Source organism: Quercus lobata, chromosome 8 (genome assembly GCF_001633185.2).
Source record: "Quercus lobata isolate SW786 chromosome 8, ValleyOak3.0 Primary Assembly, whole genome shotgun sequence".
Taxonomy (NCBI): domain Eukaryota; kingdom Viridiplantae; phylum Streptophyta; class Magnoliopsida; order Fagales; family Fagaceae; genus Quercus; species Quercus lobata.
This window is the reverse complement of record NC_044911.1, coordinates 40007581-40151759: the sequence shown is the minus strand read 5'-3', so window position 1 is coordinate 40151759 and position 144179 is coordinate 40007581. Positions and strand designations below refer to the sequence as shown.

Sequence of the window (144179 nt, the reverse complement as noted above, 5' to 3'; positions counted from 1 at the left end):
TTATGGCAGGGCCATAAACCCCTTACTTTCTTAGTTTGCATTACCTTGGGCTTGCGGTGGCCCTTTCTCGTTTTTCTATCTCATACACTACTCATGGGATGCTATTTCTTTCTTTCCGGGTTTCTTTGAGCCCACTTGCCTCTTCAAGACCCATTTGTTTATTTCTTAGGCCTGTGATCCATTATTCCTGCCGCTTGGGCCTAATGGTTTTGCTGTCTACTTTGTCAATTCTCTATTGCCCTTGTTATTGGGCTTTCTTTCTCACAAATGGCCCTCAACAGTTATTAGTTATAAGTTATGACTAACCTATAAATACATGATCCGGCCCCTCAAGTGAAAAATCTTGGCTACGCCCTTACAACCATCAGTATGATCATCCATTCATTGATATGACTATCCACCCATCGGTATGCACATGATAAGGTGCGAATTGTCCATCAGGCATATCCACGGGCTACCCGACGAGTCTTTAAGGAATGGAGTGCTGGACCGTCGGGACTTCAAAGGGATCAAATGGGGACTTTATCCCAATGGTTCCTTGGTTGGTGGGTCTATTGGAGGAGGCATTTATCCTAAAGGATCAAAGACAAGGTATTTCACCCTAACAGGTCAAAGTGCACAAAAGATTTTTCTTGACAAAAATAACCCTATCACATGCCACCACAAACCACCAAATCAAACCACTGACACCAACTCCACGACCCAACCCGATTGAGGCAATCCTCGCAATTGAGATGACACCACAACCGTCAATTGGCCGTCCAATGTTGATGATCCACAGCTTTCCAACGCCGACGAGAGAGGAGAGAGAGTGGTAGTCTAGCAAAGAGTGAATAAAAAAATCAGCTTAGCTATAGTGGATGTGTATATTTAGACATTCATTGTAGCATTTGCAAATTTTTTAACAATGATAAATGACCGGGTGTGTGAACTTTTTGATTTTTTTTTTTTTTTTGGTGGTTATGATATTGGCTAATTTTGCTCAAAAACTGTGGTATCCCACTAAATGAGAATGCTCTAATCTCTATAAGGAGACGAATGTATCCAATGTTTAAGTCTGTTACTTTTCATTAGCTAATTAACTTGATTGCGAATTGATTGCGGGCGGAAGTCCAAGCCATGAACAATGAGATCAAGTTTCCCCTTTTTTCTATATTTTAGAGAATGCTCAACTTGCTTATTCATTAGGGCTTAAACATAGTTCCAAATTTTTTTTTTTTTTTTTTTTTTTGGAAAGACTGGAAATTTAATTCAAGAATTAGATAATGCGAGTACATCTTGAAGAAGAGTTTGCTCAAGGAAACAAGGGCACTATTCAATCTAGGCAAAGAAATCAACAATATCTAAAGCATATTTTGCTAATAAATGGTCTAGTTTATTACCATGCCTACGGGTATGAGAGAATTCGACCTAACGGAAATCCTTACAAGCATTCACAAGACCACAATAGCTCTACAGAGGAAGGGAGAGAGGAGTATTCAGTTATAGCATGGTTCACCAACAGAGATTCACCTTCAATGATAAATCAGAAATTAACTTAATATTAACATTATTTTGAACTAACACTAAGTTCATTATTAACTTAATACTTCATTTACTAATTTAAATCAGAAATTCAAGTCTCAAATATACTTCTTGTTATATTGGATTATTGCAAGTGAAATATAAACATCTTAATTCATTGTTTGTTGGATAGAATTTTCCTGTGGAGGAAAGTTCTTATAAGCCATGCTATGGCCGTTCAAATAATTATTTATGTGCATCTCTAATTACATGACAGATTAAATAGTCATAGGATTTGTTTTTAAATAATTTAGTGAGTCATGTAATAAAAATAAATGTGAATGATCTTTCAATTAAAACATAATTGGTTGGAGGATTTGTCCAACCACTTTATAGAAAATCATTGTATTTGTTTGTATTTTTGCAAAAATTTACCTCCAAATTAGTTTGGAATAATTTTTTCTAACTCACTACGTGACGATTGATAAAACTATCAACATACATCTTTAGTTATATAACATATTTAATGAATTATATAACTTATTTAAATAATGCATGCATATTCTTCTCAAAAATAATAATAATGTATATGCATGGTTTAATGAGTCGTTACCTAATAGATTGGAGAGGATTCCTTCAAACAGGTATGGTGGATAATTTTGTCCTTCATTTTGTTTACTAATTATTCAATTTGTTTCTAAATGGGTAAAATGAACATTTATTTGGCCTGGATTGATAGTTTTCCAACAAAACTACAAAGTTGTTCTTTTAATTTTTTATTTTTACAATTCTATAGAGAGAGTAAGAGACTTGAATTATGGATATTATCATTGAAAACACCACGAGGTGTCAATCATTAAACTACATTTTTGTGTAAGCTGAATTCAAGTTCCAAATCTCCTATTCAACAACAAAAATTTTACCATTCAAACTAAATGAAACCTGACCCAACAAATTTAAACCATGTAATTAGATTAGACATCTACAAAAAATTTCATATTACAATATAGTTTCCATCCTTATTATTAGTAACTGATTCAAACTCATGCTTAAGTCTAGCTCTTACTTGTCCTCCATCACCAAAATTAAATCCCAAGTTTTTTTTTTTTTATTATCAGTATTCTCAAATTCCGTAGATAAGTCAAGACTAGAACCTTGTAAATGGTAAACCAACTTACGCGTAAATGCACTTTTAGTCTCTACATTTTGCTTATTTTTCATTTTGGTCCCTACATTTTCATTTCACCACTTTTAGTCCCTAAATTAGTTAACGCATTCCATTTTAGTCCTTACCATTACTCACTTAATAGAAATTGCTGATGTGACAAATGGAGTGCATTGTTGGCACATTAAATACTGGCATGGCCAATAAAATAATATTAAAAAAATTATTTGACATTTAAAAAATGCCACGTCATCATTTAAAAAAATGGCATGTTAGCATTTAATGTGCCAATAGTGTACTCTGTTTGTCACATCAATAACTTCTATTAAGTGAGTAACGATAAAAATCAAAATAGAACGCGTTTATTGATATAGAAATTAAAAATAATGAAATGAAAATGTAAAAATCAAAAAAAAAAAAAAAAAAAAAAGATACAAAATGTTAGTACTAACATTTAGTCCATCAACTTATTTTTGACACTTCACGGTAACTACGATGGAATGTGAGCGCAGTTGACACGTACAAAAATAGCGCGTGAAAAAGTATGTGTGAACCCAAAAAGAAAAATGGAAAAAAGGGGATGTGGACAGCATTAAAGCCACAAGGTCCCTATGGAATCCAGTGGAGACAGACAAAGTCTGCGACGAATAAGCCACGTGGGACCATGATAAAATGACATGTGTCAAACCACGAGCAGAGACAGAGAACACTGATTGGGCTCCTACTTACTCATTGATTAATGAGTAGTGTATGGTCACAATCACGAGGGATTTTGAAAAACAAAGGGGGAGAGAGGAGAGATCAGGAAATTATAGCCACAAGCTCACCGTACAAGACCTGTGGGGCCCAGTCGTTTCAAGGAACCGTGGATGTACTGAAAAATCCAGATTTTGAGGCCATCGCAGTTGACGTGGAACAGCAACGGGGACGCGACCGCTCTGTCACTTTGACATTGACACTGACACTGGTCGTCTACCGCTACTCTGTTCATTCTGCCTCGTCACCTACTGGATAGAATGGACCGACCCCAATAAGCTTTTTCTTTTTCTCTTTGTATTTTTTTTTTCAAGGGCATGTCAACTTATGGCGTCAGTTGTTAATAATTCTTTATGGAGAAGGTTAGCCAGCACCCAGCACCACTTGGTGCTGGTTAAGGCAGAAAAAAAACAAAAAAATATTTGTTAGAGAAAGTAAAAAATATCTTAAAATAGTATCTATAAACTGAAAAACTAACATAAATTGATAAAAAAGATATAATTTTTAAAAAAAATGTGTGCTTAACGAGCATCATGTGGTGACCGTTAACACAACTCATTCTTTATATAAAAAATAAGACATCAATTAAGAATCTTTTATGTATTTAAAAAAAAAAAAAAAAGACATCATTTAAGAGATTTTCCAATGAAATTAACTGAAATTCACCTCTTTTTGTACCTCTTCAATTTTCATTTTGTTTAAAAAAAAATTGAATTTATTAGAGATATATGTTAGTGAATCATTTTTTTTTTAATTATGAAAAAGTGGCTAACTTTTTTAATAGTTTTTTTCAATTTTTTATATAAATTTTTTTAAAATAATTAATTAATTTTTGCCAAAAGGTATATATTAAGTGTACCCAAGTTTTTTTTACCGCTATGTTCAAAATAATATTCCATTCTGTTTTCGCTCAAAAGTGTGGTGGAGAAAGGATGTCTTTGTTTTTATAATTGTAATTCTGACAGAGAATGCTGGCTATTGTCAACAAATAGTAAAATTGTTCTAACAATCATAATTGGGCAGTGGCCCACTACCTTTTCTTTACTTTGATAAATATATCATAGAACAAATCAAAGTTGAATTCTTGACTTCAATTCGGAGATCAATTATTTAATTCAAAACTATCATGCATGAATGCCAAAAATTTTATAACTCAACCGGTATTTATGGTATTTAAAGATATGATCAAGATTTAAATATATATATATATATATATATTATCAAAAGTAATAAAACACGAATAGTGTGTAGTCAATATGTCCCTCGTCAACCTAATGAACGACCGGGATATCCTATTAGGAGAAAACAAGTGATAATAAAATACATAAGGTTGGTGCCTACCAAGTACAGATGATTAACCTAACTATTCTTGAAATCTTGTACACATTCCCTTAAGATGGATGTTTTCTAAGATCTAAATAGTCCTTTATAACTGTCCATATGTTGAAGGGTGAAAGGTTGTACTAAGAACATAAACAAAGTTTATGCATAACATAGACAATTTACTAAATAATAAGCATTTATAGACATATAATCATAGTAATCTTTTTTTTTTTTTTTTTTTTTTTGAAGCCGGAACCATAGCATTATCACCCTCCAGAATTATCTCCATGAAGCCCGTATCAATGGTAAACTCAAGCGCTTTATGGCAAGCCATCACTTCCACCTCCTCACTGTCACGCACATCACCTCCCCTCACAGCTATAGTAGCCATGACTTCACCCTTTTCATTCCTAATCACAACCCCATAACCCGATTCAGCACCATCGAAGTTCAGCTTGAATAACAATCCCAATGGAGGCTGCCATGTCTGCTGTGCTGGGACATGAATCGGATTAGGCACACTCAGATAATCTTGTGCATCCGTATACTCCCTCAAATAATCCACTGCACGTTGGGCCGATCTTGAAGGATGCTGGAATACACCACCATACATGACCGTGTTCCTCTGATGCCATATCTGCCAACAAATAATCCAGAACAGATTCCATTCCTCCGATGAAAGCTTCGCCATAAGACCTGTGACTAGCTACAAAAAATCATTCTGTTCAGTACAAGATTTTTGAAGTCTACCTAATCTCCCAGCCCAAACATATTGTGCCACCCCTCAACTCCAAAGAACATGTAGAACCGATTCAGTCTCTTTCTGACAGAAACAACAACGCGCACTCTCCACCACTCTTCTTCGAATGAGATTATCCTGTGTGGGCAAAATATTAAGACAATCACTCCATGAAAAAATTTTGATCTTGTTTGGAATGGCAGCTTTCCATAGTCATGACCATAGTGACCCAAATGCTCTATGCTCCAAAAACTGCCCATCATTTAACTCATCCTTCCTTAATTGCTTTGCCACAATATACCCAGACCAAACTGTATATCTGCCCCTCTTTGCAAATGACCATACCAGCACATCTTGTACAACCCGCCTACTCAAAGGGACTTAAAGTATAGCATCTGCATCAAACTGGTGAAACATGGCCATAATTCTTTCTTTATCCCACTGATGATTCTGCCAGTCAACTAAATCAGAGACTCCATTCCCAAATCTCCTCCATCGGCTGAAGAAGTATTTTTTTTGTTGGGTGGTTTGGCAGCCAGCAATCCTTAAGAACACGAATTGAAGCCCCATTACCTACTCTCTGAAAGAACCCTTTCCTTAAAATTGGCTAAGTTGCTAACAAACTTTTCTATACATAGGAACTATTTTGGCAATCAGTTGCTTCAAGAAAATCACACCGTGGGAAATATTTGGCTTTAAAACAGCTATATAACAGAGAGCTTTTATCTTGTAACAACCTCCAACCATGTTTTGCTAACATGGCTAAATTAAATGATCTTAAATCTCTGAAACCCATTCCGCCCTCTTTCTTTGGCAGCGTTAAAAAACCCCAATTTTTCCAATGTATTTTCCTTTCCTCCCTAACTTGTCCCCACCAAAATCTAGCACACATAGCGTCCAACTCATCACATAATTTCTCGGGCAACTGAAAAATCCACATTGTATATGTGGGGATGGATTGAGCCACTGCTTTTATATGAACCTCCTTGCCAGCCTTAGAAAGAAACTTCCCCTTCCAACCCTGCAGCTTTCTCCAAACCCTTTCCCTTAGGAAAGCAAAAGTCTCATATTTTCTTCATCCTATCAAAGTAGGCAGCCCCAAATAAGTATCAAATTTCTCCACTTCTTTAACCTTTAATTTGTCAATTATCCATGCTTTCTGCTCCACAGACACATTACTATTGAAATAAGCAGACGACTTCTCAAGATTTATGCATTGGCCCAAAGCTTCAGCATATAGCTGCAGGGTATCAGAAACCACCTGCACTTCATCTTTATTAGCTTGACAAAAAATCAAGGAATCATCAGCAAAGAGCAAATTAGTAATAGATGGAGTATTTCTACATAAGGCCACTCCATGTAGCCTCCCTTCAATCTTTGCTCTAGCAAGGAGCGAAGTAAAACCTTCAGCACATATCAGATACATATAAGGGGACAGAGGATCTCTTTGGCGAATACCCCTAGATGGAGTTATATTCCCATAAACTTTACCATTGATTCGGACAGAAAAGGAAGGTGTAGAGACACAACTCATAACCCTATCCACCCAAACCTCCAAAAACCGCAGTTTAATCATCATGCCTTTAAGGAAGCCCTACTCCACCCTATCATAGGCCTTTCTGACATCCAGTTTAAGGGCTAAAGCCCCCTTCTTTCCCTTCTTTCCAATATGCATGGCATGCAAGGTCTCATAGGCTACTAGCACATTATCAGTGATAAGGCGTCCAGGTACAAAAGCACTCTGGGTAGGGGAAATTAACTGTGGCAAGATTAGTTTCAACCTGTTCACCAAAACTTTAGAAATAATTTTATACATCACGTTGCATAGGCTAATAGGTCTTAAATCTGCCATTTTCTCCGGATTCTTTACTTTAGGAATCAAAACTATATGAGTATAATTAATATCAGACACCATATGACCAGTTTGTAAAAAATTTTGATAGAAAAGGGCATTCATACCATCAGGTCCAGGAACCTTTGTTGGTCTCTTCTGAAACAACTTTGCTTTAACTTCTTCACTATTGTATGGCCTGGACAGCATCTCCAACATATCACTAGTCAACCTCTGGTGAACTGCATTAAGGCATTCCTCCATTCTGTCACAAGTACCTACTTTAAAAATATTCATGAAACAATCAGAAGCTACATCTGCTACCTCCTCCACTCAATCCCCATTAGCATTCTTGATTCCCTCAATAAAGTTCATACGCCTTCATTGGGAAGCCTTGGAGTGAAAAGATTCAGTATTCCTATCACCATACTTTAACCATGACACCCGAGACCTTTGACGCCAAAAAATCTCTTACTTAAGCAATAAGTCATCCAACTATTTACTCAGTAAAAGAAATTCATTCCTGCTTTCCTTAGTCATCTCACTAGCATTCAATAGTTTCAGCTTCTTTTGTAATCTTTTAATTTCCTCTGTTTCAGGTTTATTTTTAGAAGAACCCCATGCATACAAATTAGCCCCACAAATTTGGATTTGGTCCCTCAAACCACTCAAACTCGAGCTACCATGCCCTCCTTTTGTCCATGCCTCAAGCACAGCCTCCTCACAATCATCCCATAACAACCAGCACTCCTCAAACTTGAAACCACTAGCCCCCCTACCCTTGAGCCGCCTATCATTCATGGTTGTTAAAAGAATAGGAATGTGATCAAAAGCATGGCTGAACAAATGTGAAACCAAGCTTGCAGGAAACTTTTCAGTCCATCCTCTGTTAGCTGTAGCTCTATCCAACCGTTGTTTTGTATAAGCTGAACCTGGCCGCCTGTTTGTCCAAGTGAACTTATGCCTAATGAAACCCAAATCTTTCAACTCACAATTTTCCAAAGCAACCCGAAAATCCTCCATCCGATTAAAGTAAGGTGCATTGACACTCTATTTCTCCGATGCATGAAGTATAGCATTGAAATCCCCAATGCAACACCAAGGACCCTCAACAAGAGTCCTTAAATGAGATAAAAGTGCCCACGACTTCCACTTTTCATTTGCCTTAGGCCACCCATAAAATCCTATAAGATGCCACACAAAACCATCATTTTCCACTACCTTAGCCAAAATATGATTGTCAATAAAATTAATCACGTCCAAATTCACCTCCTTCTTCCACAGCAAGGCCAACCCTCCACCCGAATTTGGCTTTTTCACTATCAACTTATTTTTAAAAGGTATATCACCACAATGCTTCTCAAAACCACTTCGATCCAACCTTGTTTCCATTAAGAAACATACATCGATAGCTTGTTCCCTCACTAATTTGTGAAAGCTTTGAACTGTCCAAAGGTTCCCAAGCCCTTGGCAGTTCCAACTTAAAATCCTCATTGCTCTCAGCAAGGGAGTTGCAACACCCCTGCCGCTTCAAATGTTTCAAAACCATCCCCAGACTTAGCTTTCTTTTCTGCCTGCTCATCACCTTTGTCAAACATATCCTGCTGCATTCCCTGGCTGCCTCTCTTGCCCAAGATAGACTTTGCCCCCTCTTTTAATAAATCCACAAGGCCAAAATCCATATGTGTAAGCCTTGTCCAACTGCTTTGTTTCTCCACTCTTTGAGGCCCATTAGCTTCAATTTGATTCATAGGCCAAGTAGAGACCTCTAGCTCGTCCGTACTTGGGCTTAGATCATCACCACCTGACATAAGCCCATCCATCCCTTCCATCTCCGTAATCTTCTCTCCCTAAAACTCGGGATTTGGTAGCGAAACTTCTGGAAAAATCCCATGATTCCCAGCCGTACCAACATCCTGTGTAGCCGCGCAAACCCTAGCAACTGCATCCCCACCACCACCATCATCCTCATCCAATGCCCTACCACTCCCCTGCTGTGAACAGACAGTCTCACCCTCAGTAGCATGTTCAGCCTCACCCCGATACCTTCCTCGACTATTTGGTGACCGTGCTCGAGTACCAGTTGCCTTCATCCAATCCCCATATTGACATTCTGCCTCACCATTCTTAGTTGCACCAAAATATTGAGCACAATGCCTAAGGTCATGCCAAAGCAAGTCGTAGTAATGGCAGAACAGAGCAAGTGGCTCATATTTAAACGTAATCCAAGACTTCTGCCCATTCGAACCTACTAAAAAAGCCCCTTTCTGAAGAGGCTTAGATAACAGAAGAGCAGCCTTCACACGCATAAAGAAGTTTGAGATGTCCTGTTTTCGTTGCTTCTCCACCTCCTCCACTACACCTAACCGTCCACCTACTGCATCAGCAACTGATGGAGAGACCATGTCAAACAGTGCCCCCCAGATTTGCACCCAAAAGGAAGCCAAATCAAACCTCACATTACCAGTAGTCATCCTGGATTTCCAACGAATATGTAATAAAACTTGATTGTCAAAGGTCCATGGTCCACCTTTTAAAACCCTATTCATTTCAAATTCTGAGTTAAACTTGAACTAAAACAAATTTGCCCCAACTTCTACAACCTGTACCTGATTCTCCAAACCCCATGCACATTTAAGAATGACCTGAGCAGCCCTCTTGTTAAAAGACTTACACGTGAGAAACTTCCCAATCAAACTCTGAGAACAACTTTCAATCTCTGCTTTCCGTCCTTCATCTAAGATAGAGATAACCTCTTCCTCGTCAGTGGTCAGTTTCATGTTTTCCAGAATATTTGTCACATCATCCTCCATGATTCAAGAGGAGGTGGCACCGAAAAAACAAAGAAAAAATCAAACCCTTAGTATAAACTAAGAGAGGGAGAACCTCGTATACGAACGAGAGGGAGCGCTCCTACCCTAGAGGAGAGAAAAAATCAATCATAGTAATCTTAAAGATACTTCTAAACAAATATGTCTTAAACATAGTTATAAACATATCGACAACAATAATTATTTTCAAAATTTTCTTCAACTTCACCCATTCTAATGTTTATTATGTCATATTTGTGTAGGTATTCTTCTTGTTGATGTTTTATTTATCGACATCCAATACTTAATTATAATGTTTGGTTTTGATTGGTTATATTTCCTCTTTAAAATTCATAACTATTATATATATTATGACACTTCCAAATTCCAAATAATATCCTAATACTTATTTAATAGGGGGTTTCATTTTATGAAGCCACAAATGATGAAGTTGAATAGAAGTCTTTTAATATCCAAAGTATGGTGGTTCCATATTTGCAAACAATTTTCTCATTAATAGTCTTCATATTCGGTCAATATCTGTTAAACAAGAAGACATGAATTTTATCACACAATATTTATAGGAATCATGTTACAACATAATTTTATTAGGGTTACTTACCATAGTTTCCAAACCAACATTTAGGATGATAAACGGCAACACGCTTTTGGTATTAATCAGAACTCCATGAGTGGCACCATCACAAAGAGGCATATTGAATATAACGCTCCTTACTATCATAAAACTAACGACATTGGCTATAAAGCCCGTGCTTGCAACCAATGGACCCGCGTAAAAAATCCCTTTAGAGAAATCTACTTTTACATTGTGCTAGTAAAGTAAAAAGCTAACATGATCTCAAACACAAAACCCTCTATTCTATGCAAAAAAGTTTGACTTAAAGGCTCGGGGGTACAAATAGTCCTACTGTAAAAGCAACCACTAAGGAGTAGACACCAATAGAATCGGTTATGCAACCACAGAACATAGTGCCAATAAGAATAGAAACCACAAGGTAGTCACTAAAAATTTTATTTAAAGGGTTGTGGCGATGCAAGAGAGGTTGGAGCACCAAGAAGCAGAACAACATAAACACAGTTACAACAACTAAAGAATATGAGGCTGTATATGGGTTAATGCCTACTAGGATTAGGAGAGAGAGAGAGAGAGAGAGAGAGAGGTTAGGTCAAGAAGGGACCTAGTAGGCCATGTTGGGTAGCTGTTGGATCGGTTAGGTAGCAGTGGTGGGTGGGGTGTGGTTTGTTGTGAATTGAGGGAGTAACTTGTTTAATACCCTCAAGTTGACTTGCATTTTTAGCTACATCAAACACCTAAAATTGGGGAAACTAATTTTCAAAAAATATTTTACGTCTAAACAAATGGAACCTAATTTATCTAATTAGACATATACTTTCTTAGAATGGAAATATAAGACATATTATGTGCTTTCCATTTTATGAGAAACTAAACCAATCCATTTCAAACTTTCAGATGATCCTACATACCTAGGGTTCAATTTATCAATATACTAATTCTAATAACTCCTTTCATTGGATCAATTTTATGGAATTTCATATCCCCAACTTTGAAATCCAAATCATTCGTTCAATTGTCAGCATGTGTACTTTTCTATTAACTATAAACTATTTAAAATCTTTTATAAGTCAAATTAATTTTTTCAGGAGTCCTCTAAATGATTTATGGCTCAAGATTTTTCACCAACAAACCAATCTACATTTTCTACATATAAAGCCTCATAAAGGGTCATCTCGATACTAGACTAGTAGATATAATTATAGGCGAACCTCACTAAGTATATATGATTAGCCTAACTAATCCTGAAATCTTGTACACACGCCCTTAAGATGTTTTCTAATATCTAGATAGTCCTTTACGACTATCCATCTGTTGAAGGGTGAAAGGTTGTGTAGAAAAGCGAAGTTTATGCATAACATAGAAAATATACTAAATAATAAGCATTTGAATAAACATATAACCATATTAATCTTAAACATGCATTTAAAAAAAATTCTTAAATATATGGAAAATGCTAAAGCCACAAACTATTTTACAAACTGCTAATGTGTTAGATTATTATTAGTAAGTAAAAATGTGATGTTAGTAGTACGTATGCCTAGATGAGAACTAGAAAAATTTGTTATATTAATATTTTCTAAAAATGTTGTAAAAGAGTTTATGTCTGCAGCATTTCTCCAAACATATTTATAAACATATTAGCAAAAGCTTCTTCAACTACTTCACCCATTCTAATATCTATAATATCTAATCCGTGTAGACCCTCGGATACTTAAATTAGTTGATCTCTTTAGGGAAATCTCTAATATGTATTGTAGCTTCAATTGTGTGTCTACTTGCTCTTTATGGATTTATATAGCCAACTCAAGAATAAATGCGAAGTCTATTGGCTTCTCTTGATGTTGTGTCTGAGATGAGAGATTAATGGCTTAGTAATGGAAATTAAATAGCTCATAAAGATATTTGTAACAACCGTGAAACAACTCATAAAAGATGCATGTAATGGCTTTCTAATTGTCTTTCATAACTAGCTTAAATGAAGGATTTATGTCTAGCTTAAATACCCTTACGGTCGTCCATATAATGAACAACCATTTGATTATTACTCATCAATTACCCCCTTTATTCCTTCGTCGTCCGAGTCTTGGATGAGTGTAGGAATATGAACGATCATGGCAATTTGGACCTCTCTTCGTTTCTCGAGATTCTTTCCCATCATAATAAATGCGAAGTGACCTCTTTGTCTAACTACGAACATGTGTCCTTGTCTCATAAGTGAGGTGTGTTAATGTTTCCTTGATTTTCCCACACTTTGATTTCTGTCTTTCCTTTTTTTTTAAATAGTTCCCCTTTCTTTTCTTCTTCATTGTCCCTACGCCAGAACTCTGAAGCTTTTCAAATTTCAAAAACTTCCTCCTGGTAAGACTTCTTCACTTTAAAGCTCCATTAATGGTTGATTTTGCTTTTGTTAGACAATAATTTCCCTCTATATCTTTCTTCTTTGCTAGATTAGGGGCTTTTCTTAAGTATTCTTCTGGTCGACGTCCTCAAGTCGGTCTGTTCATATCCCGTTTTACTTCTTTTAGACCTGTTCTTCTTACTCTTTTATCCTTTGATTTGCCAATCTTTAATACAATATCACTTAGAGATGGCCACCGTAAAGGATAGAGATGTTGAAATTAGGTCAAATGAACTTGAAATGAATCTGTCATCAAATGCTGGGTCCATAGGTAAAGAAGTTGATACTGCTATGTTGAACCCTCTTCATCTATCCCCCTTCATGCCCTCTCTAAATCTTGCTCTTTGAGAGGGAAACAACTAAAGACTTTTAGGAAAAGGTTCCAATTTCCGAGTGGCACCGTTGTTCGATTGTCTGGTACTTTTGCTCATGGCGAAGTGTGTTTTAATGAAGTGATAAGAAAAGACACCAGGTTGGTGCTTACCAAGGACCCTTCGATGCTTAAATTAGTTAATCTCTTTGGGGAAATCTCTAATATGTATTGTAGCTTCAATTATGTGTCTACTTACTTGCTCTTTATGGCTTTATACAGACAACTCAAGAGTAAATGTGAAGTCTATTGGCTTCTCCTGGTCTTGTGCCTGAATTGTGTGCCTAAATCGTTGGACTTTGAAGTTACTGTTTCTACTCCTTTGGCTAAAACAATGATTGCCGAGTCCATATGTAAGTCTTGTGTGATTAAGATTGGAGGAAATGAGTTGTTGGCTGATTTGATTTTCTTACAAATTCAAGAATTTGATGTAATATTAGGCATGGATTGGTTAGCACTTAGCAACTTACCATGCTAACATTGACTGTTACAAGAAGGAAGTGATGCTTTGTATTCCGGGTCGATCCAAATTTGTGTTTCATGGGTCAAGAGAGAGCCTCATGCCTAATGTTATTTTTGCCATTCATGCTAATAAGTTACTTAGAAAATGTTGTAAAGGTTATCTTGCATATGTGGTGGATAACCAGAATGAAGAGTTAAAGATTGACAACATTAGATTGACAACATTCTTATTGTGAGGGACTTTGTTGATGTATTTCCTGAGGATCTCTACCGTTTGATAGGGAGATAGAATTTGCCATTGACTTGGTGTCATAAACTGCACCTATTTCTATAGCACCATATCGTATGGCACCTGCAGAGTTGAAGGAGCTTAAATTGTAATTGCAAGAGCTTTTAGAAAAGGGATTTATTCGAGGCAATTGAATAAGGTCACTGTGAGGAACAAATATCCTTTACCTAGGATAGATGATTTGTTTGCTCAATTGCAAATTTTCTCCCTCCTATTGCTTTATAATTAACAAATATGAAGTGGACCTTTTATGCCATTGGGCCCCAATAAAATGTCGAACAAATGAGTCGCTCAACTGCTCAAAGTTTGCAAATGACGATGCAGGTAATTTGCTAAACCATACCCTTGTAGCTCCTCTGAGGATGGTTGGGAAAGACCTATAGCTCACCTCGTCTAGAGTTTTTTGGAGGTTTAGTAGTGTCTTGAATGCCCCTATGTGATCAAAGGGATCTTTGGTACCATCATAGATCTCTAGTTGTGGGAGATGGAACTTAAGAGGCAGAGGACACTCCATAACATTGGTGGTGAAGGGTGAGTCCGTCCTTTTGATCATTCCATCGAGGTTCATGGTTGTTTTCCCTTTCATGGCATTCTTAACTTCATTAAGCTCTTTCCTCATATTCCTCATCAACTGGTCATTGTCATGTGTTAATTGTTCAATGCACTCAGAAGTATCTCTTTCTCTACTATTTTATGGGTTATTTGCTTCGTCGTCGTTTTCGCCACGGTTACGTCATGCAAGGGACATATTACTTCCCACTAGACGTATCTGCCGCCTCAAGGCTTCATTCTGCTTCATAAGCTCCTGCACATTAGCTGTCAATGCTTGGGTTTGTTGGACCATCACCACCGAATCCGACGATGCGGTAGTAGTTGAATCCACTGGTTTCAAGGAACTCATCAATAAAGGTACGATGACTTGCTTTATTGAGTTGCAATTCGTCGATTCCCACAGATGGCGCCAAACTAATAAAACACGAAAAGTGTGTTGTCAGTATGTTCCTCGTCAACCTAATGGACGACTGGGATATCCTATTAAGAGAATACAAGTGATAATAAAATACACCGATACTTAAATTAGTTAATCTCTTTGAGAAAATCTCTAATATGTATTGTAGCTTCAATTTTGTTACTTACTTGCTCCTTATGGCTTTATATAGCCAACTCAGGAGTAAATGCGAAGTCTGTCAGCTTCTCCTAGTGTTGTGCCTAAGCTGAAAGATTAATGGCTTAGTAATGGCCATTATACAGCTCATAAAGGTATTTGTAACGGTCGTGAAATGGCTCATAAAAGACACCTGTAATGGCTTTGTAACTATTGCTCATAACCAGCTTAAATGAATGATTTAAATGTGCTTATAGTCGTCTATGTAATGGACGACCATTTGATCACTACCCGTCAAAAAGGAAACAAAATATTATATATATATATATATATATATATGCACATTTTAGATTCAAGGGGAAATTTTAAATAAAATAAAATAAGTTTTGCTCATTTAATGAAGCCTACATATACCAATGTTGATCAATTAATTCCTATTTTGTATAGTTTTATCTAAAAAGAGCATTACCATTAAACTCAATAAATCACATTTTTAGTAAAAAAATATATGGGTAAACTTACTTACAATCCATGTGAATTAGGCTCAAATCAATAATTTATCTACCATTATTCATCTCAATTCACTTATTAAGACATTATTCATCAATCCATCAACAACTTTTTTTTTAATTGTAAAAATCCTCTCTCCCGTCCGTCATGGGAAGATCAAAGTACATGTCGTATGTAGCTAATGCCCTAATAGATTAACACAACTAGGTTTCGCTTCATTCATTAGTTCGACCAAGGGATAAAAAATTTTCCCCGCACCACCCTACTTTTCCATGCGTAGGATTTCCCCACCCCACAAAGGTTATTTCCCTGGACCGAGAAATCATCATGATTTTCTCCTACTACTTTCAATTGGATGTGATAGGCCCAGGCCTATACCAAAAGCCTAGGCACTCTTCTTGATTGGTTAGGAACCCTATTAAGAGATAAGCCACATTACATTTAATGCTAAGAGAATGATCTGAATAGGATTGGTGAAGCAATTATTGTGGTCCTAATTGATGTGGCCTTCAACACAACTTTTGGAACAATAGAGTCTGATCACAATATAAGGGTGTTGTTTTGATGACTAGAAAGTCTTCAAGTACAGGTCTAGCTAGACAAAGTTACAAAAATTCCCTTGCTTAATTACTACCCGCTCACATTACCTTTACCATCAAAACAATGACATAATTTGCTATTGTGGCTAAGAAAAAGTCCCAAAATAATGTTTTTCCGACACATTTTCTTATTATACCCATAATGCTTGCAAAATGTCAAAGATGATCTAAGATCACTAGCTATCTCATTTTATAAAAAATTTTAATTTCAAGTTCATGTTTATTAAATTATATGTAAAAGATGAGCTTATGAATATTCAAATAATAAAACACATCCGATTTGCATGAAATTTGACAAATGTGTTAAAACATAGAACACATTTTACTTAATGGTGAAAATTTAAAAATATTAATTCAATATATAAAATATTACAATGGAGTTTTTTTTAAAAAAAAAAAACCTTTTATAATAGTAATGCTAAAACGGTGTATCAATATAAAAATATTGTATTTTTCTAATCAAACTAAAACGATCGTCCGATATTGTATTAATAAATTTGATTTAAGGGAGTTTGGAAGAGATTATGTAGGGTAACTTCTTACTACATGAGGGTGTGGTTTAATGGTAGGAGTCCTTATTCCAGTACCTAGAGAGGAGCAATTTGAGCGATAGCCCCAGTAAGGCCCTTGTAGTACATGTGGTATTACCCTTTACTGTCACATGGCGTGGGATCGATGAGCCCACACAAGAGACCCATTTCTTTTTCATTAAAAAACAAAATGTAGGGTAACTTCCTTTTGTCCATCCAATATTGCAATTCAAATTTAAACAATCCAATATGTTCACGTTAGTCCTATTAGATCCGATTATCCATATACAAACATTATGGGGAGCCTGGACAACTGAGGCCCCACCGTACCTAGATTCTACATGGCTTACACTTTATTCTAATTACACAAATTTGAGCCTTTTAATTAATATTAAAAAAAAAATTAACCCTCAACTTTTTACTATTTCATTTTTACACTTTATTTTTTCATCTCTCTCTCACACCTTATGGTTAATTGCATGGCTATTGCACCGGATCTCAACCCTTTCAATTACCTAGTATATTGGGCCCACATGTATCAATTGTAGAAACCCTGATAGAAAGCACGACGCTAGGCCCGATAGTATCAAAAACCTATTCAAAAAGACCATTTGTTTTATTTGGCAAAATTTTCAAAATGCATGAAAACCGGTTTCAGCTATACCCATCTCAATCCGCCCTAAATAATAGGCTAATTGGCAAACAGTTTTAGAAGTAACATGGGCTGGGCCACATTACGGGGTTTTGTCCATAAAACTCACCACGGCTCAACTGATGTTGAAATTTGATATCATTTTTTTTTTCTTTTGACAAACAAGAAATTTGCCTACCCAACTGTGTTTTGAACAACTTATTTTTATAAAAATTTTATTGTTTTTATTTATTTATATATGTTTGTTTGTTTGCTACCTTGAATGAGATATTGATGCAATGCTATGATAGATGTATGCTAGGGTTTGGTATGAAATGTCATATTATATGCTTAGATGTATACTAGTGTGTGTGTGAGTATAAAATACAATATTGAACTTGTCTTTAATGAAATTAAGACGTAAAATACAATGAGTGGAAGCTGACTCATGGGTCGGGCGATTTTAGGTGTCTAACACTTTCCCAAGCCGTACGTAAACTCCGAACCCATACTCTAGTAGTATGATCAATCATTCCCCAAAATGACACTATATATATGGTTTCTAGACCTAAACTAGGTGACAACTCCATATCTTTTCTCCACCCCAGTTTACTCGGCCGAGGTGTACTCCCCTCTTTGTTGTGCCCACACATGTGGCACAAAATTAGAAATTCAATTAAAAGTTGCAAAAGTCACTTTTAATCTCAACCCTTGAATAAAAAAAATTTTAACCCTCAACTTTTACCATTTCACTTTTACACTTTATTTTTTCATCTCTCTCACATCTTATGGTTAATTGCACTAGATCTCAATTCTCTCAGTTGCTAGGTGCATTGAGCCCACATGTATCAATTTTAGAAATCCTGTAGTATCAAAAACCTATTTTAAATGCCATTTTTTAGTAGGCAAAACTTTCAACATGCATGAAAACTGGTTTCAGCTATACCCATCTCAATCCGCCATAAATAATAGGGTAATGGGTAAACAGTTTTAGAAGTAACATGGGCTGGGCCACATTACGGAGTTTTGTCCATAAAACTCACCACTGTTCAACTGATGTTGAAATTTGATATCTTTTTTTTTTTTTTTATACATGTAAAGAAATTTACCTACCTAAATTATGTGTTTTGGACGAAAATATTTTTTTTTTTTAACTTTTGTTTAAATTTAATTTGTGCAAAAATACACTACCTACAAACTTATATTCCAAAAAGTTATGTTAAATAAAAATGATATCCTTTTGACTTGTCTTCAATGTTGTCCTTCGGTGACTGCACTGTTATGTTAACTAAAATGACTTCATTTTGGAAAATGGAAAAATGAAAAATATTTTAATTAATGGCAAGATTAGATTGAAGTAGAAAAAAAATACTACATTGAAAAATGATTAAAGTTCAAGGAGGAAAAAAAATATATATATATTAAAGTTAAAGGATTGAAATGGATTTTTTTTTTTAAATGCACTAAAAAGAACAAAACTAAATTGAAAACATGTCAGAGTGAGAGGATATAATTTCTATTTTAACCAAATATATACAGTAAGTTGGTAACCATGAAAATAAGTTGGGATTTAAAAAATTAAAACAAAAGACCCTGTGTTAAAAGGACTAAAGAAGGTGAATCATGAGGAGGTCTAATGAGATTTCTCTTTCTCACAACATGTAAGACTCATATGTGTAGGATTCACACATTTTGTAACAAATATGTCTACCAAACTGTCTTAAAATATAATTTTCCTGAGGGTAATTGGGCCCGTGATCCCTAATTATTTCTCAAAAAGTGCTAAAATCATTACGTCCTTCTCAATGAGCATACCGAACTTAACCATAAAGGGGCTAACTGGCTATGGCCCATAGCCTCTTTATGTGGCCCAACCATTTGATATGACATGAAGAAACTTTACCATGAAAAAAAGTTAATTAGCACCTTCATCCTTATTTATATCTGAAAAGTGGACTGCAAATAAACAATTAGAAAAGCAATAGGGACCCAGCCCATTTCACAATGAGAATCCCAGGCTGTTGACCCTAGACCCAGAACAGGATATGGGCTTTTAAAGTCTAGCTTGAAACCCAAGCCCATCTTAGTCCCTTGTTCCCAATTTCCCTCTTTTTCAGGAGCAGACTCCAATCTAAAGTCAATACATTCAGCAACAACCGAAATCAAGCGGCAATCAATGATGTTTGGAATGTCAGCAATCTATGTTCTTCTTTTTTATATCCTATTCTTCCGGTGATTACGCTACCCAACAAGAATTCCTTCAAGATTACTGAAAATTAAATCAAAGAGTAATCACATCTTAAAGTAATTAAATATAGGCGTAAATTGATTGGCTTCTGCCTTTTCATTTTTATGTTTGAGATTTTCCTAATTTTATTGATTCTACCTGGGCCACAGAAACCTCCTGCTTCTGCCTTTAGTAAGTATATGAAATAGTTGATTTAAGTATGAAATAAACTCCTTATATATACATTGTCCTTTTTGGTAATTTATCCCTCAAACTGCAACTTTTATAGTGCTAGCCAAACACTCAGCTTTTTCAAAAAACACTTTTTAACAGTTTTTACCAAACACTCAGCTTTTTGAAAAAACACTTTTTCATTATGCACTTTTTGAAAACTCAACTTTTTCAAAAAGTCCAACTTTTGAAAGTCGAACCAAACTCACCCTAAGTTGATTTTTTTTTTTTTTTTTTTTTTTTTTATATACGTAAATTGAAATCTGTTTTTCTTCAAAAGAAAATCAAAAAATTAATATATAAAAGGAGGAGATTCAATGGAAAGAAAGGAAAGGAAAAGGATACATATAATTTTACATCGGGATCAATATTTTTTATCTTGCATATTTAGGAGTAGTCTTAGCCTTGGCCTTAGTAGTAGTATAGCAATTACTTAATTGATTATTATATATAATAATTTTTTATTTTCCAGATGAGAGTGAGCCTGTGACTACCTTGGTTTTAATGTGGAGCCGCCCTTGAGGCATGAACAATTTGTTCACTTTTCCCCACTCAAAATTTGTATATTTCTAATACCAGAATATTTTAGTTAAGCTGCAAGACTCTTAGCTATAGATATCATATTTATAACTTATTTATTTTTACATGTTTTATTACCATCCCAAAGCACATTTCTTTATCCCAAATTCGATCTTGCCCCGCACCTCTGTTTAAGGAATTTTGCAATGGACCACATAAATTTTAAAAGCAAAGAACATTCAAACTCCAAATTAAAGGCAGGGAGTTGGAATGGGATTAATTAACCCCACTCTTGACAGTTAAAGGGAGTACCGAAGTATCTAAAATCAAACCAAATTAAAGGTAAACACATTCAAACTTCCAAGCTTTTCCTCATGACTTTGAGAAAAGGGAAAAAGTAAAAGAATCTGCAAAAATGCTTGCAATAGAAGTAGGGTAACATGCCTACACCAAAGTAATTATGTACTATGTAGTACTACTGTGGCCTCCCAGCTATCTTTGGTTAATTGAATAATTTCCTTATTTACTTTCTCTTCTTCCTTTCATAGTTTTTATTTTTTAATTTGTGTTTTTTTCTGGTTGGTGCCTAACTTACTCAACCGCTAAATGCTAGTAATTAGGACAGGGGCATGGCATGGCCTCATGGGTCCCCTCCTTAATTTCAGACAGAAAAAAGGTGTCTGTTTTCGCATCTAGAAAGAAAACTGCCTCCCTTTTGACTTAGACTCCAATACTAATGTGTTCTCGTAGAAAAGATTAATTGGTGCCTCCCTTGTTAGACATTGTCATAAAATGCACATGCAGTGTGCACTATATGCCATCATTTTCCATTTTTCCTACCCCACGGTCCTTGCCTTTCCTCAATCCACGCATAATTACCCGGTTCACTAAATGTGAGGGACGAGAGTTTATAAAAGGGATCACTTGGTAACATGAGAATCTCAGAACTGACAGAACTGTTTTCTCTATTTTTATTCTTCTAATGGCTTCCTTGGCAAAACACCTTTCTTTTTTCTTCCTCCTAGTTCTCTTCTCCTCGCTGCAAATTCAAGCTAGAGAGAGCAGGTTCTTTAGCAAGTTCACCCATGACAATGCTAACAACAATCTGCCAGATCTCAAAGTCTCCCTTACAGCTGAAGCTCCTACACCAACACCAGCACCAGCACCGGCAATAGAACCAGTAACAGTACAAACACCAGAAGTAACACCAGCACCAACTTACTCTGAAAGTGAAAATGGCTATGGCTATGGCCTTTATGGTCATGGCTCCAACCAATTCCCTCCCACAAAGGAGACACCCACTACTACTACCACCAATTTTGAAGATGAAAATCTAACTGAAGAACTCACAGGTGAAAGGTATAAGACAGGGTATCCGAAAACAAACCTGTACAATTACAATGGCAACCCCAACAACTACAACAACAATGGCAACCCCAACAATTACAACAATGGCTTCAGCAGCAGCTACAGCAACAATAATCGTTATACAACCAACTATAATAGCAATGGCTATGCAAACAACTACAATACCAATGGCTACTACAACAGCAATGGCTACCAGAGTGAAAGACAAGGGATGAGTGACACGAGGTTCATGGAGAATGGTAAGTACTATTTTCAAGTTCAAAATGAGAATACCAATCTTAATGGGTATGAGTCAGGGAGGGGAACCGCCAAAAATGAAGGTTACTATGGAAATAATATGTACCCAAATGAGTTCAACACCATGGAAGAGTACGAGAAGCAGCAGGAGAGCCAAGAGGCGTTTGTGCCATAAAGTATTGGTCCACGATCAACATATATAGAGAGAGAGAGAGAGAGAGAGAGCTAGTTTAATTTAAGGATGAAAACAAAATTATGGTGAATTTTCATGTGTACTCTTATTTTTCTGTCTGCACAGATTTTATGCCTTGCAGAATCATGAAGATCATATTGTGTAATTTTGTATTTCTTGGTGTTTTCCCTTTTGATGAAGACCGAGTTAATCCATTTGGATTTTACCCGGGTGTGTAACATTGCTAAAAAAATTTAGCAATTGTGAACAGTAAGTTTATATTTTTTTTTTTTTTTTTTTTGAGAAGCTAGTAAGTTTATATCTATAGCAACTATTGTAGCAAGTTTGTATTTATTTTTTATTCATTTTTAACTTCTCTCTCCTCCCTGACACTCATTCAATCTCTCTCTCTATTATTTTATTATCTTATATGTAAGAATAAGAAATTGAATGTTGAGTGTTTTGTTAATAAGTTGGTAAAATAAATAAAGCAACTTTTTGAAATGTAAAATAAATATTTTTTAAACCGAGTAAAGCTTTACTTGGTGCATGAGACTTCCATACCTTTTTCCTTCACAAATAAAGGCAACTCTCCAAATCAAAGACCAAACTTAGGTGGGTTGATCTTAGACCCTCTGCCGTGAAAGGAGTTAGTGAGAGGATAAAAAGCAGCAATTATGGCAACATTGCCGTTTACCTTCACAAACTCTAGGGTTATAGAAAAGGATTAATGTTGTTGGTAGAATTGAGATTTGGTACAATAGTTAGGGCAATAGTTTTATTTTTTTTTTTTTATTTTTTTTTTTTTCAACTTGGACCAAAATGTTTAACTTTTTTACTATTCTACTTTCTCTAATTATTGCACTTAGTGTACATTTGGGGAGCGCGTTTTGCGCATTTTCCAGCGGTTAAGTTTTTTTAGTGGGTCCTGTGAACAGTGCACGGGATCCACAAGTACTTTTTTCCAGTAAAAACAACTTTAAAACTGGGTCTCATGGTATTATTCACACATTTAAAATTTTATTTTGCGACAATGTTTTCAATTTTCAGTTTTCAACAATAAGTGATATTCAAACAGACCCTTAATCAGATCCTATTTGATAGATAGTTCCCAAAATCATAGGTGGAGTAGCTCTGACAACTTTTTGTCCCCTTAGGCTTACTAAAGGGGCATGGTGTAAGGTATCTATTACTACAAGACCAACCTAGAGTGTGGTCTACCTACACCCTTCGGCCAAGGCTATTCATTGAAAGCTGATCAAGTCCGATTAAGAAATTTTCATTTCAGCTTTCAACGAATAATTAGAGTCTGTTTGGATATCGCTTATTACTGAAAACTGAAAATACTGTAGCAAAATAATTTTTAAAAGTGTAAATAATGCCGTGGGACCCATTTTTAATGAAAATTTTACTGAAAAAAGAGATTTGGGAGTCCCGTGAACAATGCACGAGACCCACTAACAAACGCTAGACGTAGCTGAAAAAAAAGTTTTAACTGTATCCAAATGTTCACTTAATGTTCCTTGATTTTCGTCCAATTAAGAGATTCTTAAAAGTCAAAATTAGTTCTTATATATACCAAACTTAGGGTTCACAGTAAAAAATAAATAAATAAATCGCAACTGTAAGATTTAGTTGTTTGGACTTTGGGGTATTCCACTTTTGATTTTTCTTTTATAAATATAAATATATATATATATATATAAATATCTTCTTTTTAAAATTTTCAATTTTGAATGAGTTTCTTTCAAATATAAATCTCCCATGGATACCTGACACTCTTCCTGGCCAAGCATGTTTGAAGAGAAGCGTAGCAAAGTCCAAAAGCAACACTGACCAAGATAGGTGAAGATAACGCACGTAGACGCTGTTTTTCTATGCAACCAAGTTCTTTTATTTGAATCGCTGGTTGCTTTATTTACATTTTTGCTTTAGTTAGGGTGGGAGAATAGTGGCCATAAAATATATATAAAATTGGGGTGAGAGATAAATGAACACATCTATCTTTGTTGAGCTTTGTGAAGCCTAATTTTGTTTGATCCGGTTCGACGACCTAACCTAATTCGAATAATGTTGCGTGGTTTTTAATGGGAGATTTTCTGAGGCTTAGTCCATGGAGTGAAGGCTTGGGCGAAAATTTTTTTTTGCCCATTTTGTGTATAAAACGCAATTGTGTGATTAGGGTTTGTGTTGTTGCCGTGTTTTTTGTGAGAGAGAGAGAGAGGAAAAAAAAAACTATAGCCACACTTTGTACTTTTTCCTGATAATAGTAAAATCTCTGTAACTCCATGGACGTAGACAAATTGCCGAACCATGTAAATACTGTCTTGTGCATGTGATTTTTTTTTTCTTTGACATTTGTTTTCTCTATTTTTTTGTTTCTCACAGGTTGGAAATTCAGGTTAATTCCCTACAATCTTCACACCAAATTTCTTAAGTTGCTATGAGATTTATATAAATAGGAGTAGACAAAGAGTTTCTACCACTTAGAGTCGCACACAGCAAATTCGTGTGAGATTGAGTGTATCCCTAGAATTATTTATAATCACTTGCCAGTTTGACAGTTAATGCAATCTTTCACCATCTTCCCTCTCTTTTTCCCCCCACAAAAGCCACTTCACTCATAAAGTTACTTTCTTTCCTTGTTTTATTTATTTATTTTTTTTTTGTTGAGAAACAAACACACACACTCTCCTATGCAGGCACGCAATTCAATTCGATCTTCTAAATGCCAAATTACACGGTACCTTTTGTTTCCTCTTATTCGGTAATCATTTTGCTAAATTACCCTTAAATTTGATTTTTATTTAACCTCTCCTCACTCTTCTCAATAACATCGCACCTGCAAGAAAGTGACAACAAAGCTAAAGAATGATTGATGATTGGTTATAATGATAAAAACCTCGATTCTATGTAATTACTATAGTTCAATTGTTGTGAAAATTATTAGTACAACTTAAGTTGCCAATTCAATTGCTGTGAAAATTATTTTGTGTGCAGCATTGCTCATATCAACAAAGTTGTTTCATATCTCCCGTGTTAGCACTAGAAAATCAATATTTTTAGAACAACTAAAACAAATGAAGAGTGAAGCTAAGGTTAAAATTAACTTCAGCAAGTGTAGGGAACCTGAGGTAACAATAACTTGTGATATCTGAACTCCACTCAATCTTTTACTTTTTTGATAAGTAAAGGAAAATTTTATTAGAGAACCCTCACAGAGTCTTTCTTGATTCAATAAATAAATTACCAGCACTAAATTTTAATCTTTTTGAGTATTCAAAAAGAATATATACATTAAGAAGTTCAATGTGCTGGAGTGGGTTGTGTTTCAAACACTTTACCTTTTGATTTTGTGTCCGACATTGGTGAAAGATCGGTTCACTTAAGTGCTTATAAGCTATGAGTTAAGGACAACTTGAGTTAGTGGGCGAGGTGTTGGACTTGGGCTAGGTTTGTTCCTATCTCTTTTGGGTTTTATATTTCTCCCTTTCTTTCTAGCCCAATTTTGGTTGCCCGTTGGGCATTTATTGAGTGCACAATGACCGTTTCTTTAAGCTCCTTGGAGACCATTTTGTTCCCAAGCCTTTGGCTTATATAAAAGCTTTAACAGCTCTTTCTTTCTTTTTTCCTTTTTTTTTATTTATTTTTTTTTTTTACTCCAGCCACGCCACTCTCCATTTTTTGCTCTCGTTTTTCATCTTCTTCTCCCACAAATTTCAGCTCATATATATTGGTTTTAAGGAAAGGCAAATAAGGTTGTTCTTTATTCTTCTTGTTTAGGTGTGCGTCCAACTTAAAGATTAGTGCTATAGTCTAATCTTGGGAGGTTATTCAGCCAAAAGAGTCATTCTAATGTCGTGAAAGCCTGAAAAATGCACGCACGATACTCTCTTTGATGGAATAGAAACTAAACTGTTAGTTTGTGATAATAAACCTCAAATCGACCAGGAGTTCCTTAAATCCACAAAGTAATAGGTCTAGAATCCACCAAAGAAAAATAATAAACAAAGTTTGAATTTTTATTAACCTGCAAACTGAATTGCCTTTGGAGGCTACAGTGCATTTAAATAGTAAAATAAAAATAAAAATAAAAACCTAGAGCGGCTAGGAAAACACACAAAACCCAATTAAACAACATTAAAAGCACCTAAAAACAAGAAAATAAATATCCTAAACCTAAAATAACGTGAATTACATAAAATACCAAAATTAATGAATTACAAATATTAAACTGTAGATTTTGTCCTACATCACATTCGCACTGAGTTCTACTCCAAGTGGCACGAATTGACCTTTAAGGACAACACTATTTGCATGATTCTATAGTTTGTGAGATCTTTCTAATTGTCTATATTTATTTTATGTTATTGCTAATTATTTAGAGGTTACTTTGTTGAATCAAAACTTGTTTATCTAGCTATATTTTCCAATACAATGTCCATAGATGGAACAGAGCCAATACATGATATCTTGAAATTCAAGCACATTAATTATTCTTTTGCAAGCCCCTTGCACAAGATAAAATTAGAGTGCAAAGATATTGAACTACCCTCTGGCTCTATGCCAAAGTCAAACAAAACATGGAAGGGAAATAGATGCACATGAATGTCACTCATCATCATTTGATAAAGCCACGATAGATCAGACATTTGAAGCACCCAAGTCAATGAGACAATAATCAAAATTATTGGTTGCAGAATGCACATAATTTTTAATCTTCGCATGGAGCAGCCCAAATTAGTTGTAGAACAACATTGATGAATTTCAAGCAATATAATTTATTCAACAATCTAACAACTCTGATTAGCTAAGTTTCATTATACTATTAGCAATATATAAAAGCATAATCTTATCATTCAACTCAGTACTGATACATCAGAGAACATCTTATCATTCATCTTTAATATAGATCAGAGAACATCTTAGCAATCTACAAAAAAATATAATATAGATCAGCTCAATAATATAATTCAATCAGCATTCTAACAAATTTGATGAAACATTGCAAACCAAACCCACACCCTCAGCACAACTGAACCCACACAGCTGGCCTCCCGCTAGTACATGGTAGACACACACACCCAGAAATAGTGCAATCTGAAGTGCATTTGGACACTCTTCAAATTCAAAATAAATTTGGTAGGAAATTTCTAGGGCAAACAAGTCATGAGAGAGAGAGAGAGAGAGAGAGAGAGAGAGGGGTGGGGGGGGTGGGGGGAGATCAACAGAACAACCCAAGAGGACAAAGGTTGTCATTTGTTGAGCATACATGACAAATGAGTACAATTGCAATATTCTTTAGTAAACAATTTTATGGGGCCTAGGTTCGATGGTAAGTGCCTTCTACCAAAACCAATAGGTAGTGGATTCAAGTTTGAAAATTAGCCTCTCCAAAATAAATTAGTTGTAAGGCTTCTCATTAGTCATGTATCCCAGATCTTGCAAAATTGGGAGTTTTGTTTGTGCACTAGGAATGGCCTTTTAGAGGTCAGGCCTTGATGTGATGGTAAGTGCTTTCCACCAAAAGTGACAAGACATGGATTCAAGTCTAGGAATCAACCTCTCAAAAAAACAAAGGGTGTAACATTGTCCACCAATCACCTCTCTCACACCTAAAAAGCAAGAGTTTTGTGTACTATGTACAACTTTTTCTTTAGTAGTGTTCCAAGTGCTTGAACAAGAGCATGCTCATATCAGATATCAACTTTTTTGGTAGTTAGAAGTATCCTTTCGGAACTCAGCCAGAAAATAAGCGACAAATTACCTAAGCAGAATTGACAATAAAGCCCATTCCTTTTCTTTTTTATTGGTAAGCAACACACTCACCCCATGAGAACAATGATCACACCCCACCCCCACCCCCACCCCCACCCATGCTATTAGGGGAAGGAAATACTATTAATTCTTCTGTTTTTTTAATTTGAGGTTCTAAAGTATTAAATAATAAATCCATTGAATAAAAATCTCCAGAATTATGGTATAATCCCACTTACCTTACTCAACTAGTCAGATAAAACATGTCCTTTTGAAATTTGTACTGTCAACATGCTTAATTATAAGATGAAGGTTTTCAACCTTGCATTAGTTAGATATTACATATCTCAATGTTGGCCAAACACCCAAAAAGGACGAAAAAAAAAAAAAGGAGGGTAAGACACAACAAAGAAGATCAATAAGCAAATAATTCTTGGTAACTCCATTAAAAGATCAACAGCTTCAGTTTAGCATTGTGCTACAGTGCAATAAAAATTGATTAGAAACAAACCAATTTAAAAATAAAATAATAATAATAATAATAACAACAACAATAGTAATAAAACCCTATCAAATGTCACCTTTTGTTTGGGTAGAAAGGGGAATTCTATTAATTTACTCATAATAGAAGCAAAAGGAATAGATCGTTCATACAACAAACCAAAGGCATCTAAATTAAGTAAAAGAAGACATCCACAGGAGGATCTAGGAAAATAACAAAATCCTGGTAGAGATTTACTCCACGTCTAGCAAGAGCATTTGCACACTTGTTAGCTTCTCTATAGCAGTGTTGGATTTTAACTAAAGGAATGTGTTTCAGCCTCTCTCTACAGTCTGCCAAGATAGCATCATTGTCACTAGAAGGGTCATTAGCCTGACTCAGGAGATCAACCACAAGTTTAGCATCAAACTCGAATTCCACTACTAAAAGATTCAGAGAGATACAATGCCTAATACCGTCTCTCAAGGCCCAAAGCTCAGCAGCAACACTTGAGGTAGTCCCAATTGCTCTAGCATACCCTCTGACCCAAAGCCCGTTAGAGTCCCTAATCAAACCAACACAACCGGCATGACCTGAATTGCCCAAGGAAGATCCATCAAAGTTTAACTTGAACCAATTTTGGGGGGCTGGGACCTCAAATGTCACCTAAAGTCATATTGTAACACGCTATTGAATCATACCTTCATGTGAAAAGCAACTAATTCTTCAACAAGCTCCATAAGATCATCAATTTTTTCATCGTCACTCTGTTATGGTAAATGCAAAGAAATCAAATATAACTAAGATTTAGAATAAGCTCTTAAGAATCGGATATGGGACACCAAAGAACATAAAAATCTTGAAAAAATTCTTTATTGATAGAACAACAAAGATTAAAAGAATAAGTTCCTAACTAATAGATATAGAACACTAAAGGACAAATTCTTGAGAAAAATCTTCATACATGTATGTTCCACTGCTTTTGTTCTTAAGGATGTTCCACTACTAACACATGTATGTATGTATGTATATATATATAATACATTAATACTAGTACAAAATCATGCCCCATAATTACCATTTCATGGAAGTATGCATATTGTAGTATACGATATTATAATAGAAAGTTTCACTTTAATATGTTCTTCAAGACATATGCGAAATCAAATTTTAATGCTTGAAGATGTAAATGCAAATGAATAGAGAGCCTTTGTTCATTAATTCAAATAGAAGATTTATGACTTTCATAGCATTCATAAGATTGATTTCTAACCATTCGCTCAACATACTCTTGTGGAATTTCTCCAGCTAAGTTCCTGATTACAAACAAAACATTCACTAGCAAGGATAATATTCATTTATACAGATTGAACTTAAATCACTACTAACAAAAAAAAAAAAATCTAGAACCTAAACCATACAAAAAAAAAAAATTGACAAGATCTAACTATATTCCAACAAAAACCCAATGTTGACCAATTTTAACCAGATGAATGCTCACCTCACATATTCATGACCCTATGAGCCAATATCACCTTTTGAACCCAGCAATTTATATTTTGAACTGTCCTAAAAGAATTGACACAAAAAAAAAAAAATAGTTAGAAAAAAGGACATAGAAGGAAGGAAACACCAAAGAGAATATACTAAAACTAACCCCTAAGATAACCATTCATACCCTTGAACCCTCTGATGACATGGTGAGAGCCAGACCCGATAGTACATCAGCAAGGCACTTCTGCATTGGTAGGAAAAGTTAACTAGATAAGCCAGAATGCTACTATAATGGACAATGTCCAACCAAATAAACTATACCCTGGTTGAGAACTGCAAGCTTTCATAACATGCTTTTAATGTTCCATAGTGTGGACGCAGAAATTTCAATGGCTTTTGGGACCGAAGTTATGGAACTCGGTAGGTAGGGGTATTCGCGGTGCGGTGCAATGTGGTTTTGGGCCATTTTTAGCACCACACTTTGCAGTGCAGTTTAGCTAAAATCATAACTGCACCGCACCTTATTTTTGCGATCACATGTGCGGTGTGGTGCGGTTTAAAGTTTAACCAAAACCATAATCGCACCGCACCTCATTTTTGCGGTCATATGTACGATACTATGTATAAGATGCAGTTTGAAATCGGTATATTTTTCAAATTTTGGGCTTTTCTTACTCAGCCAAAAACTAATTTTTCCCTTTTTTTGGGCCAAGACTTAAATTATTGAGCTAGTTTTTCTTTATTTTGAGTTGGCTTTTCTAGTCAACACTTTCTATGGTTATTAAACTTTTTTTTTTTTTTTTGAAAACTAGGGTTATTAAACTATTAATAATATATTTAATATTAAAAATAAATTAATATATTAATATATAGAGAGGGTGCGGTGCAGTGCGGTGCGGTTTGTGCGGTTTTCTTATTATAAAACCGCAAACCGCACTGCACCATGCGGTGTGGTGCGGTGCGGTGCACTATTACTTGCGATGCAATGCGGTTATACCATTTTACGGGCGGTTTTGGTATGGTTTTTACGGTTTCTGCGGTTTATGCAGTTTGGTGAACACCCCTATCGGTAGGGATTTGAATTTTGTCCCTACCATATCAAAATTTTACATGATGTCAACTTAATACACTCTATATACATGACATATTTTCAAAATTAACCTAAAATCTCCAAAAAAAAATTATTCAACACAGTCCCTAACATTAAACCCTAACCCTAAATAAGCTTATGAATATCTAATTGTAAATTAGTGAAATAGTGAAGTAAATAGGGATATTAGTTATGGTTATCCCAAGCTCTGAAGCGCATTGCTCTGTACCATAGGGTTAGAATTCTGAATATTTTCCACATACAACTCCAATTGATGCTGCAATACCAAATTCACCTTAGACTGCAATGCAAATACACAATCAGAATCACTACTTTGTGATCCATTTACATAATCATATCGTACTATTCATTTGCAATGAGTATGATTACAAAACAAAGAACAACAACAACAAAAAATTCCTTTCAACAACAAACTCTGAATGAAGCATTACTTCATGGCTTAGCTAAGGTAAGTAAGCTAAAATTTGTTGCTAGGGTTTGAAAATATTGTGTCTGCTTCTCTAGAATTGAGTGCTCTTTGTGCATATTCATATAACTCTAAAGAAGCAAACACGATATTTTGAAACCCACCATTTCTTCCCCACTCTTCTTTCGTATCGATTGTCATGGAGATTATTAGATTTTACAACGTTCTTTCTTTCTTTCACAAATAGCAATCCAATCAGATAAACTGAGAGGTAAAATTATTTTTTCTTGGTTTCTTTTTTAAGAAATAATATATCTATAACATTTTTATAATATTTTTACAATTTTATCGGATGTCCCCGAAGGGACAGTATGTTTACAATAAATCTTAAGTGGCAAGTTGTTACTGGTTATTATTAATGGGATAAAAAAGTAATCTTAGCGTTAGTTTGAAATTTGAACCAATAATAACTAACCATCTGTGATTTGTTATAAAAATATTATAAAAATGTTGTAGCATCTTTCCTTTTTTCAGTTATGACTAATGACTTTACGAGCAACCCATTCAGTAACTTGTACTTAAAGGACTTTTTAGGAAACTTCTAATTCGAAGGGTTGGGCCTAATCTTACAGCCAAGCCCGTCTAATGATCACTTTCAATATAGATACACTTGGGCCCAAAACATGAGGCCCATATACTGTTTTTTCCCTCTTCTTCTTCTTCCTCATTATTATTATTATTTTTGGGGGGGGGGGGGGGGGGGTGTTGTGTTAAGAATCCTTTAAGTCTAAACTTATCCTAGGTAAGGAAATGGGAAAAGATCCTCAAGTATTATTACTTCTTTTTTTTGAGATAATTTCAACTTATAGCGTCCACTTTTAATAATAACTTTTTATCATCAAACCAAAACATCAATCGGTTTTTTATATAGGCAGGAATTATACTTCAAATATTATTACTTTGTGACAAACAAAATATGCACTTCTTGGGTAATAAATAATAATGAAAGTCCCAACCATCTATCTAAAAAAAATCCCAGCTTGACATAAAGGAGCAATTGGAGTAGATATCTAGTCTACTACCAGATTATCAATCTCCCAATTAACCGCCTCCAGATATTGTGGGATTGTCCTTTTTTTTTTTTTTTTTTGAGAAGCTTGGGATTGTCCTGATTGTGCTATTAGAATCACATTCAAAAACAACATACTGTAGGCCTAAGTTTTAAAGGTTTAAAGATTGCCATGTAGGCAGCAGCTTTGTTTTTTTTTAGAGGGGAATATCTACTCTCTCACGCGTTTCATACATTATCCAATGTTCTAACTTTCAGAAGTAAATCTGTTTGTAACATTGCCTATGTCATTTCCCATTTTAATTTTTTTTAAACGACTAAATTACATTTTACTTCTTCTAATTTTGCACACAATTCAATCGATTAATTTTTATTTAACTTTTACATTTATTTAATGTTGTCTTTCACTAATTTAGTCACATTGAGTCATTAGGTGGCCTAAAAACAATATCATTTTGGTATTTTAAGAAATTCAAAAATATCAAAACAATGTTGTTTCAAGACACTTGAAATTGAATAAAAACAATTATAAGATGGAAGTGAACGGAATAATCTCATTAAAAAAATGGAAATTACAAGATTGAAATAAATAAATTAGAAGTTACAAGACATACTTGAATATTGGAAGAAGTTACCAGGTGTAATTTGTTTTTTTTTTTTTTTTTTTTCATAAGGAAGTGATGTCTCAACTTTTGGCCAAACTATTTCACTCCATGTGTATGAGACATCTAAGAAACCTCATGAACCAATAGTGTGGTAAATTGAACTCAAGACTTTCGGGTTTACGTCACATTCCAAACCAATAAGTCCACCACTAGGGTCTGGGGGTTTTACATATTTTTATCCAAAGCATTCACATTAGCTCATGCAAAAATTCAAGTCTATTTTAGAACATTAGCATCGGTGGGTGTAAAACCCCCTAGTTACTATTTTAGCAACCCACCCGCTCAAATTGAGCTTCACCCGGGTGTTGGTTGCTAGATTTTTTTAGCAATCATAAATAGTAAGGTTGTATATATACAACTTATGAGTACTAGCAATAGGTGATGTAAAAAAATACTTATTTTACATCCTCAAATACTACTTTATCTATTTTACCAACCCATCCAACAATACACCCAACATCCCAATTTTTATTTTTACATACAACCCAATAAAATAATATAAACTACCCTATCAACTCATTCTCTCTCTTCTCTCTTATCTCTCTCTTTCATCTTTTTTGTACTTTTATGTTTAGCAACTATGAATAGTGTTAAACCAAAAAAAAAAAACTATGAATAGTGGGTTGTATATATACAACCTTTAGAGCAATTACATCAGGTTGTGTAAATTTGTGCAAAATAGAAAAAGCTAGTCTTTTTACACATTTTGGCTCAAAAAACACCCACATCAGTTGGGGCAAAATTGTGCATTTATGCACAATTGCTACAGTAACCGTGCATATATGCACGGCTGCTGTAGCATTTGCATATCATATTTTAGTATTTTTTTTCTCTCTCACCCTCTCTTCTTCTCTCTATCCCCTTTGATTCTCACCTCTTTCGTTTTCTCAATCAGATCAGAACTGCGAAATACACTCTCAGCTCTCTCTTTCTCTCATCTCATTCCTCTAGCTTCCACGATTGCCGATCGCCACCAATCTCTCGCCGCCGATCAACATCACACCACTGCCGCCGATCAACATCAAACCACACGCCGCTTGATCAAATCGCCGCCGATCACTCTCTCTTCACTCTCCGTTTTTCTCATTTGATCAAGATCAAACCATTGTCGCCGATCAACTCGTTGATCAAGATCAAACCACTACTGCACGAAGCCTGATCAAATCGTCGCCGGTCAACTCACTGATTTCTTGTTGTTTGATCAGTGGGTTTTAGGTTTGGTGGGTTTCTGATCTTGGGTTGGTTTGATCTTGAGTGGTTCGTCGATCGGGTAGTGATGATGATGGTGGTTGTGATGGGTTGACGGAGAAGAGGAAGGAAAAAGATTCTCAAAAAAAAAAAAAAAAAAAAAAAAAAAGAAGGAGAAGACAGAGAGGCGGAGATAGAGATAAGGATTGTGTGAAGAAGAAGGGGGTGTATTCAGAGGAAAAAGGAGGGTTAGGTGGGAAATAATAAAAAAATTGAGGGAAAATATTATTTTAATAAAAAAGTGTGTATAATAGATAAACTGATGTGGGTGTTTTGTAAAAGTGATAGTGTAAAAAAAAAAAAAAGTAGGTTTTTTGTGTAAAATAGACAGAATCTTTTGCACTAACTGATGTAATTGCTCTTAGAGCACTCACAATAAGGTTGATAAGTCATTTTAGCAACCAAAACACCAAAAACACACACTACAACAAAAAAAGTAAAGCTAAAAATTTTTTAGGTGTGGGTCTTGTGGATTGATGACTGTAGTGGTATTGGTGGTGGTTGATTTTGGGTGTGATTGTTATGGTGGCTGATAGGTGTGGTTTGCTAGTTGTGACTGTTGTTTATTGTGTGGATATGTTATGTTATTGTGTTATTTATATTATTTTAATGTGTTGTATGTTAAAATAGAAGTTTTGATGTTAGGTGTATTTAAAACTAAGTTGTTAAAATAGATAAAGTGACTTTTTGAGTTGTTAAAAACTATATTTTTTGACGTCATTATTGTGAATGCTCTTACTATTCATGGTTGCTAAAAAAATTTAGTAACCCACACCTAGGTGAAGCTCAATTTGAGCGAGGGAGTTGCTAAAATAGCAAATTGGGGGGGGGGGGGTGTTTAAACCCCCCCAATGCTAATCTATTCATGGTTGCTAAACATAAAAGTACATGAAAGGACAAAAAAGATGAAAGAGAGAGATGGGAGAGAAGAGAGATAATGAGTTGATAGGGTAGTTTATATTATTTTATTGAATTATATGTAAAATTAAAAACTGAGATGTTAGGTGTATTGTTAGATGAGTTGGTAAAATAGATAAATTAGTGTTTGAAGATATAAAATACATATTTTTTTACGGACAAAGTTTAGCTACAAAATTGGTTGTAACTTAAGGCTACAAACTCACTTAATAAAATAAATACTACAACATATTTTGAAAATCTAACTGTTGAATTGCATGTTCTTTACGCCCTTAATACACATGTTAAATTTTATGTCAATCAGATATCATTTACTATATGATCTATAAGCTTATATTTTGTGCATAATTTTAAATTACAAAAACTTGCAATTTAAAAATTTTATTGATGACATAGTTATTGATTTTTAATTTTCTTGAAATTTTGCAAGTATGGAGGATATAAGAAGAAGATGTAATCCAATGGTGGATTTGTCAAAATTCACATCCAATAAAAAGATATTAAGTAAGTTTGTAGCCTAAAGCTACAACTAATTTTGTAGCTAAACTTTGTTCTTTTTTTACATCCCCCATTGCTAGTGCTTAGCATAACTGCATAAGAAACTACTTTTTTCTATTTTACATGCTTACTTTTCAAAACACCCCTAATCATACTATCTATTTTACACTAATTTTCATTAAAATGTCAAATTTTTTTTTTTTTTTAATTTTATCTTTCTTCACATACAATAATCACTTTCCACTCTTTTCATTCATCCTTAGATTACATAAAGAAAGATTAAAATACTAAATATAAAATAAATAGTGTCATTGTAAATTTACACAGTTACTATATTAATCATGTATTTTACACAATTATATATAAATTGATGTAGGTGAATTTTGGACTTAATGGGCTAAAATGTGTTACGCTTTTTATTATATATACCGGCCCTGCTGCAAGGAGTCTTGAATCCCAGTGGGCTACATTTTATATATTCAATGATCTTAGAAATAAAGTCGTCAACATTATGTAGGCTATGAAGCCCAATGCTTCAATGCTTTAATAAGACCCCATTATATAGGCTGTGAAGCCCAAATAAGAGATAGAGTTGAGTTTGGGTGCCTTAAATCTAAACAAACTGGACCCAATATGAGTTTAGGTACTTCTTTTCCCTGTTATCAAAATACGGCCCAATATATTTTTTTTATGCATCAAGCCGTGCAATTGTGACATAAAACTTTAAAATTTGAATGCAAAGTCAAACAGTTGCGCACTTTCTTGTTTCTTGTGGAAGCAATTGCACGTAAAGCCGCAATTTGCTGGATGTAATTTCAGTGTTTGAAAATGGAGCTTTAGTCAATGAATACATATAATTTGTTAATTCCGATTTTTTTTTTTTTTTTTACCAAAAAAAACATATAATTTGTTAATTAGTTTTCCGATTTTACCTATTAAAAAAAAATTCTCTTGAGGAGTCAAAGGAGTAAAGGACACATCTGATTATTCTGTCAACGTAATGGTTTCTAGATTTCGTCCAATGTTTTGAGTTGAGTGAGTTTTCTATTCTATTCCTACCATCCTGAACAAATTATTAATGGGGACCTTTTCAGCCACGTCAACATCAGCTAGGTATGCATGCTTACTACAAGATTAACAATTTGTACTTAATGATATGAGTGTGAGATAAAGATCTTAATCTTTATTGCATAGTATATATTGTGTGAACAGTGAACTACCAAAAAAACGATAGATATGTTTTTTCCCCTACAAATTTGACTCCTTTTATTCCTAATTTCCTAGGAGGTTGAGGGTGTTTTTATTGAGAATCTTCAGATAAAAACTAACTTGATAGACTCTCTCACAATAGTACTAGGCCTTGCCACTCTTCAACTAATGTTAATATATGAAAAAATAATGGTTAAATTTTTTTAGCCTTTTTAAAAGCCATATATATGAAATAGGAATTTTTAATAAAGTTTCTTAACGTTCCTAAGGATTTTTTTTATTCCATGTTCTATGACCTTGTAGAGAGTAACTTGTAAAGGCTAGGGATCTTTTGAAGGTAAGGAGTAGGGCAGCGGCTATTAGCCATGGAAATCAGATATTCAAGCCAACATGATCAACTTGGGTTTGGTTTGGGCTTTTAATCTTTTGCTTTATTTCTGGTTTTTGTAATTGGCAAACCTGACTAGGATGGATCTGTTCTCGTGTTTAGGTAGAAGCCAACCTGACATCCAATATAATTTCTTTTATATAAAACATAGGAACAATTATTCTCTCAATTAAACTCTAAAAATATCTTATGATTCCTAAAATATTCCTTTGTGTTATGTGAAAATACCCCCACTAAATTTTGCTGATTTCTAAAATATAGGAGGTAATTACTCGGTTTTAAAGTTTAGGACAATTAAAAACTACCTAAGGGGGAGAAAGGAGAAACGGCCTTTTCCCCAGTTTTTTTTGTGTGTAAAACCTTTTTTTTAAAAGCTTCAAAAAGTTGTGTAACAAAAATAATAATAAACAAAAGCCACCCCAAGAAAAATGTGTGAAACAATAAATTTTGAGCACAACATTTAAGAGCACAACAAAATATTACAACATTTTCACAATATCTTTATTTTTAGTTATGGTTGCAATTAGTTTAATAATTTACACTTTAATAATTGAGAAAATATTGTGACAAACAAAAAGTTATAACATTTTAAAAATATATTTATTTTCAGTTTTGGTGAGTTTTGATCTAATAACTTATGCCTTAGTAAGTTTCTAAGAGCATTCTCATTAAGATGGGTAAATGTTATAAATGCTAAAATTTAGCATGCCAAATGCTATAAACACTAAAAAAGATACTCCATCAATGCTGTTAAATGTTATTTATTTTGCACTTCGGCTACAGTGGACTGCTATCTATAGCAGCCCACTGTAGCAAGATTGTAAAAAAAGAAGTATTTGTTTAATAAAACCCCGCTACCCTTTTTCACGCCCATCTCCTCTTCGCGCCCGTCTCCTCTGGTTTTCCCTCATTCTTTTCGCGCCTATCTCCTATGGATTTCCCTCCTCTTTTTTTTTTTTTTTTTTTTTTTTTTTTTTTTTTTTTTTTTTTTTTTTTTTTTTCTCCCACGCCTACGCCTCTGCCTCCTCTCTTCTTCTTCTTTTTTCCTTCGTTCTCCCTCAACCCAAGCTGCTCTTCCCTTCCCTCAACCCACGCCGCCAATTCATCTCCGCTTCACTACTCCCTCTGACCGAACCATCATCACAAACACAGCCTCTGCTCTTCTTCCTCTGAGTGAACCCATACTGAACCCACTCTTCTCTCCCTGACCATACCCAAAAGCCCAGTCTTGAAAGTCATATTCTCATCTCAAAACCGAAGATTCATGGGAGGGGATTAGGCTTCCATATGGGTCAGACTGAAGCTCCATGGGTCAGGCTTCCTAAATAGGTTTTGTTTTGGGTTAGGGATTTTGTGGATCTTGTATTGCTGCTCAGTTCTTCCCGATCTGATCTTAGAGCTAAAAGCTTTACCCAAATTTCGCACTCCAAAACCACCGCTGACCAGCGCACGGCGCCATTTTGAGCTTTGGCGGACAAGTCCTCGGCTCATCTCTAATTCTCTCTTGTCAGGTACACCTTACTTTTTTTTTTTTTGGTTTCTAATTCTGTTCCTATAATTTTATCTAATTCAATTCTTTTTTTGCAGTATAACCAAAAACACTAGAGCGATACCAGCAATCTTGCTTCACTCCTCAGGATAACAGCATTGAACGTGAAGCACAGGTTTGTGTTTGCTGAAATTCCTCCTTAAAATTCTAGTGTCATCTTTAGAGTTTTATATGTTGAATAGATTTTAGACAGATTTGTATTTTTCTCTACACACATGAAATCAAACTTTGCTCACATATGAACATTATACTAGTATGAAATTTCATACATCATGTTTGAATTCAGTGGCATATATGCTTATACACATGATTAATAGTTCAATTGATGTGATTTTTGCTGGACTTTAAGATAATGTGATACTACCTCCTCCCATCTATATTGGATATTGTTTCTGTTGGTTTTAATTTAACTGCTGTTTTTTTCTCTACATTAGTTTTTCTGCACTGGTTTTAATTTAACTGCTGTTTTTTCTGCACTGGGTAGCTGTTGGATTTTTGCACTTGATAGCTACTGCCTGCAGAGTGTGGGCTGCTGTTTTCTTATTCTGCACTGGTTTAATTTAACTGCAGTTTTTTCCTCTGCACTGGTTTTTCTGCACTGGGTAGCTGCTGGCAGTAGTGGAGCATCAATAGCTAATGCAGCAACTCAAGAAGCTGTGGTGGAAGATGCTATCAAAGCTAAATGGCTTGGTTGCTGCAAAATTTTGTTTGTGTAATAGTAGAAGAGTAGCTCAAGTCTGTAATTTTAGTTGCACACCAAGTTGGCAAGAAAAAATTATGGTTGCTGACATCTCAAACTTGATGCAAAATTTCAACAATATAAATGAAAATGGATATGTTCCATTTAATAAGTGATCATCCTATTATTGTTTCTTTGATAAATGATGCTAGTGTTTTATGGATTCTTATCAATTATTGAATGCTAAAAAAAAAAAAAAAAAAAAAGGCTAAGAACAATTCTCTCCAATACTACGCAGTAATGTTGCAGGGTACTTGTGGTAGTTAGTTATGGTAGTTATTTGAAAACATAAAGAAAGAATAAAAAAAGAATATTTAAATGAAGTGGTAAAATAATAGAACCTTTGATGTTGGGTGTTTTGTAAAATGAGTTGTTAAAATGAATAAAGTAATTTTTTAAGATGCTAAATGCTATATTTTATAACATTCTTGATGAGAATGCTCTAATATCGTAACTCATACTCTTTTCCCATCAGCTCTCAAAACGTTGAAGATGTCAATGAAGCTATAAGTTACTATTTTAGTCTTTTAGGCAACATATATAAAATTATAAATATATAAAAAGAAAAAGGAAAATAATAAAATAATGAGCTGAAACGGTCGGCAGGCTTGGTTGTGTTTGCCTTTCTCATTCAGGGATAAAAATAAGGTGCAATACTTAGAGTATTGCTCCTGATGTAATTGATATATATGGTTGAGATTTAAAGTTACAAAATGTAACTTTAAATTTCAACCATTCAATATAAAAAATAAGTAAATAAATAAAAAAAAAAATTGTGAGGGAATTACGTGAATTGCACGGATCCGAATCCCTCGTTCAAATACCAACCAAGACGACAACACTGACTGACCAAACCAAGTTACTGTACTTTGTAAACAATTTTTACATAAGTAGCAAGTAGAAGTAGATAGAGATTCCAAACCCAATATTTTTTACCAGAAGCTTCCAACCTCTTTTTTTTTTTTTTTGCATAAATGCACTTTTAGTCCCTACATTTTAACGTTTTTTCATTTTAATCCCTACATTTTATTTTTTCCACTTTTAGTTCCTAAACCAATTAACGCCCTTTCATTTAAGTCCTTGAAGCTAACTTCCGTCACTAATCTAACGGGAACCAGTAACGGATGAATAAAATAATATTAAAAAATTACTGTAGCACTGATATATCAGTATATAAATTTAAAAAATTAATTTATTAATTTTAACTAAATAAAAAAAATAAAAACAGAAATAAAAAATCATGTTCAAACGCATCATCTTTTTGAAAGTCCAGACCCATTCTTCTGGATCTTTGCCCAGAATAAATGTAGGGAATAACGTATCACAATTGAAACAACCCCACCCACGCTGTCCGTCAAGCCACCAGATCAAACAACTGAGACCCAAAATCCATCAACCAAAAACTGTACAATCTTGATCACCAGATCCACCACCTCCGACCCACTAAAAGCAAGTCCCACTACAACATAACCTCTAGAAACCCAGCTAAATAATATTGAAGAAGGAACAAGATTGACAGTTGCGCCAAGAGAACTTGAGAACTGGTGGTGGTGCCGATGACATGGACCTAGTGATGGGTGGCAACGGTAAAGGGAGAGCCGGTGATGGGTGGGTTTGTTCTCTCTTTTCTCTGTCTCGAACCATCTCTCTCAGATCGGCATGGAGGGTGTGGGTTAGTGGGGATCGACGTGATGGAGGGTGTTTGTTTGTGGAGATCAGCGTCTGTGGTGGAGATCGGCGTTTGTGGTCGAGGTTGAGGTGTGGGTCACGATGGTTGCTGGGCTGTGGAATCGATGAATTGGTGGTTGGGTTATGGAAATCGGTGACTGGGTTATGGGAATCGGTGTTTGGGTTGTGGGATTCGGTGAGTGGATTGGGTGGGTTTCGATTTTGGTGGGTTTGGGTTTGCTCAGATCGGCGTGGGTTTGCTCAGATCGGCGTGGATTTTGGGTTTGGGTTGTGGGTTTTGGTTTTGGTGGGTTTGGGTTTGTGGGTATGGATTTGGCAGTGGTGGCGGTGGTGGTGTTGTTGGATTTTAGGTGGTGGTGGCTGCTATGTTGTGGGTTTGATGTTGTTGCTGGGTTTGATGAGAAAGAGCTTCATTTAATTTAAATAAAAAATGACCAATTAGGGAATATGGAGGTCGTTGCTGGGTTTGCTCTTTGATTCTGGGTTTGATGTTGTTGCTGAAGATTGATTATAGGGAAGAACACAAAGAACATGAACATGTTCTTCATGTTCTTCCCAAAAAAAAGAGAAACAAAATTAATTGAAAATCTTTTTTTTCTTTTTAAATTTTATTATTATTTTATTCATCCATCAGTGTTCCCATTAGATTAGTGACGGAAGTTACCTTCAAGGACTTAAATGAAGGGGCGTTAATTGGTTTAGGGACTAAAAGTGGAAAAAATAAAATGTAGGGACTAAAATGAAAAAACGTCAAAATGTAGGGACTAAAAGTGCATTTACGCCTTTTTTTTTTTTTGATAGGATCCAACCTTTCTTTTCTATGTCGTTTACTTTTGCCCACGTAATGACGTATGCTGATGAACGAAAATTTTTTAAAAATTAGGGATTGAAATCCGGTGTAATTGCTAAATTGATCTAATAGTTATAGAGATAAGATAGTTTTTGTTTTCTCTAATTCTTTTTTTTTTTTTTTTTTACATGTTTAATATCATACTAAACAGCTTTTTTATACTTATTGGAGTTTAAAAGATAATAAATTCCCCTAAAAAATTATCTTACGAATATATATATTTGAAAGTTGTTAATTTATTATACAATATATTTATAAATTATGACTTACTCTAGTATCATAATATTAATGTTTATATTTGTGTAGGTACGTTTACACATGTGTACGATGATTTATCTTGACTCGAAACTAATATATTAATTCCAAAATTTGGCCCCCCCAAACAAAAAATCCTAGCTCCGCTCCTACCCCTCGTCTATAAGTTTGGATAGAAAATGTATCACTAGATGTTGCTACTATTTTACAAGCCAATTTTAATAGCCTCCCTTAACTGAAATGAAATGTCTTTTTTCTATAAAAAAAAAAAAAGTAGTGCCACTTGATTACTAGGATGATTAACTATTATCACATGATTATTCAAGTAAAGATTTTCCACTTTCTGAACATAAATTTGCTAAGGATTAAATATATGGGACAATCACTTTACAACCTTTGAAACTCTAAGGATCAAATTAGAAAATTAGGCAAACTCTAAGGACTAGATCTTATTTAGAACCTTCCAACCTCTCTTTTTCTGTTTTTCAACTCTAAATTTCAAGTTACAACTAATTTCTTTCGTTTCTTATTTAGAAGCTTCTAAGCTCCTCAGTTTTTCAACTCTAAATTGTTTTTCAACACTAAATTCCAAATCCAAAGTTACAATTACTTAATCGGAAGCTTCTTACCTCTCTTTTTTCTCAACACTAAATTCCAAATCCAGAGTCGCAATTACTTTATTTCAGATTCACACTTCTTCTTTTCTTTTTCTTTTTTTTCCCAACACTACTAGTTTTGGTGACACATGCCTACCCCTTGATTACCAAAATTAAAATAGAGCTTTTATCTAAATAACCATGAAACCATGTATTAAATAATGTATTTTATACAATGTTAATCTCATTCACATAAGAATTTTGATTACACACAAACTTAGAATAGCTAATTAACAAGAAAACTTGTTAAAAAACTTAGAGTAGGTATGTCATCCACTCACTCAAAACTTCTAAGAATGATAATAAATATCATCATCTTACATTTTATGTATCTAGCTACAATGTTTAGCTTACTTAATTTTTAATGAGCACCCTTTTAAGCAAATAAAAGAAATAAAATAGAGCAAAATAAGAAAAAGGTAGATGTGCAAATGAAGTTTCTGCTAATAATAATAATAATAATAATAATAGGTGAAATTAAGAGAAACTCAAATTAGAATTCCAAATTAGAGTTCCAATTTTACGCCATGTGTTCTAAATTATTTATTCTTAAAGAGTTTTATTTCTTAATTTTAGAATCAAATATGGAACCACATCATAAATATTCATATAAGTGAGTATTAAATAAAAAAACCAAAGAATTTAGAATAAATGAATTGTAAAATATATATATAAGTTGTGGGGCCCGGCCCAAAATAATGGGCTAGTCTAAACTACAGGCCCGTCCGAGAAGCATCCTTTCCGAGGAGAAGCCACAGATAAAACATTATCCAAGCCCAATTGCGGTAAAAGGAACTTGTCCGAGGAGTAACTCCTCCTCGGACATTACGAAGTCCGGACGAAGAGCTCGCCCCAACCATTGCAGTTCATCCTCCCAGCATATAAAAAGAATAAAACCCAAAATGTCTCATGGAAAGCTGCCACCACCACATTAAATGTGCCACAACCACCCTCTTGGCCGCATTAATGAGGAAAAGACCCCTGAACAGTACTACCTTGGCCACTGCAACTCACAAGGGAGTGATAGGAGAGTCTGATGGGACAGGTGTTCAAGTGGAGGCTTAGATGATTAACAAGTGTAAGGTTCAGATGAGAATGAGAGAGCTATATAATGTAGTGGAGTCCCTCAAAGAGGGAACGGAGAAATGTATTCGGAACTGAATAAATAGAACCTCCTGTTAAATATCCATCCCTGTGTTTTTGTTCCTGCAACAGTATTGTCCATGCATCAGACCGAATAAGCTCACTGAGGTTAAGTTCTATTTATTCAGTTCCGAATACATTTCTCCATCCCCTCTTTGAGGGACTCCACTACATTATATAGCTCTCTCATTCTCATCTGAACCTTACACTTGTTGATCATCTAAACCTCCACTTGAGCACCTGTCCCATCAGACTCCCCTATCACTCCATTGTGAGTTGCAGTGGCCAAGGTAGTACTAGCGACATGAACTTTATCTGCAAACGTCCAAGAAAAATGGGATTAGTTCAGGAAATTTTCCAATTGTAAAGAAAGCAAGAAAAATAACCCCCCAATACTAAACCCTTTCCCGAAAAGGATTGGCCCTAAAGACGCCGCACCTGGGGTTCCTTCCCGAGTTGGACAATGGATACCATCGAACCACTCCCCCGAAGCAATAAGGAAATCGTTCTTCACGGTCTTATTGGATACTGGGAGACAAGAACTCGTAAATTGTAGCGCGTTCAAAGTAACTGTCCGCACGCGCGCCCCAAGCCCTCCTTACTTCCATCCTCTCACTAACATCAAAACCCCGCTTTTCTCCTCGGAAGGAGATAAAAACTGGAGTTTTGAGGGGCTATTGTGGGGCCCGGGCCAAAATAATGGGCTAGTCTAAACTACAGGCCCGTCCGAGAAGCATCATTTCCTAAGAGAAGTCACAGATAAAACATTATCCAAGCCCAATTGCGGTAAAAGGAACCTGTCCGAGGAGTAACTCCTCCTCGGACATTACGAAGTCCGGACGAAGAGCTCGCCCCAACCATTGCAGTTCATCCTCCCAGCATATAAAAAGAATAAAACCCAAAATATCTTATGGAAAGCTGCCACCACCACATTAAATGTGCCACAACCACCATCTTGGCCGCATTAATGAGGAAAAGACCCCTGAACAGTATTACCTTGGCCACTGCAACTCACAAGGAAGTGATAGGGGAGTCTGATGGGACAGGTGCTCAAGTGGAGGTTTAGATGATCAACAAGTGTAAGGTTCAGATGAGAATGAGAGAGCTATATAATGTAGTGGAGTCCCTCAAAGAGGGGACGAAGAAATGTATTCGGAACTGAATAAATAGAACCTCCTGTTAAATATCCATCCCTGTGTTTTTGTTCCTGCAACAGTATTGTCCATGCATCAGACCGAATAAGCTCACTGAGGCTAAGTTCTTTGACCCATCCTCTACAAATATTTATTGTGAGTTGCGCCTTGGGTCAAGGCCGGATCAATAGGGTTTGGGCCAGGAAAATCGTGCAACTACATAAGTGATTCACTATAATTTTTTTTTTAAAACATGGACAATTTATATTTTATACCTAATAATATCCTTACAAATTTTTTTAAAGAATTAACAAAATATAAAAATGACTATCAATAGTATTTAAATTATATATATAGGAATTATATTATGCATCTTATTGTATATCTTTAAGTGTATCCATCCATATGCATGAGATTACAAGCTAGTAATATTATTAGTCTAAAAAAATCAAAACCTAGCAAATTAGTATTCTCTCGGTTACAAAATAGAATGCCCTATATCACCAATATCTCAACTTTCCAAGCATGACTACCATCACAATAAACTCAAAATATGTGAATACTTTTTGAAATATTAAAATTTAGTGGGGGTATTTTGACATAACACAAAGGAATATTATAGGAATTATAAGATTTTGTTACAGTTTAATTGAGAGAATAATCCTAATGAGCATTTGCTGATTTCTAAAATATAAAGGGGGAGATTGCTTGATTTTAAAGTTAAGACAATTAAAAACTACCTAAGTATAAAGGGGAGAAAAAAGAAACGGCCTTTTCCCCAATTTTTTTTTGTATGTAAAACTTTTTTTAAAAAAGCTTGAAAAAGGTGTGTAAAAATAATAATAAACAAAAGCCAGCTCAAGAAAAATGTGTGAAACAATAAAATTTGGCACACCAAAATTAACTAAATCAAAAAATAAGTTTAGAAACATAATAAAATGTTACAACATTTTCACAATACTTTTATTTTTAGTTATAGTTGCGATTAGTTTAATAATTGTGAAAATATTGTGACAAACAAAAAATTATAACATTTCAAAAATATCTTTATTTTCAATTGTGGTGAATTTTGAACTAATAACTTATACCTTAATAAGTTACTAATATTATAACTTGAACTCTTTTCCCATAAGCTCTCGGACGATGAAAATGTCAATTAAGCCATAAGTTACTGTATTAGTCTTTTAGGCGGACTTTTCTTCTGATTAATAAGTTACTAATATTAGAACTTGAACTCTTTTCCATAAGCTCTCAGACGATGAAAATGTCAATTAAGCTATAAGTTACTGTTTTAGTCTTTTAGGCGGACTTTTCTTCTGATTAATAAGTTACTAATATCAGAGAAAAGGCTTCTCACTTCTGCTCCCACTTAACCGATTGCTCACCAAACCCAGTTACTGTACTTTGTACTTTAAACGAATTTTATATAAGTAGAAAGTAGAAGTAGATGTGCGGATAGATTAGCTTACTTAGTTAGCTGTTAATGTTTAGATTTTAATTCCTTTTTTTGTCCGCCTTTTTTAGAAAGAGTCCGCCTGTGGACTTGATGCCTCTTGTTTTAGCTGATTGTCAGGGATGGTTGTAAACAAGCTTTGTCCTGATTTTTTGGTTTCTCCTTAGTCTTTTAATGAAACTCCTTTTTACAAAAAAGAAAGAAAGTAGAAGTAGATAGATAGGGATTCCAAAGCATTGGAATAACGTTTACTTTTGCAACTCTCGCGGGTTTTTATTCAACGTTAATGACGTATGTTGTTGAATGAAAAATTTTAAAATATTTATTTGTTGGTCATCAAAAAACTATAAAAGGAGGGCCTCCCTTCTATGTTTTCTCCCACTACTCAACCACCAATTCAAAACTTCAAACCTCTCCGCCAGTCCCACAGCCACAAGCAAGCAAGCAATATTTCAATTACTCTTCCTCCTATTCTTTTTCACATCTCCCCACCTCACTCAATCTTTGAACCTAGAGGGCCTTCTTCTTCAGCAAGTCAAGCACAGCCTCACTGACCCGAGTCGTTCCCTCGCTTCATGGAACGACCAAGATGACACCCCTTGCAACTGGACAGGCCTTAAGTGCGACACGTCGACTCGCCGGGTCATCTCAGTCGACCTCTCCAACTTCCAACTCGAGGGCCCTTTTTCCACCTTCTTTTGCCGCCTTCCTTCTCTTTCCAACCTCACTCTCTCCAACAACTTTATCAACTCTTCCCTCCCCGTTGGCATCTCCACATGTCAAAATCTCAAGCTCCTCAACCTGTCCCAGAACTTCATAGAGGGTCCCATCCCGGGAGCTCTCTCTCGAATCCCAAATCTCAGGGTTTTAGACCTTTCTGGTAACAACTTTTCGGGCGAGATTCCTGCGAGTTTCGGAGAGTTTCGCCGACTCGAAACGCTAAACCTGGTTAACAATTTTCTAAACGGGTCGATACCCATTTCATTGGGGAACATTTCCAGGCTGAAAGAGCTTGGACTCGCTTACAACTCGTTCTCGCCGAGTCACATACCGAGTCAACTCGGCAACCTGACGAGTCTCGAGGTACTTTATCTCAGTGGGTGTAATCTCAAAGGTTCGATTCCGGACAGTCTCAGCCGGTTGACTCGCCTGCAGAACCTCGAGCTTTCCTATAACAAACTCACCGGCTCAATCCCCAACTCATTGACCGAGTTGAAAAGCATTCTCCAAATCGAGCTGTACCAGAACGCGCTTTCCGGTGAGTTACCTTCGGGGTTGTCGAACTTGACAAAGTTGTTGAGATTCGACGTTTCGAAGAACGAGTTGATCGGGACGATCCCGGATGAGTTGTGCGGGTTACAACTAGAGTCACTGAAGCTCTCCGAGAACCGGTTCGAAGGGTCTCTACCCACTAACATAACTCAATCTACAAACCTGTACGAACTGACACTCTTCAACAACAGACTCACTGGCTCACTACCAAGTGAACTCGGCAAGAACTCGTCGTTGCAGATCCTTGACGTTTCCTCCAATGGATTCTCAGGTGGGATTCCAAGCCATTTGTGCGAAAATGGTGCCGTAACAGACCTTATTTTGTTTAACAATTCATTTTCGGGAGAGATTCCAGAGAGTCTTGGAAAATGCCAGAGTTTATACCGGGTTCGGTTGACGCACAACAATATTTCGGGTACGATTCCAAGGACTTTGGTGAAGTTGAGTGAATTGGTTACGCTTGATCTTAATGATAATGAGCTTTCTGGCGATATTCCTGTGGGAATTCAAGGTTGGAAGAAGCTCATTGAGCTTAATTTGGCAAACAATAGGTTCTCTGGTGAGATCCCAGATGAAATTGGGAGCCTGCTGGTGCTTAATTATCTTGATCTTTCCGGAAATAATTTTTCCGGGATAATCCCACCTGAATTGCAAAATTTGAAGCTCAATTTTCTGAATTTATCGAATAATAGGTTGTCCGGCGACCTCCCTCCTCTCTATGCAAATAGGAATTATAGGAATAGCTTTGTGGGCAATCCGGGCTTGTGTGGTGACCTTCCTGATCTTTGTCCTAGGGTAGGTGGAAGTAAGAAACATGGGAATTTTTGGATTCTTCTAAAGATCTTTGTGCCTGCGGGCATTGTTCTTATTGTTGGGATTGTATTGTTTTGTTGGAAGTACCGAGCTGTAAAGAAGAACAAGAAAGAAATTGCTGTAGAAATTGCTATGTCGCCATGGAAGGAGTTCCATAAGCTTGGCTTTAGTCTGTCTGAAATTATGGATTGTATTGATGAAAATAATGTGATCGGTAGGGGAGCTTCCGGAAAAGTTTATAAGGCTGTGCTTAGTAAAGGTGAGACGGTGGCAGTAAAGAAACTATTCAGAGGTGGCGGTGAAAATTCAGAGAAGTATGGGTTTGAAGCTGAAGTTGAAACATTGGGAAAGATTCGGCACAGGAATATTATGAGGTTATGGTGTTGTTATGACTATTTGGATTGCAAACTTCTGGTTTATGAATACATGCCTAATGGGAGCTTGGGAGATTTGTTGCATCGTAGCAGGAGAGGCTTGTTGGATTGGCCGAAAAGGTATCAGATTGCTCTGGATGTAGCTCAAGGGCTTTCTTATCTGCATCATGATTGTGTACCACCTATTATTCATAGGGATGTGAAATCAAACAATATATTGATAGATGGAGAGTTTGGGGCTAAAGTTGCAGATTTTGGAGTTGCTAAAGTTGTTGCAGTAGCTGGCCCAAGGGGGGTATCCATGTCTGTGATTGCAGGCTCCCCAGGTTACATTGCTCCAGGTTTGTTACATTATTACATGATCACTCACTGATTTAATTTGCTATGCTGTCCGGTTACATTGCCCCCGAGTTCAATAAGTGTTCGTATCATTTATTGAATTTCAGGATTATTGGGTTCATATTGTGATATAACTTATTTTGTTTGATCATATAACCCATTTATACATACCATAAGCTATTTAGTTTGTTTAACTAGGCGATGTTAGTGAAAATTATTGGTTTAAACTGAACAGTCTGCAGTATTCCTACTTAAATGGTTCTCATCCACTTATTTCTAATTCATTCTGCTTCGATTTGAACCTGGTGCAGAATATGTTCAAACACGTCATGTGAATGAAAAGAGCGATATCTATAGCTTTGGAGTGGTCATTTTGGAGTTGGTCACAGGTAGACTCCCAATTGATCCTGAGTTTGGGGATGAAGGCTTCATAAAGTGGGTGTCCACCACCTTGAACCAGAAAGGAATCGACCATGTAATTGACCCTAAACTTGAATCCAAGTACAAAGAAGTGATCAGCAAAATTCTTGACATTGGCCTTCTTTGCACTGGCTTACTTCCTATTAGCCGCCCTGCAATGCGAAAAGTGGTTAGATTGCTGCAGGGAGTAAGCGCAGATAAAAAGTCCAACAGAGTTTACAGGGATGGGACAGGCTCCCCTTATTACCAGGGAGAGGCGTCTGATCAAGCAGGAAAGTTCTCCCCCGATTACCATGGAGAGGCCTCTGATGAAGCAGTGTTGATCTCCCGTACCTGCCACACCTTTTGAGAGGAGAAAAATACATTAGTAAAAGTAAAAACAACAAAAAAAAAAGAGTGAGCATATCACCTAAAATCAGTGATTACAGGAATTGTTAGATTTTAATGGAATAATGTACAGAAAATGACTTTTGTATTGGGTCTTTAGAATTTCATGTTCAATTGAATTCATAACTCAGGTTCCTTCTTTTTGCATTTCAATCATTTGATAAATTGTCCCAACAAATAAACCGTGATTCCTATAGAAGCTGTGGATAGACCCTTAAAACATAACTAAGCATTAAGAATACAAAATACTCTTAAGAGGAAACTGTCACAACAACATGGATAGGGTTGCCTTAAAAATGAGGACATTCTCTGCTATATATCCTAGCAACAATGCAGATCATGCAAAATAGTTTGTTTCATAAAGAATACAAAATGCTCTTAAAGGAGAAATTCATCTAGATAAACAAGTCCATGAACAATGTAAACTATAAGAATATCAAAACCATGTAAATTCAGGATACATGTCAACAAAGGATGTAACAGAATTGCTTCTTCCTTAGCAGATCATCACAAGATCTATTTTCATCACATACTGCCAACAAATACTTTGAACTATAAGAACTATATCATAAGAAATTTTATGGATCAATTCATATATGTTGACCAGTATCTAATAAGATTTGCTAATATTGTGTAGCACTATAGCTGCAAAATTCTTCAATCAATAAGAAACATAATTCACCATGCTGCTCTTCACTAAGTACAGGCACACCAGCATGCAAACACACACTGTTCACAATTTTATAGTAAAGAAAGGACTGGCTATAAAAACAATATTTGAATTCTTCAAAAATTACAAACCAGGATATGTCTTTACAAATTACAAACCAGCATCATATCTGGAAATAGTGTAATCTGAAAGCACATTTGGACAAGAGGACAAAGATTGTCATTTATTGAACATATATGACAGATAAGTAAAATTGTAATAGTCTAGTAAACAATTTTATGGGGCCTTAGTTCGATGGCAAGTGTCTTCAACCAAAACTAGTAGGTTCCAAAACAAAGCAACAAATTACCTAAGCAGAACTGACAATGAAGCATGTTCTTTTTCTTTTTTATTGGTAAGCAGCACACTCACCCGATGAGTCTAACAATGACCACACCCCACCCCCACCCCATGCTAACAGGGGAAGGAAATACTATTAATTCTTCTTCTTTTTAATTTGGGGTTCTAAAGTATTAAATAATAAATCCATTGAATAACAATCTCCAGAATTATGGTATAATCTCACTTAACTTTCTGAACTAGTAAGATAGAGACATGTCCTTTCAAAATTCGTACTGTCAACATGCTCGATTATAAGATTGAGGTTTTCAGCCTTGCATTAGTCAGATGTTACATATCTAAATGTTGGCCAAACACCCAAAAAGGAGTGGGTAGACACAACAAAGAAGATCTATGAGCAAATACTTCTCATTACCTACATTAAGAGATCAACAGCTTCATGTTCAGTATTGTGCTGCAGTGCAATAAAAATTGATTAGAAACAAACTGATTTAAAAATTAAACATAATAATAACAATAATAATAAAACCCTATCACCTATAGTCATATTGTAACATGTTCCTGAATCATACCTTCATGTGAAAAGCAACTACTTGTTCAACAAGCTTCATAAGATCATCAATTTCTTCATCTTCACTCTGTTATGGTAAATGCAACGAAATCAAAAATAACTAAAGTTTAGAATCAGATATGGGACACCAAAGAACAACAAATTCTTGACAAAATCTTTTATTGATGGAACAACAAAGATTAAAAGAATAAGTTCCAAACTAACAGATATGGAACACCAAAGGACACAGATTCTGGGAAAATCTTTATCCATGCATGTTCCACTGCTTTTTTCTGAAGGAGCATATTCCACTACTAATATATTGTACATGTGAGCGTACACATGTATGCATGTATATAATACATTAACCCTGCTACAAAACCATGCCCCATAATTACCATCAAATTCATGGAAGTATGCATATTGTAGTATACGATATCATAATACAAAGCTTCACTTTAATATGTTCTTCAAGACATGCGAAATCAAATTTTAATGCTTTAAGATGTAAATGCAAATGCATAGAGAGCCTTTGTTCACTAATTCAAATAGAAGATTTATGAATTTCATAGCATTAATAAGATTGATTTCTAACCATTCGCTCAACATACTCTTGTGGAATTTCTCCAGCTAAGTTCCTGATTACAAACAACACATTCACTAGTGAGGATAACATTCATTTATACAGATTGAACTTAAATCACTACTAACAAAAAAAAAATATTTAAAACCTAACCATACAAAAAAATGGACAATATCTAACTATATTTCAACTAAAACCCCAATGCTGACCACAATTTTTTTAATCAGATGATGCTCACCTCACATATTCATGACCCCATGAACCAATATCATCTTTGAACCCAGCAATTTATATTTTAAACTCTCCTAAAAGAATTGACCCGAAAAACAAAATAATTGTCAGAAAAAAGGACATCGAAGGAAGGAAACGCCAAAGAGAATATACTAAAACTAAAATATCAAAGTTTTAGTGGATGAGTGAAGTAAATATCAAAATTTACTTTGATTCATTTGCTATGAGTTCGAATTTCGTGCCTACAATAACAAAATTTTAAATGTTTTCAAAGTTAATCTATAATCCCCAAAAAGTTTTCATCCAACACAGTCCCTAACTTTAAACCCTAACCCTAAATAAGTTCATGACTATCTGATTGCAAATTAGTGAATGAGTGAAGTAAATAGGGATATTAGTTATGGTTACCCCAAGCTCTGAAGCGCATTCCTCTGTACCACAGGGCAATAATTCTGAATCCTTTCCACATACAACTCCAATTGATGCTTCAATGCCAAATCCTCAGACTGCAATGCAAGCACACAATCAAAGTGACTACTTTGATTCATTTGCTATGAGTATGAGTATGAGTATAAAACAAAGAACAACAACAGCAACAACGAACTCTGAATGAAGCATTAGTGCATGGCTTAGCTAAGGTAACTAAAGCTAAAATTACTTCATAGGGTTTGAAAATTCAAAATACTGTGTTTGCTTCTCTAGAATTGAGTTTTCTTTTTGCCATATTTCCAAAACTCTAGAAGAAAACACACGTACCAAACGGGTAGATTTTACAGATAGGAACCAAACCCATGATAACTCGCAACATTGATACGCATGGGCCCAAACCTAAGGCCCAGATACTGTTTCGCTCTTTTTCTTTTTTCACCTGGGAAAGGCTACAGGGACAAAATTCAGGCCCTCACTCAATTGGTTTTTTTTTTTTTTTTTTTTTAACTATTAAATTTGCACAAAATTCAATTTAGTAATTTTTTTTATTTGACTTTCACTTTTATTTAATGTAGTCTTTTTGTCTAATTCTGCGAATTTTTTTTATTTTTGTTTTATACAAATTATAATTTTACTTTAGAATAATCTAATTTAAGTGTATATATGTGTGAAGCTCCCTTTTGGAATTTGAACCCTAACTATTGCCCCTACACTCCACAAGTACTATTACTTATACTTATGAAGTAACCATCGTGTCAAAGATGCGCAGTAGTTCTAATTCTACCACTTTAATTTAGTATTTTTTATTATTTAACTTTTGCTTTTATTCAATATGGTCTTCTAGTCAAATTTTAGACTTTAATACTGCATCATTTTGGTTTCTTTTTTTTAAAAGAAATTGAAAAATGCTAAAACAATGTCCTATTGGGACACTTAACAAAAACATCTCTATCAAAAGTGGATGAAATTATGGGTGTGCGTAGTTCAGTTGGCTCAATTTTTTCCCAAATTTATCACCAAACCGATAGAGGTCGATTTTCTCATAATTAAAATTGATGCATACCGCTTAGGGTCGGTTTCCCGACCTATAGCGATGTGGTTTCTTGCGGTCAGTTTAATCGGTTTGGTCGGTTTGAAACATTAAATTTTTTTTTAATTAAAAAAATTAGGCTTTCAAGCCCAATACACAATACGTTTAAGATTTCAAGCAAAATGCTTACTTGACAAACTATTTACAGTTCACACAAACTTGTTCAACACATCAGCCTATTCCAAAAAAAAGTCCAAATTTCATAAACTTCATAAATCTATTCAAATTTCACACATAAACTTCATAAAAATATCTGTTCAAATTTCACGTATAAACTTCATAAAAAAAATTCTATTCAATCTGTTCAAAAAACAACAACAAAATCTGTTCAAGTTTCATGCATAAACTTTATAAAAAAATCTGTTCAACTTGTTCACACATAAAATCTGTTTAATCTATTCAAAAATCTGTTCAACCTGTTCAAATCTGTTTACACATAAACAATTTGTCCAAATTTCATCATTTCATTCACACATAAACAATTTGTCCAAAATTTCATCATTTCATTCACACATAAACAATCTGTCCAAATTTAATCATTTCATCATAAACTTGTCCAACCTATTCACACATTAACAAACTACCCAAATTTCTCATTTCATTCACCATGCAAAAATGTTTTGAAATTACCTTAATAAGAGTTCAACTCCCAAAACACTATCATGTAGCATATAATATCATCAGTGTCACTGTGTGTATTAGTGTCAATAACAATAAGTGTTAATGTATCCACTTAATAACGTATTACAAAATTATTTGTCATTGTCCACAAATGCCAAAATTAAGATATACAAATTAAATTAGCATTAAGGCAAAAGAATGCTAATTGCTTGTATTCCCAGTGATAATCCCACCCATGAGTAACTAAATAACTACCATTAGTGAAAAGTCCACTACCAATAACATGTACAAATATAATTAGCATATAGGCAAAATAATGCTAATTCCAGTAAGTCCATTTCTCCAATAAATTTGTGCACTATGCATCATTCTAGAACTCCTACAAAATACTAAACAAAACAAAATAAACATGTGTTAATAACAATAAAACGTTTATAAACAATAAAATATTTATAATTAGCACAAACGAATGATAATAGCAAGTATAATTACATAATACTAACTCCAAGCAAAGAGCAGCACATCACTCATCATCATCCAATACAACGGTGCTTGGATCCTCCTCCATAGGCATTGGGCAAACTGATGCAATTTCTACAATCTCATTCAAAACAAAATAATTCTTAAGCATTAAGCAAATAAATAAACATTTGATGTATACAATGAACAAAATGGACATATATATATTTTTATCGATGTCAATCTCAAAACTCTCCATATCCTCCACATTATCCATGCACTCCCGAAGCATTATTGGTCTTTTTTTCTTCGCATCCTTTAACCAATTCTGGGTACAAATAAAGGCTTCAATTGTGTTAGGAGATAATAAACTACGTAACGAATCCAAAACACACTCCCTCGTACTAAAAGCAAACTCGGATGCAACTGTAGAGATAGGAATAGCCAACACATCACGAGCAATTTCTAAAAGGACTCGATATCTAGAAGAACTCATTTTCCACCACATTAAAATGTCAAAAGCTTCCACATCAGGGTCCTCAGAAGATTCCAACAAATACCTATCCAACTTAGATTTGCATTCCACATTGTCCTCATTCGCCAAGTTTTACATAAACCCAGTATTATAGCTTTTAATGCGACCAGACAATGAAGCATTACCAACACTTGGCCCGGAGTCCCTAGGTAATGAAGCACTATTACCACTACCACTAGAACTCAAGACTCCATTTTGACCCATTCTCTCTATATACAACTTCGTCAACACATCCCAAACCCTAGAGCTCATCGCATCCCTCTTGTCCTTCCCATACCATTCCCTGAACCAAAACTTGAAATACTTCAATCTATACCTTAGGTTAAGAATAACAGCAACAAAAAGCATCATTGATATTATCTATACTTCCCCAATACTTATCATATAATTTTTTTTTTCATCTCTCCCGCCATACTCCTCAAAAGAGGATCCTTATTAACACCACACAACTGCTGCAATTGATCTTTAATGCTAATTAGCTCATGGAAGTATGTATTAGAAGTGACAAACAAGGACCCAAAAAATCTAAGTTTTGCCTCATAAAATATGCCAAGAAATTTCACAAAGGTCTTGACATTTTTCCAGTCAAGATAGTTAAGAGGACCAATAGGCTTTTTCCCATTTCCATCAGCTTCACAAAAATAAAGTTAGCAATGTCCATCCCCCTTTTTTAACCTATCAAATGCTTTCACAAATTTCAAAGCACAATCTAACATGAAATAAGTCGAATTCCACCTTGTTGGCACATCAAGGGACAACAAACATTTTGCTATAATTTTCTCATTTTCAACACATTCTTGAAACTTCTCAAACCTTGTAGAAGAGGCTCTCACATATCGCACCACATTCCGAACCTTGGCAATTGATTCATGGATGGATTTCAACCCACTTTGCACTATTAAATTCAAGATATGCGTACAACATATATGCGTACAACATATATGCATGAGCTCACCATCCAATATGGTACTATCTCTTTCTTTTGTTTTCTTCTTCACATAATCAATTACCATATCATTAGAACTAGCATTGTCCGTGGTAATTGTAAACAACCAGTCTATAACCCACTTCAACAAACATAACTCAACCACCCTACCTATGGTGTCCCCTTTGTGATTAGTTATAGGACAAAAGTTCAAGATTTTCTTTTGGTAAGTCCAATCCCCATCAATGAAGTGTGTGGTGACTACCATGTAGTTCAAGTTTTGTATGGAGGTCCAAGTATCTGTTGTCACACAAACTTGTTGCCTAACAAAGCCCTTCTCAAAATATCCACCTCACTAGAATAGATCTTCATACAAGCCCTTGCAATAGTAGTGCGATGGGGAATAGGAAACCCAGGATCAACTGTTTCCATAAATTCTTGAAAGCCTTGACACTCCACAACTTTAAAAGGTAATTCATTAATAATGATCATCCTTGCCAACACCAACCTCATCCTCTCTTCACTGTAGCTTGCAACTAATCCCCTTTCCTCTTAGCTTGAAAAGACAAAGTTTTTTGCTTATCATCACAAGAAAAATGCCACTTCTTACACACGTCCATGTGGTGCAACATGCCCAAAGTACCATTTGTCTTACCATGACAATTATATTGATTTTTACAATACTTGTATTTAGACTTTGGCTTCTTAGAATTAAGACCAACCAACTTAATAAAGTGTTGTCATACTATAGATAGGTCCTTACCACCTTGTTTAGGTGGTAGTGGGGGAAGTGATGCACCAAGTCCAATTGGTGATGCAAATTTAGATGGGTTAAGGTTAGCATTACCAAAAGGAGGTGGGTTAGGGTCCCCAAGGGCACCAGATCCAGGTGGAGCATCAACATCCTTCTAATAATAAGAAAATTCAACCAACAAAAAAACAAAATTTCCACAACGATGTCAAATTATAATTTTTCTAGTAACTACAATATCAAATAGCTCACTCTTAATCAATGAAGGTTACAACCATATCCAATAATAGCAATAACTAGTCAGTTTAGTTACAACAAGGCAACAATAACAGACTAATAGTCATTAGTCATTACTCAACAATTCATGTCACTGAAAAGTCATTATGAATTCAATTAATAAGTTTCTTCTCAAGATCAAATTTATTTTTTCACAACCAGCATCATCCCAAATTCAATAATTAAATAAAATAATTTAAAAAAAAAATCAAAAACAAAGTAAAATTGAATATTAACATCCCTATACAATTTTCTTTTACATACAATGATAAGAACATAAAATAAAAAGGAATTCATTATATTATTCTCAATATAAATATAAAATAAAAGCTAATTTTATGTATATAAACTTAAAGCAGTTGTTACTAAGTATTAAAAATTTAAATTCAAAACGTTGAATATAGTGAGTGATTATTTCTCGGTGAAGGATTGAAAGCAAGAACTCTCTCAATCTCTATCTCCCTCGAAAATCAAAATGCTGAAGAAAAAAAAAAGGTTAGTACTTAGTAGACTATGACACATTGAGTCACTAATTAGCTAACTCATGCAATGCAACTATGCAAGTAAGTTGCTTAAAGACTAAAATGGGAGCGGGCAACTATGGACTAAAGTAACAATGTAACACTCCATAGTCCAAACAAGTGCTGATCTTCCATTTCGTACATATTAATAATATAAAATTAGTTTGAACTTTGGAACCAAAGAGTGAAAGAGAGTTTAAAGGCCGAAAGGAGAGGGGGTTACACCTACCAGTGGTTTGTAACGGTGAGCGTTTGCTGCAAAGGCCAGTCAAGTCGAGCAGCGAGAACTCAGAGGCGAGTGGTGAGTGACGAGAGGCGAGAGCGAGAGAGAGAGTTAAGGGTTATGGGAGAATAGAATGAATTTATACTAGGGTAGAAATCTGAAAACTTAGCATAAAACGACACCTTTTTTTTTTTTTTTTTAATAACACCCAATACGATGGCGTTTTCTTTTAAAAAAATTAAAATAAATACCTGGTAAAACGACTGTAGAAGCAAGGGCCCAAGATCGTATATTGGGCCTTGGGCTTTATCCAAGGATATGGATGGGTCCAAGGAGGATCAAATAATTATTAGATATTCCCAGACCAGGTCTCATAAGTAGGGAGCAAATGAAAGGTTCTCCTCGGAGTAGCTCCTCTTCGGACTTGATGGATATGGTTCAAAGTATGTAATCCAGCAATTAAAGTGACCTTCCAAAAAACTTCAATGATAGGGATGTGCCTAATGAATATACGAGAAGAAGGAGACCCAAAAATATCTAAGGGAAAGCTGCCACCACCTTATTAAATGCATTGCAACTACTTTTTTGGCCGTATTTATGTGGAGAAGACCTCTAAACAGTACTACCTTGACTACCGCAACCCACAGAGAACTAGAGAGGGTGTTTGATGGGACAGGTACTCAAATAAAGACTCAAATGATCAACAGGTGTAGGATGAGGATGGTCCGAATGAGGATATATAGTGGGAAGAATTCTTCGTAGAGGAGGGGGGAGGAAAAAAGAAGAAAGAGAAGACTGTAATAATCAAAATTGTCTCTAGATTTAATTGTGATTAATATATATAATTGCGGCCTCCTCGGACTGAAAGTCTATTGATATCAATACATCTTATTAGTGCCTGATTGTCATTTAATTCCATACTAGTCGTTGTTCAATTCATTAAGGCCTAGTTCTTTGACCCACTTTCTACAAATTTATTGTATTGGGCTCATTGGGCTGATATCCCATATACTTTGGGTTTGGGCCATCAATCGGGACCCTACAACAACAATGTATCCAAACCTAGAAAACTATGTACAGGTATTGGTTTGGTTTAGCTTGTTTTGGTTTCGGATTTGCTGTTTCGGTGACTACAATGCACCGACATCAAAACTCCCTTTATGCTCTGATTACCAACATCAGCTCCATCGATTAGTTGCAGTGGCAGTATGAGATGATCGGCGTCGATTGGTTGGATCGGTAGCGGTGACCTTCTGCTCACTCCTAGATGGAATGATCACATTGATCCATAAACAATGACATAGCTAGAAATTTTTTTTCCAAGGGGAGTCAAACTAAATATAACAACAATTCTTAATTAAAATAGCTCATTGGCCCACACACACACACACACAAAAAAAAAACCTTTATTTTACAAATTAACTTTCATAATTCTAAGAAAAGCAATATCTATTTCTTTATGTTTATATCTTTTTTTCAGAATTTGAAATAAAGAATTAAAAAGTAGTTTCTAAATCTTGAACATTTTTCTCTTAAAATATGCATCAACTGTGAATGGTTTCCCCGTAAAATACTAACACAAATTGAAAGTGAATTAGTCTACCATAATTTTTTTCAAAATTTTGATGGATCGACTATGAGCATTAGAGAAAAAATAGTGAGTTTATCTTAAATTAATTGTCCACCACTCATATTCGATAACTTTATTAAATTGTGATGAAAATTGTAATGGTAGAAGAACTTAATATAAAAATAAAATAAATAACAAATCACTGTTATCAAAACAGACAACAGTGACACACTCAACACGTAAAATGCAAGTTGTACAACAATGTACACACTTATCAAAACATTACATAGTTTAGTCTTTTTTATTTATTTTTGTTTCACATATACCCAAACCCACAGTCATAGCTATTCACAAAAAAAAAAACTTATAATCTCAAACATTATAAACAGAGAGAGCCAAAGAGACATTAGTACCATTGGTCCACTACACTCTAATGACTGATCTGGATGAAGCTAAAAATGTTGATCAAGTGGAGGCGTTACGCCTAGATCGGAGTTTGGCTAAGGCTTAGGCAATAGTTTGGCGTAGCAAACTGGTGAGTTGCAGAGGTAAATTGTTAAGTACTCGGGGGTTTGGATAATTTAGTTGTGTAAGGGATTTTTTAAAAAATTAAAAAAAAATAGATATTATTCATTTTGAGGATTTGTTAAATTTGGTTTTGTTATCTGTATAATTTGGAGGTATTATGGGCTTAGGAATGAACCAAATGTTTTGTTTTGTTCTTTTCATTAATTTTTTGTGCTTTAATGAATCAATTCAAAAATTTAAGAAGGCTCAAATAAGATAGAATCAACAAAATTGGTAGTGTCTTTTTTTTTCCTCTCAAAATCCAGGAGGGCCAGTGGGTATATTTATCTTAAATTTATAGATAATATAAGATTTTACTAGTACTATTATTCGAAATTTTAAAAATTCAAGGGGGTCATGGCCCCTAAGCCCCTCCCTAACTCCGCTCCTATTCATAAGACACTTAGGCTCCGCTTGTAAGGAGGGAATGGAATGGAATGGAAAGGAATAAAAAGAATAATTTTAGAATATTCTTCATTTCTCTTGTTTGGGAGTTTTAATGAAGGGAATGGAAAGTCCATTTCCTTGTTTGGGAGTTTAAGTGAGAGGGAATGGAATGGGTAGGAGGGAACACTCATTCCTCTCTATTCCCTTAAAACCTCAAATTTTCATTCCCCCCGAAATTGGGAGGAATGGGAGGGAATGAAATTAGATTTAATGATTTTTTTACTAGAACTCCCAAAATACCCCTATATATTCAACCTTTTATTTTAAAATAGGGGTCTAATAGTAATATTGTCATAAAATGATTCCATTTCATTCTCTCCATGTTGCTCCCAAACAGGATTACTTACATCCCATTCCTTTCCATTCCTTTATTAAGAAACCAGGGGTGGAGTTAGGGAGGGGTTATGTCTCATGTCAATAAATCCAATGTTACGAATATCATTTCGGAACCTATTTCGGTTTGTCTTTGGAACAAAATATTTCGGTACTGATATATTTCAACGAACCCTTTTTAAGGGTATTGTTGTTATATATATAAATTATGAATCAAAATCATATAAATTATTAAGATTATAATTCCATATCAATTAATATGTTAATATTTAATCCTCAAATATCACTTTAATATTTAATTCTCTCGAGGTCACTCAAGCACTTTTCTCTCTCAAATTAGAAATCTTAGAGTTTTTACTTCCTTGGCCCAGCTTTAGGCTTGTCTTCGCTACCTATTCTGGTGGTCAATAGATGTTTTTCAAGCCAAAATGGAACAAGATCTAATATAAGGGATGAAGCACATGCGGTTAACCAAGGAAGAAGAAGTCTAGATCTCAGTCTTGGGGGAAGGCAGATCTGAGCTATTGGAAGAATGCTCTCTTAGTCTGATGGGGCGTTTGTTAACAGACAGAAAGCAAAACCAGCAAGCATTGAAGAATACACTACGCTTGGCATGGAAAGTGGGCCTAGATCTAAGGATTGTAAAGGTTGGAAACGACATCTACCAATTCAAGTTTTCAAATGAGCATCAGCTGAAATGGGTGGAATCAAATGGCCGTGGAATTTTGAAAATAATCTCCTTCTACTTCAAAGATGGAAAAGATGAATGATTGCAAACAACATCATCTTCACCCACTCTCTATTCTGGCTACAGGTATGGGGTCTTCCTTTTGATATGATGTCTAAAAAAAACTGGAAAAGATATAGGGAATAGCGTTGGAAAGTTTGTGATGGCAAATTCTAGGTCATGGTCTTTGGACCAATCAAAATACATGAGAATTCGGGTTAAAATTTCTCTGAACAAACTGCTAAGGTGGTATGGTGTGGTGGCTAGTCAGAAGGGAGAGGTACATCAGATATTTTTCCGATATGAAAGGCTTCCCATATTCTGCTTTCTATGTGGGATATTGAGACACGATGATTGTCACTGTCAATCGGGGGTGAATAATACAGATGAATCCCAGCAATATGGAGAATGGCTAAGAGCCTAAGGAGGAAATAAAGGGGGCGGCTTGAAGAATGGTCCAACAAAATTTTTTGCAATGCCAAATGATCACCAAGATTCGAAGGAAAGAAGGCAAAGTGCAATACCAAGGATGGAGATAGGCAGAGACAAGAAGGGGTGGGGCAAAACCAAGAAGGGGGAAATCTTCCTGAAAAGAGAAAAGGTGATGTAAGTCTGCCCGATGTGATAGCTGATGAAGATAGAAACTTCTTGAAGAAGAATTTTCAAATTCAAATTCAAAGCCAAAGAAACAAAGAAGTAACTGATAAACAAGAAAGTGTGGGTACCCATGATAGAAGGAAAAGGAAGGATGGAGGGAATCAAGTGTTTTTGAAGACTATGAAAGGTCTGTAGATGGCAACTATTGGGGCCCACAAGTGGCCAAAAAGGCCGAGTAGCAAAAGGAGTGCCAAGAGGTGACAAGCCCAATAAAAATACAAAATGGGCCTAATGAAGGAGTTGAAACAAACAAAGAAAAGGAAAAGGCCCAAGCAAAAAAGGGCAGATGGAAGAAATTGGCCAGAGGACAACAACAAAACAACGAAGAAGAGATGGACACGATTGAAAGAATGGTGGGAACGAAGCAATGACTTTTGGGAGAGGAGAATGGAGAAGATGGAGGCAAGAAAAAAAAGGTCCTGTGGAGGTGAGTCCTTTTCCCTTGATTCAACGGTGGTGGCTGCTAAGTAACACCGCTGAGAGCCATGAATTCTTTAATCTAAGCGTTGCACAACCTAGTGCAGCGATGTAATCCCAAAATTGTCTTTTTAATGGAGACAAAAGTAGGTGTTACAAGAATGGTGAAGGTAAAGGAAAGAATTGGTCTGCCAAATGGTCTAATAATCCCAAGTGAAGATAGAAGTGGGGGAATGGCTCTCCTATATGTTAGGGACTTGGATGTTGAAATCAAAAGCTTCTCAAGATCCCACATTGATGCAATTGTAATAGATCCTAAGTCTGGATTCAAATGGAGGATGACTGGCTTTTATGGAAACCTGGAAATAAGTTTGAGGAAGGAATCTTGGAGTCTACTCCGATATCTCAACTCTCAGTACCAGATGCCATGGATGTGTTTGGGAGATTTCAATGAAATTGTGTCAGCAACAGAGAAATCAGGAGGCCCGGATAGAGCCCAACAACAAATGGAAGGCTTTAGGGAGGCAATGGATACTTGTGGGTTCCAAGACATAGGGTATGAAGGACTAGAGTTTACATGGTGTAATTAAAGACCAGGTGAAGGATGAATTTAATTTAGGCTGGATAGAGTTCTTGCTATGGTAGATTAGGCAGAGTATTACCAAAATGCTAGAGTATTTCATAATGTGGAACCAACCTCTGACCTTTGTGCTATCTTATTGACAGACCAGTAACACCCACCAATTCAAAGGAAGAGAAGATTCCACTTTGAAGCAGCATGGACTAAATATGAGAAGTGTAAGGAAGTTATCCAGGAAGCATGGACAAATTTCTCGAGTACATAATCAACGGCTAGGTTGGTTAAAGGTCTAAAAGAGTGTGCAGCTAGTTTATCTAGATGAAGCCGAACTGATATTGGTTACTATCCTAGAAAAATCCAAGAGAAAAGGAAATCTCTCCAAGCTCTGGTTCAAGAGGACAAAGATGGCAACAGAGGAGCAGAAATAAATGAAAAATTATGGAAAGAAATTAATGAGCTTCTGGAAGAGGAAGAAATTAGATGGCACTAAAGATCAAGAGTATAGTGGTACCAAAAAGGTAATAGAAAAACCCAATACTTCCACCACAAAGCATCGCAAAGAAGAAAGAAAAAAGAGATTAGAGGTCTATGAGACAAGGATGGGAAATGGTGTGAAGATTTGGGAGGCATAGCAAGCATAGGAACAGAGTACTTTAAAGAATTGTTCTCAACCTCTTGCCCAACTAGAATTGAGGAAGTAGCCAATTTAGTTCCAAGAAGTGTTACCCCAGAGATGAATGAGCAGCTCATAAGGGAATTGTAGAGGGAGTTGTCCACACTATGCACCCAACAAAAGCCCCGGGCCCTGACGGTATGTCTGCAATTTTTTATCAAAAATATTGGGATATTATTGGCAATGATATTACAAATACTATTTTGAATGTCCTAAACTCAAATGCATCAGTAGCACCCCTAAACCAAACAAACATGGCTCTCATACCAAAAACAAATAGCCCAGCCAAAATGAATGAATTCCGGCCTATAAGTCTCTGCAATGTCTCTTACAAAATTATATCCAAAGTCTTAGCGAATAGATTAAAACCAATCATCTCCACCATTATTTCAAAAAACCAAAGTGCTTTTGTTCCTGGCCACCTAATAACAGATAATATCTTAGTTGCTTTTGAAATTATGCACTACTTAAAAAGAAGGAAGGAAAAGAAAGCTATATGGCCGTTAAGCTTGACATGAGTATAGCCTATGACCGAGTATAATGGTGTTTTTTAAAGAAAGTCATGGGAATTATAGGCTTTAATGAAAAATGGATTAGCTTGATTATGAATTGCATAACTACAGATTCTTACTCTATGCTTATTAATGGGGTTGCCCAAGATTGTATCACCCCCACAAGGGATCTACGCCAAGGAGACCCAATATCCCCATACTTATTTCTCCTTTGTTCAGAAGGTTTTACATGTTTAATTTTGGAAGCAACTAGAAACAAAAGACTCTCTAAAATCTCAATTTGCAGAAACTGCCCAACTGTTACCCATCTCCTTTTTGCTGATGATAGCATCCTATATTACAAAGCAAGTGGGCAAGAAAGCAGGGAACTACTAAGAATCCTTCAAAAGTATGAAGAAGCTTTAGGACAAAAGATTAACACAGATAAATCATCAGTGTTATTTAGCCGAAATACAAAGGAGGAGAAAAGAAAAGAGGTGAAGGATATTCTTGGCTCAATGCAGGATACCCAGCCAAAGAAATACTCAGGGCTGCCTTCCATGATTGGCAGATCCAATAAATAAGTTTTTAATGAAATTAAGGAGAGGGATGGGAAGAAGCTAATGGTGTGGAAGGAGAAATTATTATCTATTGGAGGTAGGGAAATACTAATAAAAGTTGTGGCTCAGGCAGTGCCAACATATACAATGGGGTGTTTTTTGCTTCCAAAGAGTCTTTGTGATGGCATTGAAGGAATGATGAGAATTTTTTTTGTGGGGACAAAAGCATCAAGAATCCAAGATTGCTTAGGTAAGCTAGTAAAAAATGTGCAGAGCAAAAAGGGAAGGAGGCATGGGTTTTAAAGATCTACAAGCATTTAGCCTTGCTATGCTTGCAAAGCAGGGGTGGCGGATGCTTGAAAAGCCATTATCCTTGATGGCCTGTTTGTATAAAGCAAAATACTTTCCAAACTGCGATGTTCTTGGGGCTAGCATTGGAAGCAACCCATCTTATGCTTGGAGAAGTATTCATAAAAGCTTGGAGGTACTTAAGCAAGGTACTAGGTGGAGAGTGGGGAGTGTTAAACTAATACATATTTGGGATGATAAATGGCTACCAACTTCTACGACTTATAAGGTCATATCTCCTCCAAAAGATTTTGGGGATTTTCCAATGGTATCATCACTCGTAGATGAAGACACAAAAAGGTGGAGAAGAGATAGGCTGGATGAAATCTTCTTACCCTTTGAGGTGGAAACCATTCTTAATATCCCCATTAGCCACCACCTCCTGAAGGACTCCATAATTTGGGTGGGTAATAAAAAATGAATTTTTTTTTGTGAAGAGCACTTATTATGTCGCCAAGAAAATGTTGGATTCAGACATGCAGGGTGAGACTTTAAGGGGAGATGTACGTGCCCCTCTATGGAAAAGGATATGGCAATTGAATATTCTAGAAAAAATCCATATTTTTGCTTGCGTTTGTGCATGAATGCAATCCCTACCATGGTGAATTTAAATAGAAGAGGAATCCAATTTGATGTCCTATGCCCCATCTGCAAGAATGAAGAAGAAGCTATAGAACATGCTATACTAAAAGTGTGAGCTAGACAAGGCAGTTTGGTCAAAGTGGAGTGATGGCCTACGAAAAAATTTAGAGAGAAATTGTGATATATCTAATCTGGCTCTCACAATAATAAGCCAAGGAACTCAATGTGACCTGGAAATTTTTTTTGGAGTTGCCTTGGCGATTTGGTACCACAGAAACCAATTAGTTTTTGAAGCTAGCAAAACAACAGCAGATTAGGTGTGGGGGACAGCAATCAGAATGGTGGAAGATTTTAAGACTGCAAATAATCTTTCAGCAGTAGGGAAAGAGAAGGAGATTAAAGAATGGAGGCCTCCACCAGAAGGAACTTTCCTTATAAATGTGGATGGAGCAATCCCAGCTGAGGATGGTCATTCTAGAGTTGGTGTTGTCATTTAGGACTGGGAGAGTCAGATTGTTGCAGCTGTAAGCATGCCCCTATCCAAGAAGTTTGCAGTAGAGGAAATAGAAGTGTTAGCCATGGGAAAAGGTGTTATCCTAGCCCTTGAACTAGGCTTGAAAAATGTCATTTTGGAAGGAGATTCTCTGTAAACTATCCAGGCAATAAAAGACAAAGAGTGTAAGGGAATGACTGGCCACATCATTTCTGGTATCATCCATGAAATGTCCAAATTCAAGATGGTAGAGGCTAGACACATAAATAGGAATGGCAAGAAGATAGCCCATGAACTTGCTCAACAGGCCAAGAGAGCTGGGGAGTTGAAGAGTTGGACTAGTACAACACCAGATATTACGGCTAATCTTCTTGGTATAGATAGATTTAGCTAAGGGAATTAGTTTGTGGTCTGCTTTGTTTGTGGTCTGTCTTGTTACTCTTCCTTGCAATTTTCTATCTTTCCTGAGCTTTGTATTGGTTATATTGCCTATCTTTGAATGAAATGAATATTCAATTTCAAAAAAAGCTAGTCACGCAAAGGCTCATTAAAAATAACGCAAAATAAAGCAAATGGAGTTGAAACTCGAAGAAAAGCATTTTGTATATACGACATCATCTATATCAAAACCCAATAAATAAGAGATGTGTATAAAAATAACTATCCACTAATACTTAGTGGGGTAGTTATTTTTTACTGAAATGTCTCACACTTATTGGATTTTGATATAGTTGACATAGTATCATTTGATACCAAATACCTTCTCAAACTTGAAAGGGCTAAGTCAGACAACACAAAAAATAAAAAGAAGAGCAGGAAATGCATGCAATGGGAGAAGAAGAAGAAGAAAGATGGAGAAGGCGACCAGTTGTGATGGATGGGTACCTTCAATGACCGCCTAACCGGCATGTTGGTGCTGTGGTGGTGGCTGCTGCGATCGAATTGATTGATTCAGGCCAGGCGTCCAGCCATTCAAATTGAAAAAAGTAAAAGATTAAGATAAGGAAATTTTTCTACCGAAAATCCATCAACCGGGTATATTTATGTCCTTAAGATAAGGAGTGTTTTTTTTGTCAAAATGCAAAACTCACCCTTTAAGTTTCACAATTTTTCATTTCAGTCCTCTAAGTTTACATTCCGTCATTTCAGTCTTTTAAGTTTCAGTTCTCCTCAATTCAGTCTTCCGTTAAAATTCCATCCATTCCTACTGTTAATTTAATATATAATATTTATTTTATTATTATTTTCTTTTCTTTTTTTTATAACAAAAACCATAAATTAAAATACAAACTATGTCGTCGTCGTCCCTCCACACCTAAAGAACACGAATAGAAAGTAGAAAACCACCATTTGAAAGTAGACAGTAAAGAGTCCTAATGGGTGTTTTGGATTCATCCCAAATTAAACCATTTGAAAATGTTGGACGGTTGGACCTCTCATAGGTTTTGCCTATGCAAAGAGTCACAGGTGTAGACACCACATTTTATACCCCTTACGACTCGGGTCCCCATTCCCTAATGATGCTCGAACTCTAAGGCCCAAGGTTAGTTTGGAGCCTAATCAGATATTAAATTAACTTGAGAAGTGTTAAAATGGAGAATATAACCTTTTAATTGTGTAAAAATCTATTTTTGAAAATAAAATAACCAAAGTAGCCCTCGGCCTGCGTACACGGGCCAAAGCATGCGTACGCAAGCATAATCCTGCTTACACGACTAGGGTTTCAGAAGGATAAGAAAGGTAAGTTTTCTGCAATAATGGCTGAGATTTAGAATGAATCTCACATTGTCTGGGAACCATTTCAAACCCCATTTTTCAACTATAAAAAGCCTTACATGATACATTTTCAAAACACGCAGAAATCTTATGGGAAAAACCTAAGATTCATTAGAAAATAGTGAATCAAAAGGGAGTTTTTCACGAAACACCCTCCAATCAATTTTATTTGATTGAGACCTTTTCTAACCCCAATTCTTTTAATTTAACGTTGCTAATCACTTTCTTATTGGTTTGTGAATAGACTTGACTGAGAGGAACGGTTAAAATCAAGCTTGGAAAGCTTTTGTTTAAGGTATTGGGTCTAACCCTTTCTCTTTATTTCTTCTTCTTTTCTGCTTTTTCTTTCTACAATTTAATTTCGTTTTTGCATAGTTCATGTTTGTGTATGTCTATTTAAGTTAGTTTTTTAGTTCTTCTCATGTTTCGTGCATGTTAGGTTATTAGATTTTCATTTTAAAGTTCTGCGTTATTTCTGCGTTTTTAGGTTTTCTGGGCAAGGATTTGCGTACGCATAATCTTGCCTATGTACGCAAGCTTGATTATGCACACATAGACCTGTTCTAACGTGTGTGATGTCGTTGCCTAGAAATCCTATTTCTTTTGCCTGTTTGTTTTGTCTCTGCCTTCACATGTTTGTTCTGTCTAGTCTCATTTTTATATGTTTTAGGCTCTATAGGTTCGGGTTTACCTCCTTCACATGCTCGTTTGCTATCACATGCTTAGATTAGGGTTTTTATGTTGTTTCTTGCTTTGATACCATGGCATTCATTCACATGCCCATGCATTGATGTCATAGGTGTTGTGTTGCTACAAGGTAAGTAAAAGGTAAGTCATGCATTGGAAATGTTCATGCATTTGTGATATGATCTTGTTTTTGTGTTAGAGATGAATGTGAAAGCTTGGATGAATCACATGCTGCTTGGATGAATCACATGCTACTTGGATCTTTCCTTATGCTTATGCTTCTATCTTGATTTGATTATATATGTTGCTGCCTTGAATATACTTTGGTGCCATATTAGATGAATGTTAAGGTTGTATATATTTTGGTTGGTTTCTTATGCTTTATGGATGGACATGTATGTGTTTTGGGATGAAAGATGTCATGTTGTATGCTTAATGTATGTTAGTGTGTGTGTGTGTGAGTATAGGACATAAGTGTTGAGTTAGTTTTTAATAGGGTTAAGGTATAAGACACAATGATGGGAGGCCAACCTTAGGTTGGGTAATCTTGGTTGTCTAACACCTTTCCAAGAGCGTGTCTAAACTCCGAACCCATATCTCTGGTAGTAAGATCAAATGGTCTTTCCTCAAAGAGACGTTATATATATGGTTCTTATGTCATTGCAAATACTAGGTGGCAACTCCAAAGACCCCTTGCGTCCACAACAGGGTCTTGCATTGCTTCAAGGGAGATTGGGAAAATGAACACAGATTGAACCTCATTTAAGTCCAGCTCTTTAGTCATCTTCTTCGAATCCAATTTCTCTACACTAGCTCCAACAACCCCACCCAAAACCCCATATTTGATAGCAATGTCTAGATCTAGAACATGCCCATCTCCAACACCACCACCTTCATACCCAACAACCCCATCTTTCTCTTTGTTGATTTATCTCTCCTCTCCCTATTGGTCTCTTGATCTCTCTTTCTCTCTCTTTCTCCCTCTTAGTCTTAGTTATCAATGGGTTAGGCCGGGGTGAGTGGGTTTCTATTCTTGTTCTTTAGATGGGGAGGACAACCACATGGTTTGCTATTTTAATCCTTGAGTTTTTTTAATTAACGGTTTTTTAAATTAAGATATAAATAATAAATTAAATATTATATATTAAATTAACGGCAAGAATGGACGGAATTTTAACGGAGGATTGAAATGAGGTGGATTGAAATTTAGAGAACTGAAATGACAAAATGCAAAATTAAAATATTGAAATGAAAAATGGTGAAACTTAAAATGTGAGTTTTGCATTTTGGTTTTATTTATTTATTTATTTTTTATGGTTAAGATAAGGAGTATTTTTATTATAAAAAAAAGAAAAAGATAAGGAGTATTGAATCCCATTGGGCTCCTTTCAAAAAAAAAAAAAAAAAAAAAAAATCCCATTGGGCTACATTTATATGCTTCAATAATCTTCTTCTTTTTTTTTTTTTTTTTTTTTTTTTTTTTTGAGAAACATACGCTTCAATAATCTAAGAAATAATAAAGTCGTGAATTTAATATAAGATCCGGTTAATGTGTGCCCAGGGGCACACATTAAGTAATCTATTTTTAAAATTTTTTTTTTGAAAATTGAAAAAACTGTTAATACTTTTTCAATTCTCGAAATTTTTTTTTCAAAAAATGGTTAGTTATTATATGCCCTTAGGGCATATATTAGCAAATTCCATTAATATAAGACCCCACCCAAACATTATTTAGGCTGCGAAGCCCAAATAAGAGATAGAGTTGGGTTTTTCTGCCTTCAATCTAAATAAATCCGGCCCAATATGTAGGGTTTTAGGTCCATCTCTTCCCTGTTAACAAAACAACAGTCTCTCTCTTTCAGGGTTTTGCCTCAGCAGACTGATTCATTCTCTCTCTCTCTCTCTCTCTACGTGCCTCTGATTCACGATATGAAGGTCAAAACAATATCACGCTCCACAGATGAATTTACTCGAGAACGAAGCAACGATCTCCAAGTAACACCACCAGCTCTCTCTCTCTCTCTCTCTCTAAAATTTTCATTCTCTCTTTCTCTTAAAGTTTATTTATTTATTTGTTTGTATGATTCAATATGATTTAGAGAGTGTTCCGGAACTATGACCCGAACCTTCGGCCTCAAGAAAAGGCGGTTGAGTATGTGCGAGCTCTTAACGCCGCCAAATTAGAAAAGGTGATTTCAAATTCCCCTTCAAATTGTTTCGGTTTTTGAAGATAAATTGACTAAAATATTGTTTATTTTTGGGGTTTAGATTTTTGGTAGGCCATTTGTTGGAGCAATGGAGCATAACGAAGCGATTTCGTGTATGGCAAAGAACCCTAATCACTTGAAAGGAATTTTTGTTGGTTCAGAGGATGGAGGTACTGATTCTTGAACATTTTTGTGAATTTTAATTTTTATATGCTAAATTTATATATATATATATATATATATATTTTTTTTTTGTGGGTTTGGTTCATGCTATAATTCCCAACATTGGCAACATATAAAATAATTCTCTCTTTGAAAAATTCAGCAAAGGTAGCATTCTGTTTAGTTAATTTTGCACTGCGGTTCTTAAATTGGTGTGTTCTAGTCATGGGGTTTAAAACAAAAATCCATAGAGAGTTCTGTTTCTTGGCATGAATTTTGGTTCATATTATTTTGACGCTGTTATCTACGCTGTGTATATTGAACTTTTGCCCGTAAAATGTAGTGCTCTAGCTTTGTATAAACTTTCTAACTTTGTTTTTGTGATTGTTTTGTAGATATTCGTCTATGGGATATTACTTCCAGGTATCTCGCAAAGCATTGAGCTGGAATTTTCTAAACTTTATAGATTACTAAAGATTTAAAACACGCACATTTGTATGCTTGCATGCATGAATTAGCTTATGTATTTAATTTTTTTGGGCGAGTTTGCCATATGTATTCTGGTACAGTCTCCTTATTTTGGTCCCTTAGTACCCTTCTTAAGAAATTTGAGAAACTCAACTCTTGTTCTTGTTATTTTAAATGCATATAACATGCATGCAATAGATGTTTAATTTTTTTTAATAGATAGATGGTGGGAGAGGGGGAGGTGGGGTTTGAAACACAGACTTAGGCACCACAAATAATACCATTACTGCTAGGCTATCAGTTGAACCCCATATGTTAGAATATAGAATGATACTCTGTATTTTAATACACAGTAATAAATTTGGTATGGTTTGGCCAGGCTCGGCCAGTTGGGCCACATATGCATCTAATCCTGAAGAATTAGAACCCCCATATCAAGCCATTTCTTCTTTTTCTACACATGTATGTTGCACTATTTTATTTCTTTTTTAGTAGATGTTTTCAGTTTTCATATGTTTATGTTGATTTATTGATGCATCAATCCATGCAATTGTGACAAAACTTTGAAATTTGAATGCAAAGGCGAACAGTTAGGAAGTTTCCTGGTCACCGAGGTGCTGTACGAGGTCTGACAGCAACTACAGATGGAAGTCGACTTGTATCATGTGGAGCGGATTGCATGTAAGCTGCAATTAGCTGGATGTAATTTCAGTTTTTGAAAATAGAGCATTAGTTGATGAATACATATAATCTCACTTAGTGAAATTGGGCATTGTTATTCAGAATCAGGCGATGGACTGTTCCTGTAGAGGACTCATCTGAAGATTCTGTCAAGGTGGTTTCTAGATTTACACTAATTTTTTTTAAATTTTGTGAGTTTTCTGTTCTATTCCTACCATCCTGAACAAATTATGAATGGGTTCCCCCCCCCCCCCTCTTTCAGCCAGAAGATTTTCATATTTCGAAGAATGCATATTGGTAAGATTTCCATGGTGACTTATCAAGGATATGCCATGAATTTTCATTTTCAAATAATTATAATGTGATAATTTTTCAGATTTATTATTATTATTTTCTCCTGAGGCCTACTATGTAATTTTCAGGGGTGTTGATCACCAGTGGAAGGGTGATCAATTTGCCACAGTTGGTGCTCAAGTAGATATTTGGAATCACACTAGGTTGACTTCTCAACATGTTTGTAATTTTTTTTTATCTAGTGTGCAATTTATTCCAATTATGTTTTGATAATGTTTGTTCATGAAATTAGCAATGCCCCTGTACGGAGCTTTCAATGGGGAACGGACACTGTACTATCAGTTAGATTCAATCCTGGACATCCAGACCTATTGGCAACGTCAGCGAGGTATGCATGCTTACTACAAGATTAACAATTTGTGCTTGATGATATGTATGTAAGATAAAGATCTTAATATTTATTGCATAGAATATATTTTGTGAACAGTGAACTACCAAAAAAACACCATAGATCTGTTTTTTTCACCTCCAAATTTGACTCCTTCCTTTTATTCCTAGGGGATTGAAGATGTTTTTATTAGAATCTTCAGATAGAAACTAACGTGATAAAGTCTCTTAGAATAGTACTAGGTGTTTCTGTTCTTCAACTAATGGTAATATATGAAACAAATAATGGTTAAAAAAGTTTAACCTTTTTAAAAGCCGTAGATATGACATAGGAATTTTTTTTTTCATAAATTTTTCTAATGTTCCTGAGGGTCTTTTATTCCATGTTTTATGACCTTGTAGAGAGTATGTAACTTGTAAAGGCTAGGGATTTTTTGAAGGTAAGGAGTAGGGATGCAACTTAGGCTTGGGTAATCAAAGAATCAAGCCAACATGATCAACTTGGGTTTAGTTTGGGCTTTTAGTCTTTTGCTTTATTTCTCGTTTTTGTATTTGGCAAACCTGACTAGGATGTTACTGTTCTCGCCTTTAGGTAGGTAAGCCAACCTGGCATCCAATATAATTTCATTTATATAAAACATATAAAAAATTAAGTTGTTACATGGTTGCATTTGGCATGAGGTGCTTCTTTAGAAAGAAAAACTTCTTGCAACTATGTTTGTTTGTATGTTTGAACCCAACGAGTCTCAACCTAGCCATGACCCAACTTGGACTTCTAAACACTTCTAATTGACTGGATAACCTTTGAACAGACCTGAACTCATCTTGTTTAGTTGCTGTGAAGAGTGGAGAAATTATCATCTAGCTTTAGGTTGTCAAAGCTCACTTTCAAGTTAGCATTGAAGGGTTCACAATCTCTCTTCAAGTTCAGGTTGTTTAGATCCCTTGGTTGCCTTTGACTTATTTTAGGACTATCCCTTTCAAGCATAATAAGTGATTTTAAAGGACATCAAAAACATACATGGACAAAAGTCACAAAACCGTGACAAGTATGGCAATTTATTCTAAAAGTACTTTCTTGTTATGAAGAAGTATTGGAATGAACACTCTTGTTTGGAGTATTAGAACTACCTTGAGACTTATCAACATACTTCTCCCAATTTGCATCTACAATTGTTCTCTCACTTCTAATATTGTTTCCTACCGGAGCTCTCATTAAGGCTTTTTGCTTAGACTCTTCTAATCTTCTTCCACTTGGTATGCAACTTGAATTGCATTGCCATGGTATAAAGTCTACTTGCAGACAGACCTGAAGAAATGTTACGGTTCAATCTTCAGCAATGCATAGAAATTATTACATCTTCATTCCTGGGAAATTCAATCTCATAGCCAAGCCCTAAAACTTGTTGGTGTACTCTTCAATAGAATAACTCCCTTGCACCAACTATTTGTGAATAGTAGGTGAGCTTGTTGCTTGTAATTGGTGGTACAAAGCAATTTTTCATAGCAATCCATATGTCCCTTCAAAGATCTTACGGCTACATAATGAGTTTTTTGATACATTTCCTCCCAAATTCTAGCCAAACTTTGAGTTTATGCTTCGTGAAAAGGAGTTTTTTCTGTTTCCTTATACTATCTAAAATAGCTTTCCAAAATATGCAACCCATCAAAGAACCCCTCTGGATTACTCTTCTTGTAAAAATTAGTAACTTCAAGTTCAACGCCTCCATCTACATCAACCAATCTAGGATTTCCTTGAGATTGGACTAATGTTGGATGTTAAGGTTGATCTCATTCGATAAAGCTAACACCCTTGTGTGTGAATCCAATATTGGATTATGTTTGATGTGGGGGTGCTTGGCTAATTTTCAGCCCCTAGGAACTTATGGAAAATAATGATATTGAGCTTGAGGGAAACATAAGGGCTGAACGTGGACCTGGTTTAAGGATTTGGAGTCTTGATCAATGGTTGTTTCAGCAGAAATTTTTCCATGAACATTGGCTGACAACCTATCCAAAGATTTTTTAATAGCAGATAATGTTTAAAGCTTCACTTCACCTTCTCTTTTAACTTATTCAAAGTCTTCTTTTTTCCTTTGTAGTCTTGAGAAAAAGACTTAACTTGGAATCTAATTCCGCTTTAGTTCTCATTATCTTGGATAAGAAATTTTTTTGAGCAGTTCTGTGAAAGAAATCAGCAAAGAACTTGTGGTAGGATTTCAGCTCTGATATTTATGTAGGAGAAATTGGAGAATTTGTCTATGTGTGCTTGTGGTGTGTTAAAGTTTAGGAGGATCTATGGATTTAAGGCTTATAACTTTTTAAAAGAAAAGTTTTGTGAGGAAGAGAAAAAGAATTGATATATGGTTGAAAAGAGGTAAGAAGAAACGTAAATTGAATTTCTCCACAATCTGTGAATAGTTTGTGAACATTCACAGATTGTGAGCAGTGCCGCATGGATGGTGCACATGAACACTAGTGTGAACAGTATCTGTGAATAGTGACACCTTATCAAAAAAAAATCTGTGAATAGTGACACAATATCAAAGAGAAGGAAAATGGAGAAAAAAAGAAGAAGAAAGAACAATAAGGCCAGCGCGCCTCACTATTCAAAAACAATCAGTTTTTTATTGATTAACTCCTCCTGGTTTGAGTACAACCATTCACTTATATAGACCCTAAATCTTTTTTTATTTTTGATAAGTAAATATATTGAACCTAAATCTTAACCTCTCTCAATACAATTAAGACTAGGGGGTCCATGGGTTGAGTCAAATTGGGTTTGGGGTGCACCCACCACTCAACCTGAAAACTTGGGATGTTGAATTGCGTTGCCTACTGCCAACCGTGGGTACAAGGGTTTCCAACTGCCATGGCTTCGATATTTTAGCAATCGGATGGGCCAAAGCCAACGGTTCTGGTCGAGATTGGGTTGTCATGTTGGAGCTATTATGTCTGTTGAAGACTTGCTGGATCTCACCAGATTTGGTCGAGATATCTCCGAAATCTCAATAAATCCACAAATATTAGCGGAACACATTGAAGAACAACGGAGATCAGTGAAGGTAGAAGGGATTTGTCGGTCAGATCAGGCTCGTCAGATTTTGAGGAGGAAACCAGCCACCATCAGATTTTGAAGGAGGAAAACCGCTATCAACCGCCACATTTAATCTGATCTGTCAGTTTCCAGTTTGGGTGCAGTCGAATTCATCAGGTTTGTCAGGTCCTGGTTCGGATTGGACAGCCCTAATTAAGAGTCCTACTTTTTAGTAAACAAAACCCTAATAAAAATCAAACCAAAGCTTACATATCAAAATAAATAAATAAATAAAACCAAAGCCCACATGTCAAGACCTATAAATTAAACCTAGGACCCATAACCAACAATTGCAGAATTACTAAAATACCTTTGACTATAGAATAACCAAATAAAATAGACATGGACGCTTATTCTTGGACTTTGGGCTTTCAAAGAGGATATTGTTTCTCTATCTATGCAATGATCACCTTTTATTTGTTCATAAAGAAATTGGTTTTGTAATCAGCTTCACTTCGTATTTAGTGGTGGAAGCTTAAAACATTATGATTTGTGTATGCTTTTTGGTGTTTGATGTTCTTTATAATTCATATATTACTTTCCAGTAATTGTTTGCATACTCTTTTTTGGTACAGTGACCGCAGCATAACATTATACGACGTAAAGACGACTATCCCAATAAAGAAACTGATCATGCAGGTATTGTTTGCACATCCTCATGAGTTATCATGTAATATAGTTCTTAGACTTTTTATTGCTTTAATGTTATTCCATAAACTTTTATAATGTCGTGAATTAACTAATTTAATGACTTATTCATAGCTGTTAAGTTTTAAAAAATGTTTCTAAATATGAGGTCTTACCAAATTTCACTTTTTCTTGCTTCTTGATTGTTCACTTGGGTTTTATTGTAATCATCATAAAGGGCACCACACATGATCTCTGAATGATTGCAGAGGGATTTTTAGATCCTTTGAATTTTTATATTGTAAAGTAGCTTAATACATTTATGATGCGGATAATAAAGAGAATAAAGCAAAACAAGGTCGAATAATGGTTCATAGGTTTCTTTAATTACTGTTGAGTCTTAGTACCAAGTTTTTTAGGTTAGAAATTTTCTGGACTAGTTTTAATAAAATAGGGGGTAGTTTGGTGATGTCCAGATTTTCTGGAATGAGCTGTAATGGGTTGCCTTAGATGTCCATGAGTGTTACTTTAGGAAAAATTTTGGAGGTATCTTCCTCCAACCCACACACTGGCAATTGAAGAGACCATCCATGTGTAGTTTTAGTCACATGACTCAAAATTTACATGGATAGTCTTATAAGTCAACACGTATTGTGTTGGAGGAGATTCTTTCAAACTGGTTTGGAGTTAAACTTTGTGCATTATTTTATGTTTAGAGTCCTTTTCCTATTTGGTTTAGAAGTTCTTAAGTTATTTTTGTTTGTTATTTGTAATCCTAGTCATTCTAGCAATAGGTTATTTAAAGTCGCAATCCTTCTAGGAAAGGATTTAACAATAGCCCCTATAAAGGCTTTTTTTTTAGTCTATGAAATTGATAGTGAATTGATTTTAATAAAAAATTCAGCAGCTTATTTTAAGCTTTGAGGGTGTGATTTTTTTCTCCTACCTTTGTGTGATTGCTTGGTAAAACACCCACGTGTGATTGACTACTGTTAGCTATCATATATTCTATTATATTCCCTATTTTAAACACCAAACACCCATCAACATATTCAGGATACAATCTTTCCTTAACCTAACCCTTAAACATCAATCCTTGTTCAAGAATCCTTCAAGATCTCATCAAGAAATCCAATTTAGTGTTGAATTCTTAAAGACCCAATGTCAAAATTAGTATCAGAGCCCATTCAAGCTTCCACCTACGTCAACTTACTTTGTATATTTCTCCTTATATCAATAAAATATCCTTGGCAAACCAGAGATTAAAAAAAATTACAACTGCCTTTGTATTGTTCTGCTGCTTGCCTCTTAACATGTAGTTTGGACTTGGGATGCCAACCTTGCTCATTTGGAACAGAATTTATCACTTCTTCTCTTTACCTTCCCCAAACCACAAACCACCCCCCCCCCCCCCTCTTTCTCTCTTTAATTAAAAGGATAGTGGGGGTTCCTGTTATCACTTGATGGAACTCTTCAAATTCAGACTTCATGTCTAAGTTCATCATTGGTTGAAAGTAGTTTATCAAGGTTTGAATATGAAAATTTTTTAGATATTGATCCATCAAAGGTTGGACTTTGGACCTTTTGTTTTTTAACATGTAAGAGGTAAAACTGAGGTTATTTTGGTAAAATGATATTAAACTTGAGGGGTAAAAGTCAAGTTTTTAAAAGATGGTGAGATTCACTGCAGGCTCCAGCAGGAAAATTTCTCCTCCTTTTCTTTTCTTTTTTTCTTTTTATTTTATTTTTTCTAGGTAATTATTATCTATTAGCTGCCCAATCTTTTATATGGCTTTTAAGTGATATTCAATTCATCACTTGAGAAGTTCTGAATGTTATTTCCATAAAAATAAATAAATAAAAGTTGTTATCTGACAGCCAGCCAATCTGACCTGTATTTTTTTTTTTTTTTTTTGGTTACAGACAAAGACTAATTCTATTGCTTGGAACCCAATGGAGCCAATGAACTTCACAGCTGTAAGTACTGCCATATTTCTGTACAAGGGTGTGGTTTCAAATTATCTTTCAGTGACAGTGTTGTATCTTGGATGTTTGAGAGTGCAGTCCAATTTCAGTCTAATAGTGGATTCTATAGTCAGAGTAGGGCATGAGTATTCTATAGCCAACTTGTGATGGTTACCAGTCCATTAATTTACCTATCCCCCTCCCAAACCTGTGATAATTACTGGTCAATAAATCTTATGCATCACCTCCCTTCTAGTGATCTGAACTAGAGAAAGGGTAACTCTTGTTGTTGGTCATCATAGTGATATGGGTTTTACCCCTTGTTAAAGCATGTAATAAGAAGTCAGACCTTCTGAGGTTTGCGTATTACAAATTAAATTGATAATGTCTGCAACTTTTCAGGTCATGTACCATTATAGGATATGTGAACTTTGTGTACTTCATTTAGAGCATCTTCTTTTCCCACTTACTATTCACATTCCATAATGATGCAGGCTAATGAGGATGGCAACTGCTATAGCTATGATTTGAGAAAACTTAATGAGGCTACAATGGTACACACAGATCATGCTGCAGCCGTGTACGATGGTTTATGTGTACTTTTAAATTCATTATGTTCTTCATGCCTATATTTTTTTTTATCCTTTGTTGATAGTCATTTTGGATAAGATCTAATTTAATGCCTCAATTTAATTTACCCAGGATGGATATTGATTACTCACCAACTGGTCGTGAATTTGTTACTGGATCTTATGATAGAACCGTGAGTTCTGCCTTGATCTGTGTCATATGATTATGTTCCATACTGAATGGAAGGAGACAGTTGTAGTACTTAATTAAACTCGGTTACTATGCAGGTGAGAATATTCCGGTATAATGGTGGTCACAGCCGCGAAATCTATCACACAAGTAGAATGCAAAGGTTACACTAGTCATAATAGATGGGTTTATTGAATTTCTGTTACTTCTGAGGAGGCCCTTGTGGGCTAAACTCTAGCTTTTAAGAATATCTACTTGAAGGCTGAAGAAACACACTTTTGAGTGTATAGATTTTTGTTTTCTGACTAAAAATTTCTTGTCTGCACAGGGTATTCTGTGTTAAGTTCAGCTGTGATGCAAGTTATGTTATTTCCGGGAGTGATGACTACAACCTTAGGCTTTGGAAAGCTATGGCATCAGAGCAACTGGGAGTAGTAAGAAAGAAATTTCTTTCTGCATATATTGCATTTCTTGTAGAACTAAGAAATGAAAATTTTATTTATACAGAAATTAATTAATACACAGGATGATTATAGTACATCCTCTGAACAATATTTGCAGTCCTGTTTTAAAACAATATTGACATCATAAACTTTTTCATAACATCACAGATAGAAGCTTTATGTTAAGGCCTAGTTTCTTAGGACAAAGTTTGGCTACAAACTTGGTTAGAGCCCTAGGCTACAACCAACTATAGGAAGATGGCTTGTGTCTCTGTCATGTGCAATACAGTTAAAATGATTGTATACAATGCACGTGTCCCTGTCATCTTCCTATTGTTGGTTGTAGTCTAAGTCTCTAACCAAGTTTGTTGCCAAACTTTGTTCAGCTTCTTATCTTTTAGACATCCATTGCCTTGTCAGCTAATTTCTGTTGTTTGAATCATTGTATATTATGGTAGTGAGCATCTCTTTATGCTGCAGCTTCTCCCAAGGGAAAAGAAAAGGCACGAGTATGATGAGGCTCTCAAGAATCGTTACAAACACCTCCCTGAGGTCAAGCGTATTTTGAGGTATGTAGGGATACACACACTTTGGCTCTTAAGTAAGCCTGAGTTCTTCGAAGGGTAGAGATGGCATTTAGAACATTTGCTCCCAGTAAATGCTAGGACCTTAAGATGAGTTTGCATGAAAGCATTCATGAAGCATTGATGAGTGCTCCTAATGCATTTAGCTTTAGCATATTATCAGTTGTAGGTTTTTGGAGGCATCCCTTCAGAAGCCTACTCTACTTGTTTGCTATTAGCCCACTTATCTAATTTTATACACTTTGGCATGCTTGCCAATATGGAGCATTGCCATGTAGGTTCCACGATAAAATCAAGTTTTGCATTTACACGTTTGGCTTAGGTACATAATTTTTGATCTGCATAAAAGTTTATACATACCAGTACGAGTCAAGTTTCAGTCCACTGCTCCTGTGCACTGGATGGGACACTGGGACAACGCGTGGCCACTTTAGACATGTGGTGCACCCGTGTCTCCTCCAGTGCACAGGAGCACTGGAGGTAAGCCCTGTCCTACCAGTGCTTTACAAGGTGCTCTAGCTTGTTTATTTGAAACCACAAAATGGATATGGATATATACATACCAATGCTTTTTTGATAGCTCTCTCTCTCCCCCTTTTTCCTTTTACATCCTGGTAGCTCACTTATCCATTTTGGTTTTAAATATGCAACTATGCCTTTTGCTAATCCATGTAATACAAAGAAGCTTTGCAAAATTTTAGGCACACATGGGGACCTTTTTGTTTGGTGGAGGTCCCATGATTGCAATGTGTTGAATTCTAGAAATGTTTTAGACCCTAGGTGTGACTGCTAGTACAATGCTCTGAGGTGATGACAGATGAATACTCTTGAAAGAAATTATCACAGGCAAGCTTACAATGTTGGATGATGATTATGCAGGCATAGGCACCTGCCATTACCAATATATAAGGCTGCTGCTCTCAGGCGCACCATGACTGAAGCTGCAAGGAAGAAAGAAGAGAGAAGGAAAGCTCACAGCGCCCCTGGAAGCATTTCAATGAAACCATTACGTAAAAGAAGAATTGTCAAAGAAGTTGAGTGAGTTATATATAAAGCAGTGCATGTAGGAAGTGTGCTTGTGCATAAATGGTTTTCTCATATTCGATTCGGCTTGAATTCCATTGGCAAGTTACTCTTCAGCTCAACACAAGGTTCCATCAGTTTCATAACCTACTAATCAATATGTCACGACTATTGTAGTCCAAAGCAAGAAAAGTATCAAGATCTTTACATTTAAGTTTTGATGACCAAGTAATCTTATTGTCACTGATGTAATCTGTTGTACTTGTATCAGAATTAAGTTTTTTTTTTTTGGTTTTTTTTTCTTTTTTGGATAGATTTATAAAGTGGTACACCAGTTGAAGCGGTAATTATTTTAATTTACAATGAGAAAGAAAAGGTTCAGAGTGCTCTTATGTGAACGTGTAGTTTCGATTCTTTGTAGACTAATTGAGTGGATACTAGCCTAGATTGAGATCTGGTGCAATAATTAGGGCAATTGCATCATGCAATATCTTCTCAACGGTTCAAATCAAAAGTTAAAAAGTTAACTTTTGATAACAACCATTAGATTAAGGAAGTTAAAAAAGTCAAAAGTTTAGAGTTAAAAAAAAGTTAATGTAATGACACGATTCGTGGCGAACCGTAGCAGTGTTGGGTTCGCACGAAAAAGGCCCAAACAATGTTATTTGTAAAGCGTGGGTTTGAAAGGCTAGACCTTGATCGCCAAACGGCGGGTTTACGTGATATACATACATGGTTAAGTCGTCTTCGCCTTAGGAGTCTTTCTCCTGGAGGCGGGCTGGGAGGCTCTGGTTTTTGACCATTTTTCTCAGCCTCCTCTTTGCACACTCACTTTTACATTATATAGTCCTTCTTGGTTGGTCCTAACCATCCACTTGTAGGTCAGGCAGGTACTTAGTCCTGTACCTGTCCCATCAGCTGTCCCCTCTTACTTTTCTGTTTAGTCGTGAGGATCAAGGTTACACCGTCCAAGCGTCTTTTCTCATTAATATGATCAGAACATTGGCCAGTGCATTTAATGTGGAGGGGACGTATTTTCCTCGAACCTATTTTGTACCGCCCCTCCATGTGGGCCCTATTCCACTCACATCCCCTTCAAGGGATTATTCGGGGGTGGCCTTCACTAAGACGTTGCTCTTTTCATCAGAGCCCTGGAGTGTCGAGGACAGGGTCGTCTTCAGCTGTTCCCTTTAACCCCTCGGCCTTTGATCACTCGTCCTCGGCACACTACCTCCTCGGCACGGGTCCTGAGCCCGGATAGTGCGTGGGCCGGATCATAAGTTTCCCGGCCCTACAATAACCTCTCAAAATCCTGCTATCCGACTCTTCGGACGGATAGGGGGGTTTTGATGACATCACATATCTGCTAATGCCTGTCCATTCTTGTCACCTATCGGTTCTCAAGACTTTTTATCTGCCCTAGATACGTTCCTAGAGCCCTTGGAAGGCGAAACGTGGCCTCATTAAATGCGGGCGGTTTTGTATTTCCCACGTTCAACGGTATGATGAAGATCGAACGGTCGTGATCCCTTGGTCTTTATGGGCGGGAAAACTTGTGCAGTTACCCTAGAAAGTATAAGAGATTTTTTGGAACGGATCTGTCTCTTCAGTTTTACACTTAAGAGCTCTAGCGCGTATATTCTGGGTTCATCTGGATTTTCGTCCAAATTCAAGTCTATCTCCAGCACAAAAAGCCTATCCGAAGCGTCTTTCTTCTTTTGTGTAAGTTCCCTACCTCTATTAACTCGTGCTTTTTCTTTTCTGGGTTTATTTCTCTTTGGCTCCCTTTTCTTTCCCGTCGCGAGTTGGATTTGTTTAGTAAATCACAAAGATGACTAAATTGAGACTGAGGAAATTAGTCGATACTGAAGAGGCGATGAATAAGTTCATCGTTGATTATAGGATTCCCCTCAACGTAAGTCTGAAGCACTGTAAGACGGGGGAATGGCACTACAAGAGGGAAACGGGCGCGGTAGTAATTCCCGTCCTCGCCTTTGTAGAGGGAGGTATGAGAATCCCTATGGGGCCAGTGACGAGGGGTTACCTCAGGCACTTCCGTTTAGCCCCCACCCACTGCGCCGGCAACGTTTTTAGGATTCTGGGTTGCGTGGACGCCTTAAATGAGAAGATGGGGTTAAAACTGACCCATCATGACATGAACTGGTGCTATAACCTCCAAAAATTGAAGGGGAAAACCTACTACATGAAGTCGAGGGACGAAAGGGTTCGGTTAATCCAGTGCCTCCTTGACTCCAACAAGGGACTGAATAAGGATTTCCTTATCGTCTCTGGGAAATGGCACGATGGCGACCCGTGCCCCATAGTAGAAGGAGAACCAGGTGGGGTACTGGGAATGGAAGGGAGATGACCCTTTACGCCATTCTAATCTAATGTTTGTTCGGTAACTAACCATACGTACGTGTTTGTCTTTTTGTAGATCTACACGCCTACACACGGCATTTTCACTTAGTCAACCGGGCGAACTTGGAGACCGTTTTGCAAGCAGCAGTTTTTGTAAATGACAGAGATGGTCAAGTCCGAGTTGCTCACAAGATATTAGGGTACCCCCCTGTTCAGAAGTCATTTGCGGACGTAAGGCACGTGATCAGCGCCATCCGTCCTTGGCTTCCAAAAATTACCGTGGTTAAGACGGGATTTTTAATCTCCCAGGAACCAGCTGTCCCTGAGAACACCCCACAGGTGGGCCCCTCCTCGTCTTATCAAGTAGCAGAGGACGAAGGCGAGCCAGATCGGCCCGAGGAAGGTTTTGGGGTTTTTGACCTAGCCCTCCAATCCGAGGATCCTTCTGGTGACCTAGGTGACCCAGCCTTATCCAAGGCGGAATTGTCGTCAGTAGGCACCTCTTCTCAAGCCGAGATGGGACTCAAGAGAATGCCCCTGACCCCCCTTCTCGAACTCCTCGAGGACCAACCTGGGAAGGATATGCAGGGAACGCCACAACCCAATGCTCCTTCCCCACCACCTCGGCCTCTGACTATCCAGACCAGGTCATCTTCCACCAAGTCACAGCCACAATCCCCCCACCCCGCACTTCCTGCTTCCTCCCAACCAGCTTGGCCTCCTCGACCTGAAGGCACTGACCCAAAGAGAAAGAGGAGTCTCAAGGGTAAGGGAGTCATGGACGGGGGAAAATCCCAACCTTCCAAGGAGAAGGAGGAGGCCCCGCGTACTAAACAACTGAAGATTGGACACCAGAGCAAGGGCAAAGAAGCTGAAGCCCAATCCACCCAAGGCAAGGGAAAGGGGATAGAGGCCCAGTCCCTGCCGAGTGCCTGGCTTCCTGCCCCAATGCTTCACGGGGGTCCACTACTGGAAACGGCATCCCTGAGGGACCTTGGAGATGGCGAGGGTGGCTACGTGGCAGACGCGTTAGGGAGAACCATGTTACTCCCTAATGACATGGATGAACTGAGGAAAATGAGGATGCAGGAGGTCTTCTTCAGTACTAAAAGGTACTTGGGCATGGTAAGATTTCTCGAAACCTAAAACCTTATTAACTCTTGCCACCGGTTTATCACTAACTACACGCTCATCTCCCTTGCCAGGCTCTCCAGGCAACCTATAGAATGGAGGAAGAAGTGAATAACAGGAGTAAGGCGGCCGAGAACGAACGCAAGAAGCGCATAACGGCCTTGAAGACTCTCCAAGCCTCTGAGGACGAACTTGCCAAAGTCAAGGCTGACTTAACAATAACTATCCGTGAGAGGGATAACGTCTCGGCGGGCCTAGCTAGCGCCCAAAAACAGGCCGAGGACCAAACAAAGCGCGTACTTGAAGCCGAGGATCAGTTGCGAATAGCCAAAGATCTGATCGAGGGTTTAAATAAGCAACTGGCTGCGGCCGTGCATGACAAAAGGGTGGCGGAATACGCCCGTGATGAAGCCCAAAGGGCCAAGAAGGAGGCCGAGTTTGCCAGAAACGAGGCAGAGATTGCTAAGGAAACGGCCGAGAATGATGGTTATAATGCGGGGGTGACCGAAACCCAAGCCATCCTTAAAGCCCAGATTCTTGGAGTGTGCAGGTTTTATTGCTCCCAGGTTTGGGAAGAGGCATTGAAGCGAGCTGGGGTAGATGTTTCATCTGATTTGTGGAAGGCGGAGAATATATTCTACCCTATTGCCATCCGCGAGGCCACTTCTACCAGCTCCGTGACTATGGATGTCCAACCTGAGGAAGGGGTCACCCCGTCGGAAGACTTACAGGTCAGCGGTTCTTCTGGCCAGATGCTTAAAGAGGGAAAACTTTAGGATGTGATAGAAATATCTCGGCATATGGATCCTGAGGCACCTAGAGAGATTACTGAGCCCGTGGTTGGCATTCAGGTGTCTAGTACTGAGGAGCCAGCCACACTTGCCCAGCCGCCACAGGCAGTTCCCCTTACTGTGGTTCCCCAGAGTACCAACGCTGACCCTGTTCAGCCTTCCCCAGAAGGGACTATCCTCCAGGGCGTCGAAGCTGATCCTGTTCCTTCTTCCCAGGACGTGGCGGACGCAAAACTAAAAAAGTAGAAATCTTGGCTAGGCTTTTGTATTTATTTTGAGTTTAACGATCAACTTACTTCTTTTTATTTTGAAAACTTTCTAATCTGTTGATAATTTGAAACCGTTTGAACATGTATATATGAAATCTTTTCATTCCTTTTTCCTTCTGGTTACTTGATAATTGTCCTCGCTGATACTTAATATTGTTTATGAATCCTGCACTAATTCATCTTAACATGTACGAATATTTGTGCATGCGATACATTTAACATCATGCTTCAAAACCCTAACTTATTTTCACCCGGAGAGCCTTTAGACTCATTTCTAACCCTCATTCAACTAAGATATAGGTATCATTTTAGATATCACGTGTAGCTACTAAGTCCTGCTTAGTGCCCAGGTTCCCTGAAAGTGATTGTTTTCCCCATGTATGAGTATTGCATGATCCGAGGACCATACAATACCTTGACTCTGTCCAAAACTCAGTTTTCTCATCCAAGTAGTTGGTTTCCCCATAGGCTTGAGTCCGAGGACCATGCAATGCCTTGGTTCTGTCCAAAACTCAGTTTTCTCATCCAAGTAGTTGGTTTCCCCATAGGCTTGAGTCCGAGGACCATGCAATGCCTTGGTTCTGTCCAAAACTCAGTTTTCTCATCCAAGTAGTTGGTTTCCCCATAGGCTTGAGTCCGAGGACCATGCAATGCCTTGGTTCTGTCCAAAACTCAGTTTTGATAAGTAGTTGGGGGAATTATCCCCTCGGCTATGGCGTAGGATCTTGGTTTAAAGGGACCAGCCCCTCGGCCAAGCCCCTGGAACCATCCGTGCTATTGACGCTACAAAGCGCAGCCCCTAGTGAAGAAACGTAGCCCCTAGTGGGACTTTACTCTAAAACACTATATCCAACTACTGAAAATGATGTGAAGGATGGTATCAACCCACCACCAGTGCCAACACACAAGCCTTTCCCACAAATGGCGCCAATTGTAAGGACACGATTCGTGGCGGACCGTAACAGTGTTGGGTTTGCACGAAAAAGGCCCAAACAATATCATTTGTAGAGCGTGGGTTTGAAAGGTTAGGCCTTGGTCGCCAAACGGTGGGTTTACGTGATATACATACATGGTTAAGTCGTCTTCGCCTTAGGAGTCTTTCTCCTGGAGGCGGGCTGGGAGGCTCTGGTTTTTGGCCATTTTTCCCAGCCTCCTCTTTGCACACTCACTTTTACATTATATAGTCCTTCCTGATTGATCCTAGCCATCCACTTGTAGTTCAGGCAGGTACTTAGTCATGTACCTGTCCCATCAGCTGTCCCCTCTTACTTTTCTGTTTAGTCGTAAGGATCAAGGTTACACCGTCCAAGCGTCTTTTCTCATTAATATGATCAGAACATTGGCCAGTGCATTTAATGTGGAGGGGACGTATTTTCCTCGAACCTATTTTGCACCGCCCCTCTATGTGGGCCCTATTCCACTCACATCCCCTTCAGGAGATTATTCGGGGGCGGCCTTCACTAAGACGTTGCTCTTTTCATCAGAGCCCTGGAGTGCCGAAGACAGGGTCGTCCTCAGCTGTTTCCCTTAACCCCTCAGCCTTTGATCACTCGTCCTCGGCACACTACCTCCTCGGCACGGGTCCTAAGCCCGGATAGTGCGTGGGCCGGATCATAAGTTTCCCGGCCCTACAGTTAATAATTTTGAAAAAGTGAAAATGATGTGAGAGGAATTGCATGGTGCAATAATCCCTAGCTATTGCATCGGATCCCAATCCATTCTAGCTTATATAGGTAATTGCCTAAGGTTAACAATGTTATACTAAAACCTACTTAAGCTGCCACCTTATCCATGAGTTAGGGTGGATGTGGAAATGTACCTATAAATGGAACTCATAGTCATAGGTGCTTTATGTAGATTCTACTAATAAACTATACTAGTTGGATTTTTTTTTTTTTTTTTTTTTTTACTGGATAGAAATTTTACTTTAATCTAATCTAAGTGTATATATGTATGAAGCTCCCTACTAGAAACTTGAACTCTGACTTCCTACACCCCATAAGCACTTATACTTAAAAAGTGATCATCGCATCAACTCCAAGAATCCACGATGGTAGCTAACAGTATTAAAATGTTATATTTATGCTACTTGTATTGCCACAGTTTTAATATTGTTTATATGTAAATAAATAAATAATCCCTAAACCTTATAAATCTGGGATTGAAATCACAAGAAACCCATCTTATACAATTTAACAAAAACACAAGAACTCAAAAACTGAACACCAAATCTATCACAAACCTGAGATTTTCTTGTGCCATAGATTAAATCAAATCAAACCATTGCTTCTGTAATGATCATTTCAATTTTGAAAGTTATTCTTCATTTCTCGTGAGTCATGAAGACATTCTATATTGGGAAGTTGAATTTATGGAATGAAGAAACTCTGGCTTGGATTTCTTGATGGGGAAGAGAGTTTTGAGGCAATTTCAAAGGTTAATGTATACAAGTTTGCTCCTTGGATGGGAATATTCTTATATACATGTTTTTATAACGCTTTGTTTATTTCAATGGAAAATCTTATGTAAAGAGAGTTTTCCAGTATTTGGCAGTATAAAAAAAATGAGTCAAAGAAAAACTATCTTTAATCAACATAAAAAGTATGACTTATTATTAGAAATTGTTTTCCACTAAATTTTTTTGGAAACAACTCTATCTCATAAGAAACTAAATAAGTGAAGTTAAGAAATTGTTTTTCAACTTATTTAAGCTTGTTACCAAATATTGAAAAATAAAATAGTTTTTTAGAAAATACCTTTTGAAAAAAGACCAATTTTCTAGAAAATATCATTATTGAAATAAACAAAGCGTAAGTTACAATCTTGGCTCTTTTGCTTTATTGATTAGCATATTATGCTTTCTCTGGTTTTTTTTTTTTTTGAAAGTATTCTCTGTTTGTTTCTTAGTTCTTACTAAAGTGTGTTTTTACATTTTACCTTTACCAGAAAAAATATTTTTGAAAGAGGATCTAAGATGGTATTTCTTTTGCCCAATTGGAGAGCTGAGAAAAAAAATTTCTGGCAGATTCAGGATTTTAGTATAGTTGAGTTTTTTTTTTTCATAAAGCCCCATGGCGCCCACATGGCAGTATAGATAACAATAATTTTTAATATCAACTATTAACCACATCAGTTTTTACCATCCACTTAAAGGCAGAATAATAATTTTTTAATATCAACCATTAACCCCATCCACTTAAAGGCAGAATAATAATTTTTTAATATCAACCATTAATTACATCAGTTTTTACCATCCACTTAGCGGCAGAAACTATCTTGAGTGACTAGCGCATTTGAAACGATAGAGATTATTTTAACAGTGACCAAAATGAGAATTAAAGCTAAAAAGATTACTGTTCTTTTGATTTTTCTTTTGGAGGGAGCGAAAAGAGTTATTTCTTCTTTCTTTTTTTTGGTGCAATAGTACATCAAATAGTATTGCTGCTAAGTCTAACTATGCGCTTCTCAATACATATAACGGAACAAATTGAAGTGAATGTGCTGACGGCTGCATTTTCTTAACGTACTATTTTCACATCTCCAGTTCATTTTTTCCATGTAGAAAACCACCCTCAAATTCAGAAACTGAACATAGCAGTGAAAATGCTTCAAATAAAAAGCAAAATCTGCTGTTTTCCAGTTGTTGCACTATCACATTGAAACATTACTAAATTCGGAAACATGTTTTCTTATCGAACCACAGAACAGAAATGCCAACAAAAAGTCACCATATAGATCAAAATACAGTAACACAAATGTTACTAGGCTCGTCGCTTCCGATCATCTTCCTCGTCATCATCAGAGTCACCACTCTCTCGGAATCGGGGATTCTTTTCCTGTCACATCAAAACAATGTGAATTTGATAGAAAATATCAATATTGAAAAAATTACAACAGAAGCACATAGCATCCATGATTCCTGGCCTCTACCAATGCCAACAATTGTGGCTGTTGCCACCTTGTCATGGCCGTTAACACTTGTTGACAATTTAATGAAATGGAAGCACATTATATAAACTCTGTGGTAAGATGTTTGCAACAGGTTGGCAATTGCAACCATGTGTTATGTGCACATACCCATTTGGGAGAGTGGTTTAAAACTGCACCTTATCAAAGAACAGTTTTTTTTAGCCCAAATTTTTTAGGAACAACCTTTTCAAACAGTCCATTTTCAAAAAAACTGAAAAAATAACCACATGAATTAGGCCAATTCATTAGGAATTTACCGGTCTCGAGTCATGATCAGAACTTCTCCTGGATTCATGATCTGAGATTCTCTTTGAGGTCTCATGCCCATGGCGGTCATCATCTCGGTGTCGCTTCCTATGGTAATCTGTGTCATAAGAGACATCAATTAGAATACAATCTCCAACCATATGAAAGTCTAATACAATACATAAATGAACCAAACAATTGTATGGACCTGAAAAAAATCAAATAATACATATTCTTAAAAAGCAGTTACCTCTACGATAAGATCCCCCATGACCATGGCTTCCACCATGTCTACCATCTGCAAGACTTAACAGTCAAGTGATTGTTGAAGCAGTAATTTTAATGCATAATAGATTTAACGAGGGGAGAGGGGGTGGGATAAGTATGCATAATAGATTAAAATTTATGCCAACAATAAAGCTTTTCTAAGGGCCCAATATGCAAAACCCTGAATGACTTCAAAAACCAAAGGAAGATATAAAAAATTAAAAAATAAATAAAAATAAAAAATAAAAAAAAAGGTGATCTTGGTGTAAGATTAGGTTCATGCCACTCCATGCCATGTAAAGGGGTCACATGTCACGTTAGGACTAATGTGGTTTTCCAAGAATTTTGTACATAAGTTTGTTTTGCCAGCAAGAATAAATATATTTAAGAGATAGTAGGTGCAAAGGAACTACCATCAATCTATTAGCACTCTGCAAAAAAGCGTGCTTTTACAAACCAAAAATAAACTACTGCAACAACACCCCCCCCCCCCCCCCCCCCCCCCTCCTTTTTTTCTGCAAAAAAGTAATTTTAAAAATATAACCAAGAATGAGTGGTATAATAGAGAGGGAATCATGGTAATCCAGGTGGGCACTTTGAACCAAGGTAAACAATTTGTCAACTGAATAACATTATTTCAAACAATGGTTCTCTAGGTCCAGTCGCTTTTCCATGATGCTTGATCCTCCTTTTATAACAGTTGTCTATTTTTCATTGTGCATTTCTTCTCAATAACAAAAACTAGCTGTACATTTATCCACACATGTAAACAATTTACCAATACAACAACCTTACAATTGATTGAATAATCAATAGTCAACCAGGATTCACATGAAAATTAAAATGGACATGGGTGTATTTTGTAATATAGAGATCTATATATGAAAAGGCTCAGAATAACTTACACTGAGGTGGCATAACTGGTGGGAAAGAGCCCAAGGAACCAGCACCATAATCTACAAGCTGCCTTTGTGCTTCCAGCTCTCTCTGTACTAACTTCCCATAACCTCCTCTACGTATAACATATTAAGGAAACTAATCGAGCATGTCTAAAGTTTTTACAGCAAATGATTAAGAAAGCAAGGGAACAAATGCATGCCAGCAACTGGAGACAACTTTTCTTTTGAGAGCACAAGTCAAATGAAGTTAACTTGCAAGACATACCATATATAAATTTGAGGCTAAATTGCACATTTGAATTTGATCCTCGAATTTTAAACCTTGTTTTTAAAATCGTTCCTATAGTTTTAAGTGTTTCATTTTAGACCTTATATTTTTAAAAATTTTCCAAAAAGTAATCACTGTTCCATTGATTGATGGAAAATGCTAATGTGGCAAACAGAATTCATTTCATTAAGGACACTCAGATGGCATCGAATCTACATGTAAATAAATCTGAACAAAGAAAAAAAAGGGCCCAATCAGCAACAAGTGTGATTTGCAAGTGCTACACACATGATAAACAGATTGGGAATAAATTTGAATTCCCTAAGCTATTCTCTCTCTTTCAAAATCATCTGAACACCAGAAAATCAGCAAAAGATGATTTTGAAACAAGGGTCAAAGTTGGAGGCTCAAAGGTGCAATTTAACCAAAATTTGACAAATGGAAAAGAAGCACTACAGAGGAATGCAAATGTGCTTAGGTTGACAGAACAAACATCCACTGTCATATACATCCCAACAACTTAGAACCTCAAATGACAATGAAATCTTTCTTCTTCTTTTTGACAAATCCCAAATAGTAATGAACTCAATCCCAGAACAAGTTAGACTTACTTTAAAAATCAAGCATATCCCATTTGGAAGCTCCTAGAGTTGTCATGAATGATCTTTACTTCTTTATATATGCAACTCTAGCACCCTTCACCTAGGAGGATTCTAGTTCCTACTATACACTCAAGAAAATATTATTGAGTAAAAACATGACTGCTCAGAAAAATCAGCACTATCATGACAAAAACACCACATTGTAAGACATTACAGATATGTTAAACTAAAATGCCACTGCCAAAAGGATATCAGGATCGTAATCAGTACGATATTCATCACGCACCTGTACGAACAAGACTAAATTAAAGCAAGTAAAAGGGTAATGTTTGGCAATAAATTTCAGGCACAGCAGCTTACCTGCCCACCACTTCGCCCACGGCCCCATTGCCTTCCTTCCTGGAATCCCCAGTCAAAATCAACACGAATAGGGCGATCATCGAGAATAGTGCCGCTTATATATTTGACAGCATCCTCAGCATCTTCTCGAGAGTAGAATCTGATAAGCACAAACTTAATGATCAATAAGGAGATTTAGTTATAATAAATAAGTTGCTGCAAGAAACCTGGCATCCTTCTTCACAACTTATTACCAATATAAAGCACATAATTCATGACAAATGGTACCGAGATATGACAATTTCATGAATGGATTACCAAAAATAAACATTACACAAGCAACTTGCCCCATCCAATACTAGAATAAAATTATAAATCTGGGTATTGGCATTATCAAGTTCATAAAATAGATAAAGTGAATTCTATTTTTATTTTTTTGATAAGTAATAGAATAAAGTGAATATTAATTATGGAAAATTGCAACTCACGATAACAAATAGTTTATTTATATCAAAGCATGCAAAAGAACCAACTTTAGAGAGTAAATAAACAAGCAGGGACACATATAGAAAATACCATACATGATAGGTATACAAGAGATACACAAAAGGAAAAACTAACTAAAGGAAATTCTAGATTTAATATGCTCAGCAACAAACTATATTTTTTATGATATAATAAGCAAACATACCAATAAGCTCTAGCTAAAACGGCACCTCCTCCCCTTGTTAAAGCAAGGTAGATGATGAGGTCATGGGTTCAAGATTCACCAGGTGCTTGTGTAAACTTACCAATAAAAAAATAGATGAGGGATGGATATGTATCATAATCAAATTGATATGCTAGTTTCAGTACATGTCAGGTTGACAAGAATTGAGTTATATTTGATTTAGAACTGTCCATTCAGGCTGCCATCACTTCTTAGAAAGCTTGGCGTGAGTGGATTGACATGCAGTAACGACAAAAATTAATTTTTAAATGTCCAAATGTGACATACAGAATAGGAAGTGATGAAGCATGAAGCAGCTTAAACATTTTACAGATACACACTGGACTGTCTTAGCTTATGAAAGATTAAAACAGTCAATGAAATCGCTTAAAAAGTGTTAACCAACCAAAATTAACATATAAGATCATTAGAAATGGACTAGCCATCTGGATAGTCCAGTTAAAATTTTGTAAACCAACCCAAAAAAAAAGGGCAAGAGTTGGAAGGAAAGTTAGACTATTTATACCATCAAAACTTCTTTCCAATATGTTAACGATTAAGAAGTACAGAGCCTTACAAGACAAAACAAAAGCCGCAAGGTGTTTTTGTGTTCTTATCCAAGCCCATAATTATCTTCTTAATTTCTCCAGCTCGGGAGAAAAGCTCATAAACTTGCTCTTCTGTTGTATAAAAGGACATATTCCCCACATAGACAGTTATTGATGCCAGGAGTGCACGTTCAAAGTCTTCTTGTGATCCAGAAAACCTTCTATCCCTATATGCTGAAAGCTTTGTTGGATCCTAAAAATAATGCGAAACAAGATGATCAGTTAGTTACATAAATAGTTTAAGAACAATGACTGATAGCTTCAAGCACACAGTGACTGTTGAATTGTCATCACGGTCTTTTTCATCAAAAAGAACAGAATAGTCTGGTAATAAATAAAGTAAAAATACTTTGATTTTTAACAAGCACTGATTTTTTTTTGGGAGGGGAGGGAGAATTGAGAGAGCGGTGTTAATGCTCAATTTTACTTCATGGCAGTTAGGCACTTCAAAATATAAAATAAAACAATATATGCAATTAGAACCACGTATAAAAACCAATCGAAAAAAACATATCGATCAAGAAACCTAAAACACATGCACAGAACAATTAGGGCCAGTTTTGTTTGTCCTCTAAAAACAATAACAGATAAGTCAAAAAAACCAAATTCATCCACAAGAATCCATGATATACTTTTGCTTCAATCTTCTATTATGCTATTTCCCATCCTTGAATTGCCCCCTTCTTAGTTACAATATACCATCATGACAACCAACACGGTCAAAAATTTCATGGGACAACCACAGCCACTCTCGAAAATGCGCGTTTCCAAAAGCAAGAACATCTTACCCTTCTTAACACAATTAAATATGAACTTCCTACTTATCCCAGTTCAAATTCACACACTTTATTTCAAATTCCGAAACAAACAAGCCGGCTATTTCAACCCCATTTACCTCTTTATTTAAATTAATAAACAAAAAAAACAATTCTACTTCAAGTTTTGAAAATCTAAAAAATTCTAATACACGAAAACTTAAACACATTTTACAAACATTACTAAAAAAAACAAAAGAGGGCAGCAATTTTACCTTGAACAGAGAAGCCATGGCCCTCCGAACTAAGCTTGAAGCTGAAATTCGAGAATTATGCTCCACAAAAAATTATCAATCTGCAAGTTCACAAATCCACTACACTAATATACGATTGCTGCTATAAACAATTACTCGTAACTACATTATCAAATTTCGTGAAAATTTTGTCCACACAAGAAAAACCCTAGGTTCACTCTAAAACCCTATATTTTATGAAACGCACACTCCTCAGAGAGAGAGAGAGAGAGAGAGAGAGAGAACCTGTTGTTTCGCGCTGATTTGCTTTCCTTTTATCTCTCCTTGACCATTTGATTTGTTAGGTTCGAACTTCGAACTGGCTTGAGTTTTGTGTGTGGGGGAGGGGATCAGTGGGTGCGTGTGTTTTTTATTTTAATAGCTTTCTATTTGTGGATTAATTAAAAAATTTATGAAAATAAAAGACTATAAATATATAATATTAGCAAATTATGTTAGATTATTAACATAATTAAAAGTGTTTTATTTTAATTTTTCAAAATTTTTAAATTAGATAATAGAATTTTACTTAAAATTAAATTATCGTATCCATTACTAATTACTAATTACTAATTACTAATATAAAAATAGAATTTTAATTGGAGTAGAATTTTCACTTTTAATAATAAAAAATTTTGGTTTTTTTTTTTGGTTTATTTCATTATAATTAATGAAATAAAATAATTTAATAATTATTTTTTTTAGAGATAATTATTAAACCTATGATGTTCACTTTTTATTATTGCTTTTTATTATCAAACAAAAACACCAATTAGTTTTTAATGTCAACGAAGGTCAAATCTTATATCTCTTATTCGTCAACAAGAAATTCTACCATTTTTTACCTAATTTAATAATTAATAATTGTGCAACTACTTGTCGCATATAAAAAAATAGTCATTTGGCGCAACCTCAACTTCTAAAACCCAATTTTTATAATATAAAAATAAAAATTATATGATATGATATGATATAGAGTTACGAGTAAATATCATATATGGTTGTATTTGTTTTATACACGGAATATCCTAAAACAAGGATAACACGATATTGAGATTTGTTTTCTAAATCACTTTGTTCTTTCGTTGTTTACTCCTTTATTCTTCCACTTGTAATTTACATGATCAATGGTCAAATTGTTCAATTTAAAGAAAAAATATATAAATGCATAGAATAGTCATGTTAATGTTATTTTGATGTGACATTAATAACATCTTTTTTTTTATTAAAAAAAAAATGTAATCCAATAGTTATGATGTGTAACTTAAACTCATCTTACGATGAAAAAGATATTACGTAGTGTTGAAACTATTGTTCCTTCAACACGAAATCAAATAATTCAACAAAAATATTGTTTGTTTTTGGTGTTATTTTATATATATATATAATTTCATGTAATAATGTTTCACAACTTTTACATTAATTTATTTTTCTTTATTTATTCTTAGAGAGTCATTTGATTATTTCTATATAATAAGTTTTTTCTTTTTTTTTCTTACGCTTTTCTCTTAAATCTCAAGTTTATCAAAATTCTTGTTTGAAATCAATAAAACCATATCAATTTTAGATCTTTTACTTGTGATTATGATTAATAAAATTGTTTTATATTACAAAAAGTCTAGAACCCTATAAAAAATTGTTTCGCCAAATTCACTGTGTGTGGCATGCTGACCCACTTTAACCCGGCTAAAATAGGGGATAGATACACTTTAGAACAGGACCCTGATCTAAGATTAGAGCCAACACCAACAGAGCATTAGCTTGACTCAGAAACATTGATACAGTTGATAAACATTATGCACAGCAGGAGCATTTCTGCACATAAATAATAAAAAGAGAAGGGAGAGATGAGGTTCAAATTACAAACACGGCACCTCACAAAAGATAACATTATCACCAGGCTATCACTAAAATGCCAGAAAAACAATGTTAATGGAATTAAATGGAATGATTACATTGATAATAATTAACAACATAAGAGAGATAAATTTAAACTACAATGAAGGGGAAAAAAAAATAGAATGGTCCATTTAGCTGGTCATATTTTTCTGGAACCCAGCCTAATGATCTTCTTCTCTATAGTCTGGATTCTCCTTCAAGATTACAAACCCTTCTAATATTGGGGATAGTGGAATATATCTACAACAAAAAAAGTGATGTGAGCAATTTAATAGCACATAAAGGCTATAGAGTGACTTTTTATTTGTGAAAATTGCAAAGACGCTGAAGGGAATGCTTACTTCTCAGTGGCCAATTCTGCTCTATCACCAGCAGCCAAAAGAACCGGTGTTGTGTGTGTCTGAAAACCAGTGATGGTCTTGGGACGACCTGCCTGACCAACAACATCAACAGCTTGACCCACTCGAACAGGTACGGAAAGAGGTTTGTTATTCTCATCAACAGTCATCAACATTCTTGGCTGTCACAGCAACAAAAAGGATTGACCATCAGAGGCTAATAAATTAAATTAAATTAAAAATTGACCACCAAATTGAAGAAGAACAAGAGAAAGGGAGAACCCAAACCTGCATGGCCAAAACGAGGAAGTAGAGCATGTAATGATATTTTCCCAATACAACTGCTTTCATATGAAGGCATGCATGTAGCATGATAGTTATTCCAGCAAGTGCAGTCCTGATAGATAAAAAGAATTTGTTTACACAATATACAATGGAACAAAAGGCAAGAGAAAATAATGGAGGGGAATCCTCAATGACTTAGGTTAGGGTGGTAAAGATAATATACATTTTAAAAAGTGAAGTGGGGTTGCAAAGGTTTCTATGAAAAACAATTACTTACGGGGAAAGCAAGAACCGTTCAGAATGAAATGGATTAAGAGTTAATAAGCCTTTCCCCATATGTACAAGACCTTGAGCAATTCGCACCTGCAAAAAAGGCAAAGGAACTCCATCATTTTTATTTAAAAAAAAAAAAAAAAAAAACTCTATGAAATACTGTATAGAAAAGTATAAGGAATTCAATAGAAGCATTACACAGAAAAGAAGGTTGGCATCTTTATAGTAATAACTTGAAAGATTACGAAGCATGCCAGCTATTCGAGCATTGTTGGTACCCGCACCTATCAAACCTAACGACATTACTGCAGCCTGTAGCATCCAAATACATACTTTTAGCCTTAAAACGGTAACTGAAGAAATAACAATACAAATAGATATAAAAGTTCTAATATCATATTACCATTGCTACTTCTGAATCTGTGTCATGGCTAAGTCTGCTTAATGTGTCCATAACATTGACCTGACCAGAACAACCAATCAACAAATTGATAAGCAAAGCAAAATCATGGAGAAATACTATTTGTCCTCAGCTTAAAAGAGATTCAAACAGCTTATCTGCACACATCATCGTTATATAATTTCCTTAAATTACAAGGGGATGAATACTCAGATTACAAGCAAAATGCAGAAAGTAGACTTCCAATACAGGTTTTCCTTGAATTTGGGTGTCAAGTGAATTCAATTTTGTATAGATGAGTTTTGTTAATTTGCTTATCCAATACTTAGGAAGCATTTCAAAAGCCATTTAAAGTCAATCCAGCTGAGACCGATGAGCAGGAATTTCTTCTTTTTCTTTCCTTTTAATTTTTTATTTTATACTTTGATTGTTGGGGGATGGGGGATTTGAACCAAAAACGTCTCCATTGGAAACACCAAAATGTGCCAGTTGAGCTACAAGGCATTTGGCATGAGCAGGCATTTCTAACCCCACCATCTGTGGCTATATCACTCCTCAAAGAAAAGGTACAACCTAATGGTCCGTTTGGTTTGAAAGGGAGGGAGAGGGAGTAGAGAGCAGAAGAGTAGAGTTGGCTGGAAATTAACCTAGTTTTTAGCAAAATCTACTCTACTCCCCCTCCCTCCCCCCTCTATCCAAACATGCCATAAGATTTATATAAGGGCCAAATTGTCCCAACCAAAGAGTAATCAGCAAGGGCTAGAAAGATAAATACCTTAGGGTTTGATATGCAGAGGAGACCAAGAGCCAAAGGAACAGCACGGCGAATATTCTGCTCTCCATACTGCAAAAGATGCTCTAATGAACGAATTGCCATCTCCAGCCCCAATTCTTCAGCCATAGCAACCATAGCAATTCCAAGCACAGCAGGACCCTGGTGAGTTTCACCTTTGTCTAGATGTTGTGAACAATGACCCAGAAGATTTTGAACCTACACAGAGAAAAGTATCAGCTACTATGGACAAGTAAAAGAAATTAGTAAATTATATAATTTACTACCAAAAAAATAAATATTCGTAATTTACACATGCCCAATTATTGTGAACCCACAACCTGAAGCTCCACCCATTTTGAGGAAAAGCCATTTGAGCCAAAGCTCATTGCAAAGGACTATAAAAATTTACAAATGGTATGATAAAATTGCCTTTAAAAGAATACCTTAAGAACATTCCCTGTTCCAGCATATGCACAGGAAAGTAATGTCATATCACAGTATTTTCTGATTTTTTCATTAAAGGTCTTAGAAACTTCAGCCGTTGCCTCCACACTTTCCTGTCAAACACCAGAGACAAATTGAAAGATAACCAAAGGGTTAGAGTCATAACCTTCAGTAGTCACGTTGTATGGCATCTTTGGCCACATTGATGGTAAACTAAGAAATAAAAATTAACATTAACAGCTCACTTGGGAGGAGGGAAACAGTTGGAAAGGAATGGAATGATCATTCCCATCTTTAGAAGTTTAAGTAGGAGAAAATGATGGCTAAGGAACACCCAGTTTGTTTTTTTTTTTTTTTTGATAAGTAATAATGCTTCATTGAACCAAAAAAGAAAATACCCCTCTTTTTTATTTGCCTCACCTTACCCAATAATACCTCATTATTTTTTATACTCCTAAATTTTTGTAATTGAATCTTGTTGTCTTACACTAAATGAAATATAATTTTGATCCCCCCATTCATAAAATAAGCTCTAAGCTATCATCAGAATCAGTTTGTTTTTAGCACTATTATCTTCTTGCTTCTTCTTCTTTTTTTTTTTTTATCCCTTTTAAAGGACAGTTTTCTCCCAACCAATTTGAAAGAATCTCATTTAACCCATTACATGGCAACTCATAACATTATCCAATTTTTTTTTTTTTTTTTTTTAAGTCACAACAATCATTAAAAAAGGCATTGACTAAAAAGTACATGTCGATGGTTTATCAATTGCCACATAGTGGGTTTAAGGAATTTTCTTCTAATCCGGTTTGCAGATAATCTTTTTCCATTTCTAGTAATAATTATTATTATTGATACTAATAAATATATGAAAATAAATAATGTTATAACAAATGACCATTTCTTACATTTTTCTAAAATGAGGGGAATAAATGTAATGTTACTATAAAGGTATTTATCAACATTCCTTTCCATTTCTTTTTCTTTTTTTAATTCAAACAAGATAGTTTAGTTCCATTTCATTTAATTTCATTCCGTTCCTTGCCATTCTTTTTACCCACTCCATTCGTTTCGCTCATTTCAACTCCTTTATAATTTAGTCATTCCATTTCATTCCTTTAATATGAACACTCCCAAATAATGCCTAAAGAAATTTACATAATGGAACGAAAAAAATCCATGTTCTCAAATCAACCAGAACAAAAGTAAGAAGGAAAGTAGTAGAGGGTACCTGCTTCCCGAGATATAGAAGACCAAGCCCAAGAGGTAAAAGACGAGTTAGGGGCTCCGTCAACTCTGACTCACTTCGGTCCATCAATGCAAATATAATTGCCTGAGCAACCTCTTCGTTGCAAGAACCCACATATATTAAACCCAATGAGATTGCTGTGAAAGCAATCACGTCAAGAGGAGCTTTAGTATCATTGAGTATAGGAGCCAATTTACTCCGTAACTGACAAAAAGAGTTAAGAGTTAGCTTTCATATGAAAAGACATTACAAGCCCAAATCTTTACAATTTAAAGACTTTTTCAACCAAGTAAAGTACTTTTATATCAACCTCAGTAACCATTAGTGAAACAAAGCATCACTGCATGGGATCAGTAAATACATGCAGACATGTTATTCTTTGCATAAAGGATAAAGAATGACGTCACAAAATATTCATCAACATAAAGAAAAAAGATACTTCACCTGCTCATTCTGAGCACCAGCATATGCAATCCCAAGGCCCATTATTGCCCCTATCCGAATGAATGGGTCTTCTTTATCTATATACTCTCCTAGAAGTGCCAGTGCCTGAGAAAAAAAGAGTAAGACTAAGATGCAATTCAGGTCATATAATCTTCAGTGCAAAGAAAAATAGTTGATTAAACTCACCGGATCACAATCATTCTTGATACCACAATTTACGATCCCAACTCCTAATAATGCACCAGCATTGACATGGCTGTCACTAGCGTGGAAGTATTTGTCCATTTGGGCAAGTCCAGAGTCAACATCCCACAGAAATATCATACCCTGTTAGGATAGAAGGCAATTAGAATTTGGCATAGAGGATGAATATATAAAAATAGATAAACCATGCAATATAGGGATGCATACAAGACTTGCTGTGGCACTAGTCTTCCCGTGTTCTTTATTTTTGAAAAGCCAGTTAGCAGAAGAACCAGAACTTGAATTGTCAGATGGGACTGTCATTAACTTATCCTGCAGCAAAAATAAGACTCAAAATCAAGAGAACTCACACCTGTATGATATCATTCATGCAAATAAAAAACCACATTACCTGACCAAAGCCAGCATTTACAAAAGCATTAACAAAGGTGGCAGCAAGGTTTTGTCTAGCTGAATCAACAGTTGCACCAGCACTAGCCCGGCCATCAAGCAAGTGTGCCTATAAAAACGCAAGAGAAAGCAAATTAGTCAATATGACACAAATTCTACTTTCCTTTTTTTATTATCTCCATTTCTGGTAATTAATGCACTTAGGATAAAAACTTTAAGTTATAAAATCACAAACACTGTTGACCAAACAATTCAATGATTATGATTTTTACCTAGCTAGTCATATAGGCTACCAGCACGTTGCATAAAACACACACACACATGTAAGTAATGATTTTATTGAAGAAAAAAAGTATATAAGTGATAAAAAGGAAGGAACAAAGAGACTAGCATAACATCAACATATTGGCAGCTAAGTATTCCTAGACTACTCCATAAAAAATTGGAAGCATCGTAATTCAAAAAAATAAATCACTATATGCATAGTAGAACTACTTAACGACATTGTTTTTCATCAAGGTCTCCAAACAAAGAAATAAGCGCAATACCTTTAAATGTCTTAGAAATCAAATCAAATATTCAAGATAGAAGAGCAATACTTTTAAATGTCTTAAAAATTAAGGCCCATAAATTATTATCAACCATCACAATATAGAAGTTCTTTATTTGAACTAGCTACCTTTAGTCAATAAAACTCAGCTCAAATGCCACTTTCTCTCCCCATAAGAATAGGGTGGAAGGATGAAATCATGGGTTAAAAACCAACTGTGGTAGTGTGACTAACCAATAAAAATAAAACAACAGTATATTGAACTTCTATTATCATATATGGGAAGACTTAGGACAATAGCACAACTCAAGAGGAACCCAAGAAAAAAATTTCAGCAATCTTTTCCTACTTATTTTTTTAAAAAAGGGGAAAAAAGAAAAAAGAACAAAGAAAAAAGAAAAAAGAAAGAAAGAAGAAGAGAAGAAAAGAAGAAAAGAAGAGAGAGAAGAAGAAGAAGAAACAAGTGATGAGAACATTTTGGCAAAAGTATAGACTAAGAACCATAAACAAAAAAGAGGAATCATATATGAGGAGTGAAACTTCATGATATCACTAGATGAAATTCCTCCATGAAAAAATGTAATAATAAACAACGCTAGGGCAGGTACCTCTAAAATACAAAAAACAAACAACTCTTTTTTACTTTTTTTGATAAGTAAAACAACCAACTCTTAAATCTTTAGAAAACCAAATTAAAAACTCTATGGTCATTGAGAGTCAAATCTATCTAGCATCATGAATTATACAGATCAAAAGCTCAAACCTTGTAAATATCTTCAGGAGATTTGGGCTCCATAACCTCAATATCACGAGCGAGTGTTAGATATCCTTCACTTAGCTTGGTGTTGTTTATTATGTCCTGTAATGCTTCTCGGTCATCATCATTTGCAGCCATCTCTTCATCTAGCTCAAATGTAATACCCTGAATGGAAAAACAAACAACCAAATATCAGTTAGCAAACAAAGTACCAATAACAAAAATCCATACATAAGAATAGTTAAATTGATGCCTTTCAAACAAAATGACAACAGCAACTCCCTCACATCCAATTCCAAGCCTCACCCACAAGTTTCTTACCACTTGCACCCTCTCTGTTAATCATCTATCATAAGTTACCCTTCCCATGTCAAAAAATAGCAACAAAGTACAAGAAATTATCAAACTCTACAATCCATCCCTAAAAAATAAAATAAAAGAAATAAGCTGACCAAGGACAACAGTCATGACTATTTCATCATCCTAGAATAATACCCAGCAACAATGATCAGGACAGAGTAACTACATTAGACAGATACTATAACCCAACAATATGGACATGATTGACTTTAAATACAAAAAGAGGAAATTCCTATATAATCCTAGCAACAGTGCAGGATCATGCCAAATAGTTCAATTCATAAAGAATACAAAATCAAACCCACTCTCTAAAATTCATCCAGATGAACAAGTTAGTCAACAATATAAACTCAAAGGAAATCAAAAGTATGTAGAATTCAAGACTTACATGGCGAGCAAGGATGTAACAGAATTGCTTCTTTCTCAGCTGATCATTACAGGAAGTAAAAACTTGCTTCACATACTGCCAACAAATACTTTGGACTATGAGGACCAAACCAAAATAACATTTTAAGGATTGCATCATAAATTTTATCAAGTATTTAAAAAGATTTTCTAGTAATGTGTAGCTGTGAAATTCTTCAATCAATGAAGAAATATAATTCCCCTTGCAGCTCTTCACCAAATACAGGTAAACACAATGCACAATTGAATAGTAAGGGAAGGATGAATTATAAAAAGTATTTTTCTTAAAGTACAAACCATGTTATCCAGAAATAGGGCAATCTGAAGTGCATTTGGATACTCCTCAAATTTTAAATAAATCATGTAGGCTGTATCTAGAACCAACATGTCATCAGGTCCAGGGAGGTATCTGCATTACGTTGCAATGTGAAATGTCATCAAGGGGGGGAGAGAGAAAGAGAGGTGAAATAAACAACCCGAGTCAAAAGACTGTAGTTTACTGAGCAATTATAAATTTAGTTTTGGTGCAGCATTTCATGCATGACAAAAAACTAATGTTGCAAGTTGCAATACTCTTTAGAAATAAGAACCCTAAGGCAAAAGGTTGTCATTTATTGAACATATTGGTATAGCATTTCATATAAGGCAGAAAATTTATGTTGCAATGTTCTTTAGTAAATAATAACCCGTTCATCTCAACCCTTAAGAAGCAGCAAAAGTGTTCCAATTATTATAAAGTATAGTGTTCCAAGTCCTTGAACAAGAGCAAGCTCATGTCAGATGTCAATCTTTTACATAGTTACATAGTATTCTCAAGGGATTTAATTTTTGAGCCCAAATGTAGATATCTTTTTATTTTAAGAAATAAATAAACTTTCATGTGACTTGACCAGAAAAAGAGCAATAAATGACCAAAACAGAACTCAAAATTAAACATACTTAAAAATAAAATAAAATAAACAAAAAATTTAAAAAAAAAAAACAAATAAATAACATAATAATAAGTAACACATGCACCAAATTGGTCTAACCACGAACCCCTACCCCCTATAAAAATCCCATGCTAGCTGGAGAACTGTAACTTTTAATTCCTCTCCTGTTTTTTTAATTCAAGCTTCTATAGTCTTAAATGATTAATCCTTTTTTTTTTTTTTTTTTGTGACAAGTAAAATGATTAATCCATTGGATAAAAATCTCCACAAATTTATGGTATAATCCCACTTACCTAGCCGAACTAGTCAGATAGAGACATGTCCTTCGGAAATTCGTGCTGTCGACATGCTCTATTAAAAGATCAAGGTCTTCAACCTAGCATTAGTCAGATTACACACATCTCATTATTGGCCAAACACCAAGAGGAGAAAAAAATTGAGGGCAGGAAAGCACAATAAACAAATCAGATCAAAAGAGAAATACTGCTCAATACCTCCATTAGAAGATCAACAGCTTCAGGCTCGGCATTGTGCTGCATTGCAATTCACAATGATTAGAACAAAACTAAAAACTAAAAATAAAATAAAAAAATCCTTTCAAATGTCACCTATAGTCGTCATACTGTATCATGTTACTGAATCATACCTTCATGTGAAAAGCAACTATTTGTTGAACAAGCTCCATAAGATCCTTGATTGGAACTTCTTCGCTCTGTTGTGGTAAATTCAAAGAAATTAAATATATTAAAATTAAGAATGAGTTCTTAACAATAAAGTATTGAAGGCCAAAGAAGATAAAATTCTAGAGAAAATCCTCTATCAAAAGAGAATGCACCACTCTATTCACAGAGCAATGAGCATTATTAAGATGTAATACTACTCCAATACCATACCGCATAATACATATTTTCAAATTCAGGGAAGCAAGGATATCATAATACATAATAGTATAAAGTTTAAAGCACTTTAATCTGTTTATCAAGATGCATATGGAACAAAATTTTAAATTTTTTGAGCTGTAAATGCATATGAATAAAAAGTTGTTTTTTACTGGTTTCTAAAAATAAGATTTATAGAATGGTCCTAGTACCCATAACAAGCTTTTTTCTTCATAAAGAAAACTAATATAGCATTGATTTCTAACCTGTCGCTTAGCATATTCCTGTGAAATTTCTCCAGCTAAGTTCCTGATTACACATAAAAATAATAATAATCAATAGTGAGTGAGGTTAATATTCATTTATATGGATTGAACTTCAAACACTACCATAACCTAAAAACCATACAATGAAATTTGATTTGACCAGATCAAACTACATACCACCACCTAAAAACCCAATAGAGACCACAATGTATTTTAATCAGATGACACTCACCTCACATATTCATGGCCCCATGAGCCAATATCACCTCCTGAACCCTCCAATCTATATTTTAAGCTCTCCTAAAAGAATTTTCAGCAATAGAAAAGCAATGAAATATATGTTAGTCCCAAATAACATAAAACGAATTTACTTTAGCAATTGTAAAGAGAATCAACTAAACAAATCAGCAAAAACAATACACTAAACTTCAGTCGTACCCTTTCTCCCTCAGCAGACATGGTGAGAGCCAGAACGGATAGTATATCAGCGAGGTACTTCTGCATTGACAAAGAAAGTTAATTAGATAAGCCAGAATGCTACTTCTATAATAGACAATGCCCAAGCAAACAAAATTATACCTTCAATTCCGAGTTCCCCATGGTTTCATAAAATGCCTTTAATGTTCCATAGTGTGGACGCAGAAATTTCAATGGCTTTGGGACCGAAGTCATGGAGCTCGTAGAGGTTCGGATTTCCTGCCTAAAATTATCAAAATTTTACATGCTATCATGACATATGTTTCCATTCTATACAAGGAGCTAATGTTTTCAAAGTTAATCTAAAACCCCAGAAATGTTTTTATCAATCAAGGAACCAAATTGATGAATTATAACTTATACCCAAAAATGCTAACAAAGTCCCAAACATTAAACCATAACATTAAGATCAGAATTATATTAAGTGAAAGCAAATATTAAATACTATTACCTCATGCTCTCAAGCGCAACCTTCTGTAAGTTGGGGTCAGCATCCTGAACTCTCTCCACATACAGCTCCAATTGTTGCTTCAGAGCAAGATCCTCTTCAGACTGAAACACAATACACAACACAAAAATTTGTTATGCGAATGACCCAACAAGAAAAAAAGAAAAATCAATAGCTACTACTTCAACAACGACATCAACTATGTTTTTAACTGAAACCCACCAGATCTTCGTCTCTCTTCTCGTCCCTCTTATTCTTCTTAGTATCATTTGAATCCTTTGCCATTGTTAGTTTTGATTACAACTGAATGAAACCCAGGCAAAACACAGTGGTCAAATAACGCCGATGTTAAGCCTTGTTGCAGAGAGGAAAAAGGACAAGACAACCTTTTTTTTTTTTTTTTTTTTTCCTTTTTCTTTCTAAGAATCGGAGAAGACAACTTGTTCGTTAGGAAACCTCTTTAAGGCCGAGCCCAGTTCTGAATATAACTTTCAAACCCAAGCCCCTTTTTAAAAAAATAAACGGGCCTCAATTTTTTATTTTGAGAAACAAACAAGCACACAGGGAGGGGAAGGGTTCTAATATAAAGGCCATCACAATTCTACTCAAAAAAATGATAATTACTCATTCTTTTTTTTCTTTTTCTTTTTTGAGAAATAAACACACACATAGGGGAGAGGAAAAAGGATTCTAACTTCTAACACAAATACATACCATAACTCCACTAAAAAACCATGGTAACTTTGGAATGGTGGGACAAGTTATACTACACGCAACACACTCTCTTAAGCAATGTGGGACAATCCTATCTCAAAAATTATTTAATGTCCTTAAGGCAATTATTAATAAACCAGTTTTAACACCACTTTCATGAAAAATATAAAAAACTGTCAACAACATTTATTGTTTTATTATTCTCCCAATAAGATATTTCTAAAAATAACTCCTAAACCTTTTTTTTTTTTGGGTAAACAAGGGAATTTTATTAAAGATCAACCAGGAACAATTTCCCAAACATTAGGACACAACCTATTACAATACAAAGCCGGGAAATCAAAAAAGCAAAAGGAGTTAACAACAACTGGGGGAATAGCAAAACACGGTCCACCATTAGAGGAAGAGGCTCCCAACTTCGCTAAAGCATCAGCGCAGAAGTTTGCCACTCTGAAGCAGTGAGACACCTTAACCTGAGGTAGCTTCAACAAGAGATCCCTACAATCATCAACAAGTCCAGAAAAGTCCTTGTTAGACCTGCTATTACTAGAAATTAGGAAAATTGTTGATGTTGCATCAAGCTTGACTTCTGCCGCCTAGGCTTAGGTATCAACACATAAAACCAGGCCCTTTCTTAGACCCTATAGTTCTGCTGTAAGGCTTGAATTTGCAGCAATCTTTTTTGCAAAATTTGCGACCCACTGGCCATTGTTATCCCTAATAAGCCCTCCAATCCAGCAATTCCACTAGCACTATTAACTGAACCATTAGTGTTCAGCTTATACCACCCAGCAGCTGGTTTGGTCCATTTCACTTCCTTTAAACCCAAATCTTTCTTCTCGGATTGATTGGCAACACAATATATGAACTCTCGCACCTACATTTCAACATTCTTTACCAGATTTGGGTTGCAAGCATGGTTTTTGAAAGCTTTGTGATTTTTTTGGATCCAAAGGTTCCATATTCCAAGAAGGAAGAACTAGTTCCAGTCATAGTCTTTGTCAACTGTTAGGCTAGAACTTTTGTCATTTAACAGGAGCCAACAATCAAGATCCACGAAAAAGGAAGGCCAGAGTTCAGGGGGGGCAACCCGCCAATCCCTAGAAGCTTTGAGCTATGGGGCATTCCCTAAGCACATGCAAAGTGCTTTCTCTGTCATCAGGGCATGAATCGTATCCACCTAGCCCATTAATGCCTCTATCGCTAAGAACGCTTTTAACGGGGAGGCTTTGGTGGAGACACTTCCAGAGAAACATTTGAATTTTTGGAAGAGTTATTAACTTCCATATCCATTTCCCTTTGAAGTCAAGGGTACCCTCTTCGTCTACAACCAACAAATAGGCATTTTTTAGGTCGAAATTGCCATTAAGATTTGAAGTCCAACTCCACTAGTCTTCTCTGTCCGAGAATCTAAGAAAGGGGGTGGATAAAATTGCATTCTTGATATCTAGAGGCAAATCGAAAGACAGGTAACTTAGGTCCCAACCTTCATCCAATATTGTATCTCTAATCAAAAGATTCTCCTCCCTTCTAGCCAGGGGGCCTTTTATCAGGGATCTCAGACATCCTGCATTAAGCCATTTATTATGCCAAAAGCTCAAATTGCTATTGCTCCCTATAATCCACTTAGAGCCCAACTCACAAATTGCCTCACCTTTCTTAATAGCAGCCTAAACCTGAAAGTGAGCCCCTTTCCTACTTGTTCACCAAGTCTGATATTTCTTATGCAAAACTTCAACCCAACCAGCATCTCTATAGTTATGCATTCTCCAACACAACTTAGCAGCTAGCATCAGATTTCTTCCCTTGGCCTCTTGAAGGCCCAGTCCACCTTGCCCTAGGTTTTGTAACTTTCTTCTAGTTAACCATATGCATTTTCTTGGCCGAATCAGTGGAACCCCAAAGAAAGTTCCTATTGATTTTGTCCAAGTTTTTAAGAACTTTAGAAGGAAGAATGCAACCTTGCATTACATAGGAGGGGATGGCCGAGATGACCACCTGTGACATTAAACTCTACTTGCCATCGATAACATGTTCGTCTTCCATCCCTACAACTTTGCTTGGACTCTCTCAATGACAAAATTAAAGTCTTGAGAAGATGCACCCTGATGCTTAAAAGGGAAGCCGAGGTACTTGTTGAAACACAGCTCATAATGAGCTTGATGAGGTGCGAAGGAATTCTATAGAGCTTCAGCATATCTTGTATAACATGCCATTTTCTCCAGGTCTATTTTTATTGCCATGTATCCTACCTGTCATTTCTTCAAACTCATGGTGTGAATGAGTTCGTGGACTATAATCATATTATCAACCCCCATTCTTCCCGGAACAAAGGCGGTTTGGAGAAGGGATATGAGGTTAGGGAGATAAGGCCTCAATCCCTTAACTATCATTTTTGTGACAACCTTATAAATAGTGTTGCACAGACTGATGGGACGGAAGGAACCCAAATTATTAGCCCCAAGACATTTCGGGATGAGTGTGATAAGGGTTTCATTCAAGTGGTTTGGCATGGTACCACTTCTAAAGATCTCCCTTACTTCTTCAAAGATAAAACTCCCCACAATATTCCAATAAGCTTGGAAGAAACCAGCGTGCAACCCGTTAGGTCCAGGAGCTTTAAAAGGTTTCAAACTCCAAAGAACATCCTTAACTTCTTGAATAGAAATCTCCCTTGACACCTAATCCCTCTCCTTTGGTGACATATCCTAAGTACACCTTGGAGCACTGACAGCATTGGATTTAAAAAGCTCCTAAAAACCGGTTCTGATGAGAGCAGCAACCTCGTCCTCATTGTGAAACCAAACTATCTTTTAGGCTCACAATTCTATTCCTCTTCCTCTTGATCAGAGCTGAGATGTGGAAAAACTTTGTATTTCTATCTCCTTGTATAAGCCAGTTATACCTAGACTTGAAGGACCAGAATTCTTCCTTCTGTTGTAATATATCAAAATACTCCCTCCTCAGCCGATTCTCAACCTCTAAGAGGTACTCACTTGATCCATTTGCAATACTAGTCTGAATGCCTCTCGGCCTAGCTTCCATCCTGTTCTTCCTATGGAAAAGATTCCCAAAAACATCCTTATTCCAGATTCTTGCTTCTTCTGTGAATTTCTCTATATTGGTTTTAAGAACCATATCATCTTCCCAAGCATCACTCACCACCTTAGAGAAAAGAGGGTAGGACATCCACATAGGTTGGAACTTGAATGGCTTGGTCAGTCGGATCATAGGAGAGTTATCACACTTCAACAAAACAGGGCAGTGATTAGAGTGAGTGCGGGCCAAATGGTGGATTGTTGCCTCAGGGTATAGAACACTCTAGGCAGTGTTTGCAAAACCCCTATCCAATCTCTCTTGTATGAATTGCCCAACCTCATATTTATTTACCCAGGTGTATCTCAGACCATGAAACCCCAAATCAACCATACTGCACGCATCCGAACACTCTTTAAACAATTGTACACACCTTGGGTTAAGGGGGTTCCCTCCAAGTTTATCATAATTGGATAATAGCTCATTATAGTACCTGTCGGGGGCGAAAAAGTTTCCTTCTCGACAAATAAGATTTATGTTGGGTCGAAGGGTCTAAACCGAAACTCGACGATGGGCTTGATACATGGCCCAAAGGCTATTGGTGAAAATTCAAGAAGTCCACTATATTTTATGCCTTGGGCTTAGGTTGGAATTGTCAAGAGTAGCCCATGAACAATCCCTACAACGAACACGTCAGCATGGTTGAAAAACATACTGTAAGAAATAACCCAGCAGTAAAGTATTTATGTAGGAAACAGCCTAGCGATAAAGATGTTTCTGCAGAAAAGGGCCCAGCTGTTAAGGTACTCCTGCAAATAATAGCCCAGCAGTAAAGTAAAACGAAATTAGTTACTTTACAGACTAAGGGAAACATCTATGTTTTCATACTCATCATCCGTTAGCTCTGGAGATGAATCTTCTAATACAACAATATGAGGGAAAAACTTTATAGTGATAGTCACATCATAACCATTGATAGTAAATGAATAGATAAATATCATAGGTTCCATAATAACAAATAATGGAGAAGACTTAGTGTGAGATGAAGGGAGAGAGAGAGATCCCAGCTAGCGCAGCAAGATCATTATGGTGTCATGGCATGCTCATGAATATAATATATGTAGTGAGTAGAGAGAATCATTTGTGAGTAGTATGAGTAATGAGTGAGAGTGTATAGTAGTACTGCTGGAATATTCTGCTGGAGCAAGTGTGTGTTTATGAGTAGAGCTATGAGAAAATATTTGTGAGTTAGGAGCTGAGATACTTAGTTTCTATGCTTAAAACTAAGAACTCAGAGGCTTTTTCAGAGGTTAGAGAAAGCTTAAACAGAGAGGTTAAGGCAGAAACTTTTCTAGTGTAAGTCTTAGTGCTTTGTTGGTTGTTAAAGCATTAATGGAGAGTTCCATTTATATTGGGTTTTTCAGGGGGTGATTAGCAAATAATCTTTGCTAAATCTTCCTCAATTTTCAAAAAATCCTTAGAGAATCGTTCTTAAGATTTTTAGCTAAGAGTAGTAAGCTTAACTTTAGAAGTTTTTTGCTGTTTTGGGTAACCACAGCTGGCTTTCTGGCTTTAGCATTGAATGCTGATTAGCCTTGACTGATGTGATAAAAGCACGCTTTAGGCTAATGATCTTAGATATGCTGCAACTAGAATCAGAGTTCCCTAGGGCAGATTAGACCACCCCAAGCCAGGTGTCAACCTTGGAGCCCTTGCTGAGAACTCTACTGGGATCCCCTTTGGTGCCTTCCAAACCACATTTCCTTAAGTTTTCCCATTTGGGGTTCATGTGCTTGGTTCATGAACCAGAAAATACATGTTTTAGTATGAAAATAAACTGATTTTGTGTCATTTCAGGAGCTTCACTAGTCTAGTCGTGGCAGCTTTGTTTTCTTGACTAAATGAGCTGAAAGGGAAAGAAATAACAGCTGGCTGAAGCTTTCCCAGCTTTCCTAGTTTTTTGTCACATCACCTTCAGTTTTATGTCATTTGAGAGATGATGGGATTTCAGCTTGTTGAGGAAGGATTCATCCCCTGGTGGACACATGTCTGTTTCCTGACTGATTAGACATGTTGGGACCTGATGGGAAGGGGCTCCAGCTGTTTATTTATTACTGAAATTTGGCTGATCGGTTCACATGTTCTTCAATTGCTGAGATTTGTTTATGGGCTGGTTTGACCCAGCTGGGCTTTATTGATAAGCTTGCTTGGGCTTTGTTAACCCTACAAAATGAGTAGTTTTGTCATGGGTGATACTCATGGGCTTTATAGTTTGATTATGGAAATAATAGACATAGTTCCCATAAAATTTTGTCAAAGAGATATTCTTTTGAAAAATGAATAATTTGTATTTCTTATGAGTTGGGGATTTAACAAATGTTAAAATAATATTTGAATTTAGTAAATATGTGCCAAAATAGCATTTGGGCTTCATGAAATAGTTACCAAAAGATTATTTGGGCTTTGCAAAAATAAGTGTCAAATTAACATTTGGGCTTTCAGTATAAAGTAATTGTTCTTGCCAAAATGTCATTTTGGGCTTTGTAAGATAATTGTTAGAATGGTTTTATGTTTTGTAAAATGGATGCCAAATTAGCATTTGAACTTTTATAAAAATAGTGTAAAGATAATTGTCAAATTAGTATTTGGGCCTTATGAAAGAATTGCCAATAGTGCAAAATTAGTATTTGGGCTTTGTAAAATAGTGCCAAATTAGAATTTGGGCTTTGTGAAAATAGATGCCAAATAGGAATTTTGGCTTTGTGAAAATAGATGCCAAATAAGAATTTGGGCTTTGTAAAAACGATTTTGAGATTTTGTAAAGTATTGTCGTGTAGCAACGGGTTTTGTAAATAATGTCGCATCATAGCGGTTTTTGTAAATAGTGCCGCATCGTAGCGGGCTTTGAATTTGCTACATCGTAGTGGGACATTCGAAATTAGCCACATCGTAGTGGGACTTTTGAATTAGCCACATCGTAATGGGACTTTTGGAATTAGCCACATCGTAGTAGGACTTTGGAATTAGCCACATCGTAGTGGGACTTTGGAATTAGCCACATTGTAGTAAGACTTTTAAATTAGCCATATCGTAGTGGGACTTTGGAATTAGCCACATCGTAGTGGGACTTTGGAATTAGCCATATCGTAGTGGGACTTTGGAATTAGCCATATCGTAGTGGGACTTTTGGAATTTGGGCTTTCTTTGAGTTTTGCCCAGTAGCCAAATGATGTTGGGCTTTGTGTGGGGATAGTGTAATTTGCGGCCCAATTTTGGTAGTGATATGATGAGCATATTTTGTAGAGAATTTAAGTTGGATGATATGTGGGATATAATAGGTAATATTTGTGAGAGGGCCCATGACAATTTATGGGCTTGGGTACGAAGTATTTGTGAAGGCCCAATAATATAGAGAATATTTGGGTAATATATATGGGAAATATTTATGTGGGTTTTAAATAATGTGTGGGCTTGTGGGTATTTTGTGAGTGGGCCAATAAAATTAAGGCCCGAAAATTTGTACCTCAACAATATTTAATTGATTATTAATGTTGTTGTCCAACTTCTAGATGTTGAGTTGAAGTTAAGTTGGACAATACAACTGGACATTTAATGGCAACTCTATTTGAAGATATTGCTAAAAAGTTTTTATCATGCTCAGCAATTAAGCTAACTAGTCGCTAACCCGTGTTATGCACAGAAAAGTTAAGAAAATTTATTTTAATATATTATATGTTTTTTTTTTTTTTGTTTATTAAGCACTAATAAATAAAACTTGTATATTTGAACAAATAAATCAAGGTTTATAGTAACAATTTCCACATTAAAATCGCAATAATATAAAATAAAAAACTTACATACAAATAAATACAAATATAATTTGTTTATGCTTATATATATATTTCCACTTCTCATGGTTGGAAATCATCATTACTGTATACAATTGTATCTTTGTAAGATGTAATCTCATTTTTAACCTTAAGGCGAAGTTAAATCATGGTCCCAAAGAGCAACATAAAGTTGTTTTCAGGCCCCTGGCAATGTTCTTTCTTTTTCATGGTACCCTAGATCTCCCAAAAGTGCAGCTTATATGCCTTGAAAAGAAAAAAAATAACTTATTAACTTTCTTGACAATAACAAATACCACCACATGAAAATGTCCACTTAATAGAATAAGAATCATATTATTTAGTTTCACTAATCCACAATTGAATTTAGTAACTCACATTAAAGATAACACCAAAGACTTTAAATTACATACAGTCCATCATTTCCATCATGAAAATCAAAAGATATGAGCATGTGGTTTGAAAATCATCATCTAAAGCATTTCCATGTCAACAAAGAAAAAGAATATATCAAGCATTGAGCACATACTTAACATGGAATGTAAAAACCTAGTCCTTTTTTTAACTTGATAAGTGCAGCTTTTTTATCTAACTTCAATATTAAAATCTGCAAAATAGGAATTTAATATTTTTTTTAAAAAAAAATTATATCCCTAAACTTATTATTTAATGGGCAAAGAGAAAGCAGAGAGTTAAATAAAATGCTTTCACATCTACCACTTTAAAAAGGCTTAGACAAAGATACTTACCCAAGAGAATGAACTTTTGATAGAATCATTGATTTGAAAACTTCTACTTTTAAGAACCCCTTCAACAAAAAGAAGAGTTTTGACTAAGGACAAATATCCACTTTGCATTTTCAAGTCCTCCTGCTGTGTGAAGGAATTCACCACTATGGTTGAAGATAAGTTTCCCATTGTAAGGACGCGATTCGTGGCGGACCGTAACAGTGTCGGGTTCGCACGTGAAAAGGCCCCTAACAACATCATTTGTAGAGCATGGGTTTGGAAGGCTAGGCCTTGATCGATAGGCGGTGGGTTTTTCGCGGTGTTCGTACCAGTTTAAGTTTTCCTACACCCCTGGAGTCTTTCTCCTGGAGGTGGGCTGGGAGGCTCTGGTTTTTAGCCATTTTTCCCAACCCCCCTCTTTAGGTTACTTATTTTTCCTTTTATACTCGCCTGCGTCCACTGTCCTTCGCCCACGTATAGGGTCAACCTTTCCAAAATTGATACTTGTCCCATCAGCCCATATTCAAAGTCGTTGGGGGTGGTTGTAAAAGCCAAAGACTGCGGCTCTGTCAGGTTCAGAGCATTGAATGGCAGTGAGAGCAGCTTTCCCTGGATATTTTAGATCTTTCGTCCTGATTTCGGTCCTATACCGTTTTTACCCTTCCTTCAGGGGGGGACTTTGGGTCTGCCGAGGACTGAGCCGTCCTCGGCGATATCCACAGGCTATTTTGTCGAGCTTGGGCCATAGCCCTCCTCGGCTTGGGCCTTCGGATTTTCCCCAGGTAGATGGGCCTGGCCCGTAAATCATTTGGGCCCCACAATAGCCCCTCAAAACCCGGCTGTCCAACCTCTTGGTTGGAAAGGGGGGTTTTGGTGATGCCAAACCTCTTCCTACGGCCCAATCAATTTGGCCTTTTAATAATGCTGGCGGCTCCTCATCTGTCCAAGAAACGCGCCGGTCTATGAGGCAGCCTTTTGATTTCGCGCTTGATGCGCTCTTATCGTTTGGGTATCCCAAAACGTGCTTTTAATGACCACTATTTACGAGACTGCTTTAATTCGGCGGTTTGTTTTGATGGGGTGGAGAAACGGAACCGGCATGTTCGTGTTGGCAGATTCCTTTGGATATCTGAACCTATTAAATGTCTCCCGCTCCACCCTCAATATAAGAAGGAAAGGCGGAGGTTATTGTTTTTGTAAAGAATTCCTTCTCATCTTTCTGAGATTTGAAACATTTGGCCTCCCCGAGGGTTCATTTTACCCACTGGTCCACAAACTAAATCGTGATACACTTTATCATAACAACGAGTGATGCAGGAGCCAAACCCCTCCCATAGACGCCATGTTCCAATAAAGCTCATTATGGCTCGATCGGGACAAGGATAGCGAAGACTCAAAATCAACCTCACCCTTCTTTCAGTCAAAATCCGAAGCAGGGACTCGTCACGTCAAACTTTCGACGTGACTGAGTCGAGAACACCCATCATCAGTACCAACCGCTCTCCTATGAGCATACCTAGTATGGCTCCAGTGTGTCGGGAGTCAGGATCGAGGCAGGGACTAAGCGTCTCTACTTCTTCCTTTCTTCCTTCACTGGGGCTATTCTCCATCTCCCTTTCTTAGTCTTCCCAGCACCAGTTCCATCCTGGTGCTTTCACTTCTCCCTCTTTTGCTCCTTTTTCTTTCTTTTCATCTCTTCTCTCTTCTTCTCCTCCTTCTTTACTCATGTCCTCCATCTTCTTCATTCATCTCCTCCATCTTCTTCATTGATTTCTTCCTTACTATTTCCTTCTCCGCCATTTCTTCCCAAAGAAGGTTCTTATCATTATATGAGCAGTATCGAGGCAAAGATTGGAGAGACTTTGAAAACGAGTTTAGAAGACGCCTGGGAGTTTAATTATTTGTACTACGGATGTAACTATCGCTTAGGCAGTTCGCATTTTGTATAGGCTCGTTAGAGCCCTTCTTTGTACATTGTAATAATTTTTCGTATTAATAAAAATCGTTGTTATTTTATTTCGCATGTTTTGTCTCTATGCTTTTTTTTTTTGGATCTACAAACGCTGTTCGGCATATTAATATAGCATCTAAATCAATGACGGCTAAGACCAAAAGATTTGATAATAAAAAGACGTCACCATAACTTTAATAGAAATGCTTGACATAATAAGGCCGATCAGTGAAGAGTAATACTTACCCCATGCTAGCCGAGGAGAGAAACGAAGGCTTGATGTCATGTAAGGAATAACCATTTGAAGATATAGCACCCACCAAATGAGCGACCTTCTTATATGACTAAGTGCTGGGGCTTTCCACCCCCTTCCTTACACCTTTATTGGCCTTAACCTTTTATGGTGTTTAAGCCGTGGATGAAGTGACCTGACATTTTTATCAAGTAACCCATCTTACGGGATTCAAACCTTTTCTTATCCAAGTATTTGGTTTCCCCATTGGCTTAGGTCCGAGGACCATACAAGGCCTTGGTTCTGTCCAAAACTTGTAATTTTTATAATTTTTTGTACTTGGTTTCCCCATAGGCTTGGGTCCGAGGACCATACAAGGCCTTGGTTCTGTCCCTGGGCCCATATGCTGAACGGGCCTGGGCCGCGAATTTACTGGGCCCACAAATTAAGAGGTGTTTCCATAACCTTTGATCACGCGGTACCTTTTGGCGTCCCAGTGTTCGAGGTGCACCCTCTCGAGACTCCTTTATCCTCAGGGTTGCAGACGACGTTGGAAATCGAGCCAGAGACATTTTGTCTGTAGCGTTCCTTGGGACGCTGCGCGAAATAAATGCCATCGGTTTACTTCTGGGTATAAATGGGATAGGGGATCACTTCACTTGCACATGAACTCTCCCGTTCCCTTCAGAACTATATTTCTTCCATATCCGCGATCTCTCTTTCTAGTGCCACTGCCCCAAAGCAAGATGTTTGAGGCTTGGATAGGGATGAAAGGTCTCCGCGCGCTTCAGAGGCACCGAATCCTCAAGGTGATATGGTATGGACAAGGATGGCACAGATTCAAGCCAGTCCTCCGCCTTTACAGGAGGAAGATGGTATTCCTCCTTCTTTTAGTCAAAATCCGAAGCAGGTTCTGGTCATGCCGGATTTTTGGTATGTCAGAAAAAGGAATTTCCGCCATCAGCGCCGTCTGCCTTGTAGCAGGCAAATTTTTGCGGGGGCTTCCCAACTTCCGGCTCCCTGCACCTTTTCTGTAGATGGTGTTAGCCTGAGATCAGGTTTCCTGCACCTTTTCTGTACCGGTGCAGGCCCCAAGTTGGGTTCTTTTGCTGCCTGAGTTATGGGCGTGCAAAAGCATGGAGGGGGAATAAGGTCTCGAGGCAGTAGCCAACCTCTCCTCTGAACTGCCTCCTCGGCTTTATCTTTACTCTCTTGTATTCTTCGTTACTTACGTAGTTAGCTTCGATGTAGGCTTTGTTTCAGCTTTCCATTGTACACTGTACTGTTCCTTTGTCTTAATAAAATATGTGTTTATTTCTCTATACATATCTTTCTTCTCCGTAACCACTACTTTATGCATGAATATTAAATATGAGTTTGCCCTTAATGATATTCTAGGCAGAGAAAGGCCTTAACACAGATTCCTACTAGTTTAGACTTACAAATATTATCAAACATAACAAGGTTAGTCATCAAATAAATTAAACTCTTGGAACTAACCGGGATAACGGCTGAGTGCTACGCGATGCATGCAAGAGCGATGTCCAAGTACGACAAACTCTAAGTAATTCGTCCGAGAGGGTAGCCGAGTAGCGAGGGGCTTTGGTTGTGCTTCTGGATAATATGTTACGCCGTATCGCATCAACCCCTTTGATATTGGGGGATCAGAGGGTGGACCGAGGAATCCGCGCAATCAAGGTATTAACCCATCTGTTAACGCGGAGCTCTCTTCGGATGAATTTTGAGGTTTATGTGCCATAGTTTTTTTTTTTAAAATAGTTGGTTCTCCATCCAGGTAGTTGGTTTCCCCAGAGGCTTGAGTCCGAGGACTATGCAATGCCTTGGTTCTGTCCAAAACCTAGTTTTCCACATCCAGGTAGTTGGTTTCCCCAGAGGCTTGAGTCCGAGGACTATGCAATGCCTTGGTTCTGTCCAAAACCTAGTTTTCTCTTTGTGCGGGGTCTTGGCTCTAGGGGAGTTAGCTCATCAGCCAAGCCCCTAGAGTTTATCCATACGGTTAACGTTACCACGTGCCTAGTTTGCTCTTTACGGGGGACCTTGGCTTTAAGGGAGTTAGCTCCTCAACCAAGCCCCTAGTCAAGAAACGTAGTCCGTAACAGAACTTTGTACTAGAACTCTATAACCAACGGTTAGATATAACGAAGAAACTCTATCGACCCACTTCCTATACCAACACACAAGCCTTTCCCACAGACGGCGCCAATTGTAAGGACGCGATTCGTGGCGGACCATAACAGTGTCGGGTTCGCACGTGAAAAGGCCCCTAACAACATCATTTGTAGAGCGTGGGTTTGGAAGGCTAGGCCTTGATCGATAGGCGGTGGGTTTTTCGCGGTGTTCGTACCAGTTTAAGTTTTCCTACACCCCTAGAGTCTTTCTCCTGGAGGTGGGCTGGGAGGCTCTGGTTTTTGGCCATTTTTCCCAACCCCCCTCTTTAGGTTACTTATTTTTCCTTTTATACTCGCCTGCGTTCACTGTCCTTCGCCCACGTATAGGGTCAACCTTTCCAAAATTGATACTTGTCCCATCAGCCCATATTCAAAGTCGTTGGGGGTGGCTGTAAAAGCCAAAGACTGCGGCTCTGTCAGGTTCAGAGCATTGAATGGCAGTGAGAGCAGCTTTCCCTGGATATTTTAGATCTTTCGTCCTGATTTCGGTCCTATACCGTTTTTACCCTTCCTTCAGGGGGGGGACTTTGGGTCTGCCGAGGACTGAGCCGTCCTCGGCGATATCCATAGGCTATTTTGTCGAGCTTGGGCCATAGCCCTCCTCGGCTTGGGCCTTCGGATTTTCCCCAGGTAGATGGGCCTGGCCCGTAAATCATTTGGGCCCCACACCCATCTTGAACCGCAACTTCATAAGCCTTCCTTTTTGTGCAATGCATGATGATTGAACTTCAAATTAAGTATGGTGTTTGTTCCATGATGCATGATTGCTTTTTATCAAAATACAAACTCTACTTACTAGTTAGGGAGCATAAAGCAGGGACATGAGACTCACTGGACCAATATATCTGATGCATTGCAACTGAAGCTTCGATCTAGAACATCTCTCATGATTGACCTCTTTTCCTTCTCCTACGTCTAGCCTGTTATTTTTTGAAGTTCAGATGTTAAGCAAATTAAAAGTCAACATTGCTGTAATTATGTCAAATTTATCATTGCTCCCCATATGTAGAATCCCATTGAGACCTAGCATCAAACACCTTACAGGCACTATTATAGAGACTCTTTTTATCATTTTGTTGAATAAAGCAAAAACTGATATTTAAATTGCCACAACTAAAAGCACAACCACCATTCAAAATTTGAGAGATAAGTAGGATAATTAATCAATATAGATAACTAAATAGTCTATTTACTAATATATCTTGTAGGCATTCTATTAAACACCTTTTAGGAATCTCAAACAGCTATAGTAACTAGCCCCAACCTTCAAAACAAAAATAACGACTTTTATAGAATAGAAAGTGAAACAGAGATGACATTTGAGTTGATCAAATATATGTCAAGAGGTATTTGGATGTGCAGAGTGATAAGAGAACTAATTCTCACATTTATGGCTTTTGCAAGATTTTTTATTTTTGGTGGTAATGTAGGAAGGGGATAAGTGGAGTGGCCTGAAGATTTGGAATTGCTACTATGAAGTAACATAGAAAAAGCCATGCCATGCTTTTCAATAGCTAAGATTTAGTGTTTTTGCCTTAACCCACCCAGCTGGGCTAGTAAGGCCTTGGCGTGTCAAGTCCTAGGTTCTGTGCTCAGGTCATCACTTACTTGATATGGCGGGTAAAAAAAAGATTATGTTTACTTCGTTAAGTATTAGTTGGACTATATTTGTGATCTAAATGTTTGATAGTCGGAGAGGGCATGGTGGGTGAGGTTAGGATGGTGTAGACTGCAGGTCAGTGCAACAAAAAGAGTGTTTGTTCAACACAATGTTTAGAGCAAATAGGTGAAAATCTTTACCATCGGATCCCCAGATTTCTCAACCTTCACTTAAATATCCCTCTTACAGTCCTCTACGAGCCAAATCTATCGAAATTCAAATCCATAGCTCCCTCCACTAATTCAGGAGTAAATAACCTATACACTTGCATTGCAGGCATAACCTAACCTCACATACTAATTATATCAATTACTTATTACTTCACAACTCATAGATAGTTCATTGAAGCATTTTATCAAACACATAATTTGCATTCCACAAACGAAAATAGAAATAGAAAATAAAGACAAACCCAAAACAAATATTTCAGTCATATATTTGAAGTATGTACATCATATATACTTATGATATGGTCCACATGTATATATTTGAAGTATGGTCCACATCATATATACTTATGATATGGTGCTTTTCAAAGCATGTGTATATGTTTGAAGTATGTTAATATATTAATATCATGCTGTGATGTATTATGTTAGCTATTATAATATTTGTATTTCTTTCAAATGAGACCAATTTAATGTCTCTTTTGATGGTAAAATACATATATACTTTAAAAATCAATTAATTTATATTTTTCGTTCATGTTAAAAATATAATTTAAATTTAAACTTAATCACTTTTTTTTTTTACTAAAGCCAGCACTTGCCTTGCACGTGCGGCTCTAGCTAGTGTGTGTGTGTGTATATCGATAACTCTGAAATTGTAAGTCAAAAAAAGAATAAATTTTCTCAAAATAAAAAAATATAATTATTTATATTTTAGTTAATTTTTTATTTTTACTAATTTAATATTTTTTATTTATATTTTAAATAATTATTAATTTAATTATGATGTCATCATAGTTCAACATTGGCTCGATCTCGGTCTGATCTTAAAAACCTTGAACCTCTCTCTTTTATAGTTCAATAAATGGTCCGAGTTTGAAAACCATGCATGGGAGCTGTGTTCGTATCGAAAATGTGTACAACACTGTTACGTTGGCAATTTCACTGTGCTTGTGCTTTCGAGGATTACGTAACAATGTTGATCATTTTACAATTCTAATTTATTGCATTTGGATACACTACAATAAATAATTTTTATTGCAGTGGCCATAAAATGTTGCTAAAAGCCCCAAAATGCTACAAAACGTTTTGCAGCATTTTTTTAGTGTTTTTTTACCGTTGCAAGAGTTGCGTTGCAATTTCCCTATTGCAACGCTTTTTGAAAGCGTTGCAATAAAGTTTTTGTTTAGTAGCAGGCTTTGACAAGCATCGCAAGAAGGTATACATTGCAATGTTTTTCAAAATATTGCTAAAAGTTTCAATTTTTTATTATGAAAATAAATTTTCCCTAAAATTGATTTTGAAAAATTAACATTTAATTTAGTAACTTGAATGCAAATACATAATGCTCAAAATATTAAAGAGTACACATGGAAAAAAATGTCATTTATTCAAATAATGTGATTACACCATTATGTTTCACCAACACACTTTAAGTACAAAGATCAATGTTGTGAAATTTAACAATAAAATTTATATTCTATTCAATCTATCAATTGTTAGTTACAAAATAATGATTTTTTGTCTCACGCCCAATAATTGTAGCATCAAACTGCTACTTATTTTTTTTACCTACAACACATATTACAATAATAAAAATGAGTAATGTCATTTACAAAATTTATAGTTACGACATCACAACAAAACCAACATAAATCATGAAACATATTTTATCTCTTAACAACATGTAACCATGGTTTTAAAAATTAGAACGGTCAAAAATCGTTTTTGCCACCGGTTCTTGGTTCAACTCAGTTTTTACCGAACCGGATTAGTGCCTACTTCCCAGTTGAATCAATTGAACCAGCCGATCCGGTCTAGTTTTTAAAATAGTGCATGTAACAACAACATGTAAACATTTTGGTTTGTTGATTTTGAAAATATAGTACCTACATTATTGGTGTATTATAAGAACAAATAATAGAGCTACCCAACATAGTAGATACATCTCTATCTTCAAAGCTATACCTCTAATCCCAATTTACAAAGCATAAACTACAAAATAAAATGAGTAAAATAATATTTTTGTCCCTAAATTTTACCAAAAATTTGTTTTTCGTCTCTAAATTTTAACAAGCTCATTTTTTGTCTCGAAACTATTAAAAGGTTTGTTTTTCATCCTTAAACTATTGAAAATGTTTCACTTTCGTCCTTAAACTTTAAAAAATATATTTTCTCATCGCTAAACTACTGGAAAAAAAAAAAAAAAAGTAATCACTATTTTTGTCTCTAAACTATTGAAAAAACTTGTTATAAAGTTTAAAGATAAAAAACAACTTTTCATAGTTCAGAGATTAAAAACAAATTTTTTTGAAGTTTAGGGACCAAAATGGTATTTTACCCAAATAAAATCAATAGTACTTCTCTTTTGTGGACTATGTTTATAATTCATTACTATGTGTAGGGGGTGGTCTTCGAATTGTACTCCACGAGCAATCCCATTGAAGAATAGAGCAAACAAAGGAAATGGACTCGAACCATATGCAGTGGGAGAAAGAGCCTAGGCCCAATAAAGGAAATAAGGGCCAACCGTGGGAAACGACCCTACATCCTCGGATTGACACGCGATGATATATGGCCTTTTAGCCAAACACATCCAAGGAGTTCAATGCCGATGAAGCAGCTGACGACGAACATAATCCTATGCGAAGTGTTTGAGGAACTTCCACATTAATTAAATGTTCCCCTTCGTCACTGGTTGCATTTATTATTGAATGATCAACCTGAACAGTGCTTCATGTCCCTAAAATCTAATTTCATAATCAAAACATGGGAGGAGACACCTGAAAAGACGAGTATCTCTTGACCCCCATTATGGCAGCCTACTACTAAGAATAAGGCTTGGGGGGTATAAATAGAAGCTATATACACACATAGAAGGTGATTCAAAAAAATTAGAGAGAACTTCACACTCCACTTTGTGGAGTGTGAGGGGCAAGGACCGAGGAACTTTACACACATATACACTTAGATTAGGCTAGAATATAATTCTATATTGTATAAAAAAAATACTAATATAGGAATATCCAAATAAATATGAATATATATATATATATATATATATTAGTAGCCAAAGTTCAGAGAAAATCCAATTAGATTTTAATTGGATTCTCAATTTTGCGGCACATGTTCCATTTAATTTTTAATTTTGTGCCAAGTGAATCATTAAGTGTAAAAAAATCGAAGAATCCAAATCTAATTAGATTTTAAATTGGATTTCAATTGGAGTCCAATTTTCCGCCACATTTTCATTTATTTTTTTAATTATTAGGTGAAAAAAACCAAAGAGTTTAAATCCAATTAAATTCTAAATCATATATATAATGATAAACCATTAAATATTTTAGAAATGTATGGTTTTAAAAAAATGTGAGCTAGTACTATGTATAGTTTGAATCTCTCCTTTACAAAAAGTATAATTGTGATAATCTATATATATATATATATATAACCGAAGCTTTTGAATCTCCCACAATTTTCCACGTCAGCATTATTAAAAATAAAAAATAAAAAAAACTATTTTTAATCCAAAAATTTCAGTTAAACAGTTTTGTAATATTAGCTTTCACCCGATAGTTGTCTAATATCATAGCCTTCACCTCGATCCTCTCTCTCTCCCTCAAGCACAACCTGTCTCTCTCTGTGTTGAGTTTTTCTCTCTCCCATGGCAAACCCAAATACAGACCTCATGGCTACAAACCCATACCCAAACACAGATCTAATGGGTACAAATCCATTTGCAATCCGTGGTTTCATTGTAAACCCCACCTCCAAATCCCCAACTCTCACCATCTATGAAGTTCCAAAAATGTCCCAAACCCATCACCTCTCTCACCCAATGGAGTCGATATTGTACCGTACCGGCCGCTACGGCCGGTATTTTCCTTACCTGAGCTTAAAACGGTACCAAAAGACTTGTGTTTTGTTCTGGTTCAAATACCGGTTATACTGAGTTGTTTCGGCTATACCGGACGAAATATCACATTTCGGTCAGAAAAATCACACCAGACCGGACCATGATTTTCAGTTTAAATAGAAAGAAAAATTTTTAGATCTAATATCTCTCTCCCCTATTTCAGTAACATATTAACTTACGGTCTCTCACTATGTTGCTGCCGCCGCCAGAAAATCACCGCCACATTGCCGGAGTCCCATTTCGCTCATCTCTTTCTCCTCCCACTTCTTAATCTTCTTCGTTAAATAACCCAGAACCTCTTTCTTGGCTTTTGTTTGTTTTAGTTTGGCTTTTCAGTTTCTTTTGTTTTGTCCTTCCTGTTTATGTGCTTGACAGCTTTACTCAACTTTTACTACTAATAAATTCCAAGTTCCAACTTCAGCACCTTTATTATTAATTTATTTGAATAAAATAATTTTATATTTCTTTTATTGATTTGCGTCTCTAACACCCAGTCACGTGAACTTTATTTTAATAAGTATTTTATTTATTTTTAATTTATGTATTTTATTTTTAACTTCAACTACGGTACACCAAATTTATGTATTTATTTTCAATGTTTCTTTTCTAATTAGTTATGTAATTATTAAACAAAGACTTAAAGAGTAAAATTCCTTAACCTCAAGTCAAAACCGTTATGTCATGTGACCTTAAAATTTGTGTTCATATAACTATGCTATAGTAAATCTTCAATAGTATTGAAACTTGAGTTAGAATATCTAAACCTATTTCAGACCTATAATGTATTTCAAATATAATAATACTTTCATAGAACGCTTTGAACCATAGTATGTAGAAGATGAAATCTTATTATTTCCAAGTGATTATTAATTTGAGAAAGTAAATATATATATAATTTTTCTAAAAAAATTCCGTGCATCGCACGGTTTAGCGACTAATTTTTAATTATACTAGTGCATATACACAAACCTAAGTAATAGTTTTAAGGCGAAAAACACATTTTGGTCCCTACATTTTCAGCCGATTTCCGTTTTAGTCCCTAAGTTTTTTTTTTACCGCTTTTAGTCCCTCTCCTGAAAAACGCTTCCATTTTAGTCCCTGCCGTTACATCAGAAACGGATATTGCAGACGTGGCAAACGGCAAACTTAAATAATAATAAACTAATGTCCACGTGGCCTAAATTAATAATAAAAAATATTTTTTAATGCCACATCAGCATCTAAATTAAAAAAATTAATTTATTAATTTTAACTAAATAAAAAAATTAAAAACAGAATTAAAAACTAAAAATCTTATGAATTGAGATCTAAGTGTGCCTTGAACAAGAACAACAAGAACACAAACCCAGATCCAAGAACACAAACCCATAAATTATTTAAAAAAAAAAAAAAAACCAAAACCAGAAAAAAAAAAAAAATTTCAAAAAAGAAGCAAAAGAATCTATAGGAGAAGAAGATCGCGAACCTCAGAAACAGGACTGTGAGACGGATCGGACAAATGCGACGGCAGAGAGCCGGAGTGCATGGACCGAGCGATTCTCTCTCTACCTCTGATCGCTTCCTTCTTTCTCATCCGCCGCTCGTTGGAGCTCTTTCTGACGCTCGGAATCGGCGACGGAATCTCATTCATCTCCCAAAGCGTCGCCGCCAGCTTCCTCACCGACACGGGCGGGGGCGGCGGCTGCTGTTGCTCCGCCACCGCCGCTGCTCAACCCAGCACTCTAACCCCCCTACCCATTTTTCCCTTCACACTTTCTCTCTCATGAACCCAGATTTGCTCTCTCTTTTTCAACTGAAACCAGCCAAGACAAAGAAAAATAAAAAAACAACAAAAATCCATAACAATATCCACGAACCCAAATTTGCTAACAATATCCATCAGCTCCTAAGAAATTGTTTTTCTTGTCTTTTATTATTATTTTTTGCTGTCTTTTGGTTTAGATTTGAGCTGTTGACATTTTTTTTTTTTTTGGGTTTGTGGCTGTGGGTTGATTTTCTTGGCCTGGGTTGTTGGGGATTTTATTTTGGTGGTTGTGGGTTGGCTTTGAGATCGGAATTTCTGGTTTTGGTTAGATTTTTTTTTTTTTATAAATAATTTATGGGTTTATGTTCTTGGATCTGGGTTTGTGTTCTTATTGTTCTTGTTCAAGGCACACTTAGATCTCAATTCATAAGATTTTTAGTTTTTAATTTTTTTTATTTAGTTAAAATTAATAAATTAATATTTTTAATTTAGATGCTGATGTGGCATTAAAAAATATTTTTTATTATTAATTTAGGTCACGTGGACATTAGTTTATTATTATTATTTAAGTTTGCCGTTTGCCACGTCTGCAATATCCGTTTCTGATGTAACGGCAGGGACTAAAATGGAAGCGTTTTTCAGGAGAGAGACTAAAAGCGGTAAAAAAAAAATTTAGGGACTAAAACAGAAATCGACTGAAAATGTAGGGACCAAAATATGTTTTTCGCCTGGTTTTAATAATAAAACAACTTGGGCATTATTTTTAAAACGATGGTCCAATAGAAGTGTAATTTGAAACAAATGGGCCTGCCTTGGATTGGAAGTGATATTTATTAGAACTAGGGGGATGGGCTTAAAAATATATAAAAAAAACTATTGGGCCACCGAGGTTTCGTAAGGAGGCGAGATTCCTATTCCCTCACCCTCCCAAGAAATGGAGCAAGGATTATAAGAGCAGCGAGTAGTAGCAGTAGTAGTAGAAGTGTATCTGTTTTGCGTAGAGACCATTCCAACCTGGTTGTCTTACTTTACTCATCTCACTTCTTTTCTTCTCATCAGGAGACGAGGGTTTCTTCGTCTTGGTTGTTGTAATCCAAACACAAATTCTCAGAGTTCTTTCTAACAAAAAAGGAAAGAATGGCAAAGGAGGATAATAATAATAGTAAGAAGAACAAGAAGGAGGAGAAGAAAGACGAAGATCTGGTGAGTACCCCTTCAATTTCAATTTCAATTTCAAACTAACAAAGAAAGTAGTAGTAGTGATTTTGTGCTGATTGATCGTGTATTGCAAATTGCAGTCGGAAGAGGATCTGGCACTGAAGCAGCAATTGGAGCTTTACGTGGAGAGAGTTCAAGATGCTGACCCTAATTTACAGAAGGTCGCTCTTGAGAGCATGAGGTAATATTATTATAACTCACTCTTACTTACTTTTTGGGGTTATAAACCAAAATTTTCATTTTAGGGTTAGGGTTTGAATGTTAGGGATTTTGTTAGCTTTTTGGGCTTTTTAGATTAATTATGTGAACATTATTAGCTCGTTGTATGGAATAATGTAAAAAAAAAAATTGGTATTATAGGCAGGAAATCCGAACCTCTACTAGCTCCATGACTTCGGTCCCAAAGCCGTTGAAATTTCTGCGGCCACACTATGGAACGTTAAAGGCGTTTTACGAAACCATGGGGGACTCTGAAATGAAGGTATAATTTTGTTTGGTTGGACATTGTCCATTATGGAAGTAGTGGCTTTCCGGGCTTATCTAATTAACTTTATTTTTTGTCAATGCAGAAGTACCTTGCTGATGTGCTATCCGTTCTGGCTCTCACCATGTCTGCAGAGGGCGAAAGGGTATGAATTTAAGTTTTGTTGATTCCATTAGTTAATTCTCTTTATAAATGTAAATGTAAATTCCTTTGATGTTGTTTGGGACTAATATTTATTTCATTTCTTGTTTTTTTTTTTTTTTTTTTTGTGACACTTCTTTTAGGATAGCTTAAAATATCGATTGGAGGGTTCAGGAGGTGATATTGGCTCATGGGGCCATGAATATGTGAGGTGAGCACCATTTGATTAAAATAATTATGGTCAGCATTGAGTTTTTAGGTGGTATGTTGTTTGTTCTGGTCATATTTTTTGTAAGGTTTATAGGTTCTAGAGTTTTTTTTACTAGCAGTGATTGAAGTTTAATACATATAAATGAATATTTCTATCACTTACTGTTGATTTTTATTACTATTTTTTGTTTTTAATCAGGAACTTAGCTGGAGAAATTTCACAAGAATATGCTAAGCGACAGGTTAGAAATAAATCTTATTGAATTCTATGATAGTTTTCATTATGAAAAGGCTTGTTATAGGTACTGGGAGCATTCTATAAATCTTCTTTTTTAAATCAGTGAGAAAAAACTTTCTATTCATGTGCATTTACAGCTAAGATTTAAAATTTGGTTTCATATGCACCTTGAAAAACAGATTAAGGTGCTTTAAATTTCTACTATCATGCACTACAATATTCATGCTTCCCTGAATTTGAAGTTATGTATCATGCAGTATGTTGTTGGAGTAGTATTACATTGTAATAATGCTCATTGCTCTGATATATGTGCAATATCTGTGATTAGAGTGGAACATTCTTTGATAAATATTTTTCTCTAGAGTTATCATCTTCTTTGGTGTTCCATGCTTTATCATTAAGAACTCATTCTTAATTTTAATTATGTTTTCTTTGAATTTACCATAACAGAGCGAAGAAGTTCCAATTGAGGATCTTATGGAGCTTGTTCAACAAATAGTTGCTTTTCACATGAAGGTATAATTCGGTAACATGTGACAATATGACTATAGGTGACATTTGATAGGATTTTTTTTTTTGGTTTGGTTTGTTTCTAATCAATGCGAATTGCTATGCAGCACAATGCTGAACCTGAAGCTGTTGATCTTCTAATGGAGGTACCAAGCAGTATTGCTCTTTTGATCTTTTTCCTTTGTTGTGCCTTCCTGCTTGTCATTTTTTTCTCCTTTTGGTGTTTGGCCAACATTGAGATATGTAATATCTGACTAATGCTAGGTTGAAGACCTTGATCTTTTAATTGAGCATGTTGACAGTACGAATTTCCGAAGGACATGTCTCTATCTAACGAGTTCAGCAAGGTAAGTGGGATTATACCATAAATTTTTGGAGATGCTTATCCGATGGATTAATCATTTAACATATATAAGGATTAATCATTTAATACTCTGATTGCAAGCTAAGTGGGATTATAACTAGCATGGGATTTAACTCTTTGATTGCAAGCTAAGTGGGATTATAACTAGCATGGGAATTTTTTTGGCGGTGGGGGAGGGGTTCATGGTTAGACCAATTGGGTGTGTGTGTGACTTATCATTAAAAAAAGTATGTTTCATTGTCATTTCTGTTTTGGTCATCTATTGCTTGTTTTCTGGTCAATTCACATGGAAAGTTTATTTAATAAAGAGATATCTGCATTTAGGCTCAAAAAACATAGGCAAGTCTCAAGAGAATACCATGCAACTCCCGAAAAGATTGACATATGACTTGAGCTTGCTCTTGTTCAAGAACTTGGATTACTATACTTTATAATAATTTTGACCTTTTTGCTGCTTGTTAAGGGTTGAGATGAACAGGTTTTTATTTACTAAAGAATATTGCAACGTAATTTTTTTTCCATGTATGAAATGCTGCATCAATGATCTAATATGTTCAGTAAAACATAACCTTCTGCCTCGGGGGTTATTATTATTATTTTGATAAGTAATAATTTTATTAAGAGAGAAGATTGCTTTAATTTCATGATGATGAATGAAACATGAAGAATCTTTAAAAATCATATAATCATACAAAAGCAAAGTGAGTCTTGGAACTCAAGAACAGAATTACAACGAGTAAAACAAAACATGTGAGACCAATCAAACAAAGTTTGAATTAGCAAGGATTGCAATTGATCAAGAGAGCTGTCAATATCCTTGAAAGTGCGTCTATTACATTCCTTCCACGCTATTCACTTCAAACATAATGGAGTAAGGATTCAAACATCCTACCAGTGTTTCCCAAACCAATTCTTCCAACCAAACGATAGGTCTGCTACCATTGATGACAACACTCAATGAGTCCCTTAAAGACTACACTCTACAAAATATATGCAACTTCACAATGGAGCAACAAATGATCCATTGTTTCTCCACTGCACTGACACATGCAACACCAGCCAATTATAAAGTATCCCCTCTTGATGAAATTATCATAGGTAAGAATCCTACCCCAAGCTGCTGTCCAAACAAAGGACACTTGGTTAGGGACCTTAGCACCCCAAATATTCCTCCAAGGGAATAAAATAGCATTGGTGCCATTACCATAGCCTTATAATGGGAACAAACGCCAAACTTTCCACTCATTCAAGAACCATCTCATCCTATAAAATCCCTCCCCTCTAGGCACCTGAGAGTAAATATGGATTAGAAAGGAGTTCACGGATTCTAACTTCCAATCTTGAAAGTTTCTGTGAATCGCACATACTGACCCTGAATGCCTTTCATATGGCCGTCTAAAAAATCAGAGACTAAGTGGTGCAGCCATGGAAGATTCATGTAAAATTACTTTGCAATTCGCCTATTCAAGAATTATTATATGGGCTCCATGTGTAAAGTCCAATTAAAGTAAAATTCATGTAGTTTTATAGGTCTAGGTTTGAGTCTTTAAAGTTGCAATAGTTTTTTATTTGGGTTTATATTTTATTAGTTATGGTCAATTTATGTTATGGGGAAAATATGTGATTATAGCAATTTCTGCGAATTAAGGGTATTTTGGTACTTTAGTTGAGTCTAGAATTTTCTAGGAGATCCTAAGTATCCTAGGTTTTATTTTCTTTGGGTTCAAGTCAGTATTTTATTAGGTTTCAGACTTTTAGTTTACTAGTCAAACCAAGAGTCCTAATACTACTAGGACAAGAGTCTTTGTATATAATTGTGCTCAATGTATTCAAAGGAGATGAGAGTTGATTAATTTAATTATTGAGTGTATTGAGCATTGAGACACGTGTTTTCTCTCTTTATCTTCTCTGTTCTTCTTCCTCTTCTTCTTCTTCTTCCTTAAAACCCCAAATCAAGCCTTTCCTTTTACCTATCAAAACCCCAAATCCCCACATACTTTCTTATACCAAATAGCCATCAAATAAATAACACAATAAACCACCTTTTAATTCCTAACTCAATCCCATAACTCTTTCTTCAACAACTCTAAATCCTATTTCCACAAATCCTCCTAAACCTTAATCCACCACAACCACATGTATACAAATTTCTCAATTTTTCCTATGTCACTAAGGCATCTTTGTCAACTGAGTACGCATATAGGTCAGGGTACAAATCCTTTAGAGTATGATGTCCACTACATTGGTCGTGCAGAAACCTTACACATGTGCCATCTCTAACCTCAAAGGACATGCTGAGAGAAACTGTCTTAGCCTGCTCTGATACTTTGCCAAAGACTACAACCATGTGTCCCTCTACATGGCCCATCCCTTTCACCCCATACTTTGAAGCAATCACCCAACACCAAAAATGTGTATCTGCATGCCCAAAACACCATAACCATTTTCCTAATCCCCAAACTGCCTACCTCAATAGGTGGACAAACTGTATTCCACTTCACCAAAGGGTATTTAAAATCCATAAGAAGTTTCTTTCAAGTCTCACAAGCCTATTAGTTATGAACATTGAAATAGTATATAAAGAAAGATAAAAAGTTGGTAAGCTTGAAAGCATACTCTTCGGCAAGGTTAGTCTCCTTCCTTTGATAGATATTATCTCTTCCAACCAGGTTTTCTCTATTCCATCTTCTCTAATAGAGGATTCCACACACAAAGAGCCTTAAAGGATGCCTCCAAAGGCATACTCAAGTAACTAATAGGCAAGCTCCCCCAACTTTGCAATGTAATATATCTGCTAGCTTGATTATGTTATCCACTCTGCCTATTGGGGCCGCTTCACTCTTGCCCAAGTTGACATTCAGGCCTATAAGAGCTTTAAAACAAATCAACACCATTCTTATATACAAAATTTGCGCAATATTTGGATCACAAAATAAAATGGTTTCATTAGCAAAATAAGATATGGAGATACTTAGTGTCTTAGTTGTAGCAGGCCCTACTCAAATCCATGAATAACCCCCCCACCCCTCTCCTTAGTTTTCTTCAAAATCTGGCTCAACACCTCTACAACCAGATCAAAAGGCAGTGGTGATAAGGGATCGGCCTCCCTTAACCCCTGCGAACTACTGAAAATGCTGTAGGGGAATTGTTAACCAAAAGTGAGAAATGGACTGTAGAAATACAAGCGTATATCCACTTCCTCCACTTCTCACAAACCCCATTCTACTCAAGAGTTAAAGTATTGTATACCAATTTGCACGGTCAAGAGTTAAACTTTTTTATGTTACTTTTATTTATTTTTTATTTTATCTCCGCATCTCTCTCTCTCTCTCTATGACATTTCACATTGCTACATAATGCAGATATCTCCCTGGACCTGATGACATGTTGGTCCTAGATATTGCCTACATGATTTATATAAAATTTGAGGAGTATCCAAATGCGCTTCAGATTGCCCTATTTCTGGATAACATGCAGGTTTGTACCTTAAGTAAAGTTATTTTTATAGCCCATCCTTTCCTTACTAGTCAATTGTGAACAGTGTTTGCTTTTATTTGGTGAAGAGCTGCTAGAGGAATTATGTTTCTTCATTGATTGAAGAATTTCATAGCTACACATTACTAGGAAATCTTATTAAATACTTGTCAAAATTTATGATGTGATCCTTAAAGTGTTAGTATGGTTTGGTTCTCATAGTCTAAAGTATTTGTTGGCAGTATGTGAAGCAAGTATTTACATCTTGTGATGATCAGCTGAGAAAGAAGCAATTCTGTTACATCCTTGCTCGACATGTAAGTCTTGAATTTTACATACTTTTGATATTCTTTGAGTTTACATTGTTTACTAACTTATTTTTATTTTTTCTAATATATGGATGAATTTCTCTTTTTAGAGATTGAGTTTGATTTTGTATTCTTTATGAAACGTACTATTTAGCAATCTGACACCGTTGCTAGGATTATATAGGAATTTCCTCTTTTGTATTTAAAGGCAATCATGTCCATTTTGTTGGGTTAGAGTATCTGTCTAATATAGTTAAACTTTGTCCTGATCATTGTTGCTGGGTATTATTATAGGGTGATGAAATAGTCAAGACTGTTGTCCTTGCTCAGCACATTTCTTTTTCTCTTTTTTTGGATGGTTTGTGGAGTTTGGTAATTTCTTATAGTTCGTTGGTATTTTTTGACATGGTGGAAGAGTAAATTATGATAGATGATTAATAAGAGAGGGTGCAAGTAGTAAGAAACTTGTGAGTGAGGCATGGGATTGGATGTCAGGGAGTTTCTGTTGTCATTTTGTTTGAAAGAGGTCAATTTAAACTATTCTTATATATGGATTTTTGTTACTTGGTACATTGATAGCTAACTGATATTTGGTTGTTTGCTGACTGTTGTTCTTCAATGCAGGGTATAACATTTGAGCTAGATGAAGAGATGGCTGCCAATGATGATGACCGAGAGGCATTACAGGACATTATAAACAACACCAAGCTAAGTGAAGGCTATCTAACACTTGCTCGTGATATTGAGGTTATGGAGCCCAAATCTCCTGAAGATATCTATAAGGTTTGAGCTTTTGATCTGTATAATTCATAATGGTGGACTAGATTTGACCCTCAATGACCACAGTTTTTAATTTGGTTTTCTAGAGATTTAAGAGTTGGTTGTTTAACTTAAAAAAAGAAAAGAAAAGAAAAAGAGTTGGTTGTTTTATATATTTTAAAGGTATCTGCCCTAGCGTTGTTTATTATCATATTGTTCATGGAGGATTTCCATCAAGTGAGATCATGAAGCTTTACTTTACTCTTCTTTTTGATCTCCCCTCTCCCTCTCTCTCTTTTTGAAAAGATAGCTGAAAATTCTGTCTTGGGTTCCTCTTGAGTGGTGCTATTGTCCTATTTGGAGTCTTCCCATAAATGATAATAAAAGTTCAATATACCATTTTTAATTTTTTTTATTGGTTAGTCACACTACCACAGAGTCAGTTTTAACCCATGACTTTACTACCGTTCCAACCTGTTCCAACCTATTCTTATTATGGGGAGAGGAAGTGCCATTTGAGCCAAAGTTCATAGGCTAAAGGTAGCCTTTTCAAATAAAGAACTTTATATTGTGATGACTGATAATAATATTTGGGCCTTAATTTTAAGACAATAAAAGTATTGCTCTTATGTCTTGAATCTTTGATTGTAATTTCTAGGAAGCTCCTTGTTTGCTGCTTCTGTTTACTCTAGTAAAATTTTTTTCTAATAAAAAGAAAGAAAGTAAAATCATTCTTTTTGAGGGTGGAGTGAGTGCTTATACATTTTTGAGACTATTATATATACTATTATGTCTGTGTGTGTGTGTGTGTGTGTGTTTGAGGAAAGTCAAGCAGGTAGCTACTATGATTTCTTTGTTAGGAGACCTTGATGAGAAAACAATGTTGTTAAATATTTTTATTATTTATGCAGTGATTTATTCCTTTAATTGCAATGCTTCCAATTCCTTATGGCATAGTCTATGAATACTTGCTGCCAATATACTGATGTTATGCCAGTCTTTTTGTTTCTTTACATCACTTATATACTTATTTCCCCCATTAAAATCATTACTTGTATGTGTGTGTATCTGTTTTATGCAACGTGCTGGTAGCCTATATGACTAGATAGGTAGGAATCATAATCATTAATTACCAGAAACCAAGATAAAAAAGAAAAATAAAAAAAAGAGGAATGTTCTAGGTTCTCATTATATGTTTGAATGAATTTGTATCATATTGATTTATTTGCTTTCTCATGTTTTCTTAGGCACACTTGCTTGATGGTCGGGCTAGTGCTGGTGCAACTGTTGATTCAGCTAGACAAAACCTTGCTGCCACCTTTGTTAATGCTTTTGTAAATGCTGGCTTTGGTCAGGTAATGTGTTTTGCTATTTGCATGATAGATATCGTATGGGTGTGAGTTCTCTTGATATTGAGTCTTATTTTTGCTGCAGGATAAGCTAATGACAGTCCCCTCAGACAATTCGAGTTCTGGTTCTTCTGCTAACTGGCTTTTCAAAAATAAAGAACATGGGAAGACTAGTGCTGCTGCAAGTCTTGTAAGCATCCCTTTACTGCCTGTGGTTTATTATCTCTTCTTATATGTTCAACCTGATTTCGGGATTCTCACTGCCTTCTATCCTAACAGGGTATGATATTATTGTGGGATGTTGACTCTGGACTTGCCCAAATGGACAAGTATTTCCATGCAAGTGACACCCATGTCAATGCTGGCGCATTATTAGGAGTGGGGATAGTAAATTGTGGAATAAAGAATGATTGTGATCCGGTGAGTTTCATCAATTTATTATTATTATTTTTTTGCACTGAAGATCGTATGATCTGAATTGCATCTTAATCTCACTCTTCTTTTCTCAGGCACTGGCACTTCTAGGTGAGCATATAGATAAAGAAGACCCATACATTCGGATTGGGGCAGTAATGGGCCTTGGGATTGCTTATGCTGGTACTCAGAATGAGCAGGTGAAGTATCTTGTTGCTTTATGTGAATAAATCTTTTGGGCCATGACAATCATATTTATGTTGATGGATGTTTTGTGATGTCTTTCTGTATCCTTCATGCAAAGAACAACATCTGTGCATGTATTTACTGATCCTACATGATGCATGCTCTATTTCACTACTGGTTACTAAGGTTGACAAATAGTATTACTTTATTTGGTTGAAAATTCTAAATTGTAAAAATTTGGGCTAAAAGTGTTATAATATGTCTTTTCATATGAAAGCTAACTTTTAACTCTTTTATCAGTTACGGAGTAAATTGGTTCCTATACTAAATGATGCTAAAGGCCCACTTGATGTAATTTCCTTCACTGCACTCTCTTTGGGTTTAATATATGTGGGTTCCTGCAATGAAGAGGTTGCTCAGGCAATTATATTTGCATTAATGGATCGAAGTGAGTCAGAGTTGGGGGAGCCGCTAGCTCGGCTTCTACCTTTAGCCCTTGGTCTTCTGTACCTCGGGAAGCAGGTAACCTTCTTACTTTTGTTCTAGTTTATCTGAGACAATGGATTTTTCTTAGTCTATCCATTCTGTAAATTCCATCAATGTTGATTTTTATTGCATGGTTGATGTCTAGCATATTTTACCATCAATGCAGCCTAAAAGATGTCATTCAATGTGACAATATTGAACATTATGGCTCTATCCCTATGATTGTTTTTTGAATAAGTTTCTTGTGTTTGACAGGAAAGTGTGGAGGCTACGGCTGAAGTTTCTAAGACCTTTAATGAAAAAATCAGAAAATATTGTGATATGACACTACTGTCATGTGCCTATGCTGGAACAGGGAATGTTCTTAAGGTATTCTTTAAAAGGCTATTTAATCAACCGTTTGTAAGTTTTTATAGTTAATGCAAATGAGCTTTGGCTCAAAAGGCACTTTCCTCTTCAAAATGGGTGGAGGGTGAGGTTGTGGGGTGTATGTGTAACTTAAGAATATATTTTTGGTAGTTAATTATATAATTTATGAGTTTCTTTTACTTGCCCAAAGTAGCTGATACTTTTCTCTGTGTAGGTTCAGAATCTTCTGGGTCATTGCTCACAACACCTAGACAAGAGTGAAACTCACCAGGGTCCTGCTGTGCTTGGAATTGCTATGGTTGCAATGGCTGAAGAATTAGGGCTTGAGATGGCAATTCGTTCATTAGAGCATCTTTTGCAGTATGGAGAGCAGAATATCCGTCACGCTGTTCCTTTGGCTCTTGGCCTCCTTTGCATATCAAACCCTAAGGTATTTATCTTTTTAGCTCTGGCTTCCCTTCAGTTGTGTCAATTCAGTCTGCTAAAGCTGATGTTGCACCTTTTTCCTTTCAAAGGAGTGATATGACCGCAGGTGGTTTGATTAGAAAGCCTGCTCATCAGTCTCAGCTGGATTGACTATAATAAATGGCTATTCCAATGCTTCCTAAGTTTTGGATAAGTAAATTAATAAAATTCATCTAGTCAAATTTAAATCACCTTACTCCCAATCCCCAAATTCAAGGATAACCTTTAATGCAAGTCTTATCATCTTTATTACTTTCTGTATTTTGCTTGTAATCTGAGTCATCTGACTATTCATCAACTTTAAGGAAACTATATATCTATAATGTGTGCAGATAAGCTGTTTGAATCTGACTCTTTTCTTTTTTTGAGGTTGGGGGGGGGGGGGGGTGTAATTATAAGCTGTTTGAATCTCTTTTAAGCTCATGATAGCCTCTCTCTCCATGATTTTGACTTGCTTACCAATTTGTTGATCCATTTTTGGTCAGGTCAATGTTATGGACACGTTAAGCAGACTTAGCCATGACACAGATTCAGAAGTAGCAATGGTAATACAATGTTAGAACTTTCGTATAAATTTGTATCATTATTTCTTCAATTGCCTTTTTAAGGCTAAAAAATATATATTTGGATTCAACAGGCTGCGGTAATCTCGTTGGGATTGATAGGTGCGGGTACGAACAATGCTCGAATAGCCGGCATGCTTCGGAATCTTTCAAGTTATTACTACAAGGATGCCAGCCTTCTTTTCTGTGTAATGCTTCTAATGAATTCTTTGATTTACTGTTCTGTACAATATTTCATAGAGTTCAGAAATATTGATCGAGTCCCCTCTTTTACAGGTGCGAATTGCTCAAGGTCTTGTACATATGGGGAAAGGATTATTAACTCTTAATCCGTATCATTCTGAACGGTTCTTGCTATCCCCGTAAGTAATCTTTTTGCATGGAACCTTGCAACCCCACCTTACTTGTTTAAAATATATTTAATCTTTACCGCCCTAAGTCATTGAGAAGTGTTTTTTCATATATCATGTAAACAATTTCCTTCTATCTAACAGGACTGCACTTGCTGGAATCGTTATCATGCTACATGCATGCCTTGACATGAAAGCAGTGATATTGGGAAAATATCATTACATGCTCTACTTCCTTGTTTTGGCCATGCAGGTTTGGGGATTTTCTACTCTTTTTTTTTTTTTAGTTAATTCATTAGCTATTGATGGTCAATTCTCTTTCTTTGTTGTGACAGCCAAGAATGTTGATGACGGTTGATGAGAATAACAAACCTATATCTGTACCTGTTCGTGTGGGTCAAGCCGTTGATGTTGTTGGCCAGGCGGGTCGTCCCAAGACTATCACTGGTTTTCAGACACACACGACACCGGTGCTTTTGGCTGCTGGTGATAGAGCAGAACTGGCGACTGAGAAGTATGCATTCCCTTTAATGTCTTCATAAAAAAAAAAAAAAAAGCTATGCTATTGGGTTGCTTACATTACCTTTTTTCTTTTTTGGTAGATATATTCCGCTATCCCCTATTTTGGAAGGTTTCGTTATCTTGAAGGAGAATCCTAATTATAGGGAAGAAGATCACTAAAGTTGGTTCCAGAAATATCTTGCGGCTCTGACCAAACTCTTTTCCAAGTTTTCATAGGGGCTGTAATTTTTTAAAGATTTGATTTGTTATCAATTTAATAGTTCCATGTAAATCTACTAACCTTTCTTTTTCTGTGTTCCTTGCAAGCAGAAAATACAATGCATGCAAAGACCATATAAAGCTATCAAGGATATATTTATTAGGAAAAACTAGTTAAGAAAAATGTCTGATAACTATCTAGTGGCCATGATTAGCAAGCAAACTTCTATTATGAAAAGGAATTTAGTCTATCAGTTGAGTCGTAGAGTCCTGGGCTCAACGTGAGGCCCGGATTCGAAGAAATGACATTTCCTTTTTTTTTTGTGATAGAGAAATACCCAAACTACTATAATGAAACATTAGAAATTATCTCAATTTATTAGCATTACCATCATGTATGTCTGGGCATAATTTCAATGGTCTTTTATATGAGAACATTCAAATAAATAATGATAAATTATAGTATATAATTCTTGCTCTTGCAAACTTGGAACAAATGACCCTAAAAATGTAGGACTAAAAGCTATGAACTTTGGTAATTATTTAAAAAAAAAAACTGTCATAGGTCGTTGAAACGAACTTTTTTTTATTTCTTTCAAGTATTAGTCCAAAGAGTTTCAGGATAGGGCTACCCCCCGTAAGCTGACAGCCTTGCAAATGAGTAACTACTATACCATATGAATGTCTTCCTATTATTCAGCCCTAACACCAGCCAATAGTTATACCATATGAAAGTCTTCCTGTCATCGAGCTTTGTTGCGGTCCGCGATGAAAAGTTCTTACTGCCTTGGGATTAAGACTGCCTATTTTGATCTCTCCTAGATTTCTCAAAAGTGGAGATTGGTGCACTGGATGCGACTTTTGATTAAGAAACTGGTACAAGTTCATTATGGGAGAACCTTTCTATTCTTTTTCGCTCATTACATGTATAAAAGGGATAATAAACTCTACACAAGTTAAAAATGAAAATAGACATAACACTGTTTCTCATGAATCACTGCCACTAGGGTGAAAAAAAACATAATTAGCAGTCTTCTAAAAAATTTACAAAAAGTTCTTATATATGGATTAGACTAAAGCTAGATAAAGAATAGGGATGACAATTTTTGCCCGTCCCGCGGGTACCCGGCCTGGCCCGACCCTAATGGGCCGGGTTTTACCCAGTCTGATTAGGAATAGGGTCCGGTATGGGTTTAAAAAAAAACCTGAAGCGGGTCCGGGTCAGGTCTGAGTTTTATCAAAAAAACCCAAGATTTGACCCAAAACCGGCCCGTTTAAAACCCAGTACCCTAAATTACAAAAATACCCTCTATATATATATAAACCTATAATCTAACCCTAAATCCCTAATCCGGTAATCCCTTCCCTCATTTCAATTTTCTTCAGCCTCCCTCACTGCGACCGACACACCCTCTCCCTCATTCCGACCAACACTCCTTCTCCCTCAGCTCATCTCCTTAAGGTTTGTGCTCTCACCAGTCACCATTTTCTTCTTTCATTTTCCTTTTTTTTTTTTTGGTTGTAACGTTGTTATTGTTGTTGACCGACAAGTCCGACACTCCCTCTCCCTCACTCCGACCAACACTCCCTTTCCCTCAGCTCATCTCCATCAGGTTTGTGCTCTCACCAGTCACCATCTTCTTCTTTCATTTTCCTTTTATTATTTTTTATTTTTTATTTTTTGTTGTTGTTGTTGTAATGTTGTTATTGTTGTTGACCGACAGGTCCGACACACTCTCTCCCTCACTCCGACCGACACTCCCTTTCCCTCAGCTCATCTCCATCAGGTTTGTGCTCTCACCAGTCACCGTCTTCTTCTTTCATTTTCTTTTTTTTTTTGGTTGTAATGTTGTTGTTGTTGTTGACTGACAACTCATTTTGCTCTGTTCTGATCTCCATCAGGTTTGTGCTCTCACCGTCTTCTTCTTTCATTTTTTTTTGTTGTTGTAATGTTGTTGTTGACCGACACTCCCTCTCCCTCAGCTCATTTTGCTCTGTTCTGATCTCCATCAGGTTTGTGCTTTCATTGTCTTCTTCTTTCATTTTTTTTTTTTTTTTTTTGTTGTTGTTGTTGTTGTTGATTCTAGATTGATTCTAGTTTGTTTGGTTTTAACTAGTATGTCCTGTTACTTGTTACTAAGCTTCTGATTAAAATATGTATTTGTTTAATTGCGATTGTTTTAAAATTTTAATTTCAGAAGTTGAAGTTGTAAAACATCCCAATCGGTACTTGGCAATAGCAACCGGTGGAGGATTGAATCAACAAAGAACTGGGGTAATTTTCTTGTACAGTATTTTAGTCTTTTAGATGTAAGAAAAAGGGTTGTAAAAATACTTTCAGAAATAGCTGAAAACTTGAACTAGTACTCAACAAAGTTGAAGTGACCTTGCCAACATTTTATAGCATGGGAAGATAATATGTAATTATTAGAGGAATTCTGGCTTTTTAGCAATCTAATAATGTGTAAACTTAGCAAAATTTAATGAATGAAGATTCGTGATACATATATTATGTTCAGAGCACATCCAAAGGATAACTATGTTACTATTGACTAGACTTAAGTTGCCTTATTTATATTGTTGCTCCAACTACATGCTGATGGAGGCACTATTACAAGGTCAACAACTTTGTTTTTTTAAAAATCCTGATGTCAGCTGCCTGTTACCATTGAAGTCTTAAGGCTTTTCTATGTAACACTTGAGAGACACGTAGTAATGCTAGAAACTGAATATTAAACATGGAACAGAGTATATAATACCTATTTCTTAATGCATATAATCTTCAAGGAAACAACCTACAACCTTAAATTATCTTTGATCATTACGCTTGTTTCATGTGATAACTTTGGTGTCTTCTTCATTTTTGCATAGTTTGTTTAATGGAAGAAATTGTTTATTTTTTGTGTTTGTTGGGAATGCAGATCCTAAAACAGAGATGGAAGACACAAACACAGACACAAACAAATCTGGTTCTTCCTCGCCAAGTGGCTCTCCCTTGAGAACCAAACGTTGTCCCTTGTCAACTATGCGGTCTCCTTCGCCATTTTTACGATCACCCTCGCCATTGTCTCCTGGCAGCTCACCCTCAGGATCACCATTAAATAACGAGTAAGTGTTTGAATTTGTAGTTAATCATGTTTAATTATGATTGCGTTGATGGAATTTGTGAATCTGTGTAATTATGAATTTGTGCCTATTAATCAATGAGTATGTGTAATAATAAATTTGTGATAATTTGTTTTGATTCTAACTCCTAAACTTTTGAACCAATTAGGAATCCGAAATCCCCGACAATGGACTTAATGGGAGAAGACTTAGAGGTAGAGGAACAAGAAGGGACAGAGGGAGAGCAAGAGCCTACAAATGAGGACTTGGATACAAGTAGAAAAAGAAAGACTACCTCAAATGTTTGGTCTCATTTTACAAGGAAGAAAGTTGATGGAAAAGTTAAAGCCCAATGCCATTATTGTAACAAACTTTACTTGGGTGAGTCTAGCCAAGGTACAACTCATTTGCGTAATCATTTTGCAAGATGTCCACGGATGAAATTTAAAAATATAAGGGATATGCGACAACAAGTCTTAATTAAACAACAAAATAAGGTGGAT

General features: G+C 36.0%; 7 protein-coding genes across 10 annotated transcripts; 4 read left to right on the top strand and 3 right to left on the bottom strand.

Moving 5' to 3' along the window:
• Positions 1–21530: 21530 nt before the first annotated feature.
• Positions 21531–22546, top strand: LOC115957455 (protein E6-like). The gene has a single exon (XM_031075698.1). It carries the CDS (start codon positions 21579–21581, stop codon positions 22374–22376), a length of 798 nt encoding a protein of 265 aa, XP_030931558.1. The 5' UTR covers positions 21531–21578; the 3' UTR covers positions 22377–22546.
• A 24824-nt stretch (positions 22547–47370) lies between these two features.
• LOC115956863 (receptor-like protein kinase HSL1) lies at positions 47371–50677 on the top strand. The gene is made up of 3 exons (XM_031075137.1): positions 47371–47375; positions 47438–49884; positions 50194–50677. The coding sequence occupies exons 1-3, from the start codon at positions 47371–47373 to the stop codon at positions 50649–50651; spliced, it is 2910 nt and encodes a 969-aa protein (XP_030930997.1). The 3' UTR covers positions 50652–50677.
• On the bottom strand, positions 50563–53804 carry LOC115954872 (26S proteasome non-ATPase regulatory subunit 2 homolog A-like). 3 transcript variants are annotated; one of them, XR_004083963.1, is made up of 6 exons: positions 53471–53804; positions 52844–52886; positions 52271–52336; positions 52114–52152; positions 51491–51544; positions 50574–50644 (listed from the first exon to the last, which is right to left on the bottom strand). XR_004083963.1 is itself a non-coding variant. In XM_031072842.1 (5 exons), the coding sequence occupies exons 1-4, from the start codon at positions 53608–53610 to the stop codon at positions 52114–52116; spliced, it is 288 nt and encodes a 95-aa protein (XP_030928702.1). In that variant the 5' UTR covers positions 53611–53804; the 3' UTR covers positions 50563–50644. The 3 variants fall into 3 exon arrangements, 2 of the variants coding, with proteins under 2 accessions (XP_030928702.1, XP_030928701.1); XM_031072842.1 differs by lacking the exon at positions 51491–51544 and having other exon boundaries at positions 50563–50644; XM_031072841.1 differs by lacking the exons at positions 50574–50644; positions 51491–51544 and adding an exon at positions 51957–52011 and having other exon boundaries at positions 52118–52152.
• A 17821-nt stretch (positions 53805–71625) lies between these two features.
• Positions 71626–82885, top strand: LOC115958243 (DDB1- and CUL4-associated factor 13). Its single transcript, XM_031076645.1, has 17 exons — positions 71626–71795; positions 71900–71989; positions 72069–72177; positions 72565–72592; positions 73220–73318; positions 73421–73472; positions 73581–73615; positions 73741–73815; positions 73905–74000; positions 77672–77735; positions 79647–79700; positions 80183–80268; positions 80391–80451; positions 80546–80610; positions 80776–80881; positions 81371–81459; positions 82354–82885. The coding sequence occupies exons 1-17, from the start codon at positions 71730–71732 to the stop codon at positions 82514–82516; spliced, it is 1338 nt and encodes a 445-aa protein (XP_030932505.1). The 5' UTR covers positions 71626–71729; the 3' UTR covers positions 82517–82885.
• Positions 82886–90536: 7651 nt separating this feature from the next.
• Positions 90537–96374, bottom strand: LOC115957586 (nuclear cap-binding protein subunit 2). 2 transcript variants are annotated; one of them, XM_031075870.1, is made up of 9 exons: positions 96251–96374; positions 95987–96027; positions 94926–95149; positions 93661–93799; positions 93553–93586; positions 92437–92547; positions 91515–91562; positions 91276–91382; positions 90537–90885 (listed from the first exon to the last, which is right to left on the bottom strand). In XM_031075870.1, exons 2-9 carry the CDS (start codon positions 96002–96004, stop codon positions 90811–90813), a joined length of 756 nt encoding a protein of 251 aa, XP_030931730.1. In that variant the 5' UTR covers positions 96005–96027; positions 96251–96374; the 3' UTR covers positions 90537–90810. The 2 variants fall into 2 exon arrangements, with proteins under 2 accessions (XP_030931730.1, XP_030931729.1); XM_031075869.1 differs by having other exon boundaries at positions 95987–96066; positions 96251–96373.
• A 1418-nt stretch (positions 96375–97792) lies between these two features.
• On the bottom strand, positions 97793–108243 carry LOC115955995 (26S proteasome non-ATPase regulatory subunit 2 homolog A-like). The gene is made up of 25 exons (XM_031074432.1): positions 108001–108243; positions 107782–107882; positions 107433–107553; positions 107292–107351; positions 107086–107153; positions 106854–106896; positions 106356–106421; positions 106204–106242; positions 106003–106085; positions 105075–105186; positions 104761–104835; positions 104019–104177; positions 102707–102814; positions 102523–102627; positions 102298–102438; positions 102112–102216; positions 101650–101871; positions 100418–100531; positions 99975–100190; positions 99203–99262; positions 98998–99111; positions 98804–98889; positions 98530–98638; positions 98245–98423; positions 97793–98143 (listed from the first exon to the last, which is right to left on the bottom strand). Exons 1-25 carry the CDS (start codon positions 108061–108063, stop codon positions 98065–98067), a joined length of 2628 nt encoding a protein of 875 aa, XP_030930292.1. The 5' UTR covers positions 108064–108243; the 3' UTR covers positions 97793–98064.
• A 20628-nt stretch (positions 108244–128871) lies between these two features.
• Positions 128872–140822, top strand: LOC115955334 (26S proteasome non-ATPase regulatory subunit 2 homolog A). Its single transcript, XM_031073430.1, has 25 exons — positions 128872–129166; positions 129262–129362; positions 129542–129662; positions 129751–129810; positions 129950–130017; positions 130216–130258; positions 130705–130770; positions 130872–130910; positions 131029–131111; positions 134491–134605; positions 134845–134919; positions 135535–135693; positions 136917–137024; positions 137104–137208; positions 137298–137438; positions 137528–137632; positions 137919–138140; positions 138360–138473; positions 138688–138903; positions 139424–139483; positions 139576–139689; positions 139778–139863; positions 139996–140104; positions 140187–140365; positions 140454–140822. The coding sequence occupies exons 1-25, from the start codon at positions 129101–129103 to the stop codon at positions 140530–140532; spliced, it is 2634 nt and encodes an 877-aa protein (XP_030929290.1). The 5' UTR covers positions 128872–129100; the 3' UTR covers positions 140533–140822.
• Positions 140823–144179: the final 3357 nt, after the last annotated feature.

Excerpts from the sequence above, each read along its gene's own strand:
- LOC115954872 (XM_031072841.1), bottom strand. The coding sequence starts at position 53,610 with ATGAATCAAAGTAGTCACTTTGATTGTGTGCTTGCATTGCAGTCTGAG. Across the intron at positions 52,153-52,270 it reads TAGTTGCTTTTCACATGAAG|CACAATACTGAACATGAAGC; the intron begins GTATGATTCAGG and ends ATTGCACTGCAG. Across the intron at positions 52,012-52,117 it reads GAAGCTGTTGATCTCTTAAT|GCTGAAAACCTCAATCTTAT; the intron begins GTAGGTAATGAG and ends GACTAATGCAAG.
- LOC115957586 (XM_031075870.1), bottom strand. Across the intron at positions 91,563-92,436 it reads ACCAGTTATGCCACCTCAGT|ATGGTAGACATGGTGGAAGC; the intron begins GTAAGTTATTCT and ends TAAGTCTTGCAG. Across the intron at positions 90,886-91,275 it reads CTGATCATGACTCGAGACCG|GAAAAGAATCCCCGATTCCG; the intron begins GTAAATTCCTAA and ends TTGATGTGACAG.
- LOC115957455 (XM_031075698.1), top strand. The coding sequence starts at position 21,579 with ATGGCTTCCTTGGCAAAACACCTTTCTTTTTTCTTCCTCCTAGTTCTC.
- LOC115958243 (XM_031076645.1), top strand. The coding sequence starts at position 71,730 with ATGAAGGTCAAAACAATATCACGCTCCACAGATGAATTTACTCGAGAA. Across the intron at positions 71,796-71,899 it reads AACGAAGCAACGATCTCCAA|AGAGTGTTCCGGAACTATGA; the intron begins GTAACACCACCA and ends AATATGATTTAG. Across the intron at positions 80,269-80,390 it reads ACAGATCATGCTGCAGCCGT|GATGGATATTGATTACTCAC; the intron begins GTACGATGGTTT and ends TAATTTACCCAG.
- LOC115956863 (XM_031075137.1), top strand. Across the intron at positions 49,885-50,193 it reads CCCAGGTTACATTGCTCCAG|AATATGTTCAAACACGTCAT; the intron begins GTTTGTTACATT and ends AACCTGGTGCAG.
- LOC115955995 (XM_031074432.1), bottom strand. The coding sequence starts at position 108,063 with ATGGCAAAGGATTCAAATGATACTAAGAAGAATAAGAGGGACGAGAAG. Across the intron at positions 99,263-99,974 it reads TCTGCATATCAAACCCTAAG|GTCAATGTTATGGACACATT; the intron begins GTATTTATCTTT and ends TGTTCTGGTCAG. Across the intron at positions 98,639-98,803 it reads GAACGGTTCTTGCTTTCCCC|GACTGCACTTGCTGGAATAA; the intron begins GTAAGTAATTGT and ends TTTATCTATCAG.
- LOC115955334 (XM_031073430.1), top strand. The coding sequence starts at position 129,101 with ATGGCAAAGGAGGATAATAATAATAGTAAGAAGAACAAGAAGGAGGAG. Across the intron at positions 135,694-136,916 it reads CTCCTGAAGATATCTATAAG|GCACACTTGCTTGATGGTCG; the intron begins GTTTGAGCTTTT and ends ATGTTTTCTTAG. Across the intron at positions 140,105-140,186 it reads TCCTTGTTTTGGCCATGCAG|CCAAGAATGTTGATGACGGT; the intron begins GTTTGGGGATTT and ends TTGTTGTGACAG.